At 45.2% G+C, this 138,491-nt stretch overlaps 1 protein-coding gene and 1 long non-coding RNA gene across 3 annotated transcripts; both read right to left on the bottom strand.

Annotated features, from left to right (window-relative positions):
• Window positions 1-17,217: 17,217 nt before the first annotated feature.
• LOC144132550 (uncharacterized) lies at window positions 17,218-66,417 on the bottom strand. 2 transcript variants are annotated; one of them, XM_077665041.1, is made up of 9 exons: window positions 66,315-66,417; window positions 63,536-63,679; window positions 58,555-58,756; window positions 57,359-57,521; window positions 52,927-53,030; window positions 45,147-45,291; window positions 25,327-25,521; window positions 22,396-22,527; window positions 17,218-19,736 (listed from the first exon to the last, which is right to left on the bottom strand). In XM_077665041.1, exons 1-9 carry the CDS (start codon window positions 66,364-66,366, stop codon window positions 19,527-19,529), a joined length of 1,347 nt encoding a protein of 448 aa, XP_077521167.1. In that variant the 5' UTR covers window positions 66,367-66,417; the 3' UTR covers window positions 17,218-19,526. The 2 variants fall into 2 exon arrangements, with proteins under 2 accessions (XP_077521167.1, XP_077521166.1); XM_077665040.1 differs by lacking the exon at window positions 63,536-63,679.
• Window positions 66,418-72,927: 6,510 nt separating this feature from the next.
• Window positions 72,928-80,562, bottom strand: LOC144132551 (uncharacterized). The gene is made up of 4 exons (XR_013314845.1): window positions 80,379-80,562; window positions 79,144-79,191; window positions 78,179-78,190; window positions 72,928-72,955 (listed from the first exon to the last, which is right to left on the bottom strand). It is a non-coding gene; the product is annotated as an uncharacterized LOC144132551 (long non-coding RNA).
• Between the last annotated feature and the right edge of the window lie 57,929 nt (window positions 80,563-138,491).

The raw sequence follows: 138,491 nt of genomic DNA, 5'->3' as shown, positions 1-138,491 counted from the left end.
TTTTTGTAGCGATAGCTACATTACGGTAGCATTTCGAGCCTTCAGCGTGGCGGCGCCGCCACGGCGCAGCCACAGAGTTCCATTCGGCCAGCTGTAGCTATGGCGTCACTCCAGGTTTAACCACAGCTAAACCAACGCCAATTTTTTTCTCCCTCAGGGTTCTTCTTACAAGCACAGGGCCCAGGCTAGATTCATCCCAGAAGACAATTCATGGAGACTGTGACAGCTTTGCGAATTTCGTAATTTTTATACTGCACATCAGAAAAGAATCTAGAGAGTTGAAATTAGTAAACAAGTGTTTAAAATTTTTATTTATTGTTCCACGGGCCTGTGTAGAGCCACAAAATCACTCCACTTTACGGCCTAACGAAAATCACGTGACGCTAAAGTGAATGTTTGAATTCTGTATAACTGTCAACCGCGGCGGTAGCCTAGTCGTTTGAGCATCCGCTTCGGATGCGGAAGGTGCGGAGTTCGACACTCCGTGTCGTCTAGTGCTCACCGGTGATAAAATCGGTACAAGCGTTCCCCTCCTTGGTGCTCGGCTTCGTTCGGGTGAAACGCTTAGGAAAAGGGTCTTTGGCCCCACCTTGAGTAGAAAGAAAAACTTGTGCAATGGTGGTGTTTGGACACAGAGGCCGGTGCGCCATAAAAATTCACGATCATTCAGTAGAAGCAGAATAGAAAGAATAAACCAAAACTGCCAGGCGTTTCACGTATCTTGGACCGATACTAATAAAAAAATGCAACGCGCATTAGCTTACTAGGTTTCATGTTCGCCTAATTACATAGTTGCATATAATAATTACGCAATTTTTTATCATTCACTTTAGGGTCACGTGCGTTTCATTAAGTTGTGGAGGGAGTTACAAACAGCTAAATTCGGTTTTTTCAAGCAACGTATTATCTACGTGGCCCTTTTTTCCAGCATTTAAAGAAATCCAGCGAGAAATGAAAAAAAAAAACGCGGGAATTCTCTCTTCTGCAACAGTATTGTAGCGCTACCAAGCGTGTTCTGAGGAAACGAAGCGTGCGCGCTCATCGTCTAGCGGTGATCGGTCCACTCCGCTGTCAGCATAGTCTCCATAGTGTTTCAGCACATTGTTTCTGAGCATGGAAAGCAGGCCGCGTGATCTGCGATAAGTGATAGGCACGCCACCGACCGGCGATTCAGGCGGGGCTTTTACCGAGACTTCACACAGCAAAACAAAAAAGGATGGAAAAGCAGTGAAGTCGTGTACGTTTACTTACATTAAAACGAGGTTGGGAGCGCTAGAGTATGGTAGCGCATGAGCGAGGTCACATGTTTTCTTATAATTCTCGGGCTTTCTTTAAATGCCGGAAAGAAGGACTACTTAGGAGATACGTTGCTTGAAAAAACTGGATCACTTCTTTCTTAATCTCCTCTACAGCGTATAAAACAAACGTCACGCTACAGTGAATGTTTGAAATTTTGCGTAATTATTCCTAGAGAATTAACAAATTGATTACAATTTTAAAAATACTCTGCGGAGGACCACACCACAGGAAACGCATGCCTTTTATTTCACCGCGCTCGTCTATGCCACTTTTTTAATATTGTGTTCAAGTTTCATGAAACTCCCTGTGTACTGGATACTGAGAGACATCAAGATCAGAAAAAAATCATAAAACGGGTCAGCAGGAGCTCTAAAATATCGACCAATAATTTTGTTTTCAAATGCGTTCACATTTCCGTCAAAAGAACTTTCAAACAAGCACTTACCAGACTCTTACGTTGCGCATGTCCAATATATTACAATTTCTGACATTCGGAAAAAAAAAAAAACTGGAGCTCTGTCATTTCTTGAGTGCACGACTCCAGTCTGAGGCATCTTCTGTGAGCTGCGCACTAGATGGCGGTTTCTTGCAATTTGCTGCTTCAACTTTTCGGGAAGTGGAAGTCAACATTCTCCCTTTAGAGCACACAGCAAGGGCTGAACAAAAGACGACATCAGATATGTGTGGCGCCTTTTGCAAAATGTATTAGGTGCAGACGTCTGTAGCCTGTGATGGAGCGTATCAAACTGTCGTTCAGCCGCAGGATGTAGAATTACGAGGCGACCTTTCGTCAATCCTCGGCATTGTGTCCAGTGTCACCTGTGCTGGCCGACGTTAGGAGTATCCGGCGGCGTGGAATAATTTAGCGCCTAGAGAAGGGCACATATTATCAGGTCGGGAATATACCCTACGCCTAGCGACATGGGGTCCATCGAAAATGCTTTGAAATTAAGCCAAAAGCAAAACAGCGAGCTATGGCAAAGAAACTATGTAGGTGTAACGTTAAATCACAAGAAGGGAGTAGGATTGGTCTAGGAAGAAAAGCGAGGTAATGATAACCTATGCAAAACCAATGGGAAGAAATGGGCGTCGGAAGTGAAAGTTATGCGAAGAAAACAAAACCAATGGACCTTTAGGTTAGCTGAACGGATTCTAAGAGAAGGAGAGCGTAGCAGGGAACGGGAGAAATTGAGGTGGGCAGATGAAATTACGAAGTTAGTGGGCATAAGGTAAAGGAGATAAGATGATAAGGATAAGATAGGAATTCTTCCTACAGCGGACAAAGGCTGATTAATATGGTGAGGTATCTATCACCTCCAGAGGCTGCGTAGCGGATGCTGCACAGCAAAGCCAATTTGCGCGTCTGGTTAGGCCAAATCGGCTTCTTGGTGGCCGGTGTTTTTGGAACATGGCTATATAAGTGCGTCACGGTTTGCATTTTTTTAAAGCCTGACAGCAGGGTGAGCTGATTTCTCCGGGGAAGCTTCAGATGCCGTCGGTGGTTTAATGTGGCCTGCAGGAAAATTCCCACTTAAACCAGCTAGCCAACTATTTTGGAAGTGATCAGGTTCCAACCGTATTGTTCAGAAACCAAGCGTTGTTGGAATAAAAACGTGTTTGAATATCTGTTAAATGTGACGTCTGGGGAAACTTAGCATTGAAAGAATGAATCTAGCTGTGTCCGGCTGCCCACAAAGGCATAATAGATTCCCGCATGAAAAAAACAGAAAACCCTCATCCATGCTTTAACTAGCTCTTGAATATACGCTGCTTCACATGTGCTTTTAGTTTGCGAAGTTCTGACAACACTAAGAGTCATCCGCGTCTATCGCGCAACTACACCTCTACCCACGTGGCGTGCAAGCACTTAGCCTATAAAGACCTTCACCTTTTTTGTATTAATTGGACTCCAGCCTGTAGATTTTCGTGCTCTGAAGAAGCTAAGCCACTTAAAAGACGTGAGATACATTCCGTCGGAATCAGAAGTCATTCCAACAGACCACCAGGAAAAAAAATACAAATCCGCGTTGGTACCTTCCCCAACACGGAAGCGCACTGAGCTGCGATGTTTGAACCTTCAAGTCCACTTAAATGTTACGGAATCGATTAATCCATATATATGCCTTGGTTGATGGCTTCTAGCTTGAAAAGTTTTCTGCGGACCCATGCGTCTCTACGAGGAGGAAAAACTCCAGCTTGAATCAGATGTGCGGCTGCAGGCAGGGCATGTATGTCGACATAAGATTATTTGGGAAGCCAAACATGTCGCTCGCTGGCTTCAGTAGCTGAACTGAACATCTAAGTGAAAGCATACTTCGCCTCACGAAGCCGATGGGCGGTGAGTGGTTTGTAGTGGTCAGAGTGACAAGTGCATACTTCAAAGCGGTGTGTAGATGCTTGGGAAGCTGCGTGCTGAGTACACGGCCATGTTGTAGTTTCTTTCAGTAATACATTAATTTGAACCATTAGGTTCCATCCCAAACAATGCCGTTGTAGAAGTCGTTCCTATATCATATCGAGCTAGAACGACAAATTCCAGCAGCCATGACAGGCTTCAGCTGACAAAGCCAGGGTCCTACTGCGTTTGGCTGCGCAGTGCGTTCGGCCTCCCGAGATGCTGCTACGGAGACAAGCTAACCTGAGACGAAAATGGAGAAACGCTTAGGGGCAACACATAAGGAAGCGTTTAGGGTGGCGCCCCTCTGAAAGAATGAAATAAACATAACGCGCAGCGTGATTTAGCGAGCTGGAGATAGCTGCAAACGTTGAAAAAATAAAGGATGAAATCGGTCTCGCGAGAGCGGCGTTTTTAAAATGGTGCTATCTTATCAGGTTTCAAAGCAAACGCTAAGAACAAAGACAAACCATTGAGACATGATAAACACAACTGGTGAAAAGTGCACAGCATCACCCCTGGGGACCCAAATGCGCCGAATGGTCTGCGTTGAGCTCTTCAGGCACACGCTGCATACAGAAAGTTACAGGCAAAGCCACTGTACTACCCCAATATCACGAGAATAGGCTCCAATGCCTTGAAAACAGTTTAGATCATAGAGGTCTGAGAGAACGGACGGAAGCTTTGTCTAAAAGAGAAGATGCCTAATTCGTCAGTAATGGCCAAGTTGGGCTTACTGCACAGGTTATACTGAACGCATTACTTATAAAGTTGATTTCTAGAGAGCGCCCACATGAAATCGTACAAAATGAACAGTCCTCATTTTGACCACAATCGTCTTTCGTTTTCGTTTTTATCCATACATTTAACTCTGTGCGTACTTATCGTAACACTAGTTTACAGCAAGATCATACATTCAGGCTTTCTGCCTGCTAGACGCTGCTGCATACCCAAGCTTAATTCACTATAAAACTCGATTATTATGAAGCTACATCTTATAATACCACCTTGAATATGATAAAGTTGCGTGCGTTGTCTTAAGATTTGAGTCTAAAAAGCAACTCCTGATCCTCGCTTTTATAATAAGTGTTGACTTTATTTTGACATCTGTTATCGTTGCATGGAAGTTAACATCCTGAAGCGACACATGTCTAAGGACACAACATTTGGAGGGCAATGGATCAATATAGACACACCTGAGGTTTTTACCATGCATATTGCATAGCCATATGTGCTTTCGCATTTTTCCTCGATAAAAATGCGCCACCGCGCTTGACATCAGATCCGCGACCTTGGAGTCTGTAGCCGTACGTTAAAGCACAGGAGCCACCGCGGCGGTTTAAGTCTGCTACCTACGTGTTGAAATTTTCTTCGAAACACCATTGCTCGCTGCTGCACACGATTTAAGCTCTCGTTCTCATTTCAACATCCGAACCGCTCAGAGAAGGTGCGAGTATTTTTGATATTATAAACGATTATTGACCTTAACAAATACCTGTGATATCTGCGCTCAACCGGCCGCATAAGACCTTTGTTTTTAGTAAAAATCTAATTTGTGCCTCTTACTAGGTACCTTGAGAAAAGCCTGGGAGCGCAGTGCCCATTAATGTCTGAGGAAATACTGTTCAAATCAATTCAAGCAACTTTATTCAACTTATAATGTGTACACTCAAAAGGACTCTTTGATCACCATTTTGCTTGTATGCAGTTTGCTGTTGTTTGCTTGTTTGTAGTTGGCAGCTATGCTTGTTTGGGTCCAGTATGCCTGGGTCAACTCCTCATGAATGCTAGTAAACTGATTATTATTTTTACCTGTTATTTCTTTTTCCGACATATAGCTTTTAACAAATCCACTTGGAGTGAAGAAATCTCTATGTCACTAGAATCCGGTAAAAGACTTTGTATACTTCATAACATATAATATATATAGAATGAAATAGGCCTCATACTATACACTTACCTTGCGATCGTGCAGAGTGTGAAGTCTCTTCCAAAAATGCGTTGTACCGACCACCGGATGGTAAGGACTCGAATTAGGTTTCACCAACAAAGAACGGAAGAAACTAGTAAAACTGAAGCCTATTAACGACATAGCGGTAAGAGGGAAAATAGAGGAATACACAATATCGCTTCAGAACAGATATTAGGATTTAACTGAAGGCGACGACGTTAATTTTCAAGCAAAGAACGATAATCTGACACCTATCACTGCGGAGTGCGCAGTAGAAGCAGGCAGTTGGACGGTTCTATAGGATACCGGCAAGCTATCTGAGAAGATGAAAGACCTGATTAAGGAACGCCGAAGCATAAAAATACCTAACCCCACGGACAGAATTGAACTGGCAGAGGTATTAGAAGTTATAAGCGCAACGCAACCGACATTCAAGGATTTAATATGGAGAGAATCGAACATGCTTTAGATACGGGTAGCCTAAAAGCGGTGAAGAGGAAACTAGACATAGGCAAAAATCAGATGTATGCGTTAGGAGACAATGATGGCAAATGCCTTTAGGAATATGGAGAAGATAGTTAAAGTAGCCGAAGAGTTTTGCACAAATCTATACAGTAGCCAGTGTATCAGAACGTTAATGAGACAGGCACTAGCGCATAGCAATGCGTCATACCGCCAGTAACGGAAGATGAAGTAAAAGTATTAGGATTAGGTAAGATCAGATATATTGAAGGATGAAGGCGAGGTTGTGCAAGAAAAACTAGCCACCTTGTACACATAATTCCTCACAACCTCAAGCGTACCAGGAGCCAGGAAGAGCGATAACATCATCCTAATCGGTAACAAAAAACACCTCAAGGGCTTGAAAAACAACATACAAATCAGGTTACTTTCCCTGTCCTACAAGGTGTTTACTAAGGCAATCACAAATAAAATCAGGACAATCTTATACTTCAAATCAAGGAAATAAGTAGAAAGGCTTTCGTTAAGAAGATTCGACAACCTACCTTATTCACAGCTGAGGGCAATAAACTCGCCTATCGCACTTATTTTATGTAGCTGGAAGCCCTGAGATCTCTGTTTATTACTGATCCTCTGTGATGAGAAGAGTTCATAAAGGTACCATTTTTTGAGGTCTAAGAAATTTTGCGTTCTTCGGCTCGTTATTAGTGCTTCTGTAGAGCCGCCGACAACGTGCCCTCATGAAAGTGTATGGACGCCAGAAGTGATCGAACATCACGCTCTGCGAAAAAATCTAGCGGACCCTTTCAGGCTTTTCGCATACGTTTCTGATGTGAACACTGAGACCCACGCTTTACGCGCGTAATTTCATCTATGAATGCATAAGGACTATCTGTGTTTTACCTGCTATCCCTTAAAAGCTCGACGATGGGAGCCACTGGAAATGACGAGATAATATATGATGCGGCATATTTTGGAACTCCGAACTCGTTACGTTGGAGACATGAATCCGATCAAGCCGAGCGTTTGAGGAAAAACGAAGGAAGCCTGGCATGTCAAAACAGGCTTTCAGCGTATGACAGCTATGGGCCAAGGTTGCGTCCCTCACCGCGTGGTTTATCTAGCTGCAGCACAGACATCTCGCCTCATTATTCATGGCGTCCGATGATACCACAGCACGAGGCGACATTAAAAACTAACATGACACGCTAAATGCCTTCTCTAGATATCCTATGGTTGCACTTTTAAACGGATCAAGGTCTGTTTCAGCACGCTTCTTAGACGGCACCTTTCTTTCGTGCATGACAGCGGTGCTGACACTGTATATTTTAGATGTACAGTTTTGGTAAAATGTCTTAAAGCCAAAAGCTTCATGCTTCAGCCGCATAACGGAGCCATTATGGCACTATTCAAGACTGAATGACCTTGAAATGCTAGCAAAAGGTTTCTTCTTGAGGTAGAGAAGCTTCCTGCTTGACTTGCATTTTTAATGATCTGTTGCACGGAGCATTCTAGGAACATTCATTTCGCTGGAGCTGAACGGTATGGCCTTAAGTCTTTTGGTCTAGACTGTACATTCTCTGCGAATGACATCATCTATGACGCAGACGTGTTGTGGTAAAAGTTTCGCCTTGCAGGGAAGAGATGCTTACGAATTGTCATTCCGGCACCATTCATACCTACGCGTATATAAGTGTGCAGAGAGGCACGTCTGAAATGACTGGGCAGTTTTTGGGCTGGGGACAACATTGGGTTTACATCTGCGCTTTCTGTTTGTCAGATAGAGCTGTTTTAGCACTATTCGTTCCACGGTGGAACGGTTGTTTGGATCGCAGCCGTGCTTTGCCTCGTCTCAGACCTCAATAGATGCCGGAATGATCTAAGGCGTCAGTTGACCGTGCAATATTCCCGCGATATTCAGGTCCGCCACCGAGAACGTTGTATAGACATGAGACGGTTTTAGCAGTGGTTCACGGCACAGTATGCCTAAAGTAAACAACTATGCCTAAAGTAGACAACTAAAGCCTAAAGTAGACACCCTAAAGTAGACACAGTATGCCTAAAGTAGACAACTGGCCTAAAGTAAAGCTTAAATATTAGAAATTTTTCTCTACGCTTGAATTTCGTCAATACTTGCATGAATGGGATGATTAAATAAAAATTGACCGCATTTACAAATTGTTGTATAAATGACGAAATTAAGCCAGATTGCTGGTTTGCCTTAGAGCATCGCCATCCGGTATTTGCGCTGCCATTCTCATGAACTCACTGAAGCGTGCTGTTCATGAGAGGGCGCTTCTAATAAAGCGCTCATAATCTGGAATGTGAGCTCAACGGACGCATGCAGAGTTTTCTTGTCTATCGTACGGTCGAATAACCATACGCGCACGCTGCTCTAAAGTCCCCGTTCACCTCCTTAGAAGTACTTCCCCCTCGCGTGGTGTCGTATCACCTTTCCTCTAAAGGTTTCCACTGTGTTTCTTCCCACTACACGCAGCAGCGCCCCTGTGGTGAGCCACTGCGCACAGTACTTATTGGTTCACTTTAGTTTATGGGGCTTAACGTCCCAAAGCTACTCAGGCTATGAGGGACGCTGTAGTGAATGGCTCCAGAAATTTCGACCACCTGAGATTCTTTAACTTGCACTGACATGGCACAGTACACGGGCCTCTAGAATTTCGCCTCCATCGAAATTCGATCGCCGCCGTCGGGATCGAACCCGCGTCTTTCGGGCCAGCAGCCGAGCGCCATAACCACTCATCCACCACGGCGTCGGACAGTACTTATTGGGCGCCCTGCCGGCCACTATCATCCTTGAACTGCTGGGTCTTGCCTCTGTTTATCATTTACCTATGCACAGGCGTATATGACAGACAGAGGTTGGCAACGTGGTTCTTGATAATCACAAAGTGAACATGGGAGGTTTAAGCCTCAGGGTGCTTGTCAACGATTCGACAATAGGAGCTGTCTGCGTCTGGGCTCGGACGAAGACACGTCCTCTTATCGAAACGTTGGAAAGCACCCTGAGGTTTCCCTCCATTGCTCACTTCGTGATTATGTACAGGTGTAGTAAGAAGAAAGAGTAACAGTAAGAAGAAAAAAGTAGAAAAAGCGTAACACATTCTATGGCCACTGCATTAAACAGGAATGTTTTTGATCCAGAAAGCATGTGATGTTCGTTCAAACGCACAAAAGTGTGTGTATGGAATGGACTGTTTAAAGCTGTAGTCCGGCAGCACCACAAGAGCACTACATGATCAGAAGTCACTGGCCCCTCCTCCACGGGTGGCGCACGCTTCGCAGTCCAAATCAGGCGCAAGTGTCTCTCTTCCAAAATACTGGTGGCAGTCTACTGTACTCAACTCTTGAAACATGATCAGGTGTCACTGGCTCCACCTCGCCTATGAATGGCACAGGCATTGCTGGCCAAAAACAGGCGCACGGGCTTCACTCAAGTTCTGGCGGCAGTGGCAGCTTTCAACTTTTGAAGATGCACACCCATCCTTGAGCATGCTTCCTTCCATCAGTAATATCTCAATTATTGCATTCTCGTGCTTTTTTTTAGGCTGGGGGTGGGGAGGGGGTTAGTTGTGTGAACAAGTTTGTTTTGGTTGCCAGGCGCCACCGCCTGCCTGTTGCCTTTCTGCTGGTGGAATGGCGGGAAGCGCAAATAGTGAGCAGGACAAAAGTTTAGAGAGTTTATTCCATCTGTTCCACCGTCATCTCTCGCTGTCCAGCATGTGCATGCGAGCTGCTGCCGGCTGAAGACGAGGCGCATCGGGTGAGTGGCATCGTGGTGCTCCGTTGACACACAGAAACACTTACTTGGTCATTTGCGTGCATTGTCCTTTAAAATAGTAAGCACTAGAATCTTGGGATGTGTTTGTATTTCAGCTGCCGGCTGGCAGCAAGCAAACACAGCCTTGGTATTCGAGTCACTTCCATGCTATAGGCACACAACCTGGTTTCTGAGAGGTGTGGAGAGAGATTTGGCGTAACAAACACAAGGGTAAACGCTGCCGCCTGGATCTTTGCCATAATACATGAGCCACTGAGGACTTGCAAGGCATACTTCTGCTTGTGGTACGCTAGTTCCTTTTGCTTGCATCCAGCTGGGTAACAGAAAGTTTCGGATTTTTTTGTCTCCATGAAGTCTAGCCGTATATTTAGCCTTATGAGCGTTCATTTCAGTCTACAGCTATTGGCAACAGCTAAAGGTACTTCATGCTTAATAGGTAGGTGTGTGTGTGTGTGTGTGTGTGTGTGTGTGTGTGTGTGTGTGTGTGTGTGTGTGTGTGTGTGTGTGTGTGTGTGTGTGTGTGTGTGTGTGTGTGTGTGTGTGTGTGTGTGTGTGTGTGTGTGTGTGTGTGTGTGTGTGTGTGTGTGTGTGTTTGTGTATATGTTTGCACATTCATATGTCATTTTTGTCTGGGGCAGTAGTCGCGCTTTTTTTTGGATACAGCTTTCTATTTTTTGTTTGTTGCTATCTTTAGTTTTAAATTTTTCTCACTTTCCACATTGGGCTGCCATTCCTTACTTAGCCACTTAGGGGGAACCTGTTATCATCCCTATTGCAATTTTGCTTGTGTCCTGCACTATTTTTCTGCAGCACTTGGCATCAGCAGACTGTGTTGATTTATTTTATTGGTTAATAAGGTAATCTCGATGCCTGCTTGAAAATAATATCAAACTAATTGCCTTTCCAAATTATGGAAAATCATTATTTATTACTAATATTTGATTTCTTGCTTGCAGGTTTTATACTTGGGGGTATTGTTTCGAAGGCCGCCATAAAGGGGCGGGAACCGAACCTGCAACAGCGGATCGGGCAAATTCCCTCAGACCTTTTTGAGGCATGAGTTCGGAAATGATAAGTTGAGGGAGAAGTCCCTCTTTGGGCACAAAAATTATGTCCAAGGACACCTACCGGTGAGAGAGGGCCTTCACCCTGTGCGACTGAATGCAGTGTTAGGCGAGTGCGCTTGCTTTCTATCTGCATGTAGAGCTTTCACTTGTTTTGAGAGTTTCACCTCATCATAACAACAATCTTTAACTCACCTAATATTATTTTATGTTGAGGATGCAAATGTGCTTAGTTAAGCGAGGTTTTGGTGCAGTGCTCCTGGTGAAAGAAAAAAGGAGTGCGAAGAAAAACTAAATTGCTTTAAATAACACAGAATAACAACTGAGAGGACATCCATTCATTCGTCTTTCAGTATCTAATTGTTCTGTGGCGTCTCTTATTTCTCATTCATCGTTTTTGTCAGATAGTTATAGTTGCTCTGGAAAAGTGATATCATCTATTTCATGTGCATCCTGGTAATTTGTCAGTTGCCTAAAATGGAAAGCCTCACATTTCTCACGTGTATTGAGGAAAATCAAAATTATTAACCATAGGCTACGTTTTCAGTGTAGACCGCATATTATTGTCACTGTTGGTGGAATAATCTCGCATTTTTGACGCACTTGTTGCACATGTAAGATTTTATTATGGACACAGAACGCTTTATTTTGTTTTCATATTTTAAGTCAGCATCATGTTTCCCGCTGTTGGCTTTAAGTATATCAAGAAAAGTCTGTCATCAATGATTGTCCGGGAAATAAAGTAAATAGGGCATTCAATTTGCCACTGCCCATTCTATGGTCTTAACCAGCAACAAAATAAGAACTTAGGGGAACACATAAGCAAGCTCCGCTCTTAAGGGTATGACGCGACTGTGTTAATGGCTGCTGTGTGCGGCTCCGCTTGTGGATCTCAGTTTGCATACTTGCTCGTTAGGAAACAGACGTAATCTACCACATTATGTGCAAGACTACCCGATATCGATATAAAGACCTGCTTTAACTAAGCCATACGAACATTCCTGCTTGGCCTAGGGGTAGCGTGTCTTACTCTGGATCAAAGCGTGCCGGTTGAATTCACATCACACCCTTCCATCTCAAAGTAGTTACTCGACCATGTTGTGTTGTCTCCACACATCACACAACCAGCCGACCTATTGGTGCCCGGCCATGTCATCTCTCAACTACCACCTGCCGGAGGCATGTTCATGATTTTTCGCTTGCAACGCCAACGCCGGATTTTCTGGAGAACTGGGCCTTTAACGCTGTCACGTTAAAAGGGTACTCGAGGACAACGAAGCAAGTATTTCGATTTTATGTCTTGCTTGGTAAGCATTAAATTCTGTGCCGTAGAAGTTTTATTGAAAAATGGCATTATTCACTGACCTGTTTTCAGCGAGGTAACAACACAGCATCAATGCTGAGCTCTCTCAGCACAGCCACGGTGGAGGCTTTTCTACAGGGAACCTTTATGTGCCCAACATAAATTAAACATGGCATGTTGAATCTGTCCAGCAATTGCTACATGAGTTCAGTGTGAAAAAACTGAATGGGCACTGATAATGCTCAACTCTGGCATGGTGGCCATTTTTTTGTTGAGTTTCAACTCTGCCTCAGTAAATCACCAACAGTAGGTCGTCCTAGTCTCAACTCAAATTCAACATGGTCGGCTCATGACCACTCCAACACTGTCTGAAGAAGAATTTCTGTAAAGGTCAGTACGAATACTTAGTTCACAGTGCCTCAACGCGTACGCATCCACAAATGGCACAAAGAACCTTCGTATACGAAAAAAAAATTTGGGCGGGTACTTAAGCTCCGCCTCAAGGCCATGACGGGGATAGCGTGATGGGTTAATTCCCATATATGCATATGGTGATTTTCTACTTAACATTCAAAGATCAACGGAAGTCCTCATACCCCTCCTGGTGTAGTGGTTAAGCCACGCGCCACTGCCCTGCGATGGCAGGTGCTCCCAACGGTGGGCGTTGTGCGGCCCTTGTTGCTTTTCCAAAGTGGCCAATCATTAATTTATCTGCCACCATCAACGGTGGGCAGGTTGTGAGAACGTCGCAAGCTTACGTGACCTAGGTGGCCCATATGTTTCTTAGGGAGCTCTCTGGAGAGCACCTGCCAGAGTCATGACTGATTTTTCGCTCACAACGCTGAAGGCGATTGTTGCGTAAACGCTGTCGCGTTAATATTGTTATTGCAGTGCAATGCGTCAACGCAATATAGAGATGAGGTCTGCTGTGTAGAGAACATGACTCATTTCGGCTAACTGAGGTTTTTTCATGTGCACAAGAATCTCAAGGACAACTCTGCACTTCGCCCACTTCAGAACTACTACTCCCTCTGGAGCCAGGAATAGAATGCACTCTCTCGTGCGGGATAGAGGGACGCCTCCGCTGCTATACGCGAGTGCCGTGAGCGAATTGAAACCAAAAAGGCAGTTTTCACGTTTGAGTGGCTAGTACTTTCTACTTTTCGCTAAGCGACATTAAAATGATTTTAGAAATATCTCTTTGCGTTACTCCTGCTAATCTGATCCTTTACAGAAGCGCCGACGATGTTGACTGGTGGACCATATTAAGGAGAGACTGGCGTACGCATGTAGGGATAGTGTTACATGACGGCAAGCCAGTGAATGGGTTGAGATGACAGGTGGCCGCAGAATGATTTCTAATGACGGACGGCTTGAAGCGAGCACTCCTGCCCGTGCCACTGCACAGTTCGTCTTCCTCTAGTCCGTCACACGGCCCGGAGCCGCCGGGTGATTATCCCGATCGCGAACGAGAAGAACGGCAGTGAACATGAAGTGCCATAGATGACGATGAGCTTGATAAATGGTGAAGAAATGAAGGAGGTGAAGGGCTTGCCGCAACAGTGGATGAGATGAACGGCGAATGAGTTTCAGTCCACGAAGCATCCGGGCCGTAGGATGCCAGCAGCTGACGGCCGAGGGCCATGAACGAACCGAAAGGCAAGGGCAGAGGGGCGGTGCGCTCTCGTGTCGGCAGCGTCTCGGGTCGGTCGGGTTATTCTGGCCGCAGCAACGTCGCCAATTCGTCGTGTCTTGTGGTCCGGGCGGGGGACGGGGCTGGGGTGAGTGGCGAGGTGGCTTCAGGTCTGGCGGGCTGGGGCGTAGCCGGGCGAGGCGGACCAGGTACACATGGCCGACGAACACGGCAGGCGCAGGACGCCGAAGCGCCGGGACCAGGATGGCGACGAAGGGACCTCAGCACCTCACACCAAATTTTACATGACGGCAAGCCGATGAATGAGATGAGATGAGAGATGACTACAGAATGATTTCTGATGGCGGAAGGCCTGGCGCGAGCACTCCTGCCCATGCTACTGCACAGTTCATCTCTTATAGTTCGCCACCACATAATACTTACGCTGCTTTAAACAGGATTTGCTGTATGTCATCTGAAGAATTGCAGTAGGCCTGCTAAAGCGACTATGTCGCCCTCTGTAATGTTCTGCAAAGAGGTGCTTCAGCAGCAAATTGAAACCCTTGCAAATCATGCAGCATCTTACTTAATGTAAACGTTTCCGCCTATATTTTTCTTTTCCATAACACACTCTTTTGTGGAGCCATTATGTATAGCAGATGAAAACTCCTGGAGGCCATTAGTTAGTCGACCGAAATCAGCGGCTGCGTTAATGCGCTCTCTCGCTCCTTGACTTCCTATATAAGTGGTTCTTCAAAAATTGAAGAGTCATGAACATTGACAAGAGAGGGCGCAGAACGCCATTACCAGCCCCAATTATTTCGCTCACTGCTGCCGTGACCTCCTGACTTTTGAACCTAGGAATGCTACAGTGTTTACGGCGCTTGTCGGCTGATCCGAAGGAGGTGGATGCAATCCCGTCTGTGGCTGCCGGGTTTCTATGCAGGCGAAGCGAAAAATTGCACGTTTGCTGTGCGATATCAGAAAAGATTAATGGTATAAGCTGTTCCGGAGCCCGCCAGCGCAGAGCATCATTCATAGCCCACGCGCCGCCATGTGCGACATTCTTGGACAAAAATTTTGAGTATTGATAAATTGTTACGACCCGCCGCAGTGGCTCAGTGGTTATGGCGCTCGGCTACTGATCCGGAGTTCCCGGTTTCGAACCAGACCGCGGCGGCTGCGTTTTTATGGAGGCAAAACGCTAAGGCGCCTGTGTGCTGTGCGATGTCAGTGCATGTCAAAATACCCAGGTGGCCGAAATTGTTCCGGAGCCCTCCACTACGGCACCTCATTCTTTCTTTCTTCTTTCACTCCCACCTTTATTCCGTTACGGCATGATTCAGGTGTGCAATTCAGGTGCGCCATTTCTTTTCCCTTAAAACCAATTATTATTACTATTTAAAAATGTTACGTACTGTAAAAGAAATATTGAAGCTAACCGTCCTTTTTCCTAATAGGGAAAAATTACTCATTGGCATCCACCCAAGCTCAGCCACACGGCTACAAAAGATAGCTTTACAGCTTTCTCGGAAACTTCGTAGTTGAAGAAGAATTCGTCCTGGTCTGGAGTCCAATCCCGGGACCACCTCTTCACCGGAGCAATCGCTCTACCAACTCGGCTAACCGGGACGGCAAGCTTATGGTAGGGCGAGAACGAATTAGGAACAGTGTTGGTCAAATGTTTTTGGGGATTCTTCCTTGCTGCAGTAAATATTCTTTGTAGCCATATGGCTGCGCTTCAGCGGATGCCAATGAGTAATTATTCCCTTATTACAAATTTAGTCCCCCATGGTGGATTCCCGTAAACAATTTGCCAACACTGTTTCCCTTTCGAATTATTGCTCAATTTGCTCTCGCCCTACCATAAGCTTACCGTCCCGGTTGACTCAGTTGATAGAGCGACTGCTCCGGTGAAGCTGTGGTTCCGGGTTCTAACCCCGGACCAGGACGAATTCTTCTTTAATTCCGAAGGTTCCGAGAAAGCTGTAAAGCTTTCATTTGTAGCCTTATAGCTGCGTTTGGGTTGCTGCCAGTGAGTAACTATTCTATCATTACAAATTTACTCCGCCTTGGGGGATTCCCCTAAAAAATTTGATCAACCAACGCTTTTCCTTTTTCCTAATGTGTAACAAAATGTTTTTACGTTCTTGCATCGCTCGCGTACATCAGTTTAGACTAACATAAAAAAAACTAATGGGCAACGCTTTTGACGGCAGCAAAAACGTTAAAAGCAAAATTATGAAAGCGTGCCTACGGGACGTCTGCAACGTATTGATTGTTGTAGTAAAATTTTACAATATACGAAAAAATTGCGTTCGTAAGCACTTTCTCGCTCAAAAATGCTTTAATCCAGTATTGTGTATGTGTGTTTCCATGTATTCACTAAATTAGGCAAAAAACATTTAATCATAGCTTGATGGGCTAGGGTCGTGTGCCAGGAGCCGACACAGTGACAGAATTTCTGCCATGTACTTGGACGATAAATGCCTAGTCTGCTTAGACGCATCTGCTAATTTTTGATCTTGTGAGAACATATTGGACATGGTTGCTCAGTTTTGACATTTTGTGTGCACTGTGACTAGCAGGGTTACATAATTCCGGGCGAGGATACTCCGACGGAGCTTTAAAAAAGGGAACTGGATTCGTGCAGGTCTGGTAGTCCGAAGAGCTGCAGAGTGCGAAGCAATTGTTACATTGTTACTCATTATCGTGTCGAGTCGGCTTCAGAAGCCGGCTGGACTTCTCCAATTAAAAATCAAAACATCCCACCAAGAGGGTCATGGGCTGCGACGACCATCCAAGGGCTCGGCCCGCACCATCACCAGCCATCATGAGCAGCCTAGTTCGCAGAAAAACTTCGATGCGGTGCCCTCTACAAAGTAGAGGCTGCGAACGTAACGCTGCAGGAGCGGAGCGGAGCACGCCGCTTCGCTGCGTCCTTCATTCCGCTCCTAGTGGGACCCTAGGTTGGCCCCTATGTCGCAGTGCCAATGTGCCTTAACGGTCGGCGTATGTTCTAAAGCACGAACACTATCCTTGCGTGCTCTCCTCGGCGGCGGGCAGTGAGTGACTACTCCTAAATACCTATATAGACAAATCCGTAATGGCATAATCTGATGGTCGAAGCACACAGAGCCAGACAACAGGTAGCTGGGTGACACTAGCCGATGAAGCACAAACACGAGCTTGTTCTTAATTTGCTTCTTTGCTTCCTAAGTTTTTATCAACACTTTTCATTTTTGAGGTGAAGCCCTCTGCCCGAGTCAGGCATTATCACCACAATGGCAGGGATTCAAACGGGCAACATAGATTGATTGAATGAACTTTATTTCCTCGTCTTAGCGAGTGGAGATTGGGAATAAAGGTACCAATGACCTGACGAATGGTCCCAGCCCCCTACAGCAAACAGTTTCGACAGCAGTGATAAGAGAAGGAAATACATATAAAAGGCAAAAGTACAGAATTTACACAAGTACAAACATATTACACTTCTAATACGCACTACACAACCACAATGCACACATATCACAACTGCACTGTATATATTCATTTTGTGACCGGATGTACGTACAAACAGAAATGGAACAGAATGGCATTGATCAAGAAAAGAAAACAACTTCGGCTAGTAGCAATGCGGTTAACTCTTTTTTGAAAGTACCCACTGGAGCGCTAAAGTATAACAGTTCCTCAACCTTGTATAATATTTCAGTTGACTGAAATAAAAATGTTTACTTTCCATAATTTGTTCTTGTTTTCGGTTTGTGTCCGATTTTTCGCCGTAGAAGGTGCCGAGGTGTATCTTTATTGAATGCTTTAAAGAATAATTTCTTTTTATGTACTGTAAGCAGAAGCTTCTTATAATAATTTTTGTATGCGCGAAGAAGTGAATAACGCTGGAATAATGGAGCGGTTGCAAGATCTGCATAACGACCAGTTTTCAGCCCTGAGGTACACCTTTTGTTAAAGGCAAAATGTCACAAGAAATAGAGTTCACCTGAACAAATTGGCTTCGATTTGTTATATAACTTCTTATTAAATCAAGAGCAATGCCACGTATCCCGTAGATTTCTAATTTTTGTAATAGCATTTTATGATCAATTGAGTCGAAAACCTTTAAGTCTAAAAAAAGTCCTAGTGTAACGTGTTGTTTTTCAATGTTTGCAATTATTTTATCTTTAATAGTAAGAAGGTGTTGTTTGGCCGACTGATGTGTTTGAAAGCCATATTCGCGGTCTGAGATCCCATCGTGTTTAACGAAAAATGACCACAGCCTGTCAAATATCACACTTTCAAAAATCTTTGAGAATATATCTAAGACAGATATTAGTCGGTAATTTGAGACTAGATCCTTCGCGCCGCCTTTGTGGATTGGTGTCACTCGCGCACTTTTTAAGGCATCCGGAAAAATTCCTGAAGATATTGACAAGTTAATAATGTAAGCTAGAACTTCAATTATCTCGTTTGAGACGCACTGAATCGGCTCCGGCCGGATTCCGTCGGGTCCGGGCGAAGCAGTACGTTTCACTTTGTGTATTAAATTCCGTATCTCTGCGCTATCTGTGGGCTGCATGAAAGTAGTGCTAGTCACAGGTGTGATATCGATTGCATGAGCCACATTTTCAATACCTGCTCTTGAAGCACAAGATCCAGCTTGCAGTAAACTTTCGTTCATGCTTGTTACTTGGCTTTTGTTCATAATACTCATTTTTTAGTTTTTTTTTCAGTTCACTTTGAAGTCGCTTCCTGAATTTTTAAAAAGCTGCAAACTGTTTTTGATCCCTTGTTCTTACGAAAAGGTGATACATCGCATTTTTATTTTTTATGTCATTATATAGACGACAGTTATTCCAAGGTTTTCGTACCTTCTTATTTCTGTTTCGTTGGCTCCGTAACGGGAAAGCCGCGTCGTACGAGCTTTTAATGTTGGCAAGAAAAGTGTCAAAAGTTGTATTAACATCGCGTTCTTTGTACACCGCCTGCCAGTCTATTGCTGCAATTAATCCCCGAAAGTGTTCTAGCGGACACTCGTTTATCATTCGGCCGTAAAAAAGCGCACGGGAAACACGGTTGCATGATGTGAAATTGGTGACTTCAGCTTGTGTAGAACGTAGAGCACTGGTGATAAGGCATGAAATGTGGTATTTAAGGTAACTGGTTTGTTCCTGACCACATAACGGAAAGTGTAGTGTGCAAGTATGGTGTCAGCCACGCTTACGTGCTTGCTTTCCGAGTCATCGTCGTCCCGTATGTAAGAATAATCTTGCGCTGTGGTGGCTATCTAGCAGTCGCTGGCAGTGGCTCGAGTGATGCCACTGGCGATAGTCCGGTAGCTAGAGCAATGTACTATTGGCGGGACAGGCCAAAATAAAAAAAAAGCAACCGAAAAAGGGTTTCAATGCTCCGTGCAGCCTTCAGCACCCTGAAAAACAACGCCGCATTAAAACAAGAGCAAAGAATTTGATCTTAATGAAGCTTTCCTTTTCGATTTGCACAAAAAATAGCCACTCAGTGGGAAGGAGCGAACTGTATTTGTCATATCATTGTTGGTGGACAAAAACTAAATCACAGTGCGCTTGAGGATACGTAAACGTCGCAGATCACGTCGTTTTATTTTCGTTCATTGTCGCGTGATCTGAAGGCAGTCGAAGTTTTTGTCTGGGTGGAGGTAGGCGTCGTTCATAGAATTTTGAAGCCTGTACAGGAAGCGCAGCCTCTCCCAGCTGCCCTTGATCCACCTTTCGTTGCACTGGGTTGTATTGGCGTCGTAATTCACGTCGTACACGGCCACTCCCAATTGCCGCTGGGTACTCTTCAATGCGTCGCATACCTGCACATAGGTTTGACGCGCTTCGTCTTTATAAAAGCTTTATCATGAGTAGTCGGGTGATTTTGGTACGTTGGTGGCAGTCAAGATTGACACGCATTAATTGGAACCGGAAGTCAGATGCGGAGAAAAATATCGCTGAACGAATCATGCGAGGGACATTGAGCGCTGTAAGCTCTGTTTGTATGAAGGCTCGGGAAGTTAGGGGCAAAAAATCAGTGAGATGGTTGCGTCGTATAAGAAAGAAGATGCCTCTCAATCCTGGCACCATGTAACGGAATTCCGCAAACAGGGCTTAGAGTTGCCTGGCAGAACCAAAATCCTGGAGACGCAGAAAACCGATGATGGCAAATTCTTGATTTATGCAAGTTTTCTTAAATCGCATCAGCGCGAGTGCGAAGTTCATGATGCGTGCATGGCATTTAGGAATGGATTTAAGAATTCCTCCCCCTACCCCCACTCCAAAAAAAAAAGCTCCATCAACGACAGGCTTCATGGAAAGAACAAGTGATTTCCGCGTGAATGAAAGCTGGAGAACGGCTGTTCGTTCGGAGAGGAAAAAGAATATGCAATTCTAGTCAAAAAGGAAGCTAGCAGACGGGGAGAGGCGCTACACGAAGATTTGAGCTTTTTTATTTTAACTTTTCGCACGTGCCATACGTGATTCTGAAATTGTGAGAGCATGAATAAATCACGCTATTTTCTATATTCCCCTCAGCTTTGCGATATAACGCGCTTTCAGATTTCCGACGCGGTCTGAAAGGCTAAAAAGTGTGTTTTTACATTATCGCTCATTTTCTTAAAGGCTCATGCACGAAAGTTCTAAGAAATTTGTTTTAACGAAAATTGACTGTGCAGCTCTGTTTTTCTATGCTGACGTTTTCCAGAAAGGAACAGTCCTTCGAGCACTTAGATTCTGCATATCACCATTTGCGAGCTTGTCGACTGCCACATTGCAAACGGGTGCGGATTAACGCCTTGAGCTTCGATAGAAACGCAGTGGAAAGTCAGAGAAATTGGGATGCTGCACGGTGGTGTGCTACCCGCCTTAAGCCGGAAGGCTTAACCCGTCAAAAGCCGCAAGAGAACCGCCTAAGAAGGAATATGCAGTGGGTCACGTGGCCAGCGAGGACATGGGTGTGATACTTCAGGGTATGAAGAAGCGTGGCTTGGTGCGCCAGTTACCAGTGTACAGAAATGTTTTTATTTCCCGGTTCGAACCCGACCGCAGGTGCTGCGCTTTTATGGAGGAAAAACGCCAAGGCGCCCGTGTGCAGTGCGATGTCAGTGCACGTTAAAGATCCTCAGGAGGTCGAAATTATTCTGGAGAACTCCACTATGGCACCTCTTTCATCTTTCACTTCCTCCTTTGTCCCTTCTCTTACGGCGCGGTTCAGGTGTCCAGTGATATATGAGACAGATACTGTGCCATTTCCTCTCCTAAAAGCCAATTATTATTATTATTGGCCGATCCCGCCCCTAAGAAAGAAACGACGGCGGCGTGTCGGCGTGGAGCATATAAATTTACAGACGATTACGATAGTCGGTAATGCGAAATTTGAGTGGAACTCTTCTCACGCCCCCTGCCACTGTTGGCAGGTGGGGTGTGACGCTGCTGGGTACCCTCCGGGATTACCAACCGGAAGGTTGGTAATCCCTGCGCTGTCGCCGTGGCAGCTGGCGTTCCGGTCTGCTACTACATGCCACCTGTCAGGTGGCTTGTTACGCCCACGTTGTCGACGACATCGACAACTACCATGCGAAGCACACGTTCGGACGTCTAACAGGCCATCTAGAACATGCGTTCAACCCTCTATTACGAGCTTCTATTTTCGTTTCTGCCATTACAGCAAGCAGTTATGACTTCTTTCCTAGTCCCGTTTCTGTCTCGGCGACCACATCTCGATGCCGGAATCTGAAAGGACCGACGCCTCACTCTTAAACCTCTACTGTTGAGGTCCACCCTCTCAGTAACTGTAATAATTCTAGTTGGCCTTTACAGGGCCCCGGAACGCCATTTTTAAGTGAATGGTGGTTTAGCCCAGCCTTCATGATGCGTGTAAAAAAACTGTGTCGATGCCGTTTTACTTGCCAGATAGACCGGTGATGTTGACACTTGTGCTTCAATTTATGTCCCGTTCTTGCTAGTAAAATCATCACTTTCAATCACTGAAGCTTAATTGTCGTTAAAAATTTATAATGCATCGACAGTAGCTAGCTTCCATTTGTGCTCACTGTCCCTTTCATGAAGTTTGATGAGTGACGCGAAGCTCTTCGATGCAGTCAGTGACAGCGCCTGCGAAAAAACGGCTCCAAGAGCGGAATCTATAAACAACGGCAGCTATATCATGAAATTGCATTGAAATTGTTGAAATTGAAAACACTTTCCGGCCATTACTTCAGCAGATTTTACAACATAAGGAATGGAGCACATTTGCATAAAAATAAAAAAGAGTAAAGCTTGACTACTTTTTTCAAGCTAGACACACTCTTCTACGAGTTATAAAAATTACAATGCGCATGCTTTACACTGTTCGTGCAGAAACGGCATATCAGATGTGAAATACGTTCTGCCTGGAATTACAACGAGGACAAGTGCTGAGCAGATATTTCAATATTAGAAGGAGAAACCAAATGTCAGGTGATGTCCCTTTTTACCAACCTTAAATTGCAAAGACTGCTCGTTGTCAAACGTTATCGCAAATCCGTAGATTTCGTCGTAGGAGATAACTGCCTTGTTGGTGTTGTCGTACGCTTGGTTCCTGGCATACCCAAGGCTTTGGTCGTCGCACATCTTGAAACATAAAGAGAAAGCAATTGAAATTCCAGCGACTTACTGCGAGGTGTTACAGTAAGTTTGAGAACATTGGTAATGCATATTACTGTGACCATATTGTCGAAATAATCAATGGCTTATGAGGATTCGAAGCTGCATATTGATTACATATTCTCTGTGCTCTGAAAATTGTAAACCGACACCTAAATTGTATATTTATTTGATTATGTTCCAAATGCTCTGAGTGCCCTACGAAGAACCGTGTTCGCTGAACGGAGAATAGTTCTCTTTATAGCTGTCAGAGAACTGGGCCTGAAAACTTTAGTAAAGCCTCGACAATATTGAACCATATTTTAGCAATTCGTTTTGACCACCTGTTTTCTGCTTTCCCGTTGAGAGAACTGGAAACGGTGCTCAGAATTTGCAGCGGGAACAGTGAGCATAGATATCCGTAGTGCCTTGTGGCTCTTTGACATTGTAACTGAAGTTACTCTTCTATCCAAGTGATAGTGACAACAGTTTGAAATATGATCAAGCGGATAACTCGCGGCAGAAATATTCCGAACTGTAACGCGGATGCGAAGGGCACACATTAATTGAAAGTAATGATTGGCGACTGCCAATGGCGTATATTGTTAGAGGTGTTAACCTTTAGTTTCTCCTTATTTGGCAATAGATTGAGTCAACAAGATTAGGAATGATAAGAGCAGAAGAGCAGTGCCAGCATTCTTCTCATAGCAACCACTATATATATCTACGCTTGCAGCCTCAAAACGGCATCGCTACAGCGCTACTTTAGTCTGATAAACTTCACCGCTAGGACAAATCAGGCCGCCGCCGCGAACCGCATGAGCATGGTTGCCAACACGGTTAACAAAAAGTTCGCAGTGAATTTCGCATAAAATGTTATCACTGCTCGGCCTTTCTTACACACTGTTAAATAAGACTTCCTGAACATGCGTCGACCTAAGTCTTCTTGCAGCTGCAACTAAAAAACGGAGGCATCTAAAATATATCAGCGAATTAGCGCCTGGGTATCATTTAGTGGGTGTGCAGGAAGCGGGCACAAAATGTGACTGAAGGATGTGTTTTAGTGTGATCCAGCATCGGTCGAGTTTTCCGCGTAGAGTGAGAGCTGGGAAAGACGAAATAATTCAGAATAATAGTGACACAAACGAGGAGAATCAATTTTTACTGCCGAAAATCCTAACCTGTGCTCCTATTTTTATTTGCGCAGGCAAAGATGAATTTCAGAAGGTAAAAGGTCTTTAGAATGAGTCTGTGGAGTATAAATGACGCTTGATTTCGCGAATTTTAGGCGGCGCATGTCGATTTATTCTACTGAAGAAAACCGTAGTAGCTGCTTCTAAAGTATGTTCTATATACAGCACAAAAGGAAACATACCGCGACTTATTCCTATGAAGAAACAGAAGTGTGGTTTTTTCGTCACAACAAAATCCTCTTAGCACTTTGCGACGTGAGTTTTCATTAACAAGAGAAACTTTAGTAGAAAAAACAGACTTCTTCAGTATCGCGTGAACTTGGTCGTGACGACGCAACTAGAAAAATATTGCAGAATTGCAGCGGGATACTGCAATTTGAGAGAAAAAATTTGTCGTTTTGACAAGCCGACACAGCCTTTTTATTGTTTTAAGCACAATTCTCTCCTTGTTATCTATTTTTTATCATTTTTATAGACATATGTCCAGAATAATTACTGAGGAAAATAAAGAGAGCTTTTTTTTATTCCTAGGACATTCATATTTTTTCTATTACTGCCGTCACTGCAGATCATCGGCGTGCCGGCCGGACAAAAAAAGGCAGGAAAAGGTGCTGCATCTGGTGTTTTTCCGGATAGAGGCAGCACTATGTAACGAATACTGTGAATATCTGAAGGAAGGCAACTTGAGTCTGTGGACATTGGTGGTCTTGTGGAAAACTCCATCGTATTTATACATGGCTGACAGTGACTGACATGAAGTCAGTCACTGCACATGATGGGCTTACTAGAGTACTGTAGCATCAGTGAACATAAAAGAAATTCAAATTAAGAGCAGCACAGCAAAGCAAGTTTTTGGGCTAGCAGGTAGATTTCTTGATACAGAACGGCAGCAAAGAAGCACAAACAAAAGCTAAAAAACACGCAAAAACACGGTCGAAATCTCCGGGCGATCGTCTGTGTGTTTCTTCTCTTGTGTTTGTGCTCCATCGCTGCCGTTATGAATCAATCAAGACTACCTGAGAATCAGCGCTCAACTAGCCATAAGACAACCTTGTTGGTAACTGACATCTTTTCAGGCCCTTCATATTCACGTTCTTGGATAAAATTAACCTTGAACATTGGAAATTGTAAAGTACTAGTATGGAAATATTGAAGGTAATAATACGTTTTCCCGATCTGTAGCAAAATCTTTTTTTAATTTTTTCATCGCTCGCATCGAGGCCTAAAAATTGCTATAGAAAACTAATGAGGAATGACTGTAACGTTATTAGCAAAAAACGTTCATAGCAAGAACTTTATTAACAAAAAAATGCAAGCCTGCCGACAGAAGACGTGCCGATATACTGATTCTTACCTTGAAAGCTTACAATATTTGAAAAACTTGCGTTTATTACCCTTTTCCAATTCAAAAATGTTTTTATCTAGAATTGTCGCGTATGTTTTCCGCTTAGGCGAAAGCTCTGACTCGAAACTGAATTTTTATTCTCTTGTCTGCTAGGTGCTCATCAGTACTCATTTAGCCTGCGGTAGGTGTTAGAGAACATATTTCTTATGTCTACACACAGGACCGAAATATCTCAGGAGCTAACCTTACCTCCTGTATTGATCCTGTCTGTTCGTATACGGTGTAGCTGGAGCAGTTCTTGTAGAAGTATTGCTGGCCTTGGCCTCTCGGCACATTACCAGCGCTCCTAGTGGTGTACCAGCGCCCTTGCATGGTAACTGACACCGAGAAAGCGGTGCGCACTCCGTGGTTCCAAAGGCAGTTCGTCGCGGCGACGGCGTCGCTCTGTAGATTGGTTGGAAAGTAAGACTTTACATGCAGGCTTTGCTTATCTGGATCCCATCGAAGGAACGGTGATAAACTCGCTGTTATTATAAATAGTAACGAAACGAAATGACAAATGTTTGTTTAAAACAAATATGCAGTATGTTGTGTACAGCAAAACATTAACCTCTCTGCTGAACTAAAAGTGCACTTATTCTGAATAAAGGTATAGGCCCTTTCCATGGTTACCTTAAAAGCTTAGTTCACCAGGGCATCGGAAAATCCAGAGGCACTCACAGAGAAGCGTCGACTAATGTAGGACCCTTTTCGGCAAGATGTTCGCATTGAAGAAGGCTTTAGTAGTGCCTTTCAATGTTCCACACAAGTTGTAATGTGAGACCACATTCTTCAATACTGTTAACATCAAAACCTATATTTTACTTTCTGGATTTGACGAAAATAGTTAATTTCCTAGGAGCGCGTTGTCCACCTCGTGTGTAATTCTCGTTATGATATTATGCAGGTGAAATTAGGAGCCCGCCTATTGTACCGAGAAAATAGGCATACATCCGAGTGCTGCTTGTGAGTGCTAATCATAAGCTCTGTGCTAATTCCAAAGTAGACGCGCCTGCTCTAGGTGTATATTTTTTTCATCCCACTTGCGAAGCTTGATTTTCTGAATAACATCTAAGCTCTCTAAAACGAGATAAATACTTTCAAGCAGTGTCTCCTAAAGAAGCCTCACTGTGTCCACAGTTCAAAACTCACCCACAATATCTGGGTAGTTTATGAAACTGTATTGCTGACTGGCGAGCTAGTCGCTGAGTGCAATTTATTCCGGCATGTTCGCTGTCGCGAAGGTCACCTTCAACTTCATCACGAAGCCTGCTAGCGTGCCAAGGTTTCCTGAACAAGGCTTCGAAATGGTGAGAAGCGTCCCTCTTCAGTTCATCGCTACTTTAGGAGCTAAAACAAACCTTAATACAGATGAAAGTAAGGCTTCCTTTGCAGATTATCAGAGAAGTGTTTTCTTTTTGGAAACAAATGTATTAAATGGAAATGCATCAGTCTAATTTCTTATACCACGCGATTCAAAATGTCAGCAATGAAAGTAATTGGTTCACGTTAGGAAGCGTAAATTTAAGAATCTTCAACACCACTCCCTTATATGAAGCTTGGTCAGAACAGATAGTACGAACACAAGAACCAGAGCCCGGTTCAAGAAGGCGGTGTGCAACATGAGAGACCGGAATGGCCCTGTTGGAGGCTGACAAAGAAGGAAGATTCATCGTTATGCCAGCAGGAACTCCAGAAAAAATCCAAGGTGCATGAAATGGCAAAGGGCTAAACAAGTTTTTTTTCTTTTTTTTTTGAGGGAACTGATTGATAATTACGCATTAGATGTACTGTAATCCAGTACCCGCAGAACAAGACGATATCAAGGCTGAGAATAAACGGCAGAGCTTTTTGAAAAATCCTCAGGTAGGGCTAGAGCTGGGTACACAAAACGAAACTGAAAGCAACGAAATCCTTGACTGAAACAAGGACTTAATTAGAACAAAGAAGGGAAAATAGGTTAAAAAAACGTCTCCAGAAACCGCAGAACTTGATGATAAAAACGCTATAAAGCAGACGCTGAGGCAATGTAACATAAACACGAACGAGCACGTGGTGGAAAGAGCCCCTTGGTTAAAAAATCCATTGGACTCATCAAGAAGAAATGATTGAAACCCATAAAACTAAAGTGAATATGAAGCAAACAGGAGGCAACTGCAGCATAAAAGCAAAGGCAAAATAAAACAAAAAGCAGGCGTGCGGTGTAAAATCTCTATGAATAAATATGATACAGCGGAGTCAAGAAGTAGGTAAAACCTCAAACCAATATGAACACAAAGCAATCAAAAACATTAACCCACATCACTACACGCCGCTTTCTAGGTAGTCAGGTGGTTCGTCAATAAGAGATGGAAATGTGTGGACGCTCTGGCTATCTACTTTCTTTATGAATAACGCTTCGATAATTTCTCCTCCTGCCTTATCGTAAGCGGGTGCCAAGAATCTAGTTCTCTGAAAAAGCGACTTTCATTTCTTTTTGCGATCTCATCGCTTGCTGTGCTGCGATTGATTACCGCTTGCGTTTTTTCTGATTCTCAATGCGCGTTCTTTTGCCCTTCGTTGAAGCATCGCCCTTTTCCCGGTGTAAACTCGGCCACAAGTCAGAGAAATCTCTTCGATGGCTTCTTTTTTGCACTCGGTGTATATGATGCCGGGTTTCTTTGCACATGACAGCTCTTGACACTGATGTATCATCGGAAACAATTAGCAAGCTTCCAAGGGGCATAAATACCATATTATCGTCGTATATTGCGGCCATGTTCTTAAGTTGTGGAAAAATTATGGATGTAAAAGATGGCCAGAGCGGTATCTTTTTTCTTTTCTGTGTCATGGAGAATTTGCTTCTTTCCGGGGTTCTCCAACTTTTGCAGCACTCTTTCAAAAGTCCCTGGTGGGGCGAGTTATTTGCTGTTGGAAACTTAAATGATCGCAACTTTTTACGAGAGTCGCCTCAAGGCTGGTGGATGCGATGACTTTCTTTATCAGCTTGTAATGAGAGCCGTAGAACGAAGACTTTCTTCGATCTAGGATTGTATATCCAAACTACTTGTGCTTTAGACAAATGAAGGAGTAAATCCAACAGCTGCATGTTGTTGCCGCTTGGAAACTCCTAGGTGAACCTAAACCCTCCAGATGAAAATGTGAGCACCTCGATGGTATTGCTGGTGACTTAATTCCACTGGTTCTATTGAATGCCTTTTAAGATGACCAGCAAGTTGTCTAGGAGCCTGTATTGTTTTGTTACTAGCTTGCCGGTTAATTTTATTTGCTTTGTTGACTCTGACTCTGTCTTGGTGGAAAAAGGCCTTGACGCGGGATAATTAATTACAGGTTTTCGACATCGACAGAGAAGCAGTTTGAGCAATTCGAGAGACATAGAAGAGGTCTTCGACTAAGATGATTATGATGTTGATGATAATGAATGTCTTTAACAACTGTCGAAGAACTACATACAACAAACGGATTGACGCCGGCCAAAGTGCTTATGCGGCTTTGAAAATAATTAGCTTTTCTTGCTTGCCAGGTTTCAAAGGCCAGTTTGGTTTGTGCGTTTTTCCTAGGAAGAAGACTTCCAAAAACACCATCATTAGCTTTGCCTATGGCTTTTCTCGAGGCTTAAAAGTGAAAATGTAGCAATCTGACGGGAATTTTCCTCTGCTTTTTGAGGCAATTGTTGTGGGCTTTAAAATCTAGTCTACTGCACCTTAGGTGTTTTCTGAAGCTCCTGCTGGCATAACGATGAATCCGCCGTTTTTGTCAGCCTGCAACAGGGCCATCCCGGTGTATCAGATGTAGTGAGAAACCTTCCTGAGGTGGTCTCTGGTTCTCGAGTTGGTACCGTCGATTATAAGGCAGTCCACGCCGTCGCTTACCGCTCGGCCCCTATAGCTTACAACCGATCGGTGAGTGATCTTCCGACCACAACCATCAGCTGTGGTCGGAACCGAGCATGCCGGAAGCGTAGCTGTGGAGCATTCTGTACGATGGTCTCCACTTCATCTAGAAGGATCGCTGCATCAAGACTTGTGACACTGTTGAATGAAGCAGGCTTCAGGGTTGCCGCAGTCGGCAGGCTGCACCTTGTTCTTTGCCAGAGGAATTGATCAGTTTCGAAAGCCATTCTCTATCTACTTTTGGTAAGGGCGCCTGTTGCTATCCAGTTTGACGCCGTCGCAAGCTAGGCTCATGAGAGCGTCCTGGTGAAAGCTAATCTGGAGCATTAGTTCGGATTTAAGGACTTCGGTGACCCGTTTGGCGTGACCGCAAGTTGGATCCATATACGGGAACAAGGCCCGGGGCTGCAGTGGCAGGATTCATTTTTCGCGGCAGAAAGAAAGGGCCCGTGACACATAGGTCGTCATGAGGATGAGGTTGACATATATGAAGGCTTGATCGTGCTGTGTATTTTGACACAGGAAAGAGGTTGCATACGAAATATGCTGAATCAAAAGAATAGAGCACGTTTGTGACCATTCATAATAAATTGTTTGCCTTCTTTATTCCAAGTTTTTTGTTTCAGTCAAGAATTTCGTGGTTTTGTTTTCGGCTTTCGCCCCACCACAAGTTTTTTGCAAAACCGTGCTCAGCCCGGCTCTACAATTAAAGCTCGCCTTCCCACGTAAAACTTATTCTATGCCCGTATGTTAATGCTTTCTCCGCCCATGTTTTTTTTTCCTGCCACCACGCTGCTGTCTCCTGACAGCCTTGGGTGTCTACTTGTTCTGCAGTTACTGGATTACACCGCATCTAATGTGGTCGTGGCCGAATCGCTCAAAACGGAAAGACTTCATTAGCCCCTTGCCGTTTCTCGGCTGCTCATTTGCACGTGGTAATGGCCGCCTATAAACGCATCGTCTCTATGTGTCAATAAAGTCACTTGAAAGTAGGCGCGTGTCCCTGTCGTTTTCTTGGCTTTCGTCCCGCTGTGCAAGGTCAACATGCTGTAAAGTCGCGCTGTGAAGTCAATATGAATGGTCACTAAATTGCCATATGAGAATTTTGATCCGGATATACAGCCCTCGCCAATGATGTACAACCCGGGTGGTTTGCTTCTAAACAGTTTAGAGGCGCTCTCTAAGATATCTAGTAGTTTAAAGGCTTCGAGGATTGAGGAAGCGATGCCATTCCTCTTTCGAGAGGTTACAGTCGCTGATGTTGCAATGTAGAGCAAACACCTTGTGCTGTATACTTTTGACGAGGGGTGTACCTCTACTCGTATGCCTTCTCCAAAATCCGTATAATCACGGTCCAGTCAACTCAATCAAGTCACTTGGTAATAAGAGCCCATCCCTGTCATTTTTATGTGACAGCAGAAAGATCAGCTGCAGCCACGCACTGGAAGACAAGAAGAGCAGCCTGCCGTGTACGTGCCGAGCGAGTGGAAGACGAGACGAGCAGCCATCAGTGTATGTGCCGAACGAGTAGGAGAGACAAGCAGCCTTCCGTATACGTGTCAAGCGAGTGCAAGAGGACACGAGCTGTCATACGCGTACATCTCCAGCGATTCGAAGACGAGAGGAGCAGCCATCCAAGAACATCTCGAGTGAGTGGAAGGAGAGACGAACGGCTTTCTGTGTACGTGCTGATCGAGAGGAAAACAAGAAGAGCAGCAGTTCCTGAATGTTCTGAGCGAGTGAAAGACAAGACGAGCAGCCATCCGTGTACATCCCGAGCGAGTGGAAGGAGAGACGAGCAGCCGTCCGTGCACGTGTAGATCGAGTGAAAAACAAGAGGAGCAGCCGTTCCTGTCTGCCCTGAGCGAGTGAAAGGCTAGACGAGCAGCCATCCGTGTAGCTGCCGAGCGTGTGAAAGACGAGACCAACAGCCTTCCGTGTGCGTGTCGAGCGAGTGTAAGACGAGACGGGCCGTCATCCGCGTACATCTCCAGCGAGCGGATGACGAGAGGAGCAGCCGTCCGTGTACATCCCGAACGAGTGAAAGACGAGACTAGCAGCCTTCCTTGTACGTGTCGATCGAGTGAAAAGCAAGAGGAGCAGCCGTTCCTGTATGCCCTGAGCGAGTGAAAGACGAGACAAGCAGCCATCCGTGTACATGCCGAGCGAATGAAAGACGAGACCAGCAGCCTTCCGTGTACGTGTCGAGCGAGTGTAAGACGAGACGGGCCGTCATCCGCGTACATCTCCAGCGAGTGGATGACGAGAGGAGCAGCCGTCCGTGTACGTGTCGATCGAGTGAAAAGCAAGAGGAGCAGCCGTTCCTGTATGCCCTGAGCGAGTGAAAGACGAGACGAGCAGCCATCCGTGTACCTGCCGAGCGAATGAAAGACGAGACCAGCAGCCTTCCGTGTACGTGTCGAGCGAGTGTAAGACGAGACGGGCCGTCATCCGCGTACATCTCCAGCGAGTGGATGACGAGAGGAGCAATCGTCCGTGTACATCCCGAGCGAGTGAAAGACGAGACTAGCAGCCTTCCTTGTACGTGTCGATAGAGTGAAAAACAAGAGGAGCAGCAGTTCCTGTATGCCCTGAGCGAGTGAAAGACGAGACGAGCAGCCATCCGTGTACCTGCCGAGCGAGTGAGAGACGAGAGCGGCAGCATTCCGTGTGCGTGTCGAGCGAGTGTAAGACAATACGAGCAGCCATCCGTGTACATCCTGAGCGAGTGGAAGGAGAGACGAGCAACCGTCCGTGTACGTGTCGAGCAAGTGTAAATCAAGAAAAGCAGCCGTTCCTGTACGCCCTGAGCGAGTGAAAGACGAAACGAGCTGCATTTCGTGTACCTCCTGAGCGAGTGAAAGACGAGACCAGCAGCCTTCCGTGTGCGTGTCGAGCAAGTGTAAGACGATACGCGCAGTCATGCGCGTGCAGATACAGCGAGTGGAAGACAAAAGGAGCAGCCATCCGTGTACATCCCGAGCGAGTGGAAGCAGAGACGAGCAGCCGTCCATGTACGTGTCGAGCAAGTGGAAATCAAGAGAAGCAGCCGTTCCTGTACACCCTGAGGGAGTGAAAGACGAGACATGTAGCCATCCGTGTACCTGGCGAGCGAGTGAAAGACGAGACCGGCAGCATTCCGTGTGCGCGTCGAGCGAGTGTAAGACGATACGAGCTGTCATCCGCGTACATTTCCAGTGAGTGGAAGACGAGAGGAACAGCCATACGTGTACTTCCCGAGCGAGTGGAAGGAGAGACGAGCAGCCGTCCGGTCGAGTGGAAAACAAGAGGAGCAGCCGTTCTTGTACATGATGAGCGAATGAAAGACGACACGAGCAGCCATCCGTGTGCCTACCAAGCGAGTGGAAGGAGAGACGAGCAGCCGTCCGATCGAGTGGAAAACAAGAGGAGCAGACGTTCTTGTACGTGCTGAGCGAATGAAAGACGAGACGAGCAGCCATCCGTGTGTCTACCAAGCGAGTGGAAGGAGAGACGAGCAGCCGTCCGAACGAGTGGAAAACACGAGGAGCAGCCGTTCTTGTACGTGCTGAGTGAATGAAAGACGAGACGCGGTAGCCATCCGTGTGCCTACCAAGCGAGTGGAAGGAGAGACGAGCAGCCGTCCGATCGAGTGGTAAACAAGAGGAGCAGCCGTTCTTGTACGTGCTGAGCGAATGAAAGACGAGACGAGCAGCCATCCGTGTGCCTACCAAGCGAGTGGAAGGAGAGACGAGCAGCCGTCCGATCGAGTGGAAAACAAGAGGAGCAGACGTTCATGTACGTGCTGAGCGAATGAAAGACGAGACGAGCAGCCATCCGTGTGCCTACCAAGCGAGTGGAAGGAGAGACGAGCAGCCGTCCGATCGAGTGGTAAACAAGAGGAGCAGCCGTTCTTGTACGTGCTGAGCGAATGAAAGACGAGACGAGCAGCCATCCGTGTGCCTACCAAGCGAGTGTAAGGAGAGACGAGCAGCCGTCCGATCGAGTGGTAAACAAGAGGAGCTGCCGTTCTTGTACGTGCTGAGCGAATGAAAGACGAGACGCGGCAGCCATCCGTGTGCCTACCAAGCGAGTGGAAGGAGAGACGAGCAGCCGTCCGATCGAGTGGAAAACAAGAGGAGCAGACGTTCTTGTACGTGCTGAGCGAACGAAAGACGAGACGAGCAGCCGTCCTTGTGTCTACCAAGCGAGTGGAAGGAGAGACGAGCAGCCGTCCGAACGAGTGGAAAACACGAGGAGCAGCCGTTCTTGTACGTGCTGAGCGAATGAAAGACGAGACGCGGCAGCCATCCGTGTGCCTACCAAGCGAGTGGAAGGAGAGACGAGCAGCCGTCCGATCGAGTGGTAAACAAGAGGAGGAGCCGTTCTTGTACGTGCTGAGCGAATGAAAGACGAGACGAGCAGCCATACGTGTGCCTACCAAGCGAGTGGAAGGAGAGACGAGCAGCCGTCCGATCGAGTGGAAAACACGAGGAGCAGCCGTTCTTGTACGTGCTGAGCGAATGAAAGACGAGACGCGGCAGCCATCCGTGTGCCTACCAAGCGAGTGGAAGGAGAGACGAGCAGCCGTCCGATCGAGTGGTAAACAAGAGGAGCAGCCGTTCTTGTACGTGCTGAGCGAATGAAAGACGAGACGAGCAGCCATCCGTGTGCCTACCAAGCAAGTGGAAGGAGAGACGAGCAGCCGTCCGATCGAGTGGAAAACAAGAGGAGCAGCCGTTCTTGTATGTGCTGAGCAATGAAAGACGAGACGAGCAGCCATCCGTGTGCCTACCAAGCGAGTGGAAGGAGAGACAAACAGCCGTCCATGTACGTGTAGAGCGAGTGTGAGACGAGACGAGCAGTCATCTGCGTACATCTGCAGCGAGTGGAAGACGAGAGGAGCAGCCATCTGTGTAACTGCCGAGCGAGTTAAAGACGAGACCAACAGCCTTCCGTGTACGTGTTGATCGAGTGAAAAACTAGGGGCGGGGGCAGCCGTTCCTGTACGTTCTCAACGAGTGAAAGATGAGACGAGCAGTCATCCGTGTGCCTACCTAGCGAGTGGGAGGTGAGAGGAGTAGGCTTCCGTGTGCTTGCAAAGCGAGTGGATGACGAGACGAGCAGCCTTCCGTGTACGTTTCGATCGAGTGGAAAACAAGAGGAGCAGCCGTTCCTGTACGTCGAGAGTGAGTGGAAGACGATACGAGCAGCCATCCGTGTGCCTACCTAGCGAGTGGATGGTGAGACGATCAAGCCGTCCGGGTACGTGCTGAGCGAATGGAAGACGAGACGAACAGCCGACCATGTTCGCGCCCAGAGCGCGCGGTGACCTTGAGCGAAGGCTTCTGTTTCCTTTCTGAAGTGTCGCAGTCAGTCACCGCTAGGCATCTGTTCTCGCCGTGCTCTCTTTGCTTCCTGCAGCGCAGTGATCTGGGCAAATACAACTTCAATATGTCGATCTCCATTTTATTTGAGTTTATTATCACATCAAGCAAAAGCGATGCTTGCTTTCACAAAGTTTGGAGCCCTTTCGGAAGACCGTCGCGGCGCGGGTACAATCTCTACAGCGCGCTCCATGATATTCGGGAACTGGAGAAAGGAACCCAGAGAGTGCGTAACCATGTGTGTCTTGCTGCCGTCCCATCTCTGCTCGGCGGTACGGCGGGTAATAAAGCACACCCACCGTCGGTTATTCGAGCAGTTTGGAGCAAATGCTTATCTTTACGTACGGAGAGGGCGTAGCCTTCAGCCTGATGAGTTGTGTCCTCTCCACTGCGCTCCCGCGCTGGCCGCGGTGGATCCGAGCTCGAAATTTCTTGATAGCCGGTCTCTAGCTCAGACAAATTGGGAAGTGCATTCGGCTCAAAAGTCAGGGTGCGCCTCGGCCTTGGCGAAATGAAACGTACAGAGGTGGCGCGATCCCCCATATGAAAAACGTTGTGCTCTCTTTCTCAGCTCGTGCCACCTTTGAAGCTTCAGAGAAGCCCAACCGCATGATCCGCTGGTCGACATTACATGCCCAGCCATGGACCAGCGAGGCAGCGCGCACCTCCTTTCGGGATGGCGCCGTCGGATCCTCCGGTCGTCGGACTGTCGCCGTGCCCAGGGAACAAATTGTGGTTTTTGTTTAACTTTCTGTTTTTAGTGCACTTTACGTGCAACATTTTTAATAAAGTCTCTCTCGAGGGTTATTTTCTTGTGTTGCATTGTTTTGTGGAATCAATTTGCTTGTGTTCGTAAGAGTGATCGGAAAATCCTTTGTATCGTCGGTTTGCTCCGTAAATTTTGTTTTGTTTCTTAACCTTTGTCTCCGACCCATCCTCTGGCTTGTGACCGGCGAAATCTGGGCACCACACGAGCACCCCGTCTTTCAATTGGTATCTCGCTTCTGGCGGGGCTTGCCACGCTGAGTCGAGGGCATCTCCTGTGACACCGAGGCATCCTCATTAACATTACCGACCCGCAGCACAGAGTCTGCGACCTGCACACTAATTCATCCTGATCAAAGGCACTGCCTACGACATATACTCCTACCAAGCGGCACCGAATGAATGCGCCCGTGGCATGTTCCACGGAGTCCCTCTCGACCACTCATACAAATACACCAAGGACCGTCTCAGTCACTTGCAGAACCCTCCTATCCTCGACTTTAGATGCATGGGCTTGACAGAGTCCATCATCATCCTCTTCGAACAAGAATGGGTGCCCAAGCACATCTACTCCTCTGTACTCTACAGGTGCTACCTCTTCAAAAAAAAGATCGAGTACTGCCGTAACTGCGCCGCACTCGGCCACCGTGCGTATGTGTGCCCGGCTCCCAAGCAACGCCCCTGTCCCGGCTCTGACCAGGTCGAACCACCTGAGGATTACTTCTGCACGTCGCAATGCAAGGTCAGCAGCAAAGCACACCTGATGGTGGACAGAAAGTGCAAGGCGCGCTTCCGCACCGAATACCTCGTAAAAAAGAGGCATTGGGATGCCAGGCGAGTTGCCGAGGTAAACGCCAGCCAGGCTCTCACCAGTCAGGCTCCACTAAAACACCGCACCGCTCCACGACCCGCAAGCACCACCACCCGCAGCTCACATCTAAGTCGTTTCCGGTGCCGCAGCCTGCCGGATCAAAACAGCCGTCCACTCCTAGCAAGCCCAAGGCCCGGTCCCGCTCCTGGACTAGAACCAGGCCACCACCACATCCAGTTCTACCGAGACCACCTGCCCAGGCACCCGGCCGCTGCACCAGTGAGGTGAGCTTTGCAGGCAGTAGTTTTCCAGGACTCCACCAACCCCCTCTATGAAGAGCTGCTGTTTGTCCGCGCGCAGCTCGCCTCCCTTCAAACCACCAACCTCCATTTCCAGGCACAGCTGCATGCCCACCAGCAGGCCCTAACCCCTACCCGGCACCAGCAGCCCCGGTCGCTCCTACCCCCGCTCTTCCACCACCACGTCTCCCAACTCGTGAACCGCTGGTCAAGAGGGCCGCAACACCCACTACCTCCTTGACCACACCAACCCCGACCGAGGGAACGCCAGCCCTGCGTCCCAATTTCGAACAACTCCTGAGGCCAGAGTTCCTGCCGCGGTGCAGATGGCCATGCAGGCCATCCCAAATCAATTCGCCAGCCTCACAACCCGTCTGGACGAATTTGCTGGCCAAATTGACGAGCTATTTAACGAGAAAGATGCTCTCTACGCGACGGCTTGTGCTGCTGTGCGGCCTAAAAAAAAGGCCCAGCTCCATACCCACCCCAACTGTTCCACGGCAAACGACAGCTTCAATGATGGCGAGATCACGCACTAGCCTCACCATTTGGCAGTGGAAGTATCGAGGCTTTAGTTCGAAGCGGGGTCTGCGTCACCAGTTCCCACCTCGTGCAGACGGCCCCGACGTTCTCGTGCTGCGAAGCCCTCCAATTCCCTAACCCTACTCAACCACGTGCCCATCGTCGCCTTTTCTCCTACAGCCCCTCGGGTCGCATTTCTTGTACGCCGTGCGCTCACTACTATTTCCCACCCCTTAGACGCCCCGAAATAGATCATCACCTCATTGAACTCGTGCCGCAGCGCACTCGGGATACCAGTCGCTTCATCCTCAACGTATACAGCCGCCCGAAGAGCCTGCGGCAGTACTTCAACCGACTATTCACGCTTGCCAAGCGAGCCGCACAAAAATGCCCTTCCTGATTGTAGGGAACTTTAAAGACCCGCACACGGCCTGGGGCTATACAGCCGACACCCCCAAGGGGTGCAGGGTATGGCTCGTAGCTCAGCAGGCCGGCATCTTCTCACAGACCCCACCACCCCTACTCGTACCGGGAACCGCGTCTGCACAGACAGTACTCCTGACCTCACCTTCACCTACCTCCTCGCTCACGCTGCTTGGTGTAACACGCAGGAGAACTCTGGGTAGTGATCACTACATTATCGAGATTCTCCTAAAAGCAGGCCCAACTCGTAGGCCCTCTCGTGATGCTACCATCATGAAGTGGGAGATTGAGACGCATGCTGGAACTCTGTCTCGCCATAATTAGGAATCCCTCTGTAACAGTCTGGACGGCAACATGAGCCTGCCCAGACCTGGAACCTATTCCACCATCTCATTGATTTGACTCAGCCCAAGACACACGAGAAACACCTCATAAAGCTCAAACACACATCCGAGGCCTCCCCGCAGGAACTTCTCGAGAAGCTTCGTGATCTCTACATCCCCGCATATTCCTCCGCAGAGCACCCTCACTACGCAGGCTTCCCCAACAACCTTCTCGACAAACCGACCACCGAGGCGGAAGCGAGATCAGAACTTCAGCGCCTCAACGCATCTTCAGCTCCTGGCTCCGACGGAATGCACTACAAGGCACTCCGCACCCTCGATTCCCCCTCCGTCAAAGCCCTATCCGACTACCTCAACGAATGCTGGCTGTGCGGCGCCCTCCCACCTTAGTGGAAAGAAGCCGAAGTAGTCTATTGAGAAATCTGGCAAACCACTTCTCCCCGCTAACCTCCCTCCCACAGCTCTTACGTCGTGTGTAGGCAAGCTCATGGAGCACGTTCTCCAGGCCCGGCTCAGCCGGTATTTGAAGAACAACCTTATGCATTCGTGCATGTTTGGTTTCCGCCCGGGCTTATCCACCCAAGACGTATTTCTACAACTCAAGCACCACATGCTTGACTCCCCCGCAGGCGACATTAAGGCTATCTTCGGCGTCGACGTAACTAACAAAAGCTTTCGACAATGTTACTCACGCAGTTATACTAGAAGGCCTCCACGCCTTAGGCCCGCGGATGCAGAATTACGTCCGCTATTTCCTCTCTGAACGCACAGCCACCCTCACCATGGGCGACCATCGGCTGTGCGGTGTCTCACTGCCAGCACGGGGAACTTCTCAGGGTGCTGTACGGTCTCCTATACACTTTAAACATAGTCCTACTCTAACTCCCCCACCAACTCGACCAAATACCCGAAATAAATTTCAGCCTCTATGATGACAACATCACGGTCCGGGCTAATCGAAGCAGTGATGCCGACATGGAACACAACCTACAGTCGGCCCTCAACATCATCGATTCATACGCTCTCGAGGGGCCTGGCCTGCTCTCCTAAATCAGAACTCTTCTTCTACCGCCCCAGGGCGCACGAACCCCACAACCCTCCTATCTCACTCACTCTAGGGAACAACATCATTCCCTTGGTCTCCAAGATTCGCATCATGGGCCTCGTCCTTCACTCCCACAGCGCGCATGGCAACACCATCCAAACTCACCAGACCCAAGCCCAGCAAGTCACCCATGTCATTCGGTGGGTGGCGAACCGGAGCTTGGGTCTGCGAGAGCGGAACACTCTCAGCCTCACCCAAGCCTAGATCACGAGCCGAACGGCGTACTCATTCCCCTCTTTTCCCCTAAAGCAGAAGGAGTGGGACCGCATCAACGCGCTCCTCAGGAGCTGCACGAAGGTCGCCATTCGTCTCCTCCCTAGCACCTCTACTGCCCGGCTGCTAAACCTCGGTACCCACAACACGTTTGAGAAACTGTCAGAAGCAACCCTAAGAGCACAGCTGACTCGCCTGTGGAGTACCGCGGCAGGCCGCACTCCACCCTGTCAGCTAGGCATCACCCCGATCACCCATTCTACCGACGGGGTTTCCCTAACTCCAGACCTACGCTCCCATTTCATCATCCTTCCAATCCCTCAGAACATGCACCCCGAGCACGACGGAGAACGCGGGCAGCCCGCGCCAAAGCCCTGCACAAGCTCAACGGCAAAAGGTCAAAGGTAGCCTACGTGGAGGTGGCAGTGTACTCGTCGTGCTCCCGCATTGTTCTCGCCGTCACTAATAATCAGGCGCGACTAATCGCATCAAGATCCGTCACCACAGACTTGACGAAAATTGCAGAGGAAGCGGTCATTGCACTCGCTCTCATCTCCACGACTGCCACTAAAATTCTCTCCGACCCAATACCCGCCCTATCCAATTTCGCCAAAGGCCTGATATCCAGCAGAGCGGCTCGGCTTCTATGCTTCTCGAACCCCACCCACCCTGTAACAATTATCTGGACCCCCCGCACACGCAGGCCTCCAAGGTAACGAGGAGATCCACTCCCTTGACCGAGGCCTCACTTTCCAGGCCGGAATTAGAACTCCTCCACCATCCCAGGAGCGTCAGCTTACGTTCAAAGATATTCTTACCTACTACCGAAATACCCGGCGCGTTTACGCACCGCCGGTTCCTTCCTTAACTTTAACCCAGGCCTCCCGCTAACGCCGACTCCAGACCCGAACTGCTCCCTACCGTATGCTCCTTCATGCCTGCTACCCCAATCAATTCCACTCTTCCTGTAAACTGTGCGGGAAACCGAGAGACTTTCTTCACGTCCTCCTCACATGTCCTACCTTCCCAAAGCCTCCATCCCGAACCACGACGGAGTCATACTGGAAGACTACCCTACCCAGCTCCTCTGCTGCTGACCAAAGCCACCGCGGCGGGTGCGCCGGATAATTACCGATGCCTTGAAGCGGATAGCCCTCCAAGGGCTGTCCTTTGCCCTGCAAGGGCAGCCACCTAAGGGTTGCCTCGTGCCATGTTAGCGCGTTTTCCCCCTCTCTGTATTGCTTGGCAATAAATGTTTCTACTACCACCACCAACACGCTATAGGAGTGTCCGGGAATGCAGGAACGATTGCGAACAGGCGACACCCGCTACATCTACAGGGTCTTTCGTCCTTTTATGTTTAGCACTGTGAAGTCAACGTGAGTTTATCGGTTGGAATGCCTGTCGCAAGTTGGCCTCGAACTTTACTAGCACAAGTGTGCTATAAGCAAACAGAAATACTATGACATTATCTGGAACACTCTCCGACTGACTGTGGCGAAGCAATTTTGTTACGGAGGATAGGAAAGGGGCGGCAGTTACACGTTACGAGCAAATAGTGCTTCAGACGATGGGGAAGAACCGGGAGGGATAGTGCTCCTAATATCTGCTCTGCACGCTGTCGTCACACTCGCCGCTTTGGTGGCTTGTGGACGGCTGGTGCGACGTATCGTTTTTGGAACAGCTCTCGGCGTCTGCGACGAGGATTTCCTTTTTGTTTTTTGAGGAAAGGAAACGGCGCAGTATCTATCTCACATATCTCGGTGGACACTCGAACCGCTCCGTATCGGAAGAGATAAAGGAAGGAGTGAAAGAACGCGGGAAAAAAGACGTGGTGTCGTGGAGGTCTCGGGAATAATTTCGACCACCTGGGGATCTTTACAGTGCACTCATACCGAACAGGGCATAGGTACCTTCGCGTTAAACAGTAATAATAGTTGGTTTTTTGGGAAAGCAAATGGCGCAGTATGTCTCATATATCGTTGAACACCTGAACTGCGCCGTAAGGAAATGAATAATGGAATGAGTTAAAGAAGAAATGAAGAAAGAGGTGTCATAGTGGAGGGTTCCGGAATAATTTTGACCACTTGGGGATCTTTAAGGTGCACTGACATCGCACAGCACACGGGTGCCTTAGCGTTTTGCCCCCTTAAAACCGCAGCCGCCGCGGTCGGGCTCGAACCTTGGACTTCGGATCAGTAGCCGAGAGCCATAGCCACTTAGCCACCGCGGGGGGTTCACATTCGCATGCATCAAAACGCCGCCACCGCGGTCGGTTTCGAACCTTGATACTCCGGCTCAGTAGACGAGCGACTCATCCCCTAAGCCAAAGCGGCGGGTCTCAGCAACCATGGTATCCGACGAATTTTCCTCCAATGGGGCTGGTAAGGCATTCGCCTTGGAACGCAATGTTTTCGAAGAAGTTGTGTTGCCGCACTACCATGCACAGGAGCATGTATAAGTAAACACTAGGTAGATGTGTTTTAGGGCATGGAATTATTCCTAGAAAACATAAATAGCAGAAATGGCAGTTCAGCGTGCGAAATAAGTATCTGTAGTGCTCTAAGCTGCGACATTTCAGAGGCATTATGTCCATGGAACCCAAGGAAGCGACGCGCAACTGAACAGGCACCCCAATCAACCCTTTGCCTGCAACTATGTTATAAGCTTCTGCTAAGTTATGGACACCTTTCACAATTAGACTGTGAGTGGTCTACAGCCCGAGCAATTGCTTGTACGCAGTTTGCTTCAGCCTTGCTTTGGTGGATCAATGATGGCATAGCTACCCCGCATACGCAGCGTTCGCTTATTTCCCGTGTGGTCTTTGCAATTATCAGGCAGTATACGTTGCCTTAACACGAAATACTTCGAAAAAAAGTGGCTGGAGTTTTAGCAATCCAAAGCACGAAATATTGTGTGAAATCACAATTTAACGCGACCGCGTTCAAGGCCCCGTTACACAGAAAATCCGGAGTCGCCGTTATCGGCGTCGGCGTTGTTGCCGGTGTGAGTGATAAATGGAGTGACCCAGGCAGCCACACCTGGAGAAGCAACCTATATCTCGTGACATATTGATGTCATCACAACCTACCCACCGGAATGTCAGCAAAATAAATACCTTGCTTAATGGCAGTTTAATTAATGGTTGACCGGATAGATCGCTCGGAAAGAGCAAGTTGGCTCGCACAAGACCCACAGGTGGAATCACCTATCATCGCAGGGCGGTGGCGCATTCCTTAACCGTTGGATTATTGTCCAAGGTGTAGTATGAGGTCTCTCAGGGTCATGTGAACGCAAAGTTGAGAATGACCAATTGCGCTTATATAGGCATTAATTCATTAACCCTAACAACAATAGCTTCGTGCCTTGTGATTTGTGTTTTTTTGTGGTGTAGTTTTCTTGCTTGGTTATTGCCTGTCATCTCTTACATTTCTGTTTCCTTGTGAAAAACTTAAGTTGAGAGTAAAAAAAAAACAGCGCTTTTCTTGTGTTTTTTCTCCCCGTTCGTCTCCGTTTATCGCGCTCTTTTGTAACATGATCATTAACCCTATCGCTTCATATCCTTAAGGCGGAGCCTTAAGTGTCCCGTGCATTTCTTTTTCGCAGCTGGAAGCCACGTCGCCGTATATCAAAACACGAGTGAGGTATCCATTGACAATGGGAGCCATTTATGCACTTTCCATTCTTCAAATTCAACGGATTATGCAACGCTGTGAACGCCAGCGCCAATGCACTTGATGTACGCCGGCCGCTTATTGCTCCAGTGCCACCTCGCTACCACAACGTTGTCAACGACAACGCGTGCAGTGCACATCTCTTTATCACCACCTCCACGTACCTCAAAGCGCAATTGAAGTGTCCACTTGCTTAGGGACCCAGTTATGCGCCTTTCCTTTCCTTCCTGACTATCGCAGAGGTTTCAGATCCACATGAATATTTTGCGGGGCAGGAGACTAATAGTGCTTTAGCACTTAATAAATTTGTTTTCGAACAAAGGAAATGACGCGTTAACGCTCACTTCTCGGTGAACACCCTTAACCACGCCATTAGGGGAGGGACGAAAGTGGGAGTGAAAGAGAGGCAGATGTGCTGTAGTGAAAACGTCGACATCCAGGGGTGTTTATTGTGGGCAGAAATCGCACAGAGCACGTGCTGATCCCGGTGCCTCAGTGGTTAGCGCGCTCAGCTAATGGGCTGCAGTTCCCGGGTTCGAACCCTGCAGCGGCAGCCGCGTTTCGATGGAGGCGGAACGCAAAAGGTGCGAGTGTTCCGTGCGATGTCAGTGCGCGTGAAATATCCCGAGTGGTTTAGGGAAAATATTTTACTGAAACCGTTTAAGAGGCCGTAGCGGGAGTTGTGGTTTCAGTGTTTAACCCGGTTGGCGTAGGCTGCTGTGTGGGCAATTTGTACGAGTTCATTTTGACTCGTTGTGTCCAAGCCCGTCAGAGTTGCCTCCCACCCCTCCTCCACTGGCTGGGTATTATTACTCATAGCCAGATTTCGTTGCAGGCCCATAGCAAACCGTACAGGTTCGCCTTCTTCCCGTGGAGTTCTCACGGCGAGTCAAACGACTCCGGATCTATTTCGCGTAGTCTTCATGGTTTCTTGAAATTCCTCATCTGTAGGCTTCGGACGTGTATTCACACCCCTCTGTCTATTTTGAAATTGCTTTGGAGCCCTCTGCTACGACTCGTCGTTCTTTATTTTGTAGCGAGAGCTACACTATGCTGGCACGTCGAGTCTCCAGCGTGGCACCCCTTGAGCTCCGTGGCGGCGCCGTGGCTGGTCACGTGGTTGGTCACGTGGTGTGCAGCAGGCGAAACAAAGGAGGGGTGTGGAGCGGCGGAGAGGGTGAATTCACATTCAGTGACGAAGATGAAGAAGTAACGCCTAGCAAAACGGAGCGGCGAAAGACTGGCTTTGCAATTCGACTGAGCGAGTTTCACTCGGCCAGATGTAGCTCTCGCGTCACTCCAGGTTTAACCAGAGCTAAATAACAGCCGATTTTTTTTCTTTAACTCCCACCTTCCTTCCTTGCCTTGTGGCGTGCTTCGGGTGTCTACCCAGACGTGAGACAATTCCTGCGCCATCATGTTTCCTGAAAAACCAACTTTCAGTTTGTTTTCACACAGGTGCCTGTTAATTTTCGCGTCTATCGAAACGTGCCGTTATGACTCGAATCCGGGAACTTGGACACAGTAGTGGAGACGTTATGGCGCTCGGGTACTGAGCCGGAGTTGCCGGGTTCGACCCCAGCTGGGCGGCCGCGTTTCGATGAAGGCGAAACTGAAAGGCGCCCGCTTGCTGTGCGATATCAGTGTTCGTTAATGATCCCCAGGCGGTCGAAATGATTTCGGAGCCCCAGACTACAGCACCTCTTTCCTTCTTCTTTAACTCCTGCCTTTCTCCCTTCTCTTACGGCATGGTTCAAGTGTGCACTGAGGTGTCAGAATGACTGCGCCATTTCCTGTCTTCAAAAAACTAATTTTTACCTTTTAGACATTGGAACCCGGGTTCCCCTCACAAACGTGGCACGTGGTCGATAGAGAGAGGCAGAAAAGATGGGGTGGGTACAGCACACCGTACACGAGCTAGCCACATTGCTGTAAATGTGCTTTCTGTGACTGTCCGCAACTCACTTCCAACACGCCACGACGTCATGCATCGAAATGCGAACAACCCAGAGAAAACAGAACTACGTGCTCACGCTGGTCACGGTTCACTCTTTGATCACAACATAGCTCGATAGGTTAGCATCCTCGTTCTGCTGAAGCCTCCGAAGCATTGTACTTCGGAAGAGGAGTACGAAGGTTTCAGTTTACTGTCCATGCCAGACTGATCTATGTTTACAGTGCACATACCTTCAAGTATTTCCCAGGTGGATGTAAAATGTGACAAGCTCTATATTTCAGAGGAGCCTTCGCTTACGGCGTCCTCCTATCTTAAACCTAAATTCAACTTCCAGGCGCAGAAAGTTGGTTATTATCCTGCCGCGCAATGACAATCTAGAACTCGTCAACCGTTAACTTTGGTTCAAGAATTAGTAGCATATCTTGAGCAAGGGCCTATGTAAACACGAAGTTCTGTGTACAAACTGAGCACAGACTAATCATGACTCCTGTGGTTCAGGGGCACACACAGAGGTCGAAAATATACGATATTAGTTTATCAAGAGCGATAACATTTATTTAAAAAAAAATGCCTGAGTTTAGGTGGGCGCTTTTGTAATGAAGCACCCTATAAAACTAGGACTTTGCTCGAATTAAGTCGCACTGCATGCGCTACTTACGACGGAGTGTCCGTAATCGACTCTTGGGCTGTACACGCGTGGATCTTTGAGGTTTGTGGGCGGCATAATGATGCAATCGGACCTGTTCCTGTCCAGGTAGGAGATGTGACCCAGGGAGATAATGCCAGTCGGGATGAAAGTTGTCCTATAAAGCAGGCGGTAAGACATGTAAGAAAACCGAAGGTTGGTTTCAAAACTAGTTAGGTATAAAGGATTGCATAATTAACGGTCAGTAACTAGACGTTTCAAAAGTGCTAGAATTTTCATACTAAGTGTTAAAGGTATCGTTACGGGCGCAAAACCTTTATTTCTAGGCCGGCTCACGCGGGCGTACAAGGTGTACCAAGTTAGTTCTTGATAGAGTCCAATCGACCCAACTTCCACCTTTTTCTTACTTCCGCTGCTTAGTCTTCACTCACCTGACCCTGACCCCTGTGCAGCCGAAGCCCTTCAGGCCAGTTATGTTGTGTCCCGACAGTGGCATGGCTTAAGACGAGCGACATGTGAGAGTTCAGTCTTCACGGAACAGCGACCAGTTGCGGTAAGGCGCACAATCTGATATGTGGTGTCACTGATTCTGGCTACGAGACGTAAGGGCCATCGTAGTGAGCCAGTAGCTTTTGGTGCATGCCGCGGCGCCTGACTGCGTGCCAAAGCCTGACAATTTGGTTTGGAGTGTTCTTGTTGTTAATAAAATAACAATGGGAGGAAAGGATGTTGCTATCCGCGGCACCTGCCATCGGAACGTGAAGCATATGAGCTACCAGCGGGAAGAAAAGGACCGGAAGATGGAAAGAAAGGGGGGACCGATAGTGAGGAAGCATAGGTGCAGGGAGTAATATACACTACGTACAAATAACTAATATCGAAATAACTTCGGGATTCTGCTCCACGCTTGAGAGGACTAATACTCGGTGCAGGGGCGCACAAAAACTTGTTGAAGGGGGGGGGGGGGGGACGGCCTGTCGCAGCCCACGCGATGTCTTCCACGTCAAGACAGATGGGCTGCCCTGCGCAAGGCCTAACATCCGCGCGACCATTGTCTGCGTGTGGGAGCATCGACTCTCGCACACTCTCTCCTTTGGCCGTCGCAAAGTGGCCGCTCAAAGTAAATATTTATATGCCGCGCTCTTGCCGTGTGCTACAATTAAAGAGAGAAAAAAAATACGGCAGAAGCGCACGCTAGCGGCTCAATGGACAAAAGAAAAACGAGTGGGGGCGCCACATGCCGGCGGTGGCTATCGCAGCCATCCGTGAAGCGCTTTTGAGAAGCGAAGGATCACATGTAGCCAATCCGACGAGCTCCTTCAAGTAAAGAAAGGATCTCGGCGATGCAAAGATTGTCACTTGTAGAAAATGGTACGATGGTGTCCAGGATGTAGCGAGGAGAGGGAGCGTACAAGAGGCAGAATGGACTGTATCCGGTTTTTTGATATGCGGCGGTATTGAAGGCTTATGTGACGAAGGGCAGTAGGTATCCCAGTCCTCATGATGAAGAGTCCACATACATGGCAAGCATGTTCTGTTTGTGCGTTCCGTCAAACCGTTTGTGACATGGCGTTGAGTGCCTGTAGGTAACCGTGTACAAACGTAGCAGCTCTTCAATGATACTTGATGTGAACTGGCAGTGTAGGTCATGATTACCACTCGCAGTGGTCGATGCCGTAAGTGGACAGAGTTCATAAGACATAGCGGCACTTAATCCGCGGTAGCCGCTGGCAGAGCAGCCGTTTCACAATAACGTGCAAGGTAGCCCACACACACTAGGATCCAGCGATTGCCTTTTGGCGATTTGGGAAAAAGGGTCGAGCAGAACATTTCCAATCTGCTCGAGCGGGCTGCTGTCGGGCGCCTCAGGGTGAAGTGTGCCAGGTGAAGCGACGGTAGAGTGTTTGTGCCGCTGACACTGCGTGCAAATGGCCATGTATCGCTCTGTCGTGGAACACATTTTCGACCAGTAAAGCCACTGTTAGGCTTGTTGGAGTTTGCCATTCCATCTCAGATGTCCGCAGGCAGGGTCGTAGTGCATGACACGCAAAATGAAAGAGCACAGAGCCGTTAGAGCAACGATCATGTATCGTGGGCCCACATAAAATTAGTTCTTGTTCCATGACAGAACGTCGTGTATACAAAAATCGCCTGCAACTCCCTAATAATGCGCGGAGGCAGATAAAGGTTGTGGAGCCGGATATTCACGCCCCTTAGGTTTAAACACCTAGACATCAAGCCACTCTGAAACGATGGCTGAGTAGTAATGGTCTAAGTTGTCACTGTCACATTCGGTTGAGGGAAGCGGGATTCGTGAAAGACAGCGTGCATTGGCATGTTGCCACCCGCTCTTGTATACGACTTTGGAGTCAGACTCCTGTAGACGCAGGGCCCAGCGCGCGAGGCGACCGCATGGATATCGGATATTGACGAGCCAGGAGAGGGAGTGATGATCAGTCACAATGGTGTATGGGCAGCCATACAGATATGATTGGAACCTCTCCACGGCGAAGATCACAGCAAGCCATTCTTGTACGGTAACAGTGTAGTTGCGTTCTAGCTTGTTGAGGAAGCGGCTGGCGTATGCAGTAACGTGCTTCCAATCATCGGGGCGTTGATCCAAACAGCGTCGATGCCAACACCGCTAGCATGAGTATGACCTTCTGTTGGCGCGCCGGGCTCGAAATGCCGGAGGACGGGATGTGACGTCAAGGAAACTCCAGCTGGCAGAAGGAGGCATCGTACGAGGGAGTCCATTTAAACGAAGTTCCTTTGTGACGAAGGCACGGATAGGCAATAAAGGCGAAGCAGTGATATAACGCCGGAATTAGGAACACAACCCCAAGAAACTGCGAACCCCTTTGACTGTCTGTGGTGCTTGAAAGGATTACACACCGTCGTTTTCTGACGATCTGGCTTCAGGCCTGTTTCATCGACTAGGCGGCCGAGCACCAACTATGGCGCTCGCCAAAGCGCCACTCCTTAGAATTGAGAACAGGCCGGCATTATGCAAGCAGTCTAATACACCAGGGAAGCGGTAGTTTGCTTGTCGAACAGTTTATAAAAAATTGCGACGTCACCAAGATAGCACAGATAAACGTCAAATTTCATGCCGCGCTATACCGCGTCCTCAAATATCTGAAAGGTTGCCGGTGGATTGAAAATTCCAAAATGCATCACATCAAATTCAAAGATGCCATCCGGCGTTAAAAAAACCGTTTTTTTTTCGTCTGCCGGATGCACCGGTATCTGCCAGGAACGTGATCACAGATCTACGCAGGGAAAGTAAGACGCTCCAGAGGGGCTATGCGAGGCAAAGGGTATACCTCCTTTTTGGCGATGGCATTTATACGCTGTCGATAGTGTGACGGGTTTGAGACGCGGGAATAAAGGGTGGTCCACTAAATAGCAAGCGGCGTAGAGTTGCGCAGAGCATTTCGTTGATCACGCCAAGTATTCTGCGTTCAGCTCTGGACTCTTGAACAGGTCCAGCCGTGGCAGCTGCGACAGACGCCATAACTCTAGGGGCATAGAGTTCACACAGAACGAGTTTCAAGCCGTTCGGCAGAACGGCGGTTTGAGGTGATGAATTAGTTGTCCATGACCATGTGCTGCATTTAACAACGGATACAAGAAAGTACGGTACTATACCATTGCGCCTCAAACAGGTATAACGTATGTGTTACACTTGAGCTTCGAACTTTTCACGGTTGGCAGATGCAGCGAATACCGGGATGCACAATACAGTACGCGATGGCACAACAGTGTCATGGGATACAAGGAGCACCGTTGCTGCGTCACACGAAGTTTGTATGAGGCTGGGCACAATCATAGGCTCGAAATAAACTTCGCCCTTTCCATAGTCGACTGTTGCTCCACACAGCTTCAGAAAGTTCATTCCTGAAATGACGTCACGGACAGAGCTAGCAACAATGAAGAATTTTGCTAGCAAAACGACTCCACCCTATTCGACATCCGGATTACACTCTCCCAGAGAAAACAACGGCTCGCCACTCACGCCACAAAACGTTCAATGTTCATCGCATTTAAACATAACTTTGCGTCCCAAGAAGCGCTTAGTTCTCCTGCTGATCACAGACACAGTTGCACCTGTATCAACGAGAGCTAACGTAGACATGCCGTTAACGGCCACACAAAGTGTGTTAAATATTGAAACAGGAGGAGAAATATCGAAACAGAGCAGACGTCCAGCGGACTCGCCTACATCGTTTGAGCTGGTTAGTTTCCCGTACGAGGCAACAAGGACCGGCGACGAGGTGGTGAAGACCGCCGTATGCAGAGTGCGGGACGAGGAGTCACACTCCGATCTGTGGCCGGAAAAGAAATCCGAAGGGTGGTGTGCCGAAGTTCTGTTGAAGGAGGTACGTATAGCCAGTCGTGGCAGATGCATTCTGGTAGGCCGGTCGTGCTGCGAAGGTTGATGGCCCGCATCGAGAAGGTCGACGGCGGTGGCAAACTCTTGCAATATGTACAAGATCCCCGCAGAGAAAGAAAACATGGGTGGCCGTTCAAAGGTTCACGCCTGGTAGCATTGATCGGTGCCGGGACCAACTGAGAAGGCACTACACCGTTCTTTGTCGTGGAAAGGCGGTGGCCGCTTGCAGTAGCGTTGCTCCTGGTGCGACCTCGGAACGGTGCGTGGTCAAGAATACTGAGGCGCTGTGAGTGCAGCAAAGTCCGTTCTGTTGACTGAAAACGGCTTCGCCATCCGCTGCAGAGAGGTTAACGTGTGGTCACGAGGTGGTGTCTGGCAGCGGGACAATTCGTCCGGAACAATCTGGCGGATAGTAGAAGCGAGATCACTCGCGGAAGCAATGTCACTTGTAGCGGCTTTTGTTCAAAATGTTCGGCAGTGCTGCGCGACATCGGAGACGGAGTTCAGGCTGTCCGTGTTGAAAAATGTATAGATGATTTCAGCGAAGCCATTAAGCAAATGACCTCCTTTGTCCGCGTTCGACATAATAGGTGAGGCTACTTTGCAGAATTTGAGTATTGGTTTAATATACTGTGTGCAGTTCTCACCGGGAAGCTGAGCCCGGTCAGCCAGCGTCTGCTTGGCCCTCTTCTTATTCGCGGACGAATCACTAAACCACGTTTCTTAGCTGGTCGTTTGTGTCCCACTTATTATAGGGGCTCATTCCTGGGTGTAGTAGCATGGTGGTTCGGGCCAGTTGGTTACTACCCATAATGCAGACAAGATTCTCACATAAATAAAACGCATACAGAAGCCAAAACACAAACAAGACAGGACTGGGCTGCTATTTCCTGCTGATTTTATTTGAAAAACTTCGAGGTTTAAATCATTCAGTCATCTTGAGGTAAAAGCTAATCACATTCATTGAAAAAAGCAATTTCATTTTCCAGAAATGACAGTGAAGGCGCGCTGACGCAATTGCGGCCAACTTTCTTAATAAAAAAGGCTTCGATATTTTCAAGATGCAGCTTATCCTTGGCGTAACGAAGAAACTGCGCTGTGTTAAACACAGGTTTGCAATTGCAAGTCCGATAATGTACAGCAAGATGGCCGCTGATACCATCCTTTACAAGATTTGAGTGTTCTAGCGCTCTTTAATTAAAAGAACGCCCTGTTTGGCCAATGCACACTTTTTACACGTGATCGGAATGCTATAAACGACTTTTGTTACACTCTCTGTGAACTTTGTGACGTGCTTAATATTACACCGTGCCTCCTCCTTTCTTGTTATCATTGGGGAAATTTTTGACAGTCTGCATGGTGCCGAAAATACAACGTTAACGATGTGTAGGCCGGCGATTTTCTTCTGGTTGTGGGAAATCTTATGTAGGAACGGAATTACCTGAGTGTTTTTCTGTTTCTTTTCTTTATCATCCGCTACCTTACTTCTTTTTTTTTGCTGCATTAGGCTCTCACAAAGAGCTCAAATACAATCATCAAAGAAACCAGGCGTGCGTAGCGGCTCGACTTTTCAGGGCGGCGTTGATGCAGTTCATGGCAATCCCGCGTTTAATGATTTTAGAATAAGCGCCGTTAAGAGGAAGAAGGACCTTTTGTGACGTAGGATTAGACTTCCAGCAGATGTCTTTGGCATTAAAAAAAATTTTGAGATCTACATACTGTATGCTCTATACTTTAAACATCCTTATGCGGCTTTAAAACCGATGATAATTTATGCAACTGCGTCTTCAAGGGAAATGCGATTTGTCAAGAGTCACCAAGTAATCATCGACATATCTAATTATTTTTTTAACATGAAGGCCCTTTAGTTAATTTTTAATGCGCTTATCAACGAACCAAAGAAAGATGTCACACATTATAAGAGATACTGAAGAACCAATGTAGACGCCAGCCTTTTGGGTATAAAAACAACCATTAAAATTTATGGCCATGGTTTAAAGATAAAATTCTAAAAGCATTGTCCTGTCTTGTTTCTTTCTCGTCTTCTGTATGTTTTTTTAATTTATGCTGCGAATCACATCTGCATTTTGGTAATCGTGAGCCACTCGCCCACATCCTCATGAGATGCGCTCGAGAAAGCGTAGTGTTCACGGTAGTGCGGCCAGGAGCTGCTGAATGCAGGCCTGGGTGTGGCTTCTCCATTTATCGACATCTCGGACACGGGAGGTGGCACCTGGAAAGTCGTCGACTCCGGCGAGGTACAGGCGTATGCTCCGTTGTTGATTATGGCGTACCCAGTACCTCCTACAAATTGTTGTGGGCGCAAAAACTTTACTCAAGGCCGGTTCACGCCAGGCGTACGAGGCGTACCAAGTGAGTTTCGATAGTGTCCAATAGACACAACTTGCGTCCCTTTCCCACATTTACTGCTTCGTATTCGCCGTCCGTGGCAATATGTAGCAGCGTAGATTACTGCGCGTGGACAGCAATGGCGTACTGAATGTCAGTTCTTTCAGATATTTGCAAGAAGTGCTATTGTGAGACGCTGTCGCATATTGGAATTATAGACGACTAACTTAGGGTGGGTACACAGAAGCTATATTGCATGAATTTTATCCGAGGTAACATAATGCAGCTAAAAATGCAATTGTTTTTACAAAGGATAAAAATTGAAAAAAACATATTCAGTTCCGTTCCCACCCTCTAGCATTTTTCTTGCTGGAAATTCATCGGAGTATCTGGAAAGTATGGCCACCAATGTTTTATGACGCACGCCTGCCTAATCTGTTGAATGGCGGTCGCTGCGATTACCTGTTGAGAGTCCGTTTTCTAAAAAATTTCGAGAACAGAGGTGACATGCAGGTGTGCTTCAAAAATGATATTAGGCAAGTCAGTAGCAAGATGACCTCCTGGCAAGTTCTTCATTGATTCTGTACTAGGACATCCGCGCTATATAACGCATCTCAATGATTTTTCCAAAGTAGTGACGACCTTATGTCTCGTTGCCGCCGTAGACGAACAAATAGGATGCCAATAACCCTGAATTTAGTTAGGCAAAAAGACCCTCAATTTATTGAGACAACCCATAAGCATGGGTCAGGTTAATTGTGAGATATGGCTTTTCTGGCGTTTCTTTTTATTGGAATGTATTTAAAAAAACCTTTCGGCTCACAAATGATTGATACAACTCGCTGTGCAGTACACAGATTAGGTCGTATCCTTTTTTTAGCACGTTAATTTATGACCCTTTCAGTGTGCACCACTCATAAGCGTACGTAAACGGTTGTTTTCAGTGACATCGATACAGTTGTCCTTATGAATTCGATGCAGTAGCTGAATATTATTGCGTCGCACTGCCGATCAAGAATATCAATAGTGCACTGATATGAAAATCACCTTATATGGTGCGCCACCATCTCGCAGAGGTCCATTTTGAAGTAGATTCCAAGGAATGTGTGAACAACTTGACCACTTTTCGAGGATCCATGCCGGTGCATTTTCTGTCGAGAAAAATGAACAGGCGAAGGTTTTCTTAAAAAGCCATACTCCAACAACGCTGAGAAAATATACCTTCAGTGTAAAAATTATATTTATATTATTCTTTTGGGCGCTCAATACGAAAGGAAGGAGTCAGTGTCACTCTAGAATTCTCTGATTTGCTTCTTCATTGATCTATATTGTCTGTTATTTATTAGACGTAGAAAATTCAATGAGAACTTTAGAAAAAAGTGATGTTTGTTTCTCATTGAGACTGGTTGAGCGCGCAAGACGTTTCTTATTTATAACTGGAGCTACGGTTATGAGCGGCTGTTACCAGCTCCAGTTTTATCCGTTCTCGCACCTACAAACCACGCGTATCTGATACAATGAGACATGACCAATTTGATATGTCATGTGTAACTACTTCCTTCTGTGGTGAGGAGAAGAGAACTCACGGAAATGTGTGAGTATAGGCGGAAGGCGGCAGCTCGGTGCATCGTGACCAAATGAAGAATTACTTCGAGCGCCCGTCGAAGGGATAAATTTATGCTATTGTTAGGTCGATGCATGGCACGCACATTTAGTGCAGCGAATTTAGGCCTCGTCAGTTGCTAACAGAGATATAAGTGAGAATGGGCCAGTTGCGCCATCTCACTAGCTCTCCACGCTTACATCGATTTACTGAAGGGGGAATGAGAGTGTTAAAAATTGTTCAGTAATTTAGCAACGTATCTTGCTAAAAAGTAGAAAGCAGGTAAGCCATGAATTGCTGATTTTAATATGCATTTATATTTCAAATTTACCACCTGGAAGAAAATATATGACAGAATAATGTTTTCTAGTTAGGTCGTTTCTTATGGAAATTTATCGTAATTTCACCTTTGAGAAAGTTTTAAGAAAAAGCAGACATTTTTAATGACCTGCCGCGCCATCAAAAGTTAGAAAAATGCCAATAAATTCGCTTTGTTGCTCACAAATCAATAACAAAGTTGGAAACAGTGTGCCAGGAAATACCCCCACACTTGGCCTAATTGCTAATCTATGACACTTAAAAGAAAAAAAAGCTTTAGGGTGTGCCGTGGGCGTTTGGAAATATCTGCGTATTAATAAGATCTCTTTAACTGAGAAATAATTTTAAACACCCGTAAAAAAGGGCGTAATAGGGAAGTGATTTCGCCATATATTTTCTTCCAAGCCATACATTTTAAATCTATATTGTATTTAAAGCTCGCATTCCTTAATACAACTAAATACCAAGTTTAGGCAAGTAGGAAGTTATTTTGACAAATAAAAATCAACTTTCTCAGCATCAGCATCCTGATCACATCACAACTTTCGGCAGACGGCGAAAAAATATTCTACACTTTGCAGCTACAAGGAATCGTGGTTTCTGAACATTTTTTTTCTTTTGGGATCAGAGAGGCGAAATAGGAGAGTTGTAATCGTTTTATCTCACGCTGAAGCAAACACATTATCGGTAGATCTGAAACATCCCCTTTCGAAGTTTTTTTACTGACAGCAAAGAGCTATCAGCGTGATTAATATGCCTGTTCGAGCCTGCATAAAATTAGGACAAATTAAAGTTTCGCTTTTTCATGTCCAGTTTTAATTACGTCACCCACGACACGCAGAGCACAATGTTTTATTGTGTCATTCTGTGTCACTGAGTGTTCAGAAAGCATGGAGTCAACAGTGGAGAACATTGAATCCACGGGACGCGGACAGCAGTTTCCGTTTGCGCGACTGATTGGTGGCTGAAGGAATTTTCACGTTGTTTATTGACATAAGTAGCTGTGTACATAAGTAGCTGTGTACCTCAAAAAAGTCGCCTTTCTTAAAACGAATAAATAGTAATTTGCATTGGCAGTCGGTGGTGGTATATGATTCATTAAGAGACGATAAGTAATGCAATATAACAATTGAAGAGTACTCGGAAGAGCTAAACAGCAAAGTAACATAAAAGCTTCAGGTTAGAAAGAATTTTTTGCTGGCATTAGCTAGACATAGAGAAATTACGGGAAATAAAGGAGAATAACGTGAAACGTAATTAAAACAGGACTAAGGAGGAAAACAATGCTTACAAACTATTTTCTTACACTATGCAAGAAGGCAAACCTTAATTGCAATCTCGTGCACTCAGTTCGAAGCCGAAATAGTGAGCGCCACTCTTTTTAACATACACTATCTACTATTGGCAACTGAAGGACACATGGCCTGCGTTAGGTCTTTAATTTCGGGGTTAAAAACTACATTATGCAGCACTTTTTTCTTGATCTAGTGTTACCAGGAACTAAATGTCTTTCAGAAAAAAATAAATGAAAATCGCCGATGTTTTTTATGAATCTTCCCGACAGATCGCTTTTTTCGAATTTTTAAGGCTCCAGATAATTTAAACGCCTAATTTAATATAATCTCAACAATCAAGCAGTCAGAATTTCTTCCTACAGAATTAGAAATGGCAGAATCACTCTCCTAAAACTGCCTTTTATCGAATGCATTACTTTTCATTATTGTTTGCGATTTTTACTGCGAAATTATAGTAGCCAAATAGTCGTTTTGTCCTGCTTCCAATAGAAAATTTTGGTCACAATTGCTGAAAAGATATTCAGACTCCAAACAAGTTAATTTTTCTTTCTTCGGGCATCCAAATCAGTGAATTTAGGAAATCGCAAAAGCTAGAATTTTCAGGTATTGTGCGTAAATTTTTTTCCAACAAAACTACACCATTTCTTTCAAACCTGATGCAATTCCTTTGTGTTGGTACTTTTTCACAGTAGTTATAAAAATTTATTGCAAACAATTATTATGATGCAACCTCGATTACAGTTCTCTTCTGAACACATCCATATATACCGTGAGCTCCAAAGGATCCCCGAGAGTAATTTTTCAAAATGCTGTTTTTGAGTACCTTTTTGCGGACTAGTAGTACCAGTGTGGCGGACGCCAAAAAAGAGGCGAATCATGTAAACCTGTAAATTGATTGAAAACTTTTCATACTTATAAAACGTTACCAATAGGTGCCTGAATGCAACTACAGGTTCGTTGCCAGCAGTTAGTAAAGGACATATAAGTTTCTAGAGTTTCGAAACCGTAAACACTCTCGCCGCGGTGGCTCAACATATTTCTGTCATTTCGTGCACACTACTGGGGTGCGACGCACCATGCGACAATAGCTGCCTCGCAGCTTGGAGCGGGGAGCACCGCACCGTTGTTTTTTTACCTCTACCGGACACTCATCAACGAGCGCGGCCTGAGCCTGTAGACATTTGGGAATGTCTGCTCTAACATAAACTGGGTCGTCGATAGTAGCCCACAAGCCTTTAGGGTAAAGACCTGATGGTCAAGACCCTTAGGGTGATGACCTCCATGGAAAATGACTTCTGGGAAAGTGTACTTTGAAATAAGTACAAATTAAAAAAAAGAGCAGAAATAACTGTTAGCGCTGTCGCGTCATATCCTTAAGGAACAGATTAAGTGTCCCTCTCATTTCGATATCCGGCCACTGAAATTTATCAGCGTCCAGGGCCTGCCAGCTTTAAACCAGCTTAACTTCTTGTTACCGCAGTGGTATGAGTCTTGAATATTGGCACCCCTATGGTTAACATTTTTGGGCAGAGGCGTTCTGCTGGTGAGCTCCAGGAAACCATATCTGCTTATAGGTAAAAATGAAATAATATGATGAATTCTTTCTTCGACTTTTCTGGGTCAGTATTTTTGAACAAAAGTAGAGGGCGGAGCTTAAGTTATAGAGATAAAGTTGCCAGTATTTTTGAACAAAAGTAGAGGGCGGAGCTTAAGTTATAGAGCTAAAGTTAAGCCAAGTCTTAATTCGCTGTGTGCTAATAAAGGAACATTTTTTGGAAAAAACCGGACCTGATGAAGGTATTAGGGTTGCGAAAATATTCGCCTTCATTATCTTTTTGCGATATTTTACCCGCAAACGCACATTTCTGAGAAAACTTGTTTAATTTGATTTCATAAACCGCTAAATAAGTAGAATTATGGCTCATGAAAGGATAACTGACGCCAATGGGTTAGATTCTTGAGCTCACTGGTGTGATAAGTTGTCCACAACGGTGCACTAAATTGAGAATGTAGACTTTTTCGATCTGCATACTGCGCTAAACCTTGTTAAAGCAGAGGAAGAAAATGCAGTGCGAGAAGCATAAAGCGTGCGCAAACTTATATTTATGACTCCTCATTACGCCTTTTCACTGGCTGTCGCTGTATAAGTATATATAAAAATAATAGTGATCAGTGTGCATATATAGTTCCCAGATGCGCTCCGTAGCATCACACAGGGACATAGTGCTAGTACTGGTCATAGAATTTCACTGGAAGCACTGACCTTAAGAATTTTCATAGCATCCACAATCTCTTGGGTAAGCCTATAGGCCTCGAACTCATTGACGGTCAAGAAACCCCAGTCGAAAACCTTGACGCCCCAGTAACTTTCATAGTCTTCAATTCCCTCTTGAGTAGCGAGGGCGCGGCTCAATACTTTTGCGTTGCTGCAAAAAAAAAGAAAAATGCATTTGCTGATGTAAAATGACAGGGCTCCATCGTCGGACTATAGGCGAGGACTGGGCGTAGCTAGGCAGAAAACGTTTCTTCGCAGGACAACCGCAGGGTATTCATTAAATGTGTAAATGAACAAACTGTTATGAAAATTTAGTTATGTACTTTGTTCTTTTTACGATTTAAATAGACGAGGTGTATGAGGTCGCTGAGCGACTCCCTACGTTTTCGCCAGCCGATGCCACTCAACCTGAACGCTCCAGCGGTTTGAATCAGTACGCAGTGCGGTCGGAAAGTTTCAAATTTGCCCTGTGGCGGCTAAACCTTCAGAGGCCACGGTAATGGACGAGCCGCCACACCGCATAACCTCCAAAACGATGACGCCCGCCATTGGCGTCTACTTTGCCGATTATGATGGCGCAATTATTGTTGCAACTCCGCAATTTATACGTCAGAATCCAAAAGAGGAATTAATGCCAACAATATGACATTTTTCACTTAATCTCCAGCAGATAAATTACCGGGCCCCTTCAGGAACTTACAAGCGAGTCATCCAAAAGCATTGCAATTCTACTGAAATTCTATTCGAGTTGCATTCTTTTTCTGGTCTAGTGTAGTTGGTGCAGTTGAAAGCAGTACACACTGTTACTGCTTAGCATTTCCTATTTTCACGCCTTCGATGACGTCGCATCGTAATGACCAATCACGAATTTGGTAATGCCTTCACTTTCTGAGCGACGCCCAGATTTTGTGCGGATTAGCCATGTTATACTATTGCAAAAATAATTAGTATGCGTTTCATAGGCGTGTTTTCGAGCGCCCTTGGAACGGTTGTGGGGGGGAATGTGGTCTGCCGCGCTGTCTCCGCTAGGCGTCGCTACCAACCTAGAAGCCACAACCGGAAAGGTACTGCTTTCATAAACGTACAGCGAATATCTACAGAGAGCTGCAAGCTTACATCATAAGTGATTCTTTAGGAGTTGGCTATTCAGCAGTAGAACAGTTTTACGTTGTTCGTAGACAGACCTGAGATCGATGGACATTCCGTAACGAGTGGACGTAGCGGTCTGGGCTGTGTCGAAGAAAGGCTGCCGAGAAACTTGGTTTTGTTCCTGCACGCCAAATTTGTTCGTGGGGTTCTTGATGTACAGCGAAACACAGAAGACGAAGTCGCACAGACTGTCTTCGGGAAAAAGTCGGCTCTGCTCGCAGTTGCTCGTAGTACACACTGTGGAGGAGACACCGGTACACACACTGGTAAATAAAAGCACGTGCTCTAATTTTAGGAGCCACGTATTCACGGCCATGGTAGCAACTTATTACGACGCTATTTTGAGGTGCAGGTGGAACGAACTACTTTCATTTATAACTTACGTGTCGAGCCGATTTATACACTATTGTAGCGGATAGCTGCATGTTTCTGTGAACATGCACAAACACACCTGTTGCTTGATGAAGAGAACATGGCCCGATGCTGAAATGAACTCTCTGCAGGGTGTTGACGACAGATAGAGAGAAATGTAAAAATGAAATTTCTGTCCCTAAAAGCGAGTACAAGGCTAAGGAAGTTAAAGAGAGTAAGATCAACTCGCATTTACTAGTACGTGCATAGAATGTAGATAATTATAGCTGACCTGAAGCTTTGTCAAATGCGTGTTTTGTTACAAGTAATCGTCCTTCGAATCGAAGCATAACGCTTGAAGTAACATATATTGATTCCGTGCCTACAGTTAGGTGTGATGTATATTGCATCGTTCATTGGCTCTAGAATGTTTTCACTATTCCAGGAATTGACAGGGTTGAATTTGATAACAAAGCCTTGCTGCGTATACTCTCAGTTGTTCTCAGCTTTGTACCGAGTCACTTTAGTAGTGTCTCTAGACAAGAACTTCTATACAATACATTCTTACGTTTATCCCATTCCGTGTGCGTACTGTTAGAAACTCACCGCCGTTCCCTATCTGGCCACATAAGTTTTTATTCTTCTCTGCCACGTGCACCGGGTGTTGACGGGTGTCGAGATTGCACCACTTGCTATTAAGCCTTATCTTGTGCGCACCCCCGCCTCATAAGTGCTTCTGAGCACCCGCTCTAATGGCTGGCAGGTGAGGACGATTCATTGCTTGTAATCCCTTACTTTGCCTTCCGCAAATGAGAGAATAGATTTTCGAGCACTTCGTGCTCTAAGCGATACTAATTTCATTGTGTAGTACCGTATTTCTAGGATAACCATTAAACGCATGCATTTTATATTCGATTTTAGCAAGTGAATCCTGCTTGCGGACATGTTTTCTGTGGTAGCGATCTGGAGGGCAGCAGTTGCAGCCTTGGGGTTACACAGTCAGATCTTCAGTTAAGCCCCCAGACATAAACCAAACAGCAGGCTTTAATATCCCTGTATAGTTTTCAATATCAGCAAGGCGGCGTTGATTAGAACGCTATTAAGGCTCATGAGGAGAGGTAAAATATATTTGAATATTCCATCTGATTACATTCCACTGAAAACGCAGTTGTCAATGCGACGGCAAAGAATAAATTGCGATGGCAAGTTTTACCGCCGGTGGTTCTGACACATTAGTCACCACAGTATGGCGTTAATTGATATAAACAGACTGCAGTGGTGTTTGTAAAAACTTGCAAACACGGAGATTTCTTTTTTAGGAATATTTTCAGATCTAGAGGCATACTGTCACATTTGAGATAACTACTTTTGGAAGCTGTGAGCAATACTTCTCAACTGATTTGCAGCGGGAACTCGGCGCCCTGCTTGTTATGGAACGGAATGCGTAGTTTTAGTCGTTTGCCCTCTATATAACATCTCTTCTGCCTGCCAGCAAGTTGAGTCATCAGTTGATAATAGCGCTCTTGTCACTTGTAATAAGTACCGCGTTTGAGCGATAGCGTATATTACTCGTTCGGTCGAAAAGTCGTCGGCGTGGTAGTAGTCAACACAGCGTGTCGGAAGCAATCGAGGGTTGAGTAAAAAAAATTTTATCATAATAATTTGTGAAGAAAGTGGTAGTTTGGGAGTGTTGGTGAGACATGATATAAACTTGAAGCGAAAAACCACACGAGGACGGTGAAAGAAGACCAGAGACACACGAGCGCTAACTTTTAACAAACAATTGTGAACCACGAAGCAGTATATAAAGGTTAATCGTGGCCGGTCATCACACATGCGCATTCCGCAAACCAATCAATGACGACGCAAGTATTGTAATTCCTTTGGAGATAAAGCACAAAAACACTATTCATGATTTCTGCCTCGATAATTTCACTCATTAGTTGGCAGGTACTTATGGTGACACTGGTGCATTCTTTGCAGAAAGGCACGCAGCCACATTTCGCACAAGGTTCGGCACTCTGGCCGGACTGGGTGCATCACTGGGGTGATCACTTCATTCACGCTTTCTAAAGTGCGCGTCTAGGAACCCTCCGTACTTTCCCTTACGTTTCTACCAGAAATTAGGGGAGCAAGTTCAGAACTTATGGCCGCCAGTTTGGCGGAACAAATCCTCTGACTGTCTGTTTCTGGGTATCCCACACATGTACTTCTCAGCGTCGCGAAAGGCATTCTTAAACGGATATTTCTTTCTTTATTGTTTCCTTAGACACAGTCTAAGAGGGGGTGGAGGCTAAAGGCGTCCACGCACCTGACAAAGGCCTCGGCCTCGGTCAACACAACCTGTCACCTTCCAGGTTCCTGTTGGTAAGCACGAGAAAGCGGTGATTATGTACATACACGGCTTGTCCCATTGACTAAAGAAGATTTGGGCAAAAGGTGAACGTCCTAGTAATTTTTGCTGCTCCGGAAAAGCATCGAAAACTGCAAAATGAGTCACTCAGGCGACTCTCACAAGCTTGGGTGCAAGAAGCGGCACAGGGACAAGTTCGTCAAATGTGCGGAATCGGTCATGTATAATCTACCGATTTCATGTGGTAAGACATATGTGGGACAAAGTGGGGTGTGTGTTAACGACCGTCTCAGTGAACATTGTAGAAATGTAAGGGGAAAGTGCGGAGGGTTACTGGACGTGCACTGTAGAAAGCGTAAATAAAGTAATGACCCCAGTGATGTACTGAGTTCCAGGCTGATTGGAGAACCCTGTGCAAAATCGAGCTGCGTGCCTTTCAGCAAAGAATGCACCATTGCCACCAGAAGTACCTGCCAACTAATGCGTGAAATTATTGAGGCAGAGATCATAGATAGTTTAAGAGAAAACTGCGCGTCCAAGCCGCCCATTGCTTTATCTCTCAAGGAATTAAAATCCTTGCGTCGTCATTGATTGGTTTGCGGAATGCGCATGTGTGATGACCGGCCACGATAATCCTTTACATTCTTCTCGCGGTTCGCAATAAATTGTTGAAAATAAGTACTTGTCTGTCTCTCGTCTTCTTTCACTGCCCTCGTCTGGTTTTGCGCTCCAATTTTTTGTCATAATAATTTGTACTTCTAGTGATTGAAGATTGATTGGTGTGTGATAGGCGATGACGAGTGAATGAAATCATTCTAAGAAATAAAAAAATGTAAAGAAAAGTAGATACAGTGAGGTGAACAGGTGTCAAAAGAGTCAGAATTAAAAGCGCATGCTTGATTATGGTAATTAAGAAAATTTAGATTGTGCAATTCAGCAAATATTTAATAGAAACAATTAAAAATTGAAAATTCGTTCAAATGTCGAACTGCTCAGAATAGAAAGCAGATGAGTCAAAGAACCTAAGTAGACGAATCAGAGTAAGATGACGCACCAAACAGCATACGGTATCGCGTCAAGTCATGCACATAGGATAGTAGTCCTCCAACGTTTTCTTTTATGATTGAGATGCTTGGTCCAGCATGTTCATATCACAATTATTTCATAAGACGTAGAACATCTACGTCTACAGCGCGTTATAGATCGGCGCGTGCTCTACGGCAATGTATGAATATTACTGAAATATAGGTGCGAATCTTTGTACAGTTTATGCAGGCTTCAAACCACTGGCACACGGCTTTACCATTTTGTTTGTGACGCGAGATGTGACGAGATGCATCCCGAATGATTGAATTCACGCGCAACGGCTTCCAAACTATTCCAGATTGCTTTAGTTGCTTTGGCGCCTAACCTTAATCGGTGGTTCCTAGGCAGCTTCAAATTGAGCACGGACAAGAGCGGTATGCATTCTGTTGGACGACCGCCGAGCACGTTTTTTGTTTTTTGTTTGTTGTTTGTTGTTTGTTGTTTTGGGCGCCTATCCGCCCAATAAATAGTTTCATTTCGAAGCCCTTACCATTGTCTTTTTGACTGCCGTTGTGCCTTCACCACAACGTGACAATATATGATGAGACCGCATTTGCTAGCTTCGCTCTAATCACACGGGAATGATGACAGGTAGAATACTATATGAGGGCTGACATTGGTACGTGGCACATCGAAGTGCTAACGTTTTCGTGGGTCAATGAACCGTACAAACCGAATAGCTTGGTCAGATTATTAAACCAAAATGCACCCCTCCTCGCCCTTTTTCCCGCGGTTTCGGGATATATTAACATGCATCGAGAGGCATTTCCAGAGATTCCCACCGGCTTTACTTGCGCCGGTGCTGCCTAGGGCGCAGTCTTTAGCAGAAAATTATTTCCAAATTACTCTGTTTACTGCAATGGATCGAACCAGGAGACTTTACACACAGGTTTCAGCTATTGCTGTGAAAGGTAAGCACGACTTTTTATTTAGAATGGCTAAACGAATGTTTTCATGCGGCAGTGTTTTAAAAACGCGGCATGAATTACGCTGCTTGAAACAGTTGAGTCTCAAATGCTGCTTTAATCTGAATATTCGCTGAAATGGGTTACTTGAGGAAAACCGATGAACCTTGGGCTTCTCAAGCACGGACAGCAAGGATAATTCACCGCTGCGAAAGCACTGAGGAACGGAACAGGCCTGGCTTAAGTTACAGTGCCTTGTAGTGATATTTTTCGATCAAGCTGCAAAATCACACAGGAGGTGAGAAGAACCGAATAGTGTACCGATTTGCGTCGTCGTCTGTGAAGGGGGCGCCTGGCTGGTGGTTTGATGCGGTTTGATGTAAATCACAGGGTTGACCGGGCGCCCTCCACCACTGCCTGGAGTACTCCTACGTTCCTCATCGTAATCATCTGTTTCTTCGCCATCTGAGAAAGTGAGAGAAAACGATGACGTTGGGATATTTTGCACAAACGGATTAAGATACCTGAGATAGGTTTTGCATTTATACTTCACGGCAAGACGGAAGGGAAATATATTTATTCATCGCAATTACTGACTCGCAATGATTGATTGTGTAAATTACGAGTTATGGAGTTTCGCGTTATTTCATGAAGCGGCATGTGAACACGAGTTTTGTACAATTGCTCAGCCGCGGGACCCGCCGCGGTGGCTCAGTGGTTAGGGCGCTCGACTACTGATCCGGAGTTCCCGGGTTCGAACCCGACCGCGGCGGCTGCGTTTTTATGGAGGAAAAACGCTAAGGCGCCCTTGTGCTGTGCGATGTCAGCGCACGTTAAAGATCCCCAGGTGGTCGAAATTATTCCGGAGCCCTCCACTACGGCACCTCTCTCTTCCTTTATTCTTTCATTCCCTCCTTTATCCCTTCCTTTACGGCGCGGTTCAGGTGTCCAACGATATATGAGACAGATACTGCGCCATTTCCTTTCCCCCAAAAACCAATTATTATTATTATTATCAGCCGCGGACGCGCAACATCCTAGTGGCGAGGCGTGCATTTCTTTCATTTTCTTCAAATGCAAGAATATGGCTGGAAATTGACTCCACATACCGCGCACCGACACATGAAATACGTGGCCCTCAAGTGCGAGTTAATGCACAAGTATTATTTTAGGCGTTTAAACACGGAACAAACCACTGACCTGCCAACGCAATGCTTTGGTCAAAGGCCCTTCTTCCAATCATTTTACGTCAGAATAGCAGAGGCTGATGTAAATCTTGTGGCCATTAGAAAGCTAGTTGGTGACGGGCAGCAATGAGGATCGTATCCAGCACCTCCATAATGTGAGACGGATGCGCCACCCCACGGCCACAGTTTCAGTACAAATACCTTTTTCCAAGCATTTCACTACAGAAGAGCCGAGGAGAACCTTGTAGCTACTAGAAAACAGGTAGGTACCCGGCGGCACTAGGAATGGCACCCAGCAACCCCGATTGTGAGGCGGATGCTACAGTGGGCTTTACCGTACACAGCTGATTTAGGTGTCTTGCAGATAGATTTTCTTTTCATGGAGTGTGAAATGACACAAAAGCCATTTTACAAGCATTTCATCCGAGAAGAGTCAAGCACCAGACCGGAGGAAATCTTGTACGCATTAGAAAATCGGTGGGTACCCGGCAGAACCGCCAGAATGCGAGGCGGCTGCGCCACCACAAGGCCACCATATCAGTTCAAAGGACGTTTTCCAAGCTTTTCACCCAAAATTAGCCGAGCACTAGGCCGATGGAACTCTTGTACCCATTAGAAAATTGAACACCCCTGCGGCGCTTCTGATCGAACCCAGTACTTCCCGAATTACAGGCGGATGATTTACCACAAGGCCATCGCACCGGTTTAACGTAACGGCTTTTGTCTAAGCCCCAATTCGTCCATGAGAAATGCAGTGCTAGATGGCTGATTCGTGAATTATAAACAAAAAAAAAACGGCAAAAGCTTAGCACTAAAGCGATAAATCGACATATGATATTAGCTTACAAAAATTGATCAGCTGTGAAAAATCAGAATAAGTATCGTTAATATACTAACCAGGTACGCGTATATGATTTGAAAACGATCACCCAAGAGTCTTGCCAAATGTGGCAGGCCTCTTAAGACGACTACATCATGACTAATTTCTTCAGCTTTGATCTTCAGCGAGCCCACTGCAAATGCATCGCAGCCTGCAGTGCTTACAAACATTGAGTAGACATATACGTTTAGCGGTATGTTCTGAGGGAACATTTAGTGGAATAATGATAGTGCTTTACAACAAAGCGAAATTGAAGAGGTAGTGGGCCTGTACTAGATTATGAGCATGAAATACAATGATGAAATGATTAATACCCCGCGTAATATTGAGCATTGGGGACGTCACAAGATAAAATTTCTTTTGCTATAATACTACAAGCATCGGTAAAGACCATTTGGTGAGGCTACACTGACGCAGAGTGACTTATGTGAAAAGCAGGAGTCTGATTTCAGCAGGATGTCAAATCGGTTGGTATTTCACCTCCACGTGCCATACATTGTTTTTGTTTTGCATCAAGTAGTGACTCCCTTTCTGGCGAACTCTGTATTTGTCATAAATTTTGAAAAATATTATGCTGAGTGGTAGCAAACACAGCGTTTCTTTTCTTGTAGTTTTCACGTGGATAATAAAATAAAAGAAAGCGATCTTTCACATAAAATTTTGACGATGCTCGCATTATTTTTATTTAAAGGAAGTTATTTGCGTGCTTCACGCTTCAAAGACTACGATGCCTGAATGTACAGCCTTTGTCAAAAGTTTAGAGCCCAGAGAGTTTGCATCTAAGCAATACTGTTAGCTGCTCTAGCACTAATGGAAATCCTGCGCATGGCATGGGGCAGAACTGAAAATCTTCTTAACTTCAAGAGATTTGGGACTCTGAAGATGCATTGCGAGCAAAGAAGTGTTGCGCAGAAGCAAACTTTCTGGTCCCTAAAATTTTGACAAAGGCTGTACATATAAATTAGCCTGCCGTGTATGGAATCCCACTCTAGAATTACTCTATAGGGGTAAGATCGAAAAAGAGTTTTATTACCTTCTTTTCGAGACAGCAGTGTGAAGCCGATAGCGGCGAGTAAAGTGAGCATGACGATAACCACGCAAAGGATAAAGATCCAATACTGCCATATCGGGATGCTGCTCCTGGATTGAGGCGATAAAAATGCATAAATCAGCAACAGTTCGCGATTAAAAGATTGATCCTTCTGCATTTTTCTAGAAAGCAGATAAATGCACTTGTGTGCTTGAGGATCAATCTCTATTAAGGTATGATTTAGTATCTTTGGGACAATTTTGGTTGTAATTACTTCCGGACCGAAGAAGAGCATGAAGTCTCACAGACTTGAATTGCTCGATTGCAATGCTGGCTGTAGTTCTCATATTTATGGTGCGAAACCTCAGCGACGGTGTCTGCATATTGTCTTGAGCTGGCCTCGATGGGAACATTATTATATTATCGTAGGTAGGGCGAGAATGGGTGCAGACCTGTGAGAAAACCGGAAATATCAACACTGAACGCCGTTGGTTACGATTACTAAAACAAAATATTGACGTTTGGCGACGGGGCTGAGGGGATAGCACTGGTGAGCTTGCACTTCATACAAAATAATGTGAATATTGGTGTTAGGTTCACAACATTGAGAGAAAAAAGCCATTTTAGAGAGACAAGAAACGCTTTATGTGAAACCAGTGATCCTTCTGAAATTCTGAAGCTTCGTATGATTTTGCTTGAATGAACAATAATTGCTATATTAATCTCGGCCGTCATTAAAGAGGGTATTGAAGTAATGCATTTTATGAACCCAAATTTTAGCAAAGGAGCAACTTATTAAAATGGAAAACTGGAAAAACAAACTGGACAAACACAGTCGACCACTCAGGGCGTTACTACTCACTTTTCCGTCCTCTTTGTGATTTTTGTTCTTTATAATGACCAGTCGAACATGCTTTTAACAAAGCCCCTTTAAACAGACAAACTCTGCAATTTAACTACAGTTTCCATAAATGCTAAAGCGTAAATAGAAATACGAAGCTCATTATCTTCCATCAGTGCTCGCACACACATTATTACAACGGAAAACGGAAACCTCAGCTTCTTGTCCGTCGGAGGGGAAGGTTTTTAAAATTTGAATATCTTGGTGTCACTTTAGCAATTTTAAGCTACCAGTGTCAAGTAAGAATAGCACTTGTTTCAGCTCATTTCGGCTGTCCCATTGAAACCACGCTGCAGCTCTACATGAGCAATACATTTGTGGTTTTCATTAGAAAGGATATAGCGTTACATTGAGCCTTTATAAAGTCGCAGAGTTACATCAGAAGAGCTAAACTGATGGATGTTTGAAATCGAATTGTTGTTTTCTGTAAAGGTGTGATTTGAACACCAGAAAACGCCTTTAACATTTTGCTACTCTGTAAATCCAAGTAGTGCCAGAATTGATGTTTGCATCACTGTTCTTTTTCTTAAGAGACACATACAGAGACCCATAGAGTGGCACTAAAACACATATAGTGAGAAAGCTATGATGAAATGTTGTACGCGCAAGCATAAGTTGAGCAAACAAAGAGTAAGGTTTACTAAGACACATAATGCTACGGGAGGAATTTCACATTCCCATATATTTATGGCCGAATTTATTATGCGATTAATGTGTAATAACGACAATTGGAAAGCCAAACTATTTTGGATAGAGAAATTAAGTGTGAAAAAGGATCGATTTACTTGCCTTGTTGCTGATAGAAATAAAAACGATGTCGCAAATCAGTCAAGGCAATTCTTGCCACAGAGTTTCCGATTCTAAAACAAGCTGAGCTCTTCTGAAAAACACTCGAGTCTCTTCACTTCACGAGAACTCATTACTGTTATTCTTGAACGAAATAGGAGTTCTTATTTCACATATAAACATTTACATTTGTCAATAATGCACGTTCATGTTTTGTGCCCTTCAGCACCTACATTACTTTTGCTTACCCTGCAGTTGTTCAAAAATAGGAAGCTTTGTAAACGTGCTTCTTCCAAGTCATTATCCTTGCCTAGGAAAACCCTTGAGCGTGTCCTCCACGTTATTCTTTCTGTAGCTTAGACATGGTTTTGTAAGAAAAAAATATGACATTAGTCTTCCTGTTGTGTGACCGGTTCCATATATTCAGGCGGTCGGATTCGGCTGCGGTACCGCCATCTGCAAGCGCTCCCCGTCCCAAACTAAAAAAAATGCAAGCGGTTAAGTAGAAGATTATTATTGCTTCAAATCACACGAAACGACCTAAACGCAGTGCTCGTATTAAAAGCGTAGCATAAAAAACAGAATGAAGATCGGTGAAGGTAACTGACACAAGACGTCGTGTTCCACGTGACTGAACAAGTGAAACAAAATCTTTAAACTACAGGAAGGAGACAGGCGTAGGTGTTGTAAAAAACAGGAGCGCAATCACGGATTGTGCTGGACAGCTGCCGAAGGGACGTACTCAGGCAAGACATCAGGCTTCCTGAGGAGAATAATTTAGAAATAAAAATAATGCTACTAATATTCTTCGTTCGTAAATTGTGGCTCATATGCAGTTGCCTTTATGGACATTTGGTGTAGACAAGCAGGTGAATCAACACGCCTGACCAAAGCCAGTTACGCCTGGTTCTGGTTAGTTTTTCTTGCGGAATACCTATGGAATGCGGCGGAAGAAAAGAGAGGGTTAATTAGCCGCCCTTTGTTTCACATTGGGCTATATAGGAATTTTTCCAGAAAATGTGGCGTCTCGGTCTGCTTATAGCAGGACGTTCGAAGGACGTACGAAGAGCTTTGAAAGCCTTCGACTATCAGCGTAAATCGTCTCAGCAGTTCAGCCCATCAGTAACTAGTTAGTTTGAAATGCGGGTCCAACAAAACTGTGTTGGTTCTCACAAAAACGAATAAGTAGCTATGTGCCCGAATATATGAGTGCGTTACTGTCTCCCTGTGTATAAAAGCAACAATCATTCTGGCTCAAGCCATAAACCAGCTTGTAGAAGAAACGGTCTCATATTGCTATTTTGCAGTCGTTGGTATTATACATTTTTTTTAAGTGGGCACAAAATGCTCATGGAGCAATCCTTACCACTCAGTTCGCCTGCAGACAGCAAATAAGGGCAACAATTATATTATATTGGCGGTATTTAAACAAAGACAGCGGCACATGAGCAAATTACCAGTACTCCTTGAATTACTCTCTTATATCGTAAACATGTCGTGCCACTTGGAACCGAAGCATGCGGAAGCAGCATGGTGCCCTGTGGAAGAGACCTGGGCCGCAACCCATTCGCTCTTTTTTCTTAAAACAAAGAGGTGCATTTTTTTATGGGGGGGGGGGGGGGAGGGGAGGCGGAAAGGCAAATAGGATGGAACAATTCTAAAGCAGTGTATCCTGCAGCATTTGATCTCACTTATTTATTGCCTATTCAGTACGTCCTTCAAGGTATATACTAACACTGCCAAACATCTTGCTGTAAATGGATCAGAAAACTTTGCTTCACCGACGTCATCCGAGCCTTTGCAGAGGAGGCTCATATGCATTTTTTGCCTGTTAGTACCAAAATGTGGTACTAGGGACGACTGCAAAATATTTTCAACATTGCAAATAGATTCACACAGTCGTGAGATCATACATTTCAGTCACATTTCTTCTATGTATTAGGTTTCAAAACGGAAGAGATTGGGCTCGATGACGCTTAGCGTTTGGATTTCTCTGTGCTACGACATTTTTAAACTCTGGTGCTCAACGCGTTTATGAGAGAAGGTGCAGCCGCTGCTAGTTAGATATCTTTAGGCATCTCACAAGCTTCACGCATCAAATACGGCAAAGCAGAATCTAGAATAACGAGCCGATGAAGAGCGAGCAGCTTAGCCAATCTTTTGCTTCATTAACATACGTTGCTGCTGGCTAAGTTAAATAATAAGGTGGAAAAAATGGCTGACCGGGTTGTATTGCTAAGCACAAAATAGTGTGCGAAAGCACTGTTCTTTGCTGGTGGACACTACCGCCAAGTACCTGAAAGCGCGATTAAGGTGTCCAGTGACCAAGGAAGCCAGTTACGCGCGTCTTCATGTTCTTCGTCGTCGATGCCAATTGAAACAAAATTTAAGGTGGTAGCCTATGCTCCAGTGCCGAGTTTCTGCAGCAGTGTTGGGACACATGGAACGCACATCTGTCCTTTTCTGCAGGCACATAGCTCAAAGCGCGAACATTATTTTCACAGCACTATCACCTGATAAAAAAGACGATGTGCAATGCATAGGCTGATTGGTAACTCATTAAAAATTTTTCCAGCACTTATTTATTCACCAAAATTCTATTTGTTATTTTACTTTAAATATTCTTCTGTCGTTTTTCATTGATTCATTTTCCAAAATTCACATTTGGCGCTAATATTTTTGTCGTAATCACCTATGAAAATTTCCTTGTTTATGCCACTACTCCTTGGCCAAGAAGAAGAAGAAGCTTGAGAGTGTGTTGCGCTTTAACAGGACGCTAACAGGCTGGTTAGGACCAGCAACAAAAAATTTGGTATGCGTCGCGACACTTTGCTCTTTCTTTATAAGGCCTATGTGCGTCCAATACTTGAATTCGGCTCTGTTCTCTTTTCTGGGTGCCCAAGGTACAAGCCTAAACGCCTGTTTGTTATGGAGCGACGAGCTCTGCGCCTTTGCTAATGTCTGCCTAAATCAGTGGCCAGTTCTGTACTGTACTTGGAGGTGCGGATACGTGATCTAAATTTACGGTTTCAGCTTCTTACTGTGCGGACGTTTTTGAAGTCTTTGGAGCATGTTCTTAGTTTGGCTAACCCCAGATTTACAACGAACCCATCTCTATTATTTTGTACTTTTTGGCCTAGGTATAAGCTTCCTCAGGCTGTGTTCACTAATTCCCTGCTGTCAAAAAATTCTGTTTCGATAAATTCGGCAGTACCACTTATCCACCGCCGCACTGGTACTGTAGTCTCCTTTGATGATACCTCCCAGAGCATGCTAAATGTCCGACTCCCAGTGTAATAAATGGGCTTATTGAGGAGTAACTAGATAATTTTGCCAACCATATTGCAGCTTTTACAGACGCCTCCTCGCAAAATGAAAAGGCAGCCATTGGCATTTACTCACTGGCTCTTGATTGGATTATTCATTTCGGGCCCCTGACTATACCCCTGTTTCTGTTACCGAGTTCCTGGGCAATGAGTTGGACTTAATCAGGATTCCCTGCAATATCTCTCAGGTTAATATAGTTTCAGATAGCCTTTCCGTCTTGACAGCGCTCGAAAAAACGAGGGATACCCTTCTGAGCCGAACGCCCTTTGTTTTTTTCTTCCGCCACATAATACAGAAGTTCCTTTTCACTGGGTCCCTGGGCACTGTGGCATTGTTTCTAAAGAAAGGGCTGGTTTTTTATCTAACTCCGCCCTTGGGAGACATATTGTCCTTTTCGTTCCTAATACTGTCTTCTTGACTGCAGCATGCTTCCAACGGTTCTAGCACCTTCACTACTTCAGCCATGAGCCTCTCCTTGCTGTAGCGGATTTTCAACACCTGACATTTCCTTGGAGTGTGCGGATGTGCAGTTCGAGGAAAAATGAGGTGTCCATGACCCTCTTCTATTGCAGAATACCGCGACTAAATCTCTATGTCGATGAGGGTTATCGCTGACCAACCTTTGTGAGTTTTGTGGCGAAATAGAGTCAATAGATCACTCTTTCCTCTTTTGCCGGCGGCTCGCTTCTTTCCGTAAAACATACTTGGAGATCCCCCTCGCTCGACTGGGGCTCCCTCTATCTATTCCGATCCTACTCTCCTTTGGGGCAAGCGCCGAGGGATATGCCTTGAAACCTGTGTGCGACTTTATTTACGGGTATATAATTGCATCAGGTCGATTCTTATGCTAAAATGTGAATTCACCGCTTTTTCATTTCCTTTTTCTTCACGTTTTTTGATCCAAAATTGCGTCTTCTTCACAAAGTTATCCAAATACTCCGCTCCTTACCCATGTGTGCGTTTGTGTCAACAATGTACCCTGGCCAATCCCCCACCGTGGGTATGTGCCATTCAGCCAGAGGCCGTCATCATCAACAGGAGGCGTGTTCGGCTGTGGCGATAGCCCACAGTGCTTTCGCGCTGTAGCCAAAGAAGCTTATCTTTTCGCACCTCTGTGGGTTTACATCCAAGTAGCGGATATTTTATTTTTATTTATTTATTTAACCTGGCACAAACCCAAAAACATCCAAAGGCCTCGCTCGTATTTTACACATTAAAACAGTGCTTTGGCACTAACAGAAATCAGCTTTGACGACGGTTCCTAAACAGCTAGAGGCCCCGTCGGCCGCCCGGTAACCTCTGCTCCTTTTTAAATTGGAAACGCTTTAAAAATTAAGTGCACTTTGTCAGCCAGAATATTCCTAAGTGTGCATGTGTATGCGTTTGCTTTAGAATGTATGCACTCGTGCGTGCACACTCGAATGTTTGCCTTTGATTTTTTTCACATTACCTGAGACATCCGCTCCTCGGCCCTCGTCTCTTTCCCAACTGCATTAGGCGGATGCTGACACGCGCAAAGAAACTATAGGTTTCAATTATTTTCAGCTTGTTAGTTTCGGAAAAGCAGCTATTTTAGCCACTAAGGTTTCGCTTGGAAGCTTACTTCTCAGTTCTGTCCATTTGGATGTACCTGGAAAGTGACAAATAAACGCTGTCATGAAAACTTTGGTGTCGCCTCGAAGATTATGCAACAGTTGCCACATCAGGCGCAGCATTCGTTGCAACGATATAACCACAAGTGGCCAAGAGGCGGGTGTCTAGGCCACGAATCTCTAGTGCAAGAAACAACGAAGACGTTAAGGAAGAATTCCGCCGGCGACACATAATTTGTAACGCAGTATGAATGACAGCGGCAGTGGTGCATTTACTAGCGCCATCGGCTGCCTGCAATGACTGTCACTTGAATGCGGGCTAAATAGATTACAGAAGCGTAGCTCTTCAACGCGGCTCGCTCATAAGGACAACGCTTAGAGTCTTGGATATGTAACTGGCACGGCAATCATGACAGTAATATAAAGAACAGTGAAAATATTTTTCACATGTGACTGTTATTTTCGAACGTTAATGCAACGGTGACGCCTCAGTATCGTTCACCAAAGAGAATATATTTTTCTCTCTGCTGACATTTGAAAAGCATTGCGGTCTGATTCCATGCAGTTGAGCTCAGTCCCTGTGCTACGCAAAACTTCCTATTTAGGTAATAGAAGAGAGAAACACAAAATACGCCTGTATGAGGGTCATCGACACGGCGCCCGTAAACAGCGTCTCTGAGAATAAAGCTGCGACGCACGCTGGACAAGAGGACAATGGAGCAGGCGGAATAGAGAAGGCAGAAAGCAAGCATGCTGTGACGCCTGCGACTTACAAAAGCGTCATTCTGTGTCCGTCGGCGCATAGGATGAAATGGAAGACTTACTGCCTTAAATATACTGGTAAGGTGTACTTTTAGTATTTGTAGTTCTTATTACCTTTATCATCACAATCATACAGGAAGAATACCAGCTAAAATGTCTTCGCGTTTTATATATTCAAAGACTTTTAAATTGGAACTATAGTCACGCATTCTTTAACTCATTTTATTTTTTATTACGGTATACATGCAGAGAGAGACGCTATGCGGTTTATTCTAGACATGAAGGGAATAAACGTTGCGGAGCAGCCCATAAAACCATAGAGAGAGAAATTTTATGCTTTGTTGCTTGCATGAAGAGAATAAACGTTGCGGAGCAGCCCATAAAACCATAGAGAGAGAAATTTTATGCTTTGTTGCTTGCGTACTGGCACTCCTGTGCTGCAGTCCTCTTGGTGAGGCATTCATTTATTTTTTTTATATCAGCCCCCGCTGTCTCTTTTGCGACTGCAGGCTGGACATACAAATACGGGTGTTTCAATTAATTCATTTCACAGTTTTTAAATATAGCCACTTTGAGTAAAAAGAACACTTTTTTTGGTATAGCGTTGTCAGCGGCATTCTAGATGAGAACACATCTAAGACAGGCTAAGCAGCAGGATGGTTAGCTAATATTGAATAGTTAGCTTTTTATTCATTACTGTTAAGCCACATGATTATTGGCGAGCGTGTAGCCCACCATAAGTAAAAAGATATTTTGACTACATCACGCCAATATACTTGTGGTTTCGAGGAGCTTGTAGGCAAAGCAACCTCTCAAGTGCACGTAACTCGTCGAAACAACCAAAATATTTTGGGCCACAGCGCCTAAAGTAACAGCGCTTCCGAAATTCTAAAACCTCAAGCGGATATTATTTATAGCGAGCTACATGCCTCCAATAATTATGGCGGCTAACATTAATAGTAAAAAGTTAACTATTCTATTTTAGTTAAGCACCCTGCTAGTAAACACGTCTCAGCTGTATTCTGAAGTATTACAACGCTGACGACGCTATTCAAAAAAAGCGAGTTTCTAACTCAAGAAGCCAATTTTTAAGTATTGTGTAAAATATTAGGTGAAATATGAAATACCCTGTATACCGCTTTAGGCTGTGCTATAACACGCCGCTAATATTTTAAACCATTTTTAACAAGGCACTCTTGCTGAGTATACGTTAAGTTGATGCTGTGCTGTTTTCTTAAAGGCTCAGGGTAATCTCTATACTTCCCATGCATTTTCGGCGACATTGAGAAACATGTTTTTTTCAAATTTTTTTCCAAATTTCGTGCACTTTCTACTAGAGTGAACTTATCGAAACCAGTTGAAAATGCTGTTTTTAATCAAATTGTGATGTCTAGTACATAAAGTTTGGTTTTATTTGTGTGTTTAACAATTCGTAAGGAAAAACTTGTGCTTTCAATTCCTTAAATCTATTTCATTTTATTTTCTTTAATTTCTTTAATTCCAGTACAGTAGACGTCCGTCATAGCTGAGTCGCTTTGGGATGTTAAACTTCCATAAACAAAACGAACTAGTACAGTAGTTGCCAACACTTGCATCGAAGGTTGAAGAAAAAATCAGTCGTTATATGTTTAGAGGTATAAAATATAATAATACCTCTGCAATAAAAAAACATTGTTTTGAGTAAAAAAATCTGCTAAGAGTAATTTTTTATCGCACACACACCATCAATGTCGTTGGTTTAATAGTCCGAGCTTCATATTTAGTGTCCACGTAATGTTTTCACTTTTCAGCTGGTGACCTTGCCTGCTGGGCTTTTTTGTGAGCTGTCGTGCTGCTCGGTCAACAAGGTACATTCGCTTGTGGTCACCCTCCCTCAGCCACTTCATGGTGTTGCGCTCAGTATTCAATCCTCACGACTTCAGAGCGTTGGCTGGTGCGATGCTACGAACATAAAATGAAAGGACGCCATCCAGGGCTGCCATCCTTAGGGTGTGAAGACTATCAGACATGTTCTTTGGTGCAGAGTGCGAAACTACGTGGTGGAACGACTCATTAGCATTTTGAGCTTGCCAATGAAGGCACCTCTCCAGGACCTCAGCCTACGATAGCTACATATACACTGGTTTGATCGCCTCGAGGACAGATGCAGGCAAACTCTTCTTGTGGACAAACGGTTTGCCCTCTGACTGACTTTTGTTGAACACACCACGCATCGGGCCCCTTTGGGCGAAGTACATGGTATGGGTGTGCGGATGATAAGTGGAGGTAGGTTGCCCAAAGAGCCTTTAGATCGTATGTTTCCTACATTCATTCTGATCTCGAACCCATAGTATCTTTATTTATTTATTTATTTATTGGTAATACTGCTAGTCAGTAGTTGAGACCTTAGCAGGTGGGCATTACATGGATCATAGCAAAGGATAGCATTTCTAAAAGCGGCTGTGCAAAAAAACAACTATAAACTAGACAATTCATAGCAGAGAATAAACTCAAAAGAAGTTGACAGATTTGCAAAAGAAACTGAAAGAAAAAACATGCTTGTTCGAAAACATAAACATTAACATGGGCACAACACAGCTTGTACTCTTTAAAATAGACAAAAATGCAAAAAAAATTTCTAACCACTACACTAGTTTTAAAACACGGCTTCTAGATCGCTACAAAAATTTGAAAATGAATCAGCGTGAGTTATGGATGCGTCTAGATGGCTCCATTCTCTTGTTACTAGCGGGACAAAAGAATTTTTGAAAGTGCCACTGTGATAAGGGTATTCGGTCAGCGTATACACGTGCTGCTTTCCTAATGCACGTTTCTGTGACAGTGAAATGTAGTTTGATGAATCGATCTTAAAAGTGTTATTAAGGAGCTGATAAAGAAAGTTTAGTCGCGCACGCTTTGCCTTTGTTGATAGTGCTTCAAGCCCGGAGAATTCAGCTAGTTGTGTTGGTGAGTCCGTTTTTTTTTATCTTTTGTGAATAAACCTCACTGCTTTACGTTGAATTCTTTCAAGTCGTGAAATATTGGTTACAGACTGAGGAAACCAAACAGTGTTAGCATAATATAGTACAGGTTTAACAAACGTTTTACAAGCTAAATGTTTAGTTTGTGTTGGCACAAGACGAAGAAACCTTTTAAGAAAAAACAGCTATCGTATTGCAGTAATTTATGGAGCTTGTCTATGACTGCGTCAGTCAGTCGGCTTTAGCCGGAGACGCCCTTTCCATCAGAGAGCTTTCCGGCTTTGTTTTTCTTCTTTAGCGTCCATAACCTTGTGCCCATCAATTTTTGGACATGCAGTATGCACTCCAATTTCGATATTTCAAAAGAATCACCGTATGCATTTTGTGCCCTGAGAATAAACGCGGAGGGTATCCGAAAAAAAGAGGCGTGGTCGCTCAATACTTTGTTTCGGAGAAAGTTTTTTGCAGGCAGAAATATGACTTGTTAAGAAACGTGCGAGCATTAAACTTGTGCAGAGAGATAAGAACTTCTAAAACTGGAAATAAAAAAAATCGTTTTTTTTAATTTCTTCTTACTCTGTGCCCTTCATCCATCTTATCTGCAATGGTGAACTTCGTAATTACGCCGACTGCATCTTGCTTTCATACAGCCAGAAAGGGGGAAATGAAATAAGGGGGTTTATTGCGCGCACTCGCTGATCGCTTTTTGCCTGCAACGCGGCAAGCCGTGAGAACAACACGAAACACAAACTCAAGCCTCAAGCCGCACTCCATTCTGCTGGGCAGTGATATAGACTTTGCGCGGGCTGGTTCCTAGAACATAAGCGCGAATAGGCCCCAACTGCTTCAGCAGTCATGTGGCAAGTCTCTGGTATTGCTTACTTCCTTCTTAAAATCAGAGTCATTTTGCACAAATCGCTCTGAATGCGTTTTGTAAATTATGGGATTACATGTGGTTACTGCAATGCCAACCGCTCGTACATGGCTACATGACAGTTAGAATATTTCTTAGGAAATCATACTAACAAAATTTGCTATCCTTGCACCATCAACACATAATGGCGTAGTAGACAGCAGGGTCCACATAACTCCGGTCCGTTCTTCATTTTCCTAACTGCGCGCAAGAGAAGCCGGGTATGGTTTAGTTTATGAGGTGCGCCATGAGCTCCTCAGATAAAGCCATGACGGTGATATCGGCTTAGGATCATAGGACTAAGAATTTAGCCGATTTGGTAAGTTTCAAAAAAACTATAGCTTAACTGATCCTCCGTCAAGCTGATTAACGTGGTTCAGAAAAGCTGTGGTACAATTTTGTGGCATCTGTTAACCTCTTTGGCAGAGTTCACCACAGAGTTTTGGAACTCTTTGCCAGGAAGGTGCGGAAACGCCAAGCTGTTCGGAAATGACTCGGCGCAATGAGAGCTAGTTCGAGTGGTTTTAGTTTTACGAAAGTGCATGCATATGCAAAGACAGGCGTAACTGAGTTTACGAGCTCTATTCTTCTATGAAATAACCATATTTGGCAGTATATAGGCTTACCGTACGTGCCAGCTGAAAGATTGCAATAATAATTATACAGATGCCAGAAAAATTATTTTGAGAAGGTAAAACCGAACCTAACTTCTTGCATAATTACCCTTTCACCCAAGGACTACCTGTCTTCGTCAAGCTAGGGGTAGGCTAGCCTCTCTGAGCCTTCAATTATATAAGGTTGTGCAAGAAAACCCGTCACTAAGTTTTAACAATCGTAATTTTTATCAATGCCTCAATTTAAATAAGAAGTGGCTTACGTTTCTCTCCTGCAGCTTTGCTTTGCTGCTAAAGAGATCGCATTTAGACTATCTTGCTCAGTTATCAAGGCAATTGTGGGAAAGCTTCGACACAATGTCGAGAAGAGAACTCTGCAGTCTTGAGCTCGCTTCAGTGGCTCAAGTCAACACTTTTTTATATATCTCGCCACGGAAATGCCCTCGAAAGTACCGCTTTAGATATTTCCCCCGACCGCAGTCGCACCCTTGCGTCTTGTGCGGTTCTGTAAAGAAATAAAAAAATGCGCACAGCCCCGGCAGCATAGACCCCGGAAGTTTTACTCATCCCACACGAGGAGCGACTGTTCTCAAATCAGACATTTGTGCGAATGTAACAGGCTCATGCGCCCCATAAAACCGACACATCTCTAACGATAGGCTTCGTCACGAAGTTCACACTTTCTTCATAACACGAGCAGTGAAAGCAGAAAAACTTGCTCAAGCGTCGCCGACAACGTTGCCATCGTTGCGTATCAGACGGCCAGCGCTAATAAGTCAGCGCCACCACTATCGAATGTAAAGCTGGGCGCTGTGTACCGAAAGGCAGCGCCACATTAACAAAAATGACAAAAGGCGTAAGCTAACTATACGATACGCACCAGAGTGAGGGTTGAACCAAGAAAATAACCGCTTGAAACTTCTTCCTAGAATCTACTTCTAATTCCTGCAGTTCGGTACAAATATTGCGATACTCACTCTGGAAGGTCGGCGCAGTTGTCCCAAATTTCGAAATGCTGGTGGTAGCTGTGTGCAAAAATAAACAAAAAATTGTAGTCAAATAAGCGATAACATTACAGTTTCATGAAACGCAGAGGTTATTGTGGTCATTGTTTTCAGAATGTAGAACCTGACGCGTGGCTGGCTGTGCCTACATACTTAGGCACTTACTTTTAATTTGCAAGCAGGATTCCTAACTACTCGTCACCGATACATCCCCCTTGACTTGAAGTATTACAAGTTTTTAGCTTTAGGGTGTATACCTTTCACGGCTACGGTTCTTATGTATTTGAGAAAAAAAATGAGTACACGATTTTGTTCAGGTGGACAGGTAAAATTATCATGAAATCAAAAAATTATTTTCCACCGAAATAAAAATTCAGCGAAATTGTTAGGCATCGTACATAAAGTGGCCGGGTAGGGTATGGGATGCTCATCATTCTTCAGCCTGAATGTGTTCATACCGTGACCAGCTAAAATGTGTGAGCGTCCTGTGAGTTAAAAGAGTCACGAAATTTGACAAAAGAATATCAAGCCTCCTTATGCAAAGGGAGTGGCAGCGACCTGTGGCTAACTAGCGGTCGAGTGTAGCTAGCAAAACGATGGGAGCTACAGGGCAGCGGTGGTCCTGTTCCTTCGTGCGACGCCTCGAACCAGCTCTGGAGATGTGGACATGCATCGGTGTTCCACAACTTCATAGAAAACAAACAGTGCCGCTGGATTTGAGTTATTGAACATGGACAGATGGTCAGCGTATGTGCACCCTTGCAAGGAGACGAGGCAGCTGTAAGGAATGAAGTGCTGCTAACTTTGGATATGATGCATGGCCAGGTTTCTTTAAGCCCATTACTATGGAGGATGAATCATTATCTCCTAAGAGTACCAGAGAGTTAGCGCTTTCCTACTTCACTAGACTAGCAGTACTGCTAGCATAAGACCCATTGGCTAGACAGAACCGTACGTTTCCCTAAGGAGGGTTTAATTTTCATTGCTTGTTGACGGTCATATGTTAGAATGTTCGCTGCACGTAGGCAGCGAGAGAAGCTCGGTGTAGAGCGCGCAAAGAAAACTGAATGGGGTGTTCTGAACGTAATGGTGATATTTTTGTGCAAAGCACTGCGGAATGAACCAAGGCCCGGGCTCGATATCTGCCATGCCTTCTTGGGCGCAGGGCTGGAAACTCCAAAAAAGTATAATGAACGCAGAGAACTCACCCATAGCTGGGAATCGCGTCGCCGATTGTCGTGCAAAACAGAGAGAAATGACTTCGTCCTCTTTACTGACCACTGGAATAGCCGCTCTCTATGCTAAAGCAATGGCCGAAAAGAAGAAGATTCAAATTTAGCAGCGGGTTCTATTTCACGTCTCATATTAATTTTTAGTATTTGAAGCCAATGATGAAAGGGGACGTTTGTGCATCACCGAAAGACAGCTGACCATTTTCTAAGTCCGCTCATGCATGAATGAAAAGTTGACAGTCCTTCTCGTCAGTGTTACTGTGTTGCGTACTAATGACTCCAGGCACGGCACAAAGAAATTAATGAAGACAAAATAAACCTAAAATACAGTTTATGTGTTGAGCGAAATAAGTCTGATATTTATTGAGGCCAGAGACGTTACTATTGCAAAGAATGTAAAGGATGTTTTAAGCATGATAAATTTTATTACCACGCTCTGGGCTTCAGCCTGCCCTGGGAAGATACGCTTGCGACGTATGCCTATTTTGGGTACACTTCTCAGAAGGTAAAGTTGCAAGAAAACAACACACACACGAGACATGGTACAAGACAAGCGCGAATTGACAACTAATTTTATTCGTTCAACATTGCACTATTTTACGGCAACAAAAAACGACCAATCGTGCGCAGTTAAAATTGCACAGGTTGCAAACTGCAGTGTACGATCAGAATTATGGGCAAGAGGAGCAACACTATCGCACTTGAACTGATCGAAGCTTATTCATAAAGAAAATGGGTGGGCCTGTGTCAGAGATTCTTCTGTGTAGTTTGAGAGGAGTAAAAAGCCATTCTTGCAAAAATTACGGATTATTCGCCGTTGGCAGGTGCAGTTTACAAATGTACGGTTTGGACTGCGCATGCGTGTTTGTTTTCTGTTCCCCTCAAATATTGCTCTGTGCTATGAATAAAATTAGTTGTTAGTATTTCCTCTTACTGTACCTTGTCTCGTGTGCGTGTTTTTCGCGCATGTTTACCACGTCAGAAATAATTCGCCAACTAACCTGACATGTCATACTTAAGAATATTGCGGTACACTTCACGGAGGAATCGAAGAATATTGACCTAGTCCAGAGCCGGAGACAAGGATGACTTCCACAAGGGCCGGTTGACTGCTCGCCGGTACTATTGAAGCAAAATCTAGTAAGAATTTTTTACTTTTTGCGGTGGGTTGAGGAGCTACGAGAACTGAAACTTGAGCATCGGCTTCTAAATTCCCATTTCGGAAAGTATCACAATAAAGAGGGCTTCGAAATACATTGCTTACAGAAAGGGTTATAAAGATGCTGCCATTGAAATGGTCTCCAACAAAGTAATTCCTTGTCAAGTGCTACCTGAAGCGATGCTTTCCTAAAGATATGTAAGAACTCTACAGATGTGCCCTGGGAGCTGCTATATGACTCCGTCAAACGTTGGCGTTCAAAGCGATGATGGCGGTGATACACTAAATAGCTTCTCAAGCACACATTGCAAAGAAAGCTTGGAATATACACAGTATATCTTCAGAGTAATGTTTTCGTGCAGTATTGGTGTTTTGCGGGCTAATGCACGCACACGGCCTGTGATCAAGGCGGCCTCGTATCGACAGGGGATTAGCGCGGGCTCCCGTGGGACGCATTACACTCGAAGTAGTTGCCTTACCGCTATTTCTGACCTGCAGCTTCTACATTGGTGGGACGCAAGATTTATTAGGCGCGCTTCGAACATTATTTTAAACGACGCGTTCCCTCCCATGTCTCAAGACACATAACAGTTTATAAAAAGATGTCTTTTCACGGCCACACTGGACATTAGGAAGAGCCTCTCGATTCTTTTTTTAAAGAACGAAACTTATGTAGGGGATGGGACAGTCGGCAGCGTCGCTTAAGTTCAACAGGGGGAGCTGGCGGATGGGGTGTTGCAAGCGAGTAGATCACGCTAATAGCGGTCCATAATCAATGTTGTCTAAGTGCTGATTCTGCCTTAGCCCGAACGCCTGTTTGCCAACTTGATGTACTAATGCAATGATGCTAGTTCGAGTCGCTTTCGCTCAGAGCACTCCGTTCTGTGAAATCAACGTATCTAGGCAAATAAATTTTCAGCTTTATATGTAAACTTGACACCCTCTGCCGTTACGAGTCTAAGCGTTGCACTGGTTGTCGTCGGTGAGCGACTATAGCACCTCATTTATGCCCCTTCGCACAAACTGCAGGTAATTAGGTAGGGAAGTAAAAGCTTGTAATGAGGCAAATCGGTTTTCGTAATTGCCTTCATTATCGCATTAGTCGCGTACGCGCATCAACGCGTTAATTGAAACCGACAAGCAAAGACAGACAAGAAAGCCTGAATGCTTTGTATTCCGTAGGAATTCTGCGGATGTCACGCGAAAAAACAAACCTCCCGCACAAGATCATTTCTTGGTGGCAAACAGCGCAACGACGCGGACAGAGTGGAAGAAAATACAGGACAAGCGCTGACTCACAACTGAAATTTATTTAAGGAAAGCAGTACATTTTATAGAAAAAGTGGCCAACTTATCAGCTAGTACATAGACCTGTCCTGTATTTTCTTCCACTCTGTCCGCGTCGTTGCGCTGTTTGCCACCAATATGTACCACCAACTCGCCCGTTTGGCTATTGTGCTGAACTTTATTTCTTCTACTTCGGGCTCTATTATCTGTCCTAACCAGCATCTGGATAACACTGCCGTACTAGCATCGATGATAGCTCTTTGTGTGTGCAAAGCCCGTGTTGCGTCGTGGTATGCGAGGCAAGGCCTATGTCCACCGGATCTTCAAGTGATGTGCGGTTTCCTGCAGCCATCCAAAGGCCATTCACGCCGCACGTGCAAAATATTATCTTCAGAATGGTGGCATCAAAGTAGATTCTTCAAAGACCGCCTTCGTGTTGCCTGTGAGCGGAGCGGAGACCGTCAAGGCCACCTGCGTTTTTTCCGGGACTGGTGTGCAACTTCGGACCAGTATACGGAGTTCCTGTGGGCCAAGGTGCGACCACAACTACCAAAAAGGAAGAAGACACCGCAGCTACCAGGAAAAGTCATCATTCTGGGTGAAACACCTATTCCACAGCAGCACGAGAGCCTGCTAAAAATGGGACCAAAGTTCTGCATGAAGCCGCATCTGCGAAAAGAGGATAAGGTGACTATCGCCCGGTCGATTTCGCATCTCGCAGAGGACGTTTACCAACCGAGATGCGTTGAGGAGTGTACCGCGGTTTTGTCAAGAACACAGACTGAGAAATATAGGGAGGGATACGGTTATCTAGTCAATTTCCTGCATTCAAATAATTTGAGGCTATTGACAGCTGATAAGGAAGGATGTTTTGTGGTTTTTCCGAAAACAATGTTTTCTTTGAAAGCGATGGAGGCTGTGCAGAAAAACTTCGTCCCGGTTTCGACAAAACCAGGAAAAGTAAAAGCCAGAGCTCTGCGCTTGCTGGAGGGTATGAACCTGGGCCGGCTTAAAGCAAGTGTCAATAAGGCTAAAGGACTTAGTTTAAAGATTTTTTTCTCAGCGAAGTCGCACAAAGATGGCATGCCATTTCGGGCTATTGAAACTGAGAGGAGCACTTGGCAATATGAAATTTCAGGGTATCTACAGAAATTCTTGGCTACTTTGGCTATTAAGGACTCATTCAGATTTCGCAACTCTAAAAGTGTGGTAAATTTTCTGCGACATGAAAACCCAGGCTCGTGTACAGTGTTCAGTATTGACGTGGTCGATCTGTTCTATTCCCTCCCTCACAATGAATTGATGAACGCGGTTTCAAAATGTGTCACAATTGACAATGATGAAGAACAGTTTATTAGAGGGTGTGGCATTTCTGTGGCTAGCTTTCTTGAGCTGCTGTCTTTTTATTTGAAGTCAATGTTAGTTGAATGGGACAGTAAACTGTATACCCAAAAAGCGCGTGTTTGCATCGGATCTAGGCTGGCACCAGTGATTAGCGATATATTTTTGTCCTTTGTTGATCGTGGTATCCAGGAAAATCTGTCGGGAATGGCGTCATGCATCTTTCGTTACTTCGATGACTTCTTGATTTTTGTAGGAAAAACTAACATTTCAAGGCGCATGACTGATGTACTAAAAGTATTTAAAGAAAATGCTTTAGGTCTAGAGTTCACCACTGAGGTCACGGTCGGTAGTAAGCTACAATTTTTAGATCTGAGTTTGAAGGTTGCGACGGGGCACGTCTGTTGGGAATATCGTCCAAGGATGGGAAAACCGCTGTTAAATTATAAATCGCAACATTCCAAAACAGTTAAAACAGGAATTGTGGTCTCATCTCTTTTGTCCTCATTATCAAAATCTTGTATCCATATGGCAACCAACAGCTTCAACGAACAAATTAAAAGGTTGAAGGAAGCTGGATACCCCGATGGTGTTATGTTATTGGGCTGTAACAAGGTAGCCAAAAAGCTTAGGAATCCATCTTTGGTCCCTAGTCCGGGAAAAGAGAAGGAAAGGAAAAAGTTTACCATCCTCCCATACGTACATCGTATGTCACATAATCTTAAAAATGTGGCAAAAAGGTATGGCGTAGGGGTGGTTTTTTCAGCACCCAAGAAACTTAAAAGGGTTTGTGCTGTTTTGGAAAGAAAGGCTGAGCAACGAAAAGAATCTGAAACAACTTGTGGGGTTAAGCACGAAACAATGTTTGTGCCATGCGCAGAAGAGGTTGTGTACAAAATCCCAATGTCATGCGGACAAATATATATCGGGCAGACGGGGCGTTGCATCAATACACGTTTGAAAGAGCATGCAAATAATCTTGAAGCTAACAAATCTGATCATCTAGTTGACCATGTTCGAAACTGCCAATTTTGTTTTCCTTCTTTGCCTTACTGTGATATCCTCTACAAACACCCGTCCCGATTAACACGTGAGATTATGGAAGCATATCACATGAAGAAAAAAACAAGGTTATGTGTCAGTAAGCCATCTATTTCATTATATGACAGTGAGGTTGCATTCCTCGATGCCACGTAGAAACTTGGGTTTTGTCTATGTACTAGCTGATAAGTTGGCCACTTTTTCTATAAAATGTACTGCTTTCCTGAAATAAATTTCAGTTGTGAGTCAGCGCTTGTCCTGTATTTTCTTCCACTCTGTCCGCGTCGTTGCGCTGTTTTCCACCAATATGTACCACCAACTCGCCCGCTTGGCTATTGTGCTGAAGATCATTGCGATAAAAAAGATAGAGGGAAGAGAAACGAGAAACTGCGACGAAGGATGCCGTCGAAACGCGTTGTTTAGTCATTTAAAATCGCTGGTTACAAGGCATGCGCCCGAGATGCAGATAAGAAGAGAGCTTTTTTGAAACATTTAGCACACTCTTCATTTAAGGTACCGGCGTAAGAAATCTGATAACTGCGTGGACGGCGGGAGACTTCCTAAAAGATCGGGACAAAGGACTTGCTTTTTCTGCATGCCAGAGATCGTGTGACTAGATTGAGTTGACTCCGCTGCTCCTGCCGTACTAGTCACCATTCCTCAAAACATGTGCCGATGTCTCCAACAAGGTATTGAGTGCACAATGCTCCGAGGTGCGTTTTAGTCACCTCAATGTGGATTAACCCAGAGCCTGTTCGTAGTGAATGATATACGACATTTTTAGTCCCAGAGAGCTCTGGGCACCGCCTCTGTGGTGATGTGCGTGATAAAAGCGTTTATTAGGCTCTATCCGGTGCAACCAATATGAGGTGGTCATATATACGCGAGAGACGCGTTTAATCTTTGCCATTAGTTACAGGATCATATTTACGCAATAATAGGTAGTTGTTTGTTACGTCCTTTTTTGCGAAGGTGCAGGTTAGTTAACCTGTGCATTGCGTGCTGAGCTGACCAAAGCAATTTGCACGTTATGTCACCATGTTATAGAAGCTTCAATACTTCACTGCTTTCCTCCAGTTTCTCTTCCGGCAATAGAAAACAGCAGGCTAGAATTAGATTGTTTCGGCGGATCTCTCCACTATGATTGCTTTCATTCTTTACGTCTCTTTCTTGCTCTGCTCTTCGTTCCCAGGGATGTCAAGAGGCACCTAGTGAGTCTTTCAGGACTTCAGCACAGTAAACTGCAGAACGGAACTAGATTTCGTTGTGTAGGAAAAAAAAATCGGCTTTATGTACTTTTGTCGTATCCAATCGTCCAGCAAGGTGCTCAGTGTAGTTTGATATCAATTTACCATCTTAGATTGTGTTGGGTTCAGAAGGACTTTAGCCCATTTTTTGTTCACGAAAAGCCAACGTGCAGTACTTTGCTTAGAGTTCTAACTAGCTTTTGCTTACGCTAGAGTAAATAGTCTCACTTACTGTCTTCTAATATGTGAATTTGCATATTGTCTTCTATAATGGCGTCTTTCTCTAATAGTGGCGGCGATGACTTTCATTGGATCTCGCATTCTATAGAAAGGTGGCGTTTAGTGTTATTGAACCAAGGTACAATTGAAGTCATCGGTCGGAGGAGTCTTTTTACATGCCGTGGTTTTCAACATCTTCATTATATGACGGCAATCGAGGCCAATTATATTAATTTTAAAACTTTTGGACGCAATAACTGGAATTCCCGGACTCGAATTCTCTTTGTATGAGCACAAATTTTGCGCACGGTGTCAACTGGAATGATGTGATTTTCTCGACTGACTTCTTGGAAATGCAGCGCAATCCGATTAAAATGTGACCTTATGTGAACTTCTTAAGGTGAATCGTTAGGCGATTCCAAGATAAGGCTTTTCACATATTTTTTAGCTGCAAACAATTTCTTAAAATTTTCAGGAAGTTTGAGAAGTTCTGTGAAAGGAGCCAAATTTATAAACAAAAAAGGTGTAATTATGGTCTAACGCAAATTGTAATAAAGAAGTAATAACTCATTGCCGTCCACCCAAGCGCAGCCCTACGGCTACGAAGAAAAGCTGCACAGCTTCTGAGAAACTTCGCATTTATAGAAAATATAAATCCTGGCATCTTTCCTTAGGAAGAACTAAAATACCTAAACGGGCGCAGTAATTTCTAGAAAACGTGGGCGCACGTCGCATTTAAAAAAAAGAAGGATTAAGATGAGACAAATGCCCAAGTGCGACGCTTATTTGCAAATCCGATTAAGCTTGAATTCTATCGCTTGGATTATTTCTAGTGTTGTGGCATTTTTTCGTCTCCAGCGCTACATTACGGAGGAATGCGTCGTATATGACGAAATCGAAGGAAGATCTTAACCGTGAAGAAGAAGCTACCGGAGGGTTCATTAGACCCATCATGTCCTTCTTGAGGTGGACTCCACCGGCGTCGCACTCCCGTATGCTTTACATTTGCCTTTACTGTGTACAGGTGATTAGCAACCTCGTCCTCCCGATTCTTGGCAAATCTCTCAGTGTGTGCATAATCCTTATTTTAAAAGGCCAGCAACAACAACACCTGGGAAGCAACGATGCGCGCTTGCTACATTCAACTTTGAAATTTTTACTGGAGATAGATTATACCGGCTGGACACAAAAAGACACGCAACTACCAGTGCTGTCATTTTGTGTCCTGTCTTTGTCTACTGTTTCTATACTAATCGTGAATTTAGAATACTTCACGGCTGTAGAATAAATTGTACGTACAATGCATCTAGGCCTTTTCAACTGCACAAGTGAGACCCGACAAAAAGAAAGCTGTCTCATCGTGCACGCGTCAGAATCCTGTACTCACGGTTAAAGCGTCTATTATGGTTTAACCAGTGCATCCAATACTGAGGTGGTGATATATGCGCGACACACGGGTTTAATCTTTGCGATATGTTGCATGATCATATTCAAGCTTGAATAGGTATTTGTTTGTTACGTCTCGTTTTGAGAAGATGCAGGTTAGCTCACCTGCGCATCGCGTACTGAGCTGACCATAATTTCCACGTTAAGTCATCGTGTTATAGAAGCTCCAATACCTCACTGATTTCCTTCAGTTTCTCTTCCGGTGCTTGGAAAGAATTCTTTCGGCGGAACTCTCTATTATCATTGAATTGATTCTTTATGTCTCCTTCTTGATGTGCACTTTTTTCCAAAGAATGCTAAGAGGCACCTCATGAGTCTTTTAGGACATCGGCACAGAAAACTGTAGAACCGAATAAAGTTCTGTGTGTTGGCAAAAAAAATCTACTGCTCTCTGTACTTCTGTAGCACCCAGTCGTACAGCAAGGTGCTCTGTGTAGTTTTATAGCTATCTACAATTTTAGATTGCCTTTGATTAGGGAGTACGTTGATCCATTTTTTGTTCACGAAAAGCCAACGTGCAGTACATTTTTTAGAGATATAAATAGTTTCCGCTTACACTAGAGTAAATAGGCTCAAATGCTGTCTTCTAATATGTGCATTTGCGTATTGCCTTCTGAAATGGCGTCTTTCACTAAGAGTGGTAGCGATGGCTCTCTCAGGATTCCGTAATGTTAAAAAGATTGCGTTTACTGCTATTGAATGAAGGTACAATTGAAGTCATCGGTGAGAGGAAAATTTTTACATGAAGTGGTTTTCAACATTATCATATGATCGCATTTGAGGCCAATTATGTTGATTTTTAAACTTTTGGATGCCATAACTGCAATTTTCTGGCTACAGTTTTCTATGGATAGTCACGAATTTTGCGCAAGGTATCAATTTCGTGATTTTCTTGACTGAATTGTTGGGAAAACATGCCAGTCTGATTAAAAAGGCACCTTATGCGCGGAAACTCCGAGTAAGAGAGCCGCTGATTAAATTTTGTTATTGTAGAAAGAAACAAAAAAAAACGCAATTTCTAAAAAGCGGCATTGCGCTGTGGCTATAGATAAGCATTTACTATGCGAGAAACAGCGTTACTAGAGGGGGCTTTTGAGCCTAATTTAAGAAGTCAACTCTTTGGGTCTGTGTCTGTTCAACTATACTAAGAGTCAGAACAGTTTCATGACAGGGATCTTTGGTTCATGACCTCGGATGATAATAATGATAATAATTGGTTTTGGGTGGAAAGGAAATGGCGCAGTATCTGTCTCATATATCATTGGACACCTGAACCGCGCCGTAAGGGAAGTGATAAAGGAGGAAGTGAAAGAAGAAAGGAAGAAAGAGGCAGAAATATAATTTTCAGACACATAGCAGGCGATGCTCGTGACATAAAAGGTCAGAGCGCATTTAGTCACCCGCAAACGGCAATTCTACCACCATATGGGTAGTGTCATGCCCAGGGCTTTGTTTAACAGCTGTATTCTGGCTTGGATACTTGCTATTGTTCAAGCTGCTCTTTCCAGATGGGGCTTTGCTTTAAGAATCGCCTTTTTGCTCTTGTTACCTTAAAAATCATTGTTATAAGTTCTTCTTGTTAAACTCGCGATTGAAAAGCTGGTACGAGCACTCATTAACACGTTGCAGGCTAGTTTGGCAGTAGCATTTATAAGAATCGCTTTAATTTTCACTTCGTTACCGCTGAAGAAATTCTTACAAATTTTATTATTGTTAAACCCTACACTCAAACCGAGGACGAGAAGAAAATAGGCTGTTCTTGTTTCCTCTGAACCAGTGCCATATTCCCGTTTTGGTAAATTGGCCAGAGGAGTTTCGCGCAGAAACAAATAGGAAAAAAATTCATTCAGTCTTATCTCAAATTTATCATCAATAAAAACTGAGGAATCTTGCAACCCGAACAATACAAATAAATAAATCTTTCTCTTCTTCGTATAAAAAAGACTGTAGGAATACAAAAGCATTGTAGAGCTGGTATTGATAAGACAAAGCGCCAAACATTGAGAATTTTCTTGCAAAATGTAAAACATTAAGAAACGAAAATGTTTTATTATAGATCACTATGCAATTCAAGGAGCAGCTAAGAACAAAATATGATTTGTGATAAAAGTGTGAAATGATTTATCAACCATTTAGAGCTCTGATCACAGTCGGTTAGCAGGAGGATAAAGAGCGGCAGGGGAGAAGCATTAAGGTCTCACTGTATTCAAACCGCCAGCTTCTAGCGCCCATAGTCGGTACTGCAAACTCAAATGTGAAAATCGACTGTTCAGAACTTCTGAAGGGGAATCTTTAAATTATTTCGAGATAAGGCTTCTCAAAAATTTCTTAGCTGGAAATAATTTTTTAAACTTAATAAGGAGGTTTGACGACTTTTTTGAAATGAACCGAAAACATAAACCGAAAAGGGAGTAATTATACTCTAATGGCAAGTAATTCCTGGCATCTATCCATAGAAAAAAAAAGCTGAATTCGTGGAAAGGCAGTGAAATCTGATTAAAATGCGAGCTTATGCGCATAAATTCATCATCATCATCATCATCATTTATTGTCCCTTAAAGGCCCCTGTCGGGGTATTACATAAGGGGGAAGCGTATACAAGGTTGATGTGGAAAAACGAAGGTCACAAAAATATAACAATGCAATATAGGAACATAAAGAGAAGCAAGGAACGCGAATAGTTAGAACGGTGCATGTAAAAAATGCCTTTAGGCCACAAGCACCACACACGTCGGCGAGAGGTTAGGAAAAAAAAAAAACAACATGTCAACCCAGGTGATCTAACAACATCGCCTTAAACCTTGTCGCATCGTGCACATTTGTTAGTGAGTCGGGCAGAAGGTTCCATTCTTCAATTGCGGTCGGAAAGAAGGACTTGTTGAAAGCATTGGTGGAGCCATGAAGTCGTTGGACGCTATTTGAATTAAAAAGGCGGCGCGATGTACGAAAGGGAGGAGATATGAGGGAACCACGGAGATAGGGGAAATTGAAGTATAACTTATGGAACAAGCAAAGGCGCGCAACTTTTCGTCTGAGAGCTAAGGAAGTGAGGTCAAGTGATGATTTAATGGAACTTCCGCTGGAATGAAAGTCGTATGTTGACGATATGAAGCGTGCTGCACGGTTCTGGACGGCTTCGAGCATGTTAATTAGGTAGGACTGATGAGGACTCGCGGATGCATACTCCAGCCTACTGCGGACAAAAGTTTCATATGCCAGTTTACGTATGTTAGCGGGGGAAGAGGGAAGTGATCTTCTAATAAAACCAAGTGTACGTGAAGCGTCGGCCGTGATTTTTGTAATATGATCAACCCAAGTTAATTTGCTATTGATTGTGATGCCAAGGTAACGATAAGATTCAACTTGGAATAGGTCCTCAGAAAATAAAGAGTAAGGATAAGTTAAATTGGAGCGTTTCCGAGAAATTTGCATAAAACTGCACTTCCTAATGTTCAGTTCCATCATCCACAATTCCGAGAAATAGAGCCATGAATTAACATTTGTTATATTAAGAACATACAAAAAAAACTAAATTCCTAAAAAGCGGCATTGCATTGTGTCTATAACAAAATATGCACACTTCTTATTGGGTAAATAATTTGTGTATATCACTCTCTCCCTATGTTCTTTCTGCCTGCGCCTTCACCTGTTTCATTTCATTTCTCCACTCTGCCAGCTGTCCTTTTTTACCGCTGCCCCAGCTCAGGTGCTTCAGTATCCATGACAGATACCGCGGCTATCAAAAATCTTACCCTTCCTTTTTATTACTATTTTAATAAAACCGGGCACTGCTACTTGTGGCTATGGATGATTATTTACTATGCGAGAAACACTCTTTACCACAGGCTGCTTTTGGGCCTAATTGAAGGTGTCAAATTTTTGCGTCTGTGTCTGTTCAACTCTACAAAGAGCCTGAATGATTTCGTGACTGGGACCTCTGGTTCATGATCTCGGATACGCAGCAAGAGAGTCTTCAGGCAACGTAGAATGTACGCGAGAAGCATCATAAAAAAACGATTTCAGAAAACACTGCGTCACATGTAATCAGTCAGAACAAGAACCGAGAGAGTGCGGCTAGGCCGACTGGTGGTGGTGTAGGAAAACGAAGCTGCTTTGTTCAGGCCGGCACTCGTTTGAATCGGTCTTGGGGCTATGCGATCTTTTAATACTAATAGCGTTCAGACTTCATGCTAGATCTCACGTTTTTGCAGCTGTCAATTACTCGTACTTAATTGAGGAATGAAACCTGCTGCCCCAGCTGCTCGGTAAGGATCATGATACGTTAAAATTTAGGGCAGCGTTGATTATTTACCTTCTGGACCTGTGTCGGGATTCATTTCACGCTTATTTTATTTCCTTCTTTGTGCGCCATTAGAGAAATAAAAAAAATTATCATTCGTTCTCTTGATTTATGTTGTATTACACTGACCATTGATGGTGTTCTGTTTTTGTTTGCCCTGTATATGTTACTCTCCAACAGAAGACAAAAATGGTTTTAATAACAAAGTACATATTCATTTATTTCTGTTATTTTCTAGTCTGACAAAAAGTGAGGAATTTTTTGGGAAAGTTTGACGTTATGGTGCCTATAAGATTCGCTGTAGTTTTGGACGGGAGTTGCCTGAAACAGCAGAGATTTGGAGCTAGAAATAAATGATGGGTGATATCTCGAAAAATATTTTTGCTCCGATCATTATGTAACCTATTAAGAGCACAGTTGCTACGAAGTGGGCGAATGACCTTTACTCTCGCGTTATAAATACACGGCGCAAGGAAGGCGGAATTTGCAGGTGTGTTTTTCTGGCCCTATAGAATGTGAATGAAGAAGCGTTTTTTTTCGCCCAAACTGTACGGAAGTTAGCGGTGCATCTCTTCGCAGACTTGAATTTAGTGTATTGCCAATAATTGCGATGGAGCGCAAAGCGCTCGTTTTATTGCGATAATATCACTCGAGAGAGGCAAATTCTGCTTAGCACCTTTGATTAATGAGAACATGTTGAAATTATGTTGCCGTCTTGTCTTTTTTTGAATGGCGTAAACCTATTACCAGTTTTCTGGATTCATCGAAATACATCCGCATCTTTTGTTTCATTAAACGTTCGCAGTGAATATTTCTTGGATCCGCGTAAATTTATTTCGACATCCACTATTTCCCTGAATTTATTGCTTCGTGATAGGACGCTGATGGAACTCGTGATTAAAATTCAATTATACGGTATTTGTAAATTTCGGTAAGTAGGGCACATATCCTCTGCTGCTACGACGCCACTTTAATCAGTGTTTATACTTAGAGTTATACAGTTGACCAGGCTCACATCATTAGTTTTCCGAAAGGCTCTATCTGAATATTTCTGATCATTCTGTTGAGCATGTTCTAAGGTTATGCCGTAACAATACAGAGCGCCTCAAGAACCAGCTGTCAAGGCAACGAAAATAATACAAGAACAACCAGAAGACACAGAAAGTCAGTGAGAGTTTCCGCACTTGTCAAAAATTTCATATCGCCATCAAAGCCATGAATATGCAACATCTGAACAGGATATTTGTCAGCAGCTCATTTATGCGCACACTTTATGTTAATTGTCGCCCATATATTAACTGTATTCAAATATGGAAGGTAATGAAGTTCTAATAACGAAAAAGTACTCACAATGCGAAGGAAGATATGCACTGCAATCAAGGTGATTATTTTACAAGTTACAGCAAATCACAGTGCTTCCTCATCATTTCCGACAACTTCCAAAATTTTCCATAAAATTGCCTTTTTTCCAATTTAATGAGACTGCACCCTTCTTAAAGGAAGGTGAGAAATTTAAATTACTGATGAGAGAGCGTGGGATGTATAAATTTAAAGCAACGAAAAAGTTCTTATTCGCTTTATTTCAGAGTCAACATTTCCTTAGTGAAAGAAGGGGGTTTCTACTGAAAAGACACTGATGTTGAAAAACAGGCGTACAGCTTGCCGACCCGATACAAGCATTCAGTCTTCAGGAGACCACTCTCAGCGGCAAAGATAATTCCTGCGTTACTTTCCTTTTTTCTCGTGAATGCGGTTCTCTTTTGAGTGAGCTACCACTCATGCCAGCACAGTGAAAAACCCCTGACGCTTACTGGATTCTTCGAAGCAACCTGGCGCCGACCAGCCTACCCAGTCGTGGACAGCCTGGCCAGCTGTATATACGGTTAGAACATGGTTGTGTAGAATGCGGATGTAATGTACGCTTACGACGCAGTTAGCAGCTGTTTATGACGTGCCACGGTGGGCAGGTAATGATCAAGTTACAAGCTCACAGGGTCCAAGTGGAAGGTAGGTTACCGGCTTTTTCATACTCAACGACGCAGCGGAAGGCGGCGAGAACGCCGACGATGCCGGATTTTCTCTACGAGGGGAGTCGTGACTGATTTGCGTGGACATAGACCATAAACACTGCGCCATGTATCTACTCTATTCATCAATGCCATTCAAACACACACAATAAAGCGATTAGACCTAACATACCACTTTAATCACATAACATATTAAAAATACCAATGCATGACCATGATAAAATATAAAACCTTGATAAACAATTTCATAACAATGGCCACACATTGAGAGCACACCTAATCCACATTTCTTCTAACTGCTTAAATCGAGCGCCCGTTTTTTCATGTAAATATGCATTGAAGTTCTCTGCCTTTTAGAGCTCGAGCCGGTGGCCTCCGAACAACATTCATTCCCCCCTATCGAACGCCTATCATTTTCATTTTTTTTAAATCGAAAGAGGGATCGTGATCATCACAATCAGCCAAACCGCGTCCACTGCAGGACAAAGGCGCTTCCCATATCCCTAAATTCCACTCTTTCTTGCGCCAGCTGCGTCTACTTCATCCCACGCACAACTGACAATCTGATAAAGGGTTCGGCGACTCGGAGAACCGCGTCTCGCCATCCACATGGTAGCGACGCCTTTGTGCTACCGAGCCTCTGACACCAGTTGCGTCTTGCCTTCTGAAAGTTCCACGATCCACTGCTGTCTGCGAAAGGAACTGGTCAAGGTTCGGCAGTGTCCACACCGAGAACAGGACTAGGCTGAAGGGGCGTGGAGCGCAGAAGCTGGTTTTAGTACCCTCCAACCTAGAGCTTAAAAACTGTGGTTTGATGATTGACCATAGAAATGACTCCAGCAGCAATTTGGAGTAATCTGAGCTCACAGCAAGTTCTTAACTTATATGTTCGTGTTATTCCTCTTATCCCGTTCTAGTCAGCCCATATGTATTATCAGTGAAATGCTTTCTAGGCTTGAAAATTTGTCTGCTTTTTGTTAAAGCAACCTTGCAGCAAGAAAGCAATGCCTTATCCAAAAATGATCAATAACATATGAAAAAAATGAATACCATTCTCTTTATGGTGCGTTTCGTCATAAGTTTTCCGGAACTGATGGACCTGAGAGATTTGATTATTTCTTCCCACTCGCGACAATATCTTCTTCCAAGAAGAGCACCTAATACGGCACAGATGGTAAGTGATGTTGCCAGTAGCACTTTTTGAATCTAATACCACCTTGATCGACCATCAGCGGTATGAGGCGTATATTGCTAATAAAATCGGCGGTGGTTTAGATCTGGTTATACCTGGAGCGACGCGATAGCTACAGCTGGTCGAGTGGAACTCGCTCAGGCGCATTAAGAAGTCAGCCTTTCTCCGCTTCGTTTCGATGGGCGTCCTTTCTTCATCATCGGAATCACTCTCTTCCCCCTTCTCGAATCCCCCCCCCCCGCCCCACACTCGGTTTCCTGCTCCGTACCACGTGACCAACCACACGACCAACTACGGCGCCATCACGGTGGCCACGCTGAAGGCTCGAAATGCCAGGGTAATGGAGCTATCGAAAAAAAAAGCGCTATATTGTTGCCAATTCCAGAACGCTCCCATCTTCGTTTTCTCTTGGGCAGAGGTGTGTGTGATTTACGCATAAATAAGCGGTACACAGCGACTAAATTTATCGGAATGTTTCCCGTAGCTGCGGGAAAATTTAATATCCAAAATATTGCCATGTATACTCACGTACCCGTATGTAAAACGGAGTGCAAAACAGTAAAGCTCAGCAGTGATCACGGTGTTATTTTCCCGCTCAGGGCTAACGCAATACATAAGGAGGAATACAGGAACACAGCATACTAAAGCGCCTAAGTAATTTAGGCTGTTTAATAAAATGGAGTCAGACTATTGCTACCAAAACTAATTATAATAAATAGAGAATGGCTCGCTAGTCGCGACCTTTTCGGTGATTCGTTTGACGAATCCGTTAAGCAGTGCTTTATTGTTCAGCCCATAAATTTTCAACAAAATTTTGCTGATTGGCACCAGTTAGTGCCTTGTGTTTTTAAGATTTTGATGCCAAGAGAAAAAAAGCAGAAAAACAGTTCCAAATTTCTCTGTTTTTTTCGAAGGCCCCGATCCCTTGTCCCTGGTAGAGGTTGGTTCATGGCCCTGTAACAGGAAGAAAGAAACCTGTCGTTGCTTGATGGGGAGTGCTGAATTCAAATGTGACCAATAGGAGAACCTCGTTCCAGGTCCCAAGGCCAGAGGTAGAGTACATGGCGATAACATCGCGCAGCATGCCGCTAAAGCGCACCGTGCTGAAGTCGTACAATGAACATATGTGCATTCTTAAAGGAGCCCTCAAAATCTCTTGGAGAGAACGACACAGCGACGGTCACTGAGCAGCTCTTCAGGTGCTCTTTGACGGAGGACAGAGTGCTGGAGAATGAAGTAAGCGACGTCACGTCCCGTCGCTGCGAGAATTGTGGATGTCTCCACATGACTGTATGCTGTCTCCTTATCTGTATTAACGACTTAACCCAATGCGTGTCCTCTAATATGCATTCAATTACACAACCCGAACGGAGCCATCATACTGCAAAATGGTTTTAATACAGTTTATACTTGGTATAGGCACTGATTAATGCAACTAAACATTTCTAACTGCATGGTAATGTGTGCCTCCACACCTCTACTACCAACTCCTACTCTCTTCGTAACAAGGACTTGAAATCTGTTCCTTCATATCGTTTCCATGGCGTTCACATCACTGATACACTTAAATGGTCATTAGATATTGACAAACTAGTGCGCAGCGCTATCCGCATGTTAGGATATTTCCGCAGTAACTTCTCCACTGCCACTGTGTCACAAAATCTATTGTTGTACCAATCATTATTTCGTAGCAAGCTGGAATATGCTGCCCCCATCTGAGACCCAAGCAGCTCAAAAGTGGACCCAAGTGCTTCACAAACAACTCCGCCCAATTCATTTTTAGTAATTATAATCGCATGGGTAGCGTAACTACAATGAAAAAATGGCTGTGGTTTAGCTCTGGTTAAATCTGGAGTGACGCGATAGCTACATCTGGCCGAGCGGAGCTTGCTCAGTCGAATTGAAAAGTCAGTGTTTCGCCGCTCTGTTTCGCTGGGCGTCCCTTCCTCATCCCTGGACGTTGAATCGTTCTCTCCTCCTTCTCCCCGTCTCCACTCTTTCCCCCCACTCGGTTTTGCCGGCACGCCGCGCCGCGGGCAGCTGCTCCGCACCACGTGACAAACCACGTGACCTTCCACGGCGCCGCCACGGAGCTCAAGGGCGGCCCAGCAGCTCAAGGGGGCCCACGCTGAAGGGTCGAAGTGGTAGCGTAATGTAGCGATTTGAACTTACATCACTTGCACCCCATCGTAAATTTTCTCGCATGTGTTTACTTCGCAAAAGCTATTATAATCCTCTTCTGCATAATTACCTCCTGATTCCTCTCTTATATATCTCTCCTCGCATTGATAACGCTCAAAAAGATGGCATCGCTTTTTACCACATGAAAACTTTCCTCATCTTTCATCCCCCGTCCTTCACATGACTGGAACGGTCTTCCTGGATCGCTGACTTCCGTCGATGGTCACTCGCGTTTTCTCAGTTCCTTAGCTAAGGTTATATAATTTAGGAATATAACACACGTTTTAAACACTTTTTAGCCAGCATTGTGTAAATGAGAGCCATTTATAAATGTACTTTTCTTCCGTGAATACTCGCCTCTTTAATGCCTTGGGCCCGCAGGCTATTTCAAGTAAAAAAATAAAAAACGAGTCAGATGATCGACGGCAATGATTGCCCATCGCGAATCGACCCTTAAAAGTCGATGCCGACATGACTGTATCAACGAGCAGGGCAAGGTAAAGGCTGCAGCGGTCCAGCTGAGCGGCAGGGTGGTGCCTTCCAATTTTGACAGCAGGTGCATTTGCAAAGATATCTACGGAGAGTATTTTACATTCCACGCCAGCAGGAGCGCTGACGATGGCGATGTCATGTTTTCAGAACGCCAGAATAAGCTTTTTGCGTGTCAGAGTGATGATGGGCACAGATTTCAGTGCGGAGATGGCGTGGAATAGTAAGTGACCATTTTTTGCCCTCACAGGTGTAGTTAAGCATGGAAAGAAGCGTCTCGTGCGAAATGAAGAACTTGGCAGCGTAGACCGAGTAGGGCAGGAATCCAAGCATCCCGCCTTTGCTAGGAAGGCATGTTTCAGGTCGTGATGGTGGACAGTGGAGGATCGGGCGCAGGAAGAAGGGGCTGGTGCGGGCATCAGCGACCGGAAGGGAGAGAGTGCTTGCGGCCTGAGCGCTACACGACATGAATATCATACTTTTAAAGCCGCAGTGACTAACGACCGAGACGTCCCGACCGATCCTTGAGAGAACCGAGCCAGGAGAGTGCATGATAGTCTGTAGCGATGTCGAGAGAGTCGTTGTACTAGTCACGACAGTAGTTTGTTATCGCTCACATAAACGCCAAGCCCTACTGTTCAGTAAGTGACCAGATCCATTGAAGTGATGTTTATGGGAACTATGATTGCAGCGAAATTCCGGACAAAACGATAAAAATAGAAAAAGAGGACCATGAAGCTGAGCAGTTCTTTGATAGTGGTCGGTTTCCGGAAGTCAGCAACGGCTCGCAGCTTGTCAGGTTCAGGTGGGACCCCACCTTTACACACGACGCGCCCAATGATTGTGAGCATGCGGGCGCTGAAGTGACACGCTTTTAGGTTTTGCTGAAGACCGGCGCTTCTGCGGCAGATCTAGACCTCATAGAGGTGACTATGACGGGTTGGAAAATCAGGGTAGAAGGTGACAAATTGTCCAGATAAGAGAGACACATGTTCCATTCCAGGTCATGGTTCATGATTCATTAGAACGCCTCTGGAGCGTTGCAAGGCTGTGCGGCATAACATTGAGTTCGTACAGCCCGTCCGGGATCACAAAGGCATTCTTCGAGAGTTCAGCCGCAGCCATGAGTATCCCCTATTACCACAAATAATAGAATAAAAAGAAACCTGCGCTTTTAAAAAAAATGTATTGCATTGTCGCTCGGCGTCGGATTCACATCCCTGCAGGTTATTATGTTAAACTGTTATAGTCGACGCCGAAGGCATTGCACCCATCCTCCTTCACAAGGACAAGAGAAGATGACCAGGGATTACAATATTCCTCAACAACACCGTGGTAGAGATTATCGTCGACTTTTTCGACGATGAAAAGACTCTTTGTAGGCGACATACGGTACAGGTGCTGGAGGAAATGAGGATGAGGGCCGGTGTTGATTTCGTGGATAATGGTCGCCGTCCATCCCGAGTAAGCTTGCAGCGTGTCGAACGAGCAGCGGAAACGGTGCAGCAGGTCAAACAGCTGCTTGGGGAGGCGCTGCTCGAGGGCGCTGTGAACATAATAGTTGATAATATCGTGTTTGAGCAGGCCAGAAGCCACACTAGTTGAGTTCAAGGCATGACGTGGTTGGCATGCGAAGGTGCGACAGCGTCAAGGTGGAAGAAAAGGCCCACTGGCTCAATACGGCCTACGCACACCAGTCGAAGCAACGGGAGGCGAAAAACTATTAGCCACCAGGTGTGGGCTGGCACCATAGCGCAGGTGAAGCACGGAGAACATCAGCAATAATTGGTGGCGGCGGCGGCAAGCACCTTCAGAAGAAAAAAAGCTCAGCTGTGGAGTCGGCGGCAGAAGCGGCAGAAATAGTAACCAGAGCATCGCTGACGGGTTGGATAGTGGTGTCCTGAGCGATTAGGAATTTGGTATCAGAACGAAAACTCTTACCGTAAAGCACCCTATTGGATAACAGAACACACGGCACGGAGAGTTCGTCATGCGGGCGCGCGCACGACTCGTAGTGGAGAATAACATCCTGAGAACAAGAGGGGAGAACGACAAACTGAATAAAATAAATGTCGTTGGCAATTACAAGTTGTGTAGTGCAGAGAGCTGCCGGCTGCAGAGGCTGGGTAGGGTGCGTAGATACAGGCCAAAAATAATCATCTTCATCTCGTGAAGGCAGCGACAGTTTTTGACACATGACTGATAGGCTGGCAACAGCGTCTACGAGCGCGAGCTTCAAACCACCTTCAATGCTGGCGGCAAAAGCGTTCATGGGGAACAGACGAGGACTTTTTTTGTTGAGACAAGTACATACTTTGAGCATGATGAACTGCCGGTGTTAGTTTGTCGACATGGCAGACGTTGGTCGTCGGTGGGTGTGCGAGACAGAGCATCGACGAGATGAAGGATAGCGACTAAAGGGAAGGCATGATGAACACACGACTCTGCCGGCAGCCACGGTGGAACCCGATACTGAGGTGCTGAACAAGACGTTGCAGGTATTGCATCGACGGACAGCGGCATGCGACCTTGGCAGTGGAGTGCGACGTGTCGTTTCATCCTGCAAACAAAATAAATTGCGCGGTTGTCCGATTTGCGGCATGGAGCTGCAGCCGGTTGCGCAGGTCGATCAAAACTGCGGGGGGAGGGCACCACGAGCAAGCATACGCTATGCCGGTAAAGACTGGCTGGGGGACCGAAGGCCTCGACATAGTTGTGAGGCGCCGCCAGAATGTTCTCCGGTGGGTCGCTGTGACACAGCAGAGTATTGCCTAAGGCCGGTGTAGTGAGGGCGGCCTGTGCAAACCGCAAAGGGAGTGTGACAGGAGCTGGAGGATGGTCAGAAAGAACTTCCGAGACCTGTCGCTAAACTAGATGCCCCAAATTCGGCGCCAATAATGATGCTGGCTCCGGTCATCAGTTAAGCAGAGATACCTGACGGGCGACCTCTTCACCTACAAACTTCTTGATTTCGGAGTAGAGGCAAGTGAGGTCGGCGTCCGTGGTCATTCCTGTGAACGACGCGTCAGCCGGGTATCGAACCAACATACGGTGCTTCCGTAGCTCTTCAAAGCTATGGAAGAGTTCGCAGGACATCGCGAGGGTAGTCGGACTCTGAGCAATCAGTGTGTTGAAGGCGCTGTCATCGATCCCTTGAAGACTTACCGAATCTTATCTTCCTCTACTATAGTGGGGCTGAATCATTTGCGTAAGTACACGACGTCCTTGACAAACTCTAAAAGCATCTGTACGAAACAATGTTTCGTACAGAAAAGCTTAACTAGAGTGCAGTTTGTACGCACGCCTTTATAATTATTTTCAGTAGATTTTTTTAGAAAGGCAGTGAATTATTTCAAGTTTTATGTCTACTACTGCTACAAAGCACCAGACGAGGCACGTACCAGGTCTCCGGCTTCTCGGCACAGGAGATTTGTTTGATTTCTTCTGAAAAATGCGTAGTCGGTTCACCAGGCACATCATTTTGGCTGAGCTGTCTTATCGTTTCTCTCATAATTACTGGGTATGAGTTGATATTTGGAAGGCATATGTTTAAAGGAAAAAACACATAGTGGGCGGTGGACAATGGTTAGACCAATAATGATTTAGGCGCGCGAGCTGTTTGGGTATTACTTCGGTTTGCCTAAGAAGTACAAGGGTTGTTCGTTTGCGGTGATATTTTTGCAGATGTTCGGAAAACCTGCGCCCCGTGGCAGGTGGGCCATCTGCCAATTGTTTTAGACAAAGAAGCATCGCTCAAATTTGAATTTGGAGATGTTAGTGCCCGCACACTTAGTGCTTTAGTCCTGGCATGTTTTTAGGGCTAGCGCTTTAAAAGCATCGATGAAAATATATCCAAAATGAACAAAATCATCAAAAATATATCCGGCTCTGAGAGTCAAAAATAAAATGGTTGCTCACCGCAGCGAGAAATGAGCGAGAAAAATGGCATCCTAGTTATTGCCGCGACTTACGCAACCTCAATATGTGTGTCCCTTTTGTGTTCTAGTACATTTTTGTTAAAACCGGCTTTAATGCGGCACGGCTCATTTCCTTGGATCATGAAGTTAATCAGATAGCTTTGAAGGCGCTGTTATACAAACCGGTGCAGGTTTGCTGAGCGACATGCTTTTCAGGTTGAATATTGTGATTGGAGCTACTCCTTCGTGTGAGCTCTCCTGTTAAAGTAGATTCTTGGGCACGGAAATATTTTTGGGGAGAAAGATGAGGAACGTTGCTTTGACGCCTTAGTGTATGCATCTTTTGAGCTGACATAACTCTAATGTCAAATGCCTTTTTGTTTATGGTTTTTGTTCCCATTTAAGCTTTTTTTCGTTGCACTGTCCTCATAACTGAGAAGTTATACGTAGCATATTGTGAAAATACACTTTGAATTCCAAAATTACAATCTGATTCTGTACCAATGTCTTCAGTGGAAAGCAAGACAAGCAGATTTCCCTACAAGCTGGTTTCCCGTCTATGCGGAGGAGGACAACATTCCCGTAACGTAGAAAAAAAAACTGTTCTCATCAACCGCCAAAGGCATAGGGGTGAGACGTCACAGAATACAATAGAGCCACGGAGACTGTGTGCTGGTCTTGTGTGCTAATTTCTGTAGTTAGAACGCAAAATAGAGTCGTTTAATACGCAGTGCGATATCCTGGGTTGTAAGACCAGTGCTAGGCATGATTAATAAAACTGTTGTTTTCAACAAAACCAATTTTTTTTAGAAGTCTCCGCATAATATCGTGCCCACATTAAACCACACAAGGCTGGTGCCATTTTACTTATACCTTATTGAAAAAAACTGAGCCTCATACCTTCGCGGGAAATAAATATTTCGGCTAATGATCCAGATATTAATGGCTGTTGCTGGAATACCAGTCATTCTTTACGAACAAAAAGATGATGCTGTTTTATAATTATACAGTCTGTGAAATGTCATCTCATTTTAAAGTTCATGGAAAGCAATTGTTTACTCTTCGCGTACAAAATTATAGGTCTTCACTACTAATATTTTAGAAAATAAAGGTGAAATTACTCACTTTTACGACTTATGTTTAATGTCTGCTTTTAATTGTACAAGTTATGCGCACCAGCTATGAATAATCACGCGGAAATGGCATTTTTTGTTTGCAACGGTTGAGTTTAAAAATTCCAATTTAACAGCTACCACAGCGCTAACTTAGCCTAAGTCATCTACAGTCCATAATAGTTAGTAATTCCACATTTGTCACATTCCTTCATGACCTGATACTCTTATAAGCTGGCGTTGGTATTTCTTTTTTTTAATCCGCGTCGACTGCACCACATATTAAAAATAAAGCAATCAGCGCAGAAACCAACGGACAAGGAGTGCGGCAGTGACGGCGCTGTATTTTTAGCTACATCGTTTTTTCCTTGAAAGGTCGAGTCTTGAAGCGGTGTTAGCTTTTTTTTTATTTCAAGTTTAGCCTATAGAAACCGTTTGCAAATTGCAGCTTGCCAAAAGACACCGGAACATTGCTAAACTCAGTCGCTATCCTTTCAGGCTGGTTTACAAGAGCAGAATGAATGTTAGCATTGTAACAAATCTGAGTCTACACTAAGGAAAAACTGTCAAAGACGTAGCTTTATATAAAGTGCGGAACGTTGAGATATAAAAAAAGCTACACAATTTATTCCAACAGATCAGTTGATCACCATTGTTTATTTCAACTTCATTTTGTTTCCTGCTCATTATCTCTCGTATCAAGTTTAGTCATGTACTTGTATTGCTATAATAAATATACAGAGAACTAACGAAGAAATAACCCGCTATGCTTAAAATTTAATAACTTTAGTTTGTTTCAGAACAAAAAGTTGAAAAGCTTACCGTAGTTCGTGGTTTTCTGGCAAAAAATGTGCCTCCTTCAACTGATTTTATTATTGGTTTTAGGCATTTATTTATATCGCTCAGCAAATTTAAAGACATAAGTATTCAGTGTCATTAATGGTTGCCATTGATTGGTGCGTTATAGGCTCGGGTCCTGGATTTGACTCGCGGCTGGGCTTAAAACACAGTCTAAATCAGTGTTCTGTTTTTGAAATTATATAAACAGTGCAACGAGATTACGCCTCGTTACTCATTATTGTCGATCTGTGCCTGAAATTACGTGCTTAAGCCAGGTTTCCCAGTATTCAGACATCGCTTAGCCTACAGAGACACGAGAATAAAGGAGCGGCAGAATTGAGTTATATTACAAGTGATGGTGTCTGCTGTGAGGCTACGAAAAGGAATGCATACTATTTCCATCAGCGTGATACCGAGAGTGCATATAATGCGTGTGCTCCTACATGGACATTTCGTGCCCTATATTTATGCTTATTCTGTAGTTTAGTGTACTAAAATTCTCATGTAAGCATGCTAAAACATTGTTAGAATCTGATTCTACTCACAACAATATTGAAAGCTATATATTATTTACTATTACGACTTACATGCGTAAATTGTGTTGAAAGAATGCAATCAAGAAGGTGGAATGGTTTGATGTAAAAACTGCACATATACATAAAACTTTTATGTGGTGGTCAAATTTCTGGCTCCATAAAGTTGTGAGTGATGTGATACCATCAGGGTGTTCTAGCCAGCCCGTACGAGAAGGGTAGCGATATTGTGATAAGGATTTATGTTCAGTGCCTATTCGTTCGCTAGAGTACGTGATTCGTAGGTGTATTGCTGCGCATGTTCGGGGCAGTACGACAACAATAATGCACTCTTTGGACATATTCCAAAATTTATGCATAGAGCTTACTTGTGTTCAAAAATTGAGTTATTTTTTCACTGCCTTTTTAGGTAGGGGCATCCAATAGAAGCAGTATAGGACCGGTGCCGGATGCCACCACACGACCCCACCGTTCAGTCAATGTATAGGTGAGTTACATTAGTAAAGTATGTGTATTCCCGTGGAGTCTGTAGCTTTTTAGATGTGCTACAAGTGGGCGCACACGCGAAAAAGTCTTGGTTACGCCATAAACAGGGCACTGTGGCTAGCGTATTCTCTAGGTTTCTCCGGCGCCTCGGCACTTCGATCCATACAACCCCACAAAGGTTAATACAGTCGCAAGCGGCGTCAGAATCACAGCTGTTCTCGGTCAGCATTATGTAAACAAGGATAACTTTGTTGCGTATTGGAGTCGCTCCCTCAGCAAGCCGGAGCGTAAATATACTGTCACTGAGCAGGGATGCCTCGCATTCATCTTAGCCACACAGTTTCCACTCTTATTTCTATGGACGCCCCTTCAATAATGTCACGAAGTGGTGGCTACACTCCGGAGAGCAGAAAGGCTGCGAAAATGGTGTCTGAACAAAACTCTTTACTTGGGCTGACTTGCGACCACAATGGACTGAATCACTCGGTGACAGCGTAGGAACAAGCGTGCTCGTCGGTCGTCGAACAGAATGCCCGCCGCTGTCGGCTGTGCTCAATTTAAAGCGGATAGCAAACTTTCTAAATAAAGCGTGCAAATTTAGTAGAACATTCTTGAACAACGTAGAATCAGCTCTGTCTGGATGCGATCAATCGAGATAAATCTAGTCGCGTCTTGCGTAGTAAACAAAGGGATAAAGTGGCGTGGCGGCAGATTTGAAGAACGAACACTAATCGCGGCAATATCCTCACCGACGAGCGTGCTCTGGTGACTCGTTAACCTTCGTGACCCATGCGGGCGGCTCGCATGTTGGATTCTCCAGCTACAGGCGTGCGACTGCACCGCCGCCTACAAGTAGAACTCAGTAGAAACCTCAGCAGTCATACAGGTATTGGGGAATCAGGGTGTAGATGAGACTTATGAGTCACGATCTCGCCAGTGTTATACACCGCATGTGTACAGGAGGAAGGAAGGAAAAGAAGTTTAATAGAATGGGAGATGTCTGCCTTGTGTACAGGAGGTATTCCGAGGTTTGAACTGGGAACAGTTAGATATAAGAGTTGATGGAGAATTCCTAAATAATCTATGATTCGCTGATGACATTGCCTTGGTGAGTCACTCAGGAGATTAACTGCAAATTGTGATCAATGAGGTAGACAGACAGAGCAGTACGGCGGGTCTAAAAATAAACATACAGAAAACCGAAGTAATGTTCAACAGTCTAGCAAGGAAACAGGATTTCACAATTTTGAACAAGGCGCTGAAAGTGGTAAAGGAAAACGTCAACTTAGGGCAGATAGTGACAGCTGATGCAACAGCAATGCAACTGGACACTGAACAGAATACAAATGACTCCTGGAAGGGTTGTTTCTTCATAGCACCTTTAGTTTTGAGGAGTCCTCAGAAATTTATTTGAACTCTTTTCGACATGCCGCGCGCTAAACTATCTTTGGCTAGCTATGGGTTGCTAGCGGTCTGGGAAGACCATCATGAGTAACTTATCCATATAACTTTACCTTCGTCTGAAGAATCACGGGGTCCATGAGCTTTGCATTTTGCCACACTACTGGCCACTCTTGCCACTCTCTCAAACATACAGGCTCATTATACGGTTTATACGACCACTGACGTGATTTAAATGTCGACGCGGACCACCCGAAGCGATATTAAATGATCCCGTTCTCCCTCGCAGCACCACTGCATGCAACAGCACGCTGCAAGAAACGACACCTTTATCACAGTTCCTTTTTCTGAATGCCCACAAGCCATCACCTTGCTGGACGCAACGCTGCGCCTTGAAAGGGCTGATTTCTCTCTTCGGGAGGGGGGGGGGGGGTGCTGGCAAATTCTTGCGGGACATCGGCGTCGCCAGGCGTCTTCCTCGACAGCGCATCGAATACCGCTAAATAAAACACTCACAAGTATAATGTCTTCCACACGGAGCTGCTTTACCACTGTAGAGAACAAATATAAATCTGAATCCTGATTCGTCTGCGAGCTCACCCTAAAATGTCTCCAAACCTCATTACTAGTAAGTTTGGTCTCAACGAAGCGCTGCGCCAAACAAACTCAGCTGCAAAGTTCTCACCCACAGAACACGTCATCTAGACAGCCCGCGTCCGAATTAGTACAGGTTACCTGAATGAGGCTGTACCATAGTCGTCAGCCCATTTCTCGTGTTCATAGAAGGCGTTAGAGACACTGCAGTCGTTTTTTTCTCCTTCAGATCTGCATTGTTTCACTCTCAAATGCGACATAAAGCGGTTTCCTGTCTAAGAGGGACAGAAATGCTACACTGCTAGTCACTAGTTACTAGTCGCGGCAGAACAAAAAGCACTACTGCAGGCGTATCACCACCGAGAGCAAGAATATTGCTTTGTCTTGGGCTCTTGTGTCTTGTGCCTTGTCAAGTGTCTTGTGGCAAAACAAGGAGGGCGTCGCGCCACCTGGGTCTCTTGAAATTGTGGCCTCATCACAACCTGCCCACCAGATTCTGAGCAAACTGACATTGGAACGTTGCAGATAAATTAATGATTGGCCGCATGAGATTGCTCGGGAGGCGCAACCTGCGTCGCATCAAGCCTCAAATGTGGCAGCACCTGCTATCGCAGGGCAGTGAAATTAATTGCTCCATCACTTCGCCAGGAGTGGTATGAGGATTTTAAGCGACCTTTGAATGTTAAGCAAAGAATGACCAATCCTGCATATATGAGCATTAGCTCATGAAACTATTGTGTCCTACTCTTAAGGCGGAGCTTAAGTGTCCCCTTCAGCTGAAGAAGGAAAATAATACTTGGCATGTAGTTCCTATGAAGTACACATCGCGAGGAACCTAAGCGCCCCACTTTCAACACAAAAGAGTTTCAATTGCAGACAAGGCATGGCGCCTGACTGTTACTAGGTATTGTTCCGTTCCCATGACAGTTTTCAAGCTACATGAGGCCCCATTAGTAAAACGTGATATCATATCAACGTCTATGGTTTAAAACCTCTTTAATACTTTGTACGCAGTTATTGGGACGCTTTGAAATTGTGAGAGGATTTCTCGATTTACGAAATTTCTTATAAAATGTGAATCAAGAACTACTAACCGCAGTCCTTTCCTGTACACTAATGTTGTGTATTACGCTTGCCTGTGGGAAAGCAGCCGCGAACGCCTTGAAAGATGCCCTGGCGGAGTTCACAAAATCAGGTGATTTTCAGGAAGATTTTAAGCGCTATTTCTAAATCTGTTGAGCTTAAATATACTCCCAGAGGCGATAAATCACGTTTAATAAGTTTTTGTTTAATCGCACAGCTTTCCCTTTTTGATGATTTCGGGAAAACTCAGGAAAGTTATTTAATTACTCCAGAGCAGTGTCTGCCTTCAAATGAGTTCAGATGAGAACAGCCGGCATCTTGTAAAAGTTAAAGAACGTCAAAGAAGGACACGATGTTGAAATATAAGAACTATTCCAAGTAGCATGAGTCATGTTTAGGAGAGTGGAAGGCATCCCTGATGGCCTGGCAGGCAACAACCGGATCAACGCTGCTCTGATGAGCTCCCTGCGTGAGATTGCCTACAGGACCTTCTATTGTATACAGAAAGACCAAATTGTGCTGGTTGATAAGGGATCGAACTCAAAAGAAAAATATTTTTTTGCGAAGACACTATCGCCAGAAGAAAATCGAAAGGCGATGTTTCGTAATGGTTCCCCAAGTTTCTCTATTCTGATATTATAAGCGCAAGCGAAGAAAAGTTTCAAGAAACTACAAATGCTCGTCTGTCCTACGCACACGTCAATTTCTCAGGAAGCATCATTACTGAAAAAACATGATTTTAAGGGTGGGTCCTGCCTTCCTCTCCTCTTCCTCCTCATCTTAAGGGTGGACAATACTACTAGCGGTGTAAAAAAATTATACTCCAGTTCACGGATGATCTTGATTAAAAATAGATTGACGTAAAACGTCTCTTTGTACACTGTCTGAGCCCCTTTCAAACTTCTGAAATGTACTGAAGCTGCAAAACTTTTGCCTTCGAATGACACAGATAATAAATAAAGTTTTTCAGCTTTAAGCATTTTTGACCGAAATAGCTGAGTGAGGTAATTATTACTTTTGCAAGGACCTCTCTACATACGTTTCTTTAAGTATATGAAGAACACCAAAGAGACCACCTAGCCCAAACGATATACCGGCTTCAACAAGGCGGCCGCACACGCCATCATGAACACGAATGGACTGAAAATAGCACTCTCTAGAACAGAAAGGCGATTATTATCCACGAAGAAATGACGCGGTTATTTATGAAAGCGTAGGTTCTAACCGTTTTATGAAATGTTGTATCTGTATGCCCTCTCTATAGCATAATATTAATAAAACTTTCAATTTCGCACACACACATACACACACCTATATATACCGCCTTTTCTTGGTGTAAAATTTTAAAAGTTTGGTTTTTTTAGGTAAGGAGAATCCTTGTTGGCGGAGTCATAAAACCGGCTAATCATGTTAACTAATAAAGTGATTAACGAAATCCTAATAACTAACCTCTAACTATTACCGATAGGTACCTGTTTACATAGATTTGAGGCCGGCCGTTAGTAGTAGTCATATCAGTTTTTTTTTAATTTCGAAAACCTGATAACCTTCAGCGCACAACCTGATTTTTTTTGGCTGTATCGTGCCAAAATACATAAATACAAGATCATTCAATACGCGTTCAGGCAAAGCAATTGGTCCAGTGCGTGTAACTCGAAGCAGCCAAATTTTGGCGATCCGCAGCACCGAGAGTAACCGCGTTATCGGAATACTAAAGGATAATTTGACTAATATGGAAATAAAGAAAGCCTTAGAAGTAATGCAAAGGAAAAGCAGCTGGTGAGGATTATGTACAAGCCAATGTGTTGAAAGACGGAGGGGAGATTCTGCTAGAAAAACTAGCCACCTTGTATACACAATGCCTTATGACCTCAACCGTACCAGAAGCTTGGAAGAACGCAAATATAATCTCAATTCTTAAGAAAGGAGGCGCCAAGGACATGAAAAATTACAGACAGAGCAGCATACTGTCCGTGTTGCCTATAAGGAATTTACTAAGGTAATCGCTAATAGGGTCAGCGCAACCTTATACAATAATCTACCAAAAGACCAGGCAGGCTTTCGTAAAGGATATTCCACAATAGATCATATCCACACTATCAATCAGAGTATAGAGAACTGCGCGGAATATATTCGACCCCTATACAATAACTTCATTGATTATGAGAAAGGCTTCGACTCAGTGGAAACCTCAGCAGTCATACAGGCATTGCGGAATCAGGGTGTAGATGAGACTTATGTCAAAAAACTGGAATATATATATAGGAACTCTTCTGCTACCATACTTCTCCATAAAGTCAGCCGTAAAATACCAATAAGTAAGGGTGTAAAGCAAGGAGACACGATCTCGCCAATGCTATTCACCGCATGTGTGCATGAGGTATTCCGAGGCTTGAATTGGAAACAGTTGGACTTAAGAGTTAATGGTGAATACCTTAATATACTACGAATCGCTGATGACATTGCCTTGCTGAGTCACTCCAGAGATTAACTGCAAATAGTGATCAATGAGTTACCCAGACAGAGCAGTACGATGGGTCTAAATTTAACATGCAGAAAACCCCAGTAATGTTCAACAGTGTAGCAAGGACACAACATTTCATAATTGGCAACGAGGTGCTGAAAGGGATAAAGGAACTACTCAGGGAAGGTAGTGACAGCTGATGCAGATCATGAAAGGGAAATAACTAGAAGGATAAGAATGGGGTGGAGCGCATATGGCAGGTTCTCTCAAATTATGAATAACATTTTACCAATATCCGTCAAGAGAACAGTGTACAACAGCTGTATCTCACCGGTAATCACCTAGGAGGCTGAAAGGTGGAGGCTAACGAAAAAGGTTCAGCTTAAGTTAAGGGCAACGCAGCCTTGTATGGAAAGGAAAATGTTAGGTGTAACGTTAAGAGACCGGAAGCAGGCATAGTGGGTGAGGGAACAAACGCGTGTTAATGACATCCTAGTCGAAATCAAGAGGAAGAAATGGGCTTGGACAGGACATATACCGCGACACCAATATAACCGCTGGTCCTTAAAGGTACCTGGAGTGGATTCCAAGAAAAGGCAAGCGTAGCAGGGGGCGGCAGAAGATCAGGTGGGCGGATGAGATTAGGAAGTTTGCAGGCATAGGTTGGGCGCAGGTGGCAAAACAGGGTTAATTGGAGAGACATGGGAGAGGCCTTTGACCTGCAGTGGGTGTAGTGAGGATGATAGAGGTGCTAATGATGATGATTATGATGATGATGATGAAGATGATGATGTATATGGCTGTTTCTAAAGACCGGCTACAAATCTGTTTCGGCAGCCAGGCGCCTTTCAGTAATAGGTCAAATTTAAGCATTAGAATTTACTTTATCACTTTACTGGTTAGCATTATTCGCCTGTTTCTTTACGTTCACCAAAACAGGTATTATTACGCAGCAATAACCTTCACTTTACATCAAAACCCATTTATAAAAGCTACGATAATTCTTAAAAAAAACACCCGCAATATGGTCTTCAGATAAAACAAGTCGACCTTTCTCGGGCAAAAATTTTGGAAATTGGAAAATTGTAAGACACAATTGCGGAAATAATGAAAGTAATGGTTCATTATTCTGGTATGCAGCGTATTCTGTCATTTAAAGTGTTTCCATCAATCGCATCGGACAGTTAGGACCGCCAAGGAAAACCAATGGAGAATGCGTGTGTCGATAACAAAAACGTGAATGGAAAACAAAACACAAGACTTCCGTCGGGTGATCTTCGGATATATCGATTGTTATAGTGAAATCTTACATAATATGAAAAAATGGAGTTCATTAATAGTTTTCCCGCTCAAAAATGATTTTGCCCACAATGGCTGGGTATGTGTTATCGAGGTCAGACGACAATTTTTCCCTTTCAGCTGAGTTTCTCTATGTGGCGGGTAAATATGTCAGCACGACGAATTAGTGTTTAGTTATGCGAGAAAGGCGTAGTTTTTTTAAAGAAAACTGCAGAAAGCACGCGGCAGATAACGTCACTTTCGCGAATTCACAAAACCACTCGTTTGGATCCCCGCACAAGGTAAAATATATTCTTGAGGGCAATGAATATTTTCTATATTTGAATAAAACGTTTCGTAGAAATGTAAGAACATTTCTTGGCCTGTATAATTTTTTAGTGAAAAAATTGAAAACATTGCTGAAAACGTAACGCATTCCAATAGGGGAAGTTTTAGATATAATAATGGGACAAGTATAAGCAAGAACTTCAGTCTAAGGCTATTTCTGTGTATCACCTCTCTTTCTTGCTATTTTAAAACTAAATATTTACTCCGAGTCCAGCCCAGTGACATTTAACGAGACACCGAAACCGTCTGGATTTCTGAAAATTGAAAAATGACAACCTACTACGGATATTTGAAACAACAAACAACCTCGCCGATGTTCTGTAACATTTTTCTGAAAAACCTTTGTTCCTGTAACATATATATCAAGAAAAAAAGAGCAACACTTGCAGTTTCGTTTCTAGGCTTTCATAAGAAACAGTTGCAATATACTGCCTTAAACTATGAATATAAAGGCTTTATGCACGTCATATTCTGTTCAGTGTGCACAATTTTATGTTGTCTGTAAGAGCATAACGGTTATGAATTCTACGTTGAACCGAGAGGACTAAGAAAGTATATTAATAATAATAATTGGTTTTTGGGGAAAGGAAATGGCGCAGTATCTGTCTCATATATCGTTGGACACCTGAACCGCGCCGTAAGGGGAGGGATGAAGGAGGGAGTGAAAGAAGAAAGAGAAATAGGTGCCGTAGTAGAGGGCTCCGGCATAATTTCGACCACCTGGGGATCTTTAACTTGCACTGACATCGCACATCACACGGGCGCCTTAGCGTTTTGCCTCCATAAAAACGCAGCCGCCGCGGTCGAGTTCGAACCCGGGAGCTCCGGATCAGTAGTCGAGCGCCCTAACCAGTTTTTGCTTATAAGTTTTTTTTCAAGAAGTCAAAAACACGAACACGTTTGTCTCTTCTTACAACTACTAAACGTCTGGCTAATGTACAAATAAATTTTTGCGCACTTCAATAGTATTTCATGCCATTTCGGTTTACGTGAAGTTTCCTCAGAAGCAAAAGTATTACAGTCACTGACCAAGTGAAAGTCAGAACAATCAAATATAAAGAGCGGAAATTGACGACATTCGTTTTTCATGAGTCATCTTTCATCCAAACGACGCCTGATACTATGAACCGGTAGGAAGGGATGACGCCACCCGTGTACATACAATCATTACGTCATATTCTACGTATATAAGATTCGGCCACTTGCCATCTTAGCCTCACTGTGAACAACCAACCCGTACGGGTTCCGAAACGTCAAATTATGTTTACTTTGACTTGGTCAATGACTGTAATACTTTTGCGACGACTAAAGCTTGACCAGACGAACTTCTAACCTTTGACTATATCCGCTATAAGAAAGTTTTTGGACAATACGTCGTCACGAGAATATGCCGCTATTTTTCACTCACCTCAAGAATCCCCGCTTTTAGATCTCATCTTAACTTCAACTTGGCTTGCAAGAGAGAAAACCTGGTGCCCAAATCTCTTCGTTTGCACACGTCGGTACAGACGTCCTGGGGACGCCAGATCGTTCGACAAGCGGACCGATGACCGTCCAAGCACGTGCTCAAGAATGTCGTCAAAATATCAAGAACCTGGAAACTGCGGTCTTTTTTAACCGGCGGCAGCTGGAACACACCATTCAAGGTGATTTCACTGACGTTCCACTACACGCCAACTTTACTGCCAGTCTGAGGGAGCGCCAGCGCACGACATCTCAGGAAAGAAAACTTCAAGCTTTACGGCGGTATCGAACGAGGAATGTCCAACAAGACGTGGTCAACTTGTCTTCCTACCAGCCCTCAACCGCCGAGGCATCCGTCCTCTCCTGCGGTCTGAACATTAATACCGGTCGTGCACCGGACAAAAGGAAGGTAATCTGCGCTGTGGAACAAGCTATGAACCGGGTGCCGTCGTCAGTCCGGAACGAAGCACGCACCCGCGCCATTGGCGTAGTTTCAAAACGGTGATAAGATACGATGAGGCTTTCAGTTCTCGAGAAACAAGCCATCAGGAATCTACGCTGCAACAGTAGTAATTTTGTTCCACCTGCCGACAGAGGCAACGCCACTGTGCTGCTGGACAAGACAGACTACGAGGAAAAAATGTGTGGCCTGCTTGAGGACAAAACATATACCCCCCTGCCGCACGACCCTAGGGAGTGCATCAAAGGAAGCTACAGGAGCTGTTGGCAGATGTCTTCAAGTTCGTGCCCCCGGACAGGAAGAGGTTATACTAGCAACTAATGTGCACAAACGGCTCCGCGCCTGCTATTTATGGGCTACTCAATATCCACAAACAAAGCGTTCCGTGGCGGCCCACCGTGGAATTCAGCAGGTCACCACTTTGCAGCCTTTCCAATTAGCTGCAGAGTGTAATAAGCCCTTTGGCCGGAAAAACCGCACTACATGTGGCCAACTCCTGCGACTTTGTTGAAAAGGTGCGCAACGTACAACTCGTCGAAGAAGATATAATGGTGTCCTTCGACGTCACGTCACTATTCACCAGCGTGTCGGTCAGCCTGGCCGTCTCCAAGTGCGAAGAGCTTTTGCAGAGGGACACCGCTCTCGCTAAACGCACTCCGTTTGACGTCCCAGACCTTTCCAATTTACTCCAGTTCTGCCTCAGCTATACGTATCTTGCATATAGTTTTACTCGCAGACACACGGCACTGCCATCGCGCCTAAATTTCCGTAACGACAGCAAATATTGTAATGGAAGCATATGAAACGGAAGTCCTCAGTAAATTCACACCACAACCCAAGATTTTTTACCTCTACGTGGATGATTGTTTAGGCATCCTACGCAAAGCGGACGTCTCCTCGTTACTGCAACAATTGAATTCATTCGAGAAGAGACTACAGTTAACGGTCGAATATGAATAACAAGGGATTCTCCCGTTCCTCATCGTATAGGTACAACGCAAGGGCGATGGACTCCTCTTCTAAGCGTACCGGAAACCAACGCAGTCAGGAAAGTAATTAGACTTTAATTCAAATCGCCCGGCTGCCCACAAACGATCCGTTGTGTTTTGTGTGGTGACGCGTACGACACGAATCTGTAAAGAAAAATGCGATTTGCAAGCCTACATTCAAATGCTACGCCGTGAGCTTTCTTCTAACGGCTATCCCGATCATTTTGTGGAAAGGATTCAGAAACACATCTTTCAACCGAGCTCTTCCAATAGCAAGGTGTTCACCGCCACTGCGCGAATTCCGTACGTACGTGGTATAAACGAAGCTTTACCCCGTATTTTCGTTAAGTATATCCTACGCATCGGACACGTGCCTTCTAGCAAACTTCGAAGTATGCTGGTGAAAGTCAAGGACCCCCTGCCAGATAACCGCCTTCCGGGCGATGTATACCGAATCCCGTTCGGTTATTGTAACCAGGTTTATATAGGCGAAAGAGGAAAATTCACCAGAAAAATGAAAGAGCATCAGTGCGATGTCGAAGACCACAAAGCGGCTTCCAATGCGATTGCCGTGCACGTGCACGAGAAAACGCATCATATCGACTGGGACAACGCCGCAATCATACCAAAAGAACGGAACTTGACGACACGCTTTTTAATTTAGTCATCATTCATCCAAACGACCCCTGATGCTATGAACCGGAAATGAAAGACGATGCCACCCGTGTACATACAATCATTACGTCATATTCTACGTATTTAAGTTCCGACCTCTTGCCATTTTAGCCTCATTGTGAACAAGGAGCCCGTACGGTTTCCGAAACGTCAAATAGTTTTAACTTTGACTTGGTCAGTGACTAATATTTTTGCTTCTAAAATAACAGGCCAGTTAAAACAGGATTTTAATATCACGGTGCTGATATTCATATAAGAAAATGTCGGCCATCTTAAAATGCATAAATGATCTTCATGCGGTAAGCAGGGCTATAAGTTCATTAAAGTACGGTAAATTATATAACATAAAAACTGTACAGTATTCACAATAGAGAACCGACTAAAGTAACTTGAGAACATTCAAATAGGAAAGCACAGTCTATTTGTTTTCTGCACTAAAAGAGACGCTCAGATATTACGCAAAATAGAGGATTTATATTAAATCTCAACGCAATTAATGCAGTCTTACCTAGAAAAACAATGCTTAAGAGGTATTTGTTGAGGTCATGCCAACATTTTGTTTTGTTTTATAAGAAACCTTCCCTGTTATCAGAAAAACGCCATCCACAAACAACATTCGAAACCATCTCGGTCGTCCCCCTCTAGTCGGTCTCTCAAATGGACGTCAAAGAGAATAGCAACAGTCGTATTTCATACTGAAGTTTTTTTGTATTAAGCTGCGCATAAACGGAAATATGGAAAACAAATTATATGTGCAGTGGCTGACACATCAGCTAGAGAGAAGAGAAAGCGGCGCTTTTTCTGAATTACATTATGAGGTCAACGTTTTTCCCCCGGTTATCGATTTTCGGCCAGTTCTGTTTCTATTTCGATGAGCTGCTGGGGTGCTAATTCGCTGCTTTCGTCGCAGAATGCTCGCTCCGTTTCTTCCACGTGGATAGCACTTCGGCTGCATCTCTGACGCATCGTTATTTACCGCTAGCGCAGAGATTTAAAGTGAAATGTCAGCTTTAGAAATGATTTCGAAATTTCTCTGGAACAAAGCCTGAAAGAAAAGTAGACAACAAACATAACAAGAAAATCTCGTTCATTAAATCTACCCTTTCGGCACACAATGACGGTGATGCTTCGCGATTGAACGACAAACGGATGAGGCGGATGAGGCGTTCAGATCACTTGCCCGACTGAAAAGGTCTTTGATTTTTCTACTTGTTGAACATATCGAATATTTTCAGCCCTGCGAAATGAAGCGCTGCAAACGATCGCGGGCCTTAAATCTCTCATAAAACCCGCTTTGGCGGTGGGAAGCGCTTGTGTCTATCAGCTGCTGAGCTCAGAGATGCGAGATCGAAGTTCGGCCACGGAAGTCACGTTTAGAAGAACGAGGAATGCAAAAGACGCTTGTGAGCTGTGCAAGGCCAGTTCATATAAGTGAATGACAGGAGGCCAGAATTTATCCGGAACATACGCTATCGCAGCTCTTTTAGTCTGATAACTATTGAAGGCGATGCCCCCTCCTTGTAGCGTTGGTATGGATGTCAAAAAATTAGAAAAGATCAAAAGATGAGCAGGTGTTACTTCTGGCACCCCTTAAACCTTCGGCTCTTTTGTTTGAAAAAAAAGCCATTAAACCACATGATTACTTCGAAAAAGACAAAGCCAGGCCTTCCAACCATTAAAAAAATGTGGAGCATCAAGCCAATTTTTGCACCCACAAATCCGCAGCAATTTTTATTTTTCCGAAAACTATGTTCGATCGAAACATGCGTAAATATTCATCACTCATTTGTCCTATGTCGGGAGAGTTTATATATCTGGCTCTATGATTGGAAAATACTTCTTATTAGCAGAGCCATAGTGTGCTTGTTTGTTTATTCGGCAATATTCGGGCATATAATTCCACAGCATGCAATTTGTTTTGTTACTTTTTTATTTTTGTGAATGCATAATTTCTTGCGTGAAATTATTTGTAACCGCACTATTGTCGCTGATTATAAGGCATAGTATTTGTTTAACAGCTGAATGTCGCCTGTCGTGCTTGGAACGATTCGGTCCGCAGTATTTTACAAAGAAACACAATGAAATATTACTAAGCTAGGCAACAAGGAGTAAAAGAAGGGGGAAAGGCGTGTAATGCTGCTCCACGGCGCCGAACGGATGATCTCGCCAAAGTCAATTGTAAGCATCGCGTGTGGTGAAAAGTTACGACAGGTGGTGGAATTCAACATCCTCACTGCTAGGTCCGCTACTACTGGATCAGGCGCTGGACTCTCTTGTCACTTACGTTCAAGGTGATTTCTGTGGTATTAGTTTACTGACATCACTGGAGATATTTTGTTTTCGTGTGGCACAAAATTTCATCGCCTACAGAACACGATTACGTTTTCAAGGATGAAAACTTAAAGCCAAAGCGGGTTTTATGAGAGATTTAAGGCCCGTGATCGTTTGCAGCGTTTCATTTCGCAGGGCTGAAAATATTCGATATGTTCAACAAGTAGAAAAATGGAAGACCTTTTCAGTCAGGCAAGTGATCTGAACGCCTCATCCGCCTCATCCGTTTGACGTTCAATCGCGAAGCATCACCGTCATTGTGTGCCGAAAGGGTAGACGTAATGAACGAGATTTTCTTGTTATGTTTGTTGTCTACTTTTCTTTCAGGCTTTGTTCCAGAGAAATTTCGAAATCATTTCTAAAGCAGACATTTCACTTTAAATCTCTGCGCTAGCGGTAAATAACGATGCGTCAGAGATGCAACCGAAGCGCTATCCACGTGGAAAAAATGAAGCGAGAATTCTGCAACAAAAGCAGCGAATTAGCAACCCAAGCAGCTCATCGACATAGGAACGGAACTGGCATAAGATCGATAACAGGAGCAGAAACTTTGACCTCATAATGTAATTCAGAAAAAGCGCCGCTTTCTCTAGTCTCTAGCTGATGTATCAGCCACTGCACATATAATTTGTTTTCCATATTTCCGTTTATGCGCAGCTTAATAAAAAAAAAACTTTAGTATGAAATACGACTGTTGTTATTCTCTTTGAAGTCCATTTGAAAGACCGACTAGACGCGGACGACCGAGATGGTTTCGAATGTTGTTTGTGGATGGCGTTTTTCTGATAAAATTGAAGGTTTCTTATAAAACAAAACAAAATGTTGGCATGACCTCAACAAATACCTCTTAAGCATTGTTTTTCTAGGTAAGACTGCATTAATTGCGTTGAGATTTAATATAAGTCCTCTTTTTTGCGTAATATCTGAGCGTCTCTTTTAGTGCAGAAAACAAATAGTCTGTGCTTTCCTATTTGAATGTTCTCAAGTTACTTTAGTCGGTTCTCTATTGTTAATACTGTACAGTTTTTATGTTATATAATTTACCGTACTTTAATGAACTTATAGCCCTGCTTACCGCATGAAGCTCATTTATGCATTTTAAGATGGCCGACATTTTCTTATATGAATATCAGCACCGTGATATTAAAATCCTGTTTTAACTGGCCTGTTATTTTAGAAGCAAAAATATTAGTCACTGACCAAGTCAAAGTTAAAACAATTTGACGTTTCGGAAACCGTACGGGCTCCTTGTTCACAATGAGGCTAAAATGGCAAGAGGTCGAAACTTAAATACGCAGACTATGAGGTAATGATTTTATGTACACGGGTGGCATCGTCCGTCATTTCCGGTTCATAGCATCAGGCGTCGTTTGGATGAATGATGACTCAAGCAAAAAGGGTGTCGTCAAGTTCCGTTCTTTTGGCATAATTGCGGCGTTGTCCCAGTCGATATGATGCGTTTTCTCGTGCACGTGCACGGCAATCGCATTGGAAGCCGCTTTGTGGTCTTCGACATCGCACTGATGCTCTTTCATTTTTCTGGGGAGGTCGCCTCTTTCGCCTATATAAACCTGGTTACAATCACCGAACGGGATTCGGTATACATCGCCCGGAAGGCGGTTATCTGGCAGGGGGTCCTTGACTTTCACCAGCATACTACGAAGTTTGCAAGAAGGCACGTGTCCGATGCGTAGGCTATACTTCGCGAAAATACGGGGTAAAGCTTCGCTTGTACCAGGTACGTACGGAAAGCCCGCAGTGGCGGTGAACACCTTGCTATTGGAATAGCTCGTTTGAAAGATATGTTTCTGAATCCTTTCCAGAAAATGGTGGGGAAAGCCTTTAGACGAAAGCTATCGGCGTAGCATTTGAATGTAGGCTTGCAAATCGCATTTTTCTTTGCAGATTCGTGTTGCACGCGTCACCACACAGGACACAACGGATCGTTTGTGGGCAACTGGGTGATTTGAATTAAAATCTAAGTACTTTCCTGTGTGCGTTGATTTCCGGTACGCTTCGAAGAAGAGTCCATCGCCCTTGCGTTGTACCAATACGTCGAGGAACGGGAGAATGCCTCGTTGTTCATATTCGACCGTTAACGGTAGTCTCTGCTCGAATGAATTCAATTGTTGCAGTAACGAGGAGCCGTCCTCTTTGCGTAGGATGCATAAACAATCATGCACGAAAAGGTAAAAAAGCTTGGGTTGTGGTGTGAATTTACTCAGGACTTCCATTTCTAATGATTCCATTACAATATTTGCTGTCGTTACGAAAATGGAGGCGCCGATGGCAGTGCCGTGTTTCTGCGAGTAACTTTTCGAGCAATATGTAAGATACGTATAGCTGAGGCAGAACCGGAGTAAATTGGAAAGGTCTAGGACGTCAAACGGAGTGCGTTTAGCGAGAGTGGTGTCCCTCTGCAAAAGCTCTTCGCACTTAGAGACGGCCAGGCTGATCGGCACGCTGGTGAACAGTGACGTGATGTCGAAGGGCACCATTATATTGTCACGCGTGAATGTTGGTGATCACTGAACACAGGAACGCAGGATCCGACGAACGTCTGCACCACTGCTCAAGATCGCAGACACCTCCGCTTCCTCTTCTTCGAGACGGCGCGTGCTTCAAGTCAGCGATAAGCGAAAATGCGGAATGCACTGTGTCACTGGCCCCCGGAAAGAAAAGAGCATCATCCCGATGCGTAGCCGGTGTGTTGAAAAAAAATTCACAAAAGGAAGTTCACATGTTCTGCGGCCGTAAGTCCAGCTCTAGCGCTGCCGCTTGTAGTAGGGCTTGAGGCTGACAACGTGTACCACCTCAGGGTGCTGGGAGTGCCGAGTCTTCTGAAAGCCGTCAGGAACGACCTCATAGTTCAGGTCTCCAAGTGGCCTGATGACTTTGTAAGGTCCAAAATACCGGCAGAGGAGCTTTTCGCTAAGCCCGCGTCGGCAAATGGGAAACCAGGCTCACACACGGTCTCCTGATGAGTACCCAGCTTCACGGCGTCGGAGGTTATGGTGTTGGGCATCTCGGCATTGTTAGTCGAGAATCCTAACCCTGGCTAGCTGACGAGCCTCTTCAGCTAGGTGCAGGAAGGTGTGACGATCCGCATTCGGGTCGATGTCGTCCACATGCGGTAACATGGCGTCTAGCATCGTGGTCACGTCGCGGCCGTAAACGAGACGGAACGGTGGCACGTTTGTCGTTTCCTGAGCGGCCGTATTGTATGCAAATGTGACCTATGGGAGCACTTCGTCCCAAGTTTTGTGCTGAACGTCGACATACATGGAGAGCATGTCACCTAGCGTTTTGTTTAAGCGTTCCGTTAAACCATTCTTCTGAGGGTGGTAGGATGTCGTCCTTCGGTGGTCTGTATGACTGTGGAGTAAAATCTGCTGGAGGAGGTCAGCCATGAAAGCTGTACCCCTGTCGGTGATTAGGGTCTCCGGGGCACCGTGACGCAAAACGATCTGATGGATGAAAAATTCTGCTACGTCAAGGGCTGTGGCACTTGGCAGAGCTGATGTTTCTGCGTATCGGGTCAGATAGTCAGTTGCCACGATGACCCACTTGTTTCCCGAATGAGAAAGAAGGAATGGGCCCAGCATGTCCATCCCGATGTGCTGGAAAGGCCGCGATGATGGTGCTATAGGCTTCAAGAATCCAAGCAGGTTTTGTTGAGGGCAATTTGCGACGCTGACAGCCTCGGCACGTTCTGACGTAGTGTGCAACGTCCGACTGAAGGTGGGGCCAGTAATACTTCTCTTTGATTCTGGCAAGCGTGCGGGCTACACCCAAATGTCCAGAAGTCAGTTCATCGTGTGAAGCTTGAAGTATTTCGTCCCTTAGGCTCGTCGGCATAACAATAAGGTATTGCTGATTGTTTGCGGCGAAATTTTTCTTTACGAAGACAACATGGCGAACGCAGAGACGCTACCGAGTGCTTGAAAGCATTCGGGACAGTCGGGCGGGTCCCGTTTAGAAACTCAATGAGGTCCCCAAGTTTTGGGTCGGCGTATTGTTTGTCAGCAAGGCTCGTTGCACTGATCGCATTTAAGGTAATGTCGTCGTCGTAGTTTCCGTCCTCCGTTGGGGATTCGACGGGGGCACGCGAGAGGCAATCGGCATGCGAGTGTTTCCGGCCGGACTTGTACGCCACTGTCATGTCGTATTCCGGGAGGCGCAGACTCCATCTGACAAGGCGGGCTGATGGATCTTTGAGGGTCGCAAGCCAACACAAGGCATGATGGTCCGTAACTACAGTAAAACGTTTTCCATAAAGGTAGGGTCGAAATTTCGACGCCGCCCACACGATCGCTAGACACTCTATCTCAATTGCTGAGTAGTTAGCTTCAGCGCGAGACAAAGAGCGGCTGGCGTAAGCGATGACTCGCTCTCGACTGCTGTGGATTTGAACCAGAACGGCACCCAGGCCTACGTTGCTTGCGTCAGCATGAAGCTCCGTATCTGCGTTTTCGTCGAAGCGAGTCAGAACTGGAGGTTCTTGCAGGTGGCGTTGAAGGTTTCAAATGCTTGTGCTTGAGGGGCATCCCACGTGAAAGGCGTGTCTGTCCTTGTCAAACGCGTCAGGGGCTCGGCGATTTGAGCGAAATCCTTCACAAAGCGACGGTAGTAGGCACATAATCCTAGAAAGCGGCAGACTTCCTTTTGGTCCTGCGGTGGAGTGAAACTGGCAATAGCTTTGGTTTTGTCCGGGTCCGGCCGAACTCTCTCGCAACTGACGACGTGACCCAAGAACTTTAGCTCATTTTAAGCAAAGCGGCATTTCTCATTTTTTAACGTTAGCTCAGAAGACTTTATGGCTTGCAGCACAACTTCAAGGCGCCGAAGGTGCTCCTCGAACGTTGGGGCGAACACAACAACGTCATCAAGGTAAACGAGGCATGTCTGCCACTTCAGGTCTGCCAGAACTGTGTCCATCAGCCGTTGGAACGTCGCGGGTGCAGAGCACAAACCAAATGGCATTGCCTTAAACTCATAGAGCCCGTCCGGAGTAATAAATGCGGTTTTTCCTCGGTCCCGTTCTTCTACCTCGATTTGCCAATATCCTGATTTCAGGTCCATGGATGAGAAATATTTTGCATAGCAGAGGCGATCGAGAGCATCGTCGATTCGAGGAAGGGGATAAACATCTTTTTTAGTTACTTTGTTTAGGCGACGGTAGTCCACACAAAACCGCAGTGTACCATCTTTTTTCTTCACGAGGACGACAGGTGACGCCCAGGGACTACGAGAGGGCTGAATGACGCCGTCTCGAAGCATCTCCTTAACTTGACGGCTGATTGCGGCGCGTTCCATGGAAGACACGCGGTAAGGAGACTGTCTGAGAGGGTGCACGGCGTCATCTGTAATTATCCGATGCTTGGCCAAGTGTGTTCTGCCGACGCGGGAAGAAGTCGAGAAGGTATCTTCTTCTTCAGTGATTGTTGGGAAGGATGAAAGGGAGGGAGACACGGGCTTGTCTACTGGAGGACTAGCCTCCACGCCCACTGCCGGCGTGTCGTAGAAAGAGGAGGGGAGGGGAAAAAAGATTGAAAGGAAAGGGTAGGCGCGCGCTGGAGGACATTTTCTACTTGGCCTCTCTGCTGCGGCGAAAGTGCGGGGTTAATGTCGTACTGGAAGTCGGGAACACCGGTGTGAACTTCTGTTGACGACACCATGGCAAGACTGGGCGCTCGTCGAATGTCGGCGATACCATGAACGTGGGCCACAGTAGTCCCAAGGCTAAGATGTTGGTGCTCACTGCCGAAAGGCGTAAGCAGGACTTCGGTTTCTCCATTTTCGAGGTAAACGACCCCTCTGGCGACAGCAAGGCAGAGCTCGAAAAGCATAATTGGTTTGCTTTCGACGACACCTTCAAACTTTCGCAGCGTCTTCGCGCCGACAGAGACCACAACGCTCGAACGGGGTGGAATGGTGACGTCATCAAGGATGGAAAGAGCCACGGGGGGATTCCTCCGCCGGCTGTTGAGGTGAGCGGACGTGCGTCCGCTGAGCTCCGTCGACTACGGGGGCTGCGCCGCACCCAGGGCCCTGGATGCGCACAAAACAAGCTGGAATCATTGACAAGAGTCTACCGAGCGCCGGCCTGGCCGAAATTATCAAGGTGGGAGCGGAATTTTTCCATCTTAAGAGCCGCACAAGTGCCGAGAGCCGAGGGAGCCGCTAAGCCTAACGAGGCCTAGGAGCGAGAACAAAGACCGGACCCCCTCGACGGCCCTCCGGGGCGACTCCAACAGACATGGAGGTCGTAGAGGGGATTGAAATTGATTCTGAGGAGATGAAGATACCTGGACAATGGTTCAAAGCCAAGAAAAACGGAAAGATAATACCGGAACAGACTGAAGCCGGCGGCCACATGGCAGCGCCGGAACAGCGACGCAAGGAGGAGACGCGTGCGGGAAAGAAGCTCGCCGAAAAATCGGTGGAGAGGCAACGAATGAAGATTCCAAGCGACTACGAGAAAGTTATTATGAGACCGCAAGGAGGCCTGGAAAGACTCATGAAGTTCGGCGGCACCTACCTGGCTGATGCAGTCAGCAGGGCGGCAGGCATAGGCGACGAAGGAGCTGGAGACATTATCACCTTCAACTTAAAACAACAGTCCGTGCTCATCGCAACGGGAGACGAAGGGAAAAGAAACCGCTACATGGCGGTGCGTGAAATCATCGTGGGGAAAGAAGCTATAAGCGTCAACGCATATATGGCGGTACCAGAAGACTGCGGGAGGGGTGTTATATACGACGCCCCCACTTTCTGGTCGGAAGAGGAGATTATGAGGAGACTAAAACTCTTTGGAAATATGAACCCCCCGGTTCTAGGGGTGAGAAGATTGGGAAAGGACTCAAAAGCGGTCCTCATCCTGTTCGATAGCAAGGAGGTTCCGTGGCGGGTATTCCTCTCAGCGGCGCCAACCAGATGCGTACTTTACAAAAAAAGTACGAGCTCTGCTATGCATTCGGCCGCATGGGACACAGGCAAGACGTCTGCCCGGCCCCCGAGAACAAGAGATGTAGAGGCTGCGGGGAAGAAAACCCTCAGGATGGACATCAGTGCCAGATAAAATGTCAGCTCTGCGGCAAGGAGCACCTACTCGGAGACAAGAGATGCAAAGAAATATATAGAACTCCGTTCATAGTCAAGGAAAGAACGTGGGAAAAGAAGAAAATCAAGGAGCAGCGAAAGCAGCAGCAGGAGCAAGAGGCAACAAAGAGCAAGGACCGCCGCAGGGACGACAGCTTCCAAAGGCTGGGCGAGAAGCAAGCGGATTCCGGAGAGGCTCTCTCGAAAGAACCCAGGAGATCGAGATCCAGGGACCCAAAGAACCCCTGGGGCAAGAAGAGAGACCAGAGCAAAGATCCGAGCAAGGACTCGAAACAAGTAAGCTTTGCAGAGGCGCAGTCCCAGGCCAAAGATGATAATGATCAGGAGATAGAGCAACTTAAAAAGAGAATAGACGAGCTACAAAAACTCGTAAACAATTTTACACAGATGTTGCATGAGACAAAAGGGAAGCAGAGCGTTGCTCCCCCTCCCCTCACACAACCTGAGCAAGCGAAGCAAGTGGTCCAACAGGTTGTCCCATCGGCAGCCAGAGCGCAAAAAGATACGAGTGAGGCTATAGAAGTAACAGACCCACCTAGGAGGCCCCCGCTTAAACGTAAAGGGGGGGATGAAGAAACGGACATATGGGTGGTACTAAAGAAGGAAGGGGAAGCCCATAGAGCCGAGATGGCGGCAATTCGAACAGAACTACGCGAATTCATGACGCAGGTGTCGCTGCAATTCCAGAACATGAACCAGAGATTCGAGAGTATGATGGCAGAACTTACGGCCCAGAGAGCCGATATAACAACTCTGGTGGAAAGACAGAGGACCTATGAAGAACGCCAGGCCACATGTGAGGAAGCATTAACTCAATTACAACATGGCCAGACGCACTAAACAGAAATCCATAATCTGGCAATGGAATTGCCGAGGGTTCCAACGCAAGCGAGCGCTGGTGCAACAGTACATAGAAACCCTGCAGGAGAAGCCGCTAGCAATAGCGTTGCAAGAAACTGGCAAAAAGATAACACTCCCGGGCTATCAAGCCTTTCATAGCGATCGTGGGGAAAAATCGCATGTAACAACGTTGGTTAAAAGAAACATTGCGACAATAGAACACGAAATTCACTCGAAAACGATAGAAGGAGTCTTAGTGGAGATGATTACGGGTAGGAAACAGGAGCCCAGCCTCTTCCTACTAAACATCTACTCGAGGCCACGACAACAAAAAGTAAGGTTCAGGGCCCTCTTTCGTGCAGCTTTCAAGGCTGCAGGTAGGAATCCCCTTGTTATAGTTGGAGATTTTAATGCGCACCATGAAGAATGGGGCTACAAGAAAAAGGATAGCAAAGGCAGACAGCTGTGGGTGGACATCCAAGAGCTAGGCCTCACGCTGCACACAGACTCTGGCTGCCCGACAAGGAAAGGAAATAGCGTAATGGCAGACACATCTTCTGATCTGACGCTCTCCAAAAACGCACCTGCGATTAGGTGGGAGAATACAGAGCAGGACTTAGGAAGCGACCATTACATAATAGCAACTACCCTGGAAACAGGACTTTCGGAAGATCGCTCTCAGCAAGCGAAGATCACGAAATGAGAAAGGTTTAGGGAAATGCGGGAAGGTATCCCGGCGGAAGACATTACTGACATAGAAAGCTGGACGAGCAAGCTTAAAAAGCATGTAGCTAAGGCAACAGTAACTTTAGAAGGACAGGACGCTCCAGCGATAGCCGACAGCAAGCTACTCCACATGTGGGAGGCAAAACGCGGGTTACAACGCAGGCTTAAAAAACAAAGGAGGAACCGGAACCTGAAAAGGAGGATAGCTAGACACAATAAAGATATCGAGAGGTACGCCATGCAGCTATGTGAACATAATTGGTGCGGCGTATGCGATGATATGGAGAAAGGAATGAGTCTAGACAAGACGTGGAATATCCTACGCCACCTGTTAGACCCAACTCAATCGAAAACTCAAACGAACATTAAGCTAAAGAAAACTAGACATGCCTACCAGGGGGAAGACAAGGATTTCATAAAGGAAATAGAACAGACCTATATAGGAAATATAACTTGCTCTGATTTGCCGGCTTATAAAGGTGTAGTAAGAGAGGAGCTCGACGCACCCATAACGGAGGCGGAGGTTAGAGCGGAGTTAATCAGACTTAAAACAAAGTCCGCCCCAGGGCCGGATGGTATAACAAATAAGATACTTAGAAATTTAGATGACGAGGCCATCATTGCTCTCACAAAATACATGCAACAAGTATGGGAAAAAGGAAAGTTAACCAAACAATGGAAAGAGGCCAGCATAATTTTAATCCCCAAGCCGGGCAAGCCACCCAAGCTGGAGAACCTCCGGCCAATATCCCTAACCTCATGCGTAGGAAAGTTGATGGAACATGTAGTTCAAACGAGATTAACTCGCTACATGGAGGATAACAGCTTATGGCCTGATGAGATGGTCGGATTCAGAGCAAAGCTAAGCACTCAGGATGTAATGTTACGACTGAATCATGACATCATAGACTCCAGTTCTAGGGATGCAAAAGTAATTCTTGGGCTGGACCTCAAAAAAGCTTTCGACAATGTAAAGCACGAGGCGATCCAAGAGGAACTCCAAGCGATAGGAGCAGGACAAAATCCTATTGCTATATAAAGGACTTTCTGACAAATAGAACAGCAAAAATCTGATATCAAGACATAGAGTCGGGGGTAATTACGCTATGGAGTAGGGGCACCCCGCAAGGATCGGTCTTATCCCGGCTTCTATTTAACCTTGCTATGAGAGGCCTCCCGGAAAAGCACAAAAAGATTGGCAACATACACTTTAGTATGTATGCTGATGGCGTAAACATCTGGATCAATCAGGGCAGCGATGCAGAAATAGAGTATAAACTACAGGAGGCAGCGGACGTAGTGGTAAACTACGCAGCGAATAGAGGGCTAGCGTGCTCACCAGAGAAATCCGCGCTTCTGGTGTATAATCCTAGGCACTTGAGACTCAAACAGAGTAACAACTTCAACATCACGGTAGGAGGACAACCCGTGCCGATGGTGGATAGGATTAGAATATTAGGACTGCATATTCAGAGCGACGGATACAACGGGGAAACCCTGAAGAAGCTCGAGGGATATGCAGCGCAAGCCATAGAGATATTTAGAAGAATAGCACTCAAAGGACGAGGGCTCAGAGAGAAAAGCTTGATCAAGTTGGTGCAAGCATATGTTATCAGCCGTATAAACTATCCTACACCCTACTTGAAGATCCCCGCCTCAGAACGGGATAAACTAGACACGATCATAAGGGGATGCTACAAACGGGCCCTAGGCCTGCCCATAAGCACCTCCACTGAAAGACTCCTAGACATGGGTATTCACAATACATGGAGAGAGATTGCTGAAGCCACGAGAACGGCGCAGCAAGACAGATTAAGCCAATCAAACACAGGAAGGGCGATTCTAAGCATGGTAGGACTCCAGACGGACAGGGGTATTCTAGTAAAGCGGGACATCCCAAGGGACATCAGAGAAAAGATCAGGGTAGATCCTTTACCCAGAAACATGCACCCTACATTTAACAAAGCAAGGAGGGGCAAGAGAGCTGAGGCGCTCACCAAACGCTTCGGCGAAATGAATGAGAAAGCAGTGGCCTACACGGATGCGGCTAGCGGGAAACTGGGAGCAGCGGTGGTAACGGTCGTTAGTGGCCGGGGTACAGCTGTCTCTTCCGCAACCATACGCAGTCGAAATCCAGAGTCGGCTGAAGAAGTTGCAATAGCGCTCGCTTGCGTGGGAACGGAGGCACAATACATAATTAGCGATAGCAAGACTGCTATCCAAAATTATGCCCGAGGCAGAATAACTCAAGAAGCACTGCGAATACTAGAGGGACGCAGAATAAATAGAAATATTAGTCTCGTTTGGACACCAGCCCACGAGGCAGTTCCAGGAAACGAGGCGGCAAACGCCCTGGCTCGAGATCTCTACTTCCGAGCCGCGGGAGGACCGCCCGATAGCAAGGAACTGGACGAGAGACTGATAAATTACACAGAAATAGTGGAAAATTACAAACTAAACAGGAGACTCTTTCCTCCCCCGGACAAAGAGCTCACTAACACAGAGGCTACGGCTTGGAGGAGACTACAGGCAAAAAATTTCATACACCCAGTGTGGGCATCACATGTCTTAAAAGATGAGGATATTGATGATAAGTGTAGGAAGTGTGGGGAGAGGGGGACGCTCGACCATGTGATTTGGGAATGTGCGGATTCTCCAGGGTTCCGAGAGAACATAGACAGTAGAGAGGCCTGGGAAACCCTTCTGCAAAGCACGGACCCCGTCGTGCAGAAGAAAGCGGTCCATCTGGCGATAGCTGCCGCGAGGAGTCAGAAGCTCCTTGCCTGTCTCTAGTCGCGGAGGTCCCGGCCCCTGCCCCTCGGCCTGCGTGCCGGAGGTAGGGAGTAGGGGGTCTCCATTCTGATGGCAAATAAAGGTTTATCATCATCAAGAGCCGCGGGACGTTCGAAAGCACTGTGGATTGCGTTCTCGGTGGAGAACGTCACTGACTTCGATTTAAGGTCAATGACCGCGCCATTTTGTGTCAAAAAATCCATTCCGAGGATTACGTCCCGGGAACACTGGTCGAGTACGACGAAGGTGGCCAGGTAGTGTTCTCATCGATGGTTAATCGTGATGTGCACGTGCCAGCTGGGGTGGTCAAATGACCCCCGGAAGTACGAAGCTGTGGGCCCGTCCAAGGTGTGATCACCTTTTTCAGAGTCGCGGCAAAAGGTCCACTGATTACCGAGTAGTCGGCGCTGGTGTCCACAAGTGCGGTGACGTCGGTACCGTCGATTTAAATGTTCAGATCAGCAGTTGTAGTCGTAGGTGTACGGGAACGTCGCGGAGTCCGTTCACGGCTGCGGTGCGGCACCAGGCGGTTTCGTTGCGGCGAAGAATTGATGCGGCGAGGCGTGTTATCGGTCTGGTGATCATCGGTGCGTCGTATAAGCGGTCGGTCATGTTTGTGCAGCAGAGGATGATCTTGGACATGTCGCAGGTGAGAAACCTTGCCCCCAAAGGTTGCCGCTTCTAGTTTTCCCGACGGGGACTAGGAGACCTTCCACGCGAAATGTCGGCGGAAAAACGTCGCGGAGACGAGAAACGACGTGGAGACGGCGACCGGGCATAGCATTGTGGTGCTTCGGGTGTCGCGGCCAGGTAATCGCTTATTTCTGGAGGCCATTGACCACGCTGCGGTCGGGGCGCATCGACACGATATTCCTGCAGGCCCATACGTCGGTAACGACAGTTGCGGTAGACGTGACCGGGCCCGCCGCAGTGATAGCACAGAGGGCGATAATCGGCGGTACGCCAGACGTCGCTCTTCCGAGGTAGAACCTGAGAAGGGTGAGGTGGGTGTGGTTGGCGGGGAATGTGGCCAGGTGTATCCGGACGACTTGGAAGCGGCGGTGGACAGCGAACGGCTGCGGCGCATGTCATCATCTGGGGTGTTGTGTGCGGGTGATGAGGGGCTGGCGGCGTGAGCACCTGTTGGACCTCTTCACGAATAATGTCCGAAATGGAAGAAACTTGCGGCGACTCCGGAGCTGGAAAGAGCTTTTGAAGCTCTTCGCGTACGACGGTCCGGATAGTTTCCCGAAGGATGTCGTGGCTAGAAGCATCGACACCGCTGGTAGACATCAGCGACGGCGGACGCTCGTACTGTCTGGATCTCATGTCGAGCATCTTTTTCATCGTAGTGGCTTCGGAAACAAATTCGGCGACCGTTTTGGGCGGGCTTCAAGCTAACCCTGCGAAGATCTGCTCCTTGATGCCCCTGATAAAAAAATGCAGCTTCTTCTCTTCGGACATGTTGGGATCAGCCCGGCGAAAGAGCTTCGCCATGTCCTCGGAGAAAACGAGGGCGGTCTCGTTTGGTAGTTGGACGCGTGTCTGGAGGAGCAGCTCGGAACGTTCTTTCCTATGGACGGTGGTAAAAGCCTGCAAAAACTGAGTCTTGAAGGAGCCCCATGTTGTTATTGTAGCTTCTCGGTTCTCAAATCAAATACGAGCTGCACCCTCCAGTCAAAAAAAAAGTGCTGCAGGTTCGAGTCGTAAGCCCACCTGTTGTATTGGGCTATGCGCTCGAACTTCTCGAGCCAGTCCTCCGGGTCCTCACCTGGGAGACCTTGAAAGGTGGGTGGATCGCGTGGCTGCTGCAGCACGACAGACGGCAAAGGGATGGCATCCGGCATGCTGACGGGGGTGTTCGTGGGCACTGATGGTCGCGCTGAGGTCAGTTTCCTGGCGGTCGGACAAGACTGCAGAGGCCCGAACTCTGGTTGCAGTCCTTGAAGCCGCCGGCTACTTTGATGGGTGGGCGTAACTTCGACTCTCAAGTTGTCAAGCGGGCTGGAGTCCCGGCTTCTTGGAGGGGTCCTGAGCATGGGGTGCACATACCCCGCACCTCCACCAAAATGACACGCGTGAATGCGGTGATCACTGAACACTGGAACGCAGGATCCGACGAACATTTGCACCACAGCTCAAGATCGCTGACACCTCCGCTTCCTCTTCTTCGAGACGGCGCGTGCTTCAGGTCAGCGCTAAGCAAAAATGCGGAATGCACTCTGTCAATATCTTCTGTGTCCAGTTGTACGTTGCGCACCTTTTCAACAAAGTCGAAGGAATTGACAACATGTGTTGCGGTTCTACCGGCCAAGGGGCCTATTACACTGTGCAGGTAATTGGAAAGGCTGTAAAGAGGTGACCTGCTGAAATCCACGACGGGCCGCAACGGAAGGCCTGGTTTGTGGATCTTGGGTAGCCCATAAATAGCAGGCGCGGAGCGTTTGTGCACAGTAGTTGATAGTATAGCCTCTTCCTGTCCGGAGGCACGAACTTGAGGACATCTGCCAACAGCTCCTGTAGCTTCCTTTGAAGCACTCCCTAGGGTCGCGCGGCAGGGCGGCATATGTTGTTTGGTCCTCAAGCAGGCCACGCACTTTTTCGTCGTAGTCTGTCTTGTCTGGCAGCACAGCGGCGCTGCCTTTGTCGGCAGCGTTGCAGCGTACTGTTGCAGCTTAGATTCCTGGTGGCTTGATTCTCGAGAACTGAGAGCCTCGTCGTGTCTTTCTGCCATTTTGAAACTACGCCAATGGCGCGGGTGCGTGCTTCGTTCCGGACTGACGACGGCACCCGGTTCATAGCTTGTTCCACAGCGCCGATTACCTTCTTTTTGTCCGCTGCACGACCGGTATTAAAGTTCCGACCGCGGGAGAGGACGGATGCCCTTGAGGTTAAGGGCTGGTAGGAGGAAAGGTTGTCCATATATTTTTGGAATTTCCTCGTTCGAAACGACCGTAAAGCTTGAAGTTTCCTTTGCTGGGATGTCGTGCGCCGGCGCTCCCTCAGACAGGCAGTAAAGTTGGCATGTAGTTCAACGTCAGTGAAATCAACTTGAATGGTGTGTACCAGCTGCCGCCGCTCAAAAAAGGCCGCAGTTTCCAGGTTCTTGATTTTTTGATGACATTCTTGAGCACGTGCTTGGACGGTCATCGCTCCGCTTGTCGAACGATCTGGCGTCCCCAGGACGTCTGTACCGACGTCTGCAAACGAAGAGATTTGGGCATCAGGTTTTCTCTCTCGCAAGCCAAGTGAAAGTTAAGATGGGATCTGAAAGCAGTGATTCTTCAGGTGAGTGAAACATAGCGGCATATTCTCGTGACGACGTATTGTCCAAAAACACTCTTGTAGCGGATATAGTCAAATGTTAGAAGTTCGTCTGGTCAGGCTTTAGTCGACGCAAAAGTATTACAGTCATTGACCAAGTCAAAGTGAACATAATTTGACGTTTCGGAACCCGTACGGGTTGGTTGTTCACAGTGAGGCTAAGATGGCAAGTGGCCGAATCTTAAATATGTAGAATATGACCTAATGATTTATGTACACGGGTGCCGTCGTCCCTTCCTTCCGGTTCATAGTATCAGGCGTCGTTTGGATGAAAGATGACTCATGAAAAACGAATGACGTCAATTTCCGCTCTTTAGATATGATTGTTTTGACTTTCACTTGGTCAGTGACTGTAATACTTTTGCTTCTGAGGAAACTTCACGTAAATCGAAATGACATGAACTACTTTTGAAGTGCGCCAAAATTTCTTTTTACCTTAGCCAGACGTTTAGTAGTTGCAAGAAGAGACAAACGTAATCGTGTCTCTGACTTCTTCAAAAAAACTTATGAGCAAAAACACGCTTTCAAGACACTTTCTGAGTCCTCTCGGTTCAACGTCGAATTCATAATCGTTATCCTCTTAGAGACAACATAAAATTGTACTAACTGAACAGAATATGATGTGCATAAAGCCTTTCATTTCATAGTTTAAGGCAGTATATTGCAACTGTTTCTTTTGAATGAAAGCCTAGTAACTAAACTGTAAGTGTTGCTCCTTTTTTCTTGATATATAAGTTACAGGCACAAAGGTCTTTCAGGGAAATGATACAGAACGTCGTCGAGGTTGTTTGTTGTTTAAAATATCCGTGGTAGGTTGTCATTTTTGAACTTTTAGAATTCCAGACGGTTTGTTGTCTCGTTAAAAGTCACTGGGCTGGACTCGGAGTATAAATTTAGTTTGAAAATAGCAAAAAAGACAGGTGATGCACAGAAATAGCGTTAGATTGAAGTTCTTGCTCCTGCTTGTCCCATTATTATATCTGAAACTTCCCCTATTGGAATGCGTTACGTTTTCAGCAATGTTTTATTATACAATATTATACAAATTTATACAAGCCAGAAAATGTTCTTGCACTTTTACGAAAAGATTTATACAATTATAGAAAAATATTCATGGTCGTCAAGAATATATTTTACCTTGTGCGGGGATCCGAACAAGCGGTTTTGTGAATTCGCGAAAGCGACTTTTTCCGCCACGTGCTTTGTGCAGTTTTCTTTAAAAAAAACTACGCCTTTCTCGCATAACTAAGTACTATTCCGCTAAGTACTAAGTACTAAGACATATTTACTCGCCACATATAGAAACTAAACTGAAAGAGGAAAATGGTCGTCGGATCTCAATAAACCATACCCAGCCATTGTGAACAAAATCATTTTTGAGCAGAAAACCATTAATGAACGCAGTTTTTTAATACTACGTATTATTTCACTACAACAATCGATATATCCGCAGATCACCCGACGGGAGTCTTGTGTTTTGTTTTCCATTCACGTTTATTTATATCGTCAAACGCATTCTCTATTGGTTTTCTATGGAAGTCCTAACTCTCCGATGCGATTGATGAAATCACTTTAAAAGACAGATTTCGCTGCATATAAGAATAATTAACCATTACTTTCAATATTTCCGCAATAGTGTCTTATAATTTTTCCATTTTCAAAATTTTTCCCCGAGAAAGGTGGACTTGTCCTATCTGAAGACCATATTGCGGGTGTTTTTTAAGAAGTTTCGTAGCTGTTATAAATGGGTTTTGATGTAAAGTGAAGGTTATTGCTGCGTAATAATACCTGTTTTGGTGAACGTAAAGAAACAGGCGAATAATGCTAACCAGTAAAGTGATAAAGTAAATTCTAATGCTTAAATTTGACCTATTACTGAAAGGCGCCTGGCTGCCGAAACAGATTTGTAGCCGGTCTTTAGAAACAGCCATATACATCATCATCTTCATCATCATCATCATAATCATCATCATTAGCACCTCTATCATCCTCACTACACCCACTGCAGGTCAAAGGCCTCTCCCATGTCTCTCCAATTAACCCTGTTTTTGCCACCTGCGCCCAACTTATGCCTGCAAACTTCCTGATCTCATCCGCCCACCTGACCTGCCGCCCCCTGCTACGCTTGGCTTCTCTTGGAATCCACTCCGTTACCCTTCAGGACCAGAGGTTATCTTGGTTTCGCGGTATATGTCCTGCCCAAGCCCATTTCTTTCTCTTGACTTCGACTAGGATGTAATTAACACGCGTTTGTTCTCTCACCTACTCTGTCTGCTTCCGGTCTTTTAAAGTTACACCTAAAATTTTCCTTTCCATACCTGTCTGCGTTGCCCTTAACTTAAGCTGAACCCTTTTCGTTAGCCTCCACGTTTCAGCCTCGTAGGTGATTACCGGACAGATACAGCTGTTGTACACTGTTCTCTTGAGGGATATTGGTAAACTGTTATTCATGATCTGAGAGAACCTGCGATATGCGCTCCACCCCATTCTTATCCTTCTAGTTATTTCCTTTTCACGATCCGCATCAGCTGTCCCTACCTGCCCTTAGTAGACGTATTCCTTTACCACTTTCAGCACCTCGTTGCCAATTATGAAATGTTGTTTCCTTGCTACACTGTAGAACATTACTGTGGTTTTCCAGATGTTAAATTTAGACCCATCGTACTGCTCTGTCTGAGTAACTCATTGATCAGGATTTGCAGTTTATCTCCGGAGTGACTCAGCAAGGCAATGTCATCAGCGAATCGTACATTATTTAGGTATTCTCCTGTAACTCTTATATCCAACTGTTCCCAATTCAAGCCTCGGAATACCTCCTGTACACATGCGGTGAATAGCATTTGCGAGATCGTGTCTCCTTGCTTCACACCCTTCCTTATTGGTATTTTACGGCTGACTTTGTGGAGAAGTATGTTTGTTAGCTGAAGAGTTCCTATATATATATATATTGCAGTTTTTTTACATAAGTCTCATCTACACCCTGATTCCGCTATGCCTGTATAACTGCTGAGGTTTCCACTGAGTCGAAGCCTTTCTCATAATATATGAAGTTATTGTATAGGGGTCGATTATATTTTTGCGCAATTCTCTATAACCTGATTGATAGTGTGAATATGATCTATTGTGGAATATCCTTTACAATAGCCTGCCTGGTCTTTTGGTTGATTATATTATAAGCGATTAGCGTATTAGCGTATTAACGATTACCTTAGTAAATACCTTGTGCGCAACACGGACAGTAGGCTGCTCAGTCTGTAATTTTTAATGTCCTTGGCGTCTCCTTTCTTAAGAATTAAGATTATATTTGCGTTCTTCCAAGCTTCTGGTACGGTCGAAGTCATATGGCATTGTGTATTCAGGGTGGCTAATTTTTCTAGCAGAATCTCCTCTCCGTCTTTCAACACATCGGCTTGTACATAATCCTCACCAGCTGCATTTCCTTTGCATTACTCCTAAGGCTTTATTTATTTCCATATTAGCCATATTATCTCTTAGCATTCCGAAAACGCGGTTACTCTCGGTGCTGCGGATCGGCAAAATTTGGCTGCTTCGAGTTACACGCACTGGACCGATTGCTTTGCCTGAATGCGTATTGAATGATCTTGTATTTATGTATTTTGGCACGATATAGCCAAAATTATTTCAGGTTGTGCGGTGAGGGTTATCAGTTTTTCGAAATCAAAAAAAAAACTGATATGACTACCACTAACGGCCGGCCTCAAATCTCTGCAAACAGGTACCTATTGGTAATAGTTAGAAGTTACTTATTAAGATTCCGTTAATCACTTTAATAGTTAACATGATTAGCCTGTTGTATGACATCGCCAACAAAGATTCTCCTTACCTAAAAAAAAAACAGTTTTAAAATTTTACACCGTCTAAGACAAGGCGGTATATATAAGTGTGTGTATGTGTGTGTGCGAAATTGAAAGTTTTGTTAATGTTATGCTATAGAGAGGGCATACAGATACATTTCATAAAACGGTTAGAACCTACGCTTTCATAAATAACCGCGTCATTTCTTCGTTGATAATAATCGCCTTTCTGTTCTAGAGAGTGCTATTTTCAGTCCATTCGTGTTCACGATGGCGTGTGCAGTCGCCTTCTTTAAGCCGGTATATCGTTTGGGCTAGGTGGTCTCTTTGGTGTTCTTCATATACTTAAAGAAATGTGGATAAAGAGGTCCTTGCAAAAGTAATAATTAATTCACTCGGCTATTTCGGTCACGAATGCTTAAAGCTGAAAAACATTATTTATTATCTGGGTCATTTGAAGGCAACTGTTTTGCAGCTTCATTACATTTCAGCAGTTTGAAAGGGGCGGAGACAGTGTACTAACAGACGTTTTACGTCAATTTATTTTTAATCAAGATGATGCGTGAACTGGAGTATAATTTATTTTTACCGCAAGTAGTATTATCCACCCTTAGGAGGAGGTGGAGGAGGAGGAGAGGAAGGCAGGACCCACCCTTAAAATCATGTTTTTTTCAGTAATGATGCTTCCTGAGAAATTGACGTGTGCATGGGACAGACGAGCCGTAGTAGTTTCCTGAAATATTTCTTCGCTTGCACTTATAATGTCACAATAAAGAAACTTGGGGAACAATTACGAAACATCGCCTTTCGATTTTCTTCTGGAGATAGTGTTATTCGCAAAAAACATATTTTTCTTTTGAATTCGATCTCTTTTCAACAAGCATAATTTGGTCTTTCTGTATACAATAGAAGGTCCTGTAGGCAATCTCACGCAGGGAGCTCATCAGAGCAGCGTTGATCCGGTTGTTGCCTGCCAGGCCCTCAGGAATGCCTTCTACTCTCGTAAACATGACTAATGCTACTTGGAAGAGCTCTATATTTCAACTTCGTGCATTTCTTTGACGTTCTTTTACTTTTACAAGATGCCAGCTGTTCTCATCTGAACTCATTTGATGGCAGACACTGCTCGGGAGTAATTAAATTACTTTCCTGAGTGTTCGCGAAATGATCAAAAACGGAAAGTTGTGCTAATAAACAAAACTTATTAGCCGTGATTTATCGCCTCTGGGAGTATATTTAAGCTCAATAGATGTAGAAGGAGCGCTTCAAATCTTCCTGAAAATCACCTGATTTTGTGAACTCCGCCAGGACATCTTTCAAGGCGTATGCTGCTGCTTTCCCACAGGCAAGCGTAATACACAACATTAGTGTACAGGAAAGGACTGCGGTTAGTAGATCTTGATTAACATTTTTTTTTAGAAATTTCGTAAATCGAGAAATCCTCTCACTATTTCAAAGCGTCCCAATAACTGCGTACAAAGTAGTAAAGAAATTTTAATCCATAGATGTTGATATGATATCACGTTTTACTAAAGGTACCTCATGTAGCTTGAAAGCTGTCATGG

This window comes from Amblyomma americanum, chromosome 5 (genome assembly GCF_052857255.1).
Source record: "Amblyomma americanum isolate KBUSLIRL-KWMA chromosome 5, ASM5285725v1, whole genome shotgun sequence".
Classification (NCBI taxonomy): domain Eukaryota; kingdom Metazoa; phylum Arthropoda; class Arachnida; order Ixodida; family Ixodidae; genus Amblyomma; species Amblyomma americanum.
This window is presented reverse-complemented; position numbering and strand designations above follow the sequence as displayed.

Excerpts from the sequence above, each read along its gene's own strand:
- LOC144132550 (XM_077665041.1), bottom strand. The coding sequence starts at position 66,366 with ATGCTCACTTTACTCGCCGCTATCGGCTTCACACTGCTGTCTCGAAAA. Across the intron at positions 63,680-66,314 it reads ACTGCTGTCTCGAAAAGAAG|ATGGCGAAGAAACAGATGAT; the intron begins GTAATAAAACTC and ends TCACTTTCTCAG. Across the intron at positions 57,522-58,554 it reads GGAATGTCCATCGATCTCAG|CAACGCAAAAGTATTGAGCC; the intron begins GTCTGTCTACGA and ends TTTTTTTTGCAG.